This window comes from Budorcas taxicolor, chromosome 11, assembly GCF_023091745.1.
Source record: "Budorcas taxicolor isolate Tak-1 chromosome 11, Takin1.1, whole genome shotgun sequence".
NCBI lineage: Eukaryota > Metazoa > Chordata > Mammalia > Artiodactyla > Bovidae > Budorcas > Budorcas taxicolor.
Window position 1 is genome coordinate 126,002,433 of NC_068920.1, and position 143,798 is coordinate 126,146,230.

A 143,798-nucleotide genomic window follows, 5' to 3' on the forward strand; every position below is an offset into this window, starting at 1 on the left:
TGGAGCAGCCACACTGGGTGTTGTGGAGAAAGACGGATCATGCAGAGGGTGGAGAAACAAGACGGAGAGAGGCAGGTCTCTCATTATTATGAGCCATCACAGCAGCCTGGATTACCTCCCTGGATTGCTATAAGAAGGAAAAATACAAATATTTTGTGTTTTCAGTTACCTGCAGCTGAATCTGTGTATCAATAGAGGTATCTTGAGAAAACAGATGAGACGTAATTAAGATGGAATTTTTACTCATTTTGTCATTGTTTCGTATTTTTTAAATCAACAATCAGCATTTAACTGAACACTGTATGAAGGACAGCGCTGGGTGATCTGGTATTATCCTTAAGGACAGAGTTGGATCAAGACACCATAAGCAAAGTTCAATTGTTAAAAAAAATCCTTCAGGAGAATTTCTCCAGCACTACTGTATAAGTGCAGCAGTATTTGATCAGAGTCATAGCTGCTTCTGACATGTATGCTTTCCCTCCGGGGAGCAGAGGTTGAGTTTACCTTGCATTTCCTTTGTGATGCAAGAACACAAAGTCACAATCCTATTCCTCCCTTCAAACCTGAAGTGTGATGCAAAACCGGGTATCGTGAAGCTAACCTGCGTCTGCTCCCTCTGTGCTGTCCTGATAACTCTTTAGTGGGGGTTCCCAGGCGGTCCAGTGATTAGGACTTGGTGCTTTCACTGGCATTGCCCAGGTTCAATCCCTGGTCAGGGAACAAAGATCCTGAAGCCTGGGTGGTGCAGAAAAAAACAAACAAATGAACAAAAAAAAACAACCACCAGTTTTCTGGTTCAAGGTTGAGCAGAGGCAGGCTCCTTTCCCTCTAGATCCCTACACAGTGTCACAGATTCTAGAAAAAAAAGTTTTCACACCACCCCTTGTCCGCCCAATCCCATAGGGAAGATAGAGCGGGGAGTCCACAGGCCAGAGGACTTCTCAACACTCCAGGCAGCATTCAGGGTGTGGGGCCGAGGGGTAGGGGACATTTTCTGGCAGCCCTGAGTCCTCACCTGGATGGATGAGGGACAGGACTGCTGTCAGCAGGTCCCAACGGATCTGAGAGTAGCATGTGCCCAATGCCCCAGGTTCTCTCAGGAGCAGCATCAGGCCCTTCTAGGACTTATTATATAGCCTATAAGGCCTGCAGGGTAGAGCCCAGCTCTACGGAAGAGTTCCGTGGAAAGAGAAGCCTGGCAACCTAATCTCATTCAGAGTAAGGAGGGCAGCTACACAACATGATGAGGGTAGCAAGGCCTTCAGCGATGGGGGCTTTCTGGGCAAAGCCGATCCTTTTTAGAAACATAACTAAAAGCCAATGGCCAATTTATTTTCCAAATTAGACACAGCATCTGATACAGATGGTGATATTCTACTCATGTTGCACAAGCCAGTTTTGTACAATGCAAAGCCTACGGGCGTCACCTACTTCAGGGGACCATCTGGTGACCAAAAGGAAAGCATCTCTCTGTATGAAGCAGCCCTTGCCTGGAAAGGCCTAGGCCCCATGGTGAGAACTATTCCTGGATCCCTTATCAAAACAGTCCACAATTTACCACCACACCTAGCAAAGAGCCATATGTTAGCACAAAAGCAGAGAGGAACTGGCAGTCAGAATGTGCCCAGTATTCAAGGGACTCACTGCTCTGTGATGCTCTGATTATTTTAGGCTTCACTGAGGCCAAGAATTGATGCTTTTGAACTGTGGTGCTGGAGAAGACTCAAGAGTCCCTTGGACTGCAAGGTCAAACCAGTCAATCCTAAAGGAAATCAACTCTGAATATTCATTCAAAGGATTGATGCTGAAGCTCCAATACTTTGGCCACCTGCCTGATGTGAAGGGCCAACTCTTTGGGAAAAGACTCTGATATTGGGAAAGACTGAAGGCAAGAGAAGTACATGACAGAGCACGGGAAGGATGGCATCACTGACTCAGTGAGCTAACTTCAGGAGACAGTGAAGGACGGGGAAGGCTAGTATGCTGCAATCCAGGGGGTTACAAAAATTCAGACACAACTGAGCGACCAAATAAGGCCTGGATAAATTCTTTCTAAATGCTTTCAAGAATGTCTGTCTCTAATTCTACACTCACAGGAAGCCTCCAGAAGAACACAGCACCTCAGAGAAGTTGACACGAAGAGGAAGGAGCACCAATTGGCAAGCTTCAGCAGTGTGGTACTTAAGAGACTCAACCCTCACTGTATCGTAAGGGAAGTGCCATCCCGGTTTTTGCATGGTCAGTTTCTACTGTCTAGTGCAGGACAGCCTCATCATTTCAGGTGGGGGTACTGACAAAGCTGAGGATCAAGGTGGGGTCCACACTAAGCTAATGATGCTGGTCCAGGAGGCTAGCTGGCTCCATGGGACAACACTCTCTAGACTCAGGATAGTAAGTGTGGGCTCACCTGCCAACAGTAGGGAATGGCTACTAATAGAGTGTGATAAAACTCGTGAAGCTCAAGAGAAAACAAGTACCATGACTAAGTAGCAATGTCTGCAATAGATCAGGGGCAAGGAGGGGTGTAGACAGATGAGTGGGATGGGGTACCCACACAAGTAATGTGTTTCATCACTTTTAACAAGCACATCGTCCCCACCCTCCCTTCTTCCATCTTTGAAATTGGGATGCCTCTTTTAACCACTGTGCCAGATTGTATTTCCAAAAATGAACACGATATTTCAGTCTCTCACATGTTCTTCCAGAACCTAGCCACGCTCCCATCAGAAAGTGGAATGTATGTCCCCTCCCCATGCATTGGTGGGATGGTTGGAGGGAGTGGGTATGACTGCCTTAGCTGGTATAATAGTGAGATAAAAGTGATGCTGAGTGAATTATGAAGGTAGGCCATTAAAAACATTATAGCTTCTACCTGGCCTTCTCTTTGGGGATGCTCATTCTTGGAAACCGGCCACTATGCTCTGAGGAAGCCCATGCCATAGGGAGAGGCCCCTGGCTCTCAGGCCTAGCTGAAGTCCCAGGGGACAGTCAGCACCACCTTGCAAGCCATCTGAGCGCTGCCTTGGAAGCAGGTCCTCCAGCCTTGAGCAAGACTGCCTGACGGACTCTGTGTGGAGCACAGATGAACCTCCCTGCTAAGCCCTGCCTGAACAACAGACCTTAAACACAGTAAATGATGTTGCTGTTTAAGATACTAAGGTTAGCAGTGGTTTGTTATATAGCAGTTAAGCCAGACAGCAATGGTAACAGTCGTCATGGCCTGCATGTGTACAGCAAAACTTGTAGGATAAGTGTCAGTTAACTGAAGGAAAACCTTGAAGACAATAGGGAGCGTGTTTTAAAGAAACGTTGCATCATCAACGATGTTCATGATGGTATCCTTACAAATGACAATACTGTAAGGAGAAAAAGAATAGTAGTGGCTCAATTCAAAAAGTGACTCAGAAGGATCAGACTCTGAATAGGAAGAAATCTGAGGAATATCACACCAAATTTATTTTGAATATATTTTCCTTTTAAAGGACATACAAGAGTGACATATAATGAAAAAAACTATATCTAAATAAGTTTGAAAAAGCATTCAGTGAATATGAAAGAAACACTAAGTGATAAGAATGCATTGTATCAGTTTCATTGGCAACATTTTTCTTTCTCAGTGGCATAAGATAATCTTACAATCAAGGACATCTTAGGGCGTCCTTGGTGGCTCAGTAGTAAGGAATCCATCTGCCAATGCAGGAGACACGAGTTTGATCCCTGGTCCAGGAAGATCCCACATGGTGTGGGGCAACCAAGCCCGTGAGCCACAACTATTTAGCCTGTGCTCTAAAGCCCAGGAACCAGAACTACTGAAGCCCACGTGCCCTGGAGCCCATAGTGTGCAACAAGAGAAGTCACCACAGTGAGAAGCCCGCACACCACAACTACAGAGCAGCCCTCACTCGCCACTAGAGAAAAGCCCGTGAGCAGTAAAGACCTAGCACAGTCAAAAGTGAATAAATAAAATCTTAAAAGTGTTTTATCCCTCGACTTAAATCTAATTATACCACCAAACGTAAGTGTTCTAAGAAACTTCACAAATTTTTCATTTTTTTCCTTTGAAAATTAAAAACAAAAACAAAACAGAAAGATAAGCTTTTTAAAAGTTCAATTTAATTTTTACTTTAATAATTACATCTGTAGCTTGGTTCTATAAACATTTAGGGAATTCAAACAAGTGACTTTCTAAGAACCCCTGAAATCACAAGAATTTTATGAGTGTTTTAGGTGGTTCTGTCTCTTGAAGGGCACTGGGGAAACAAAGTGACGTAAGAGATACTTATTAATATGCATTTACAAAGCAAAAGAAGGGATGATGTTGGTTTTATTATTCCCATTAAAAGAATCAAAACTTCTACAGGCTTCAAAAACAAAATTTATTCACAAAATATATTAAAAAGTTTGACAAAAAACAAGACTACAAAAGCCCCACAGTCTTACAAATCTCAACATCATCACAGTCAGCAGCTGAACAGTCTCCAGTATTCAACTTGTTTTTTAAGATTAAAAAAATGTTAGAAAAGTCTTTGTCAATCACAGCATTTCATTCTGAATTAAATAGCTGAAAACTGATGACATGTCATTTTGGTATTTTATAGAGTAATGTTCTTTATGGAGATTTATTGACACCGAACTATCTCAAAGTGTATTTATCTATGAAGGTTAATTCGCAATAGTCTTACCAAGGTAAACTATTTTAAAACAAATTAAATCACTACTACAAACCTGTGAAGACTAAAATGCAATACAACTGTAATTACAGAATATGAAACTCTCAGGACATAGAACAAATTTAAAATAATTAATTATAGAAAAGTTTCAACTTTTTATTAGAAATGGAGGGCAGAGGAACAGAATTGCCTCTGGAGACCTTGGCGCCCCATGTGCAACAGCAAACCACCACCCAGTCAGGACACTGGTCAGGCCGTGTGACCTTTCATAGCCAGAGAGAGGCTGGCCCAGAGGTTTGTGTCTGACGCCTTTTCCCGTCAGTCAAATCGCACTTTGTTCAGTGAGGGTCAGAGGATCCCAGAACGTATTCTATATTCTCTGAGTATTTGCTTTGGAGGGTTTCAAGTCCAAAGATCAAATTTTGTGGAGTTTTGTAACAATCAGTACTCTCACCATTTGGTCAAATGAACTACAGATGCACAGACCCCTCTTATCTGGACTCCAGTCCAAACTTGAAATGGGCTGAGTAGACAACGTAACATTCTGCAGAAGGCTGACGGAACCTGCAACTCCCATCTCTACACCCTCGGAGTCTTTCTTTGATCGCTGAATCGGGTATTCGCTGAAAATAAGATCAAAGTGTAAGAGGAGATAGACCTTAGTATTCGTCATTTTATTCTTACACATGTGCTCCAACAGCCATTTTTATTTCTCACTTGACTACTGGAACTGATAAATAAATACTAAGGCATCTTTCTTGGAGAAGGAAGTGAATACACACTCCGGTATTCTTGCCTGGAGAATTCCATGGACAGGGGGAGCCTGGCGGTCTATCGTCCACGGGGTTGCAAAGAGTCAGACATGACTGTCTGACTAACACAAGGCATCTTTCTAATGTTGAGTTGTATTGCAATAAGGAGACAGTATTTCAACCTCAAGCCCAAACCCCACAAATCTCATAAAAAGCCATTATTTCTACTAAAAACGTTGAAACATCATTTCTGTTCAGCATGAGTATTTTTTATTTTACTATGAAAGTTCTAGATTGATCTAGCATCTTTAATAAATTGACCTGGTGCTCTTAATCATCTTTTACTATAATTCTCCTCTAGATGTGGATTGTTAGATGCCACAAGTAACCTTTTGCCTTACAAGTAACATTTGCAGAACCTCATCTTAACACTTCCAGAAAGGGAAACTGACGCTGGTTTCTAAGCCCAAGGCTCCTCCAAGCTGAAGGAACTTCTATGTACCATTTCTAAGGGGAAGTACTACTGGGAGGAGATTTTAGATCTGGACATCATTGCCTCAAAAAAAAAAAAAAACAGTGAGTTCTAGAACGTTTGATCTTCTATCAGCTAAGAATATAAAATCATAACATAAAAAGAGATGAAGGTTAACAACTCATAAATACAATTTGGTCTAGATTTGAGAAAGTGAAAAATGAAACACCTGTCCCCCATGGAGATGTGTTCCTAGTGAAACACAGGGGTACTCCTCCAAAGGTCTTTTAAACCCTGTTAGGTATCAAACTATGACTACCTTTATTTCAAAAGTAGTAATAAAGGCCAAGACTTTAAGAGGCATGAAGTAACTCAGAAGCAGAACAGAAACAAAGAAATGATAAGCAGATAACTGCCTATCCTTTCTTCCTCTCGGACCCTACACCTCCTTTTGATTTTCAAAAAGAATACAACATTCAGATGAACAGACAGATTACAGAACATTTTCCATGTCTCTTGGCAAATGCTGCAGTTGTTTAATATTTAAAGGATAATAAAGATCTTTTTTTTTTCTAAATCCCCCATAACACCTATTCAAGTTTTACAGTGGAAACTGATCAAGATGGCTGAGAATAGGATGTGGAGCTCACCTCTCTGCATAAACACATCAAAAACAGGAAAATTCTCACTGAAAACTAATTGGAAATTGACACAAGGATTTCTATACAACCAAGGCTGTGAGGAGAAACACATGGAATTGGGAAGGGAAGAAAAGAAAAGTGATCAGGTCAAGACCTGGGCCCCTGGGAAGGGACTCAGAGGAAAAGGGAAGATACATAGCCAGACACCCATCCTGGGGAGTAGGTGATGAGAGCTACAGAGTGGGTGCCTCCAGGTCCTATGTTGGGGAGACAAGTCCCCTTGGCTGCTTGGAGGGCCACTGGGACTCACAGGAAGGCTGTAAGCTGGGCCCACCTCCCTGGCTTCTGTTCAGCAACTTGGGATCAGACCCCTACTCTAATAGCACAATAATGGCCACTGAACAGAGGGGAGGTCCCACCACATCCCTGGCTCCAGCTTGAGCCCCTCCATCTCCAGCCACACCCTCTACCAGAGTAGTAGCTGCCAGCTACCTGGAGGAAAGATGCACTTGTGTCCACGCCAGACTCCGCTCTCTCACCAAAGGCACTGGGCACACGCAGTCTCCCACATAAGAACCCCCTTTAAGACTTACATAGGTACAGAGGCAGAGAAAGTTAAGCAAAACAAAACTGCACTCAGTTGAAAGAGCCAGAGAAAATCTCTGAAAAAGAATAATGAAACAGAAATAAACAATTTACAAGATAAATAATTTAAAGCACTGGTCAGAAAAATGTTAACTGAATTAGGGGAAAATCCAGATGTACACAGTGAAAATTTTAACAAAGAACTAGAAAATATATAGAGATCATGAAGAACTCAATAGGTGGGAAAAAAAAATACTAAAAGGAACAAATAACAGACAGTGATACAGAAGAATATATAAATGACCTGGAAAACAGGATGATGAAAATCACCCAATCAGAGGAGCAAAAAGAAAAACAAATTAAACAAAAATGAAAACAGCTTAAGAGATCTCTGGGATGACATTAAGTATACAAATATTTTAAAGGGAGTAAGAGAAAAACAGAAAGTCACATACGAAGGAATCTCCAGAAGGCTATCAGCTCATTTTTCTGCAGAGACTTAGCAGGCCGGAAGGGAGTAGTAGCACAATACACTCAGAATGCTGAAAGGGAAAAATCTGCAGCCCAGGTTGTGCTGCCTGGAAAGATTATCATTTAGACTAGAAGGAGACATAAAACAACTTCTCAGACAAGCAGAAACTGAAAGAACTCATCGATGCGAAACCTACCCTAAAGGAAATGTTACAGGGTCTTCCCATGTGGAAAAGAAGAATCTACAGGAAAGGGGAAAGCCTGCTTGGAAAGGCAAATACATAGTAAGAGCAGACGTGCAAACACAACGACACGGTTTTTCCTGGAGGTCAGTCAGCATCTTCAAGCTCTGTTTCTGTCCCATCATAGTGACATCACCTAAACTTGGGCAAGTCAATTATCAGGATCTAAAACTAAGAATTTCAGCCCCTTTCCTTTCCTCTAGAGGTACTGTTCTGATGACCGAATAATATTTAACAAAAACCTTCAGTCAAAGTCTTCCTACTAAAAAAAAAAAAAAAACCTAGCAAAAACCACAATTTCAAATTTATGAAATGAAGTGTTCATGAGCTACTCTGATGTATGGAACATACCACTAAAAAAAAATTTGTTGTGTTAAAAGGTTTATATTGATATTTATAAAATATAAATAAGTATATTAGTAAAAAAAATGTTTAGAAAAGTAGTTCTTATGTAATACCATGAAATTTAAAATCATATCAAAATGAACTAAATTAAAGGAGGAAAAACAGTTTAATCGAATCCTACTTTACGCCCACAAGTAACCTAAAACGGAGCACTGTGCACTGGGAGAGACTTACTACTTCCAGAGGTGCAGGCTGCCGGCGCCTCCTGCTGTCAGGAAGACCTCTCGGTTCTGTGGCAGGTGTCGGACCTGCCACACAGTAGATTTATGAGCCTGAACAGAACAAGAGGCACAAAAGCAGTGTATAAGTTTTTAGGATAAAGAAAGACTACCCTACATAGAGAACAGACTTCTGGCTACCAAGGGAGAAGAGGGGTGGAGGTGGGAAGGACTGGTAGTTTGGGATTAGCAGATGCAAACTATTATATACTGAATGGATAAACAACAAGCTCCTACTCTAACACAGGCAACTATATTCAATATCCTGTGACAAACCATATTGGAAAAGAATATGAAAAAGAATGGATATATGCATATAACTGAAACACTTTGCTGTAGAGCAGAAATTTATACAACATTATAAATCAACTATACTTCAATAAAATACATTTCAATTACTGTTATAAAAGTAATTATTTTCTGGCATGTCTCTCTTTCTAAACTTTCTTATTTGTAAATTAAAAAAATTTTTTGGCTATACTGCATGACTTGTGGGATCTTAGTTCCCCAACCAGGGACTGAACTTGGGCCCTGGGCAGTGAAAGTACCAAGTCCCCTGGCACTTCTCTTTATAATGGCTACAGAGATTTATAAGGGCCCATCAGAAATTAGTAAAAGAATCATTTTTCTTGTTTTATAAGGCAAAGTTCTGCTGGACTTCAGGAAAAAATTATCAGATTAAAAGTCTTAACATTTAGCTTCATAGTATCATACGAATTATGCAAATAGATTTTATAGATTTAAATATCTCTAGCTCACTCCAAGGAGAAAAAATCCTCAAAATACAAAAAAAGACAAGTATTTTCTAAGGGGAAAAAAGGTTGGACTGAACTTTTTAACAATTTTACTTTTTTAAAGCAGTTTTATGTTCCTAATGAAACTCAGTGGAAAGTACCAAGAGTTTAATGTAAAGCTCCAGTCTTATCTGTAATTTACACCACTGGACTTGTCTAGTCTTCAAAACAAGGGTCACGAGGACTTACAGACGGTGTTTATGGTTATAACAAGCCTGGTCCTTTATCACTCATATTAAAGATAGAAATAGCAACTGGATGAATGTTAACAGCTTGTAAATCAATCCTTACGGTGCTACATTCACTATGGGGAACTTGAGGGGGGGGGGAGGGGGAGACAGGAGGCTGGGGGAGGGGAAGACTGCTGCTTCGTAGAAGTAGTGAGACCAGCTAACTTGATTTAAGCCACACATAAGACATGTGCATTTCAGTTGATGATCAGTCTTAACATATGATTTTAATAGCCTTGTAAGAGAATCACCATTAGCAGAGAAAAACACATATCTCAAAATACACACTTTAAGTATGTGAGAGTACTCAAGTGACTAGGTTCAAGCTGTTAAACCTTAATTTGTTTTGTAGCTTAAACTTCTCTTTTTCTCCTGGAAGCTGATAAAAAGCAAAAAGTAAGAGGGGAAATGACTAAAATACACCAGTGTTTTATTTGACAGATTTAGCAATTACTGGATTAACTAAATGTAACAAAAGTTTTTTTGGAGACACATTGTAATTTCCAGTTAAGCAGAAATGTGTTAAGGATTGTATTTGAAACAATTTAGTAAGTGCTTTAGGTTGCAGATGGGCTTCCCTCCTGGCTCAGCTGGTAAAGAAACCACCTGCAGTGAGGGAGACCTGGGTTCGATCCCTGTGTGGGGAAGATCCCCTGAAGAAGGGAAAGGCTACCCACTCCAGTATTCTGGCCTAGAGAATTTTATGGACTGTATAGTCCATGGGGTTGCAAAAAGTCAGACATGACTGAGTGACTTTTACTTCACTTATGTTGCAATAGATACTTAATATATCCTGGAATGACAAAGGCAAAACAAAATTACAGTGGATAGCTAGTTAAGATTACAGTTCATTGAGCAGTAACAGTAATTTGTATGCAATAATAATTAGTTTAATAATATTAAGACAAAATATGAAGGTCTAAGAAGTACCACTGACCCCATGATAGAGCGAAAAGGAGCATGAGAGTGAATTTTTATTTCCTGAGCAACTTACATAATTTAATATTATGGAAACTACAAATCTGAGACTGATTTTTCTTTTCTTTTATACTTGAGGAAGCTCAGAGTCACATTTCCCATTCATCTCTGGCAAATGGTGGGATGTTTCAGCAGGAACTTTATGCCATCCCCTTACTCCAGATGGCAATTTCATTTTTTTAAACCAGTGCTTTCCACTTGCACTGCTTTCTTCATCAAGTTTTCTAATGTTGTAATACCAAATGTTTCCCTTTAAGTTACCTCAAATACTATTTAGAACAAGACAAAGTATATATATGAGGCTTCTCTGGTGGCTCAGTGGTAAAGAATCCACCTGTAATTCAGGAGACGCGGGTTTGATCTCTGGGTTGGGAAGATCCCCTGGAGGAGCCTGGTGGGCTACAGTCTGTAGGGTCGCAAAGAGTTGGACACGACTGTGCACACATGCATATGTGTTGATACATTTTTGAAAAGTATATAGTTAATATTATGTTAAGGTATGTATTGGGCTTCCATCGTGGCTCAGATGGTAAACAATTTGCCTGCAATGCAGGAGACTGGGCTTGATCCCTGGGTTGGGATATCGGCATATACCTAAAAGTATATAATTGGGTATTAATACAAGTATATTTATTAGGAAACACCAGACTAAGTTTTGTTAACCAAATTCTTTTTTTTCTTAATTTTAAAAAAATTCTGATAGTTGCTTTACAATGTTGTGTTAGTTTCTGCTGTACAATGTGAATCAGCCACACATATACATATATATTCTCTTGGATTTCCTTCCCATTTATTGTTGACTAATTTCTTAAACCAGCTAGTTTTCTTGTGATTGCTCTTAAACTACAAAATAATAGTCATTACCAATGAAGGCCTTTATTATTAATATAATCAAGAAATATGAAACTGACAAACTTTAGGAAAGTATTCTTTGCACAGAATAACTTATCAAGATCCTATAAGAATATATTAAAAATAGCTCCCTTCATGCAAAAAACCTGGAAGGAACCTGGTGACTCATTCTATTTGTTAGTCTAAAGCAAGCTATTAATATGAACATCCCTCTTCATAGAAAGATATTTCCCTCATCTTTACCTTTTCTGAAACAGAAGCAAAACCTTTGGTTGGATGCTGTGTTCTCATGTCAAAAACATGAAACTTTCCTTCCAGAGATGTAGCTACTAACTTATTCATACTTATGTCTTTTCTGTCAAACTCCAAGCTACACACCTGAAAATAGAGAATATTTATGAGTGATGCTCCAATCATTATATCCAAGAGTTTCTTTCAAACCAAGTAAAACAACTGTAACATTATTGGCTTATGTGAAAGCACTTAAAAAAAAATCATTTTATCTTTTGAATCTGTATACCAAATACTTGTAACTAGAAAATTTTCTTCTCAGTTAGTAAGGTCCCAAAATCATCTCAGGCACTGAGGTACATTTGGAAAGCCATACTTTAACATTTTACCATTATTACATAATGATTTTATAAAGTTAAGTCAAGGCTGACTAGAGGAAACAGGAAGGAACCACATTCTTCACTAAAGATGTACAACCCAGGAACCAAAAAACCTGCAAGTACCTGGGAGTCAATTACAGTCTTGGTCTTCCTGATATCACCAAAAAAGGGCCTGGTACCGGCTCACTTTAACATCACACTGCATAGCCCACAGGCATCTAGAGATGGGCTACAGGGGCGGTGACCCACCAGGCACTGTCACACCACACCTGGCTGTGTGTTCTTCTGAAGAGTGTCCCTGATTTTTAATCAGATCCTCAAAGGACTTCACAGACCCTAAAGGTTAAGAACCATCCATCCATAAAGGGGTTTTACTGAGACGAGTTATTAGGGGTGCTTTCCTTTTGTAGTTCAGAGGTACGTGGAAAAGACATTCAGAGAAACTGCAAAGAATGCAAATGCAGATTACCCCATTTTTTATATTTGTCTCCCACCGTAAGGACATATTTCTGAGATCAAACAGCTTGATGTCTCCGTTGTCATAGCCAGCACACACGACACGTTCCTCTTGATTATAAGCATTGCCTGGAAATCAGGATATGACATTTCAGATCTTTTTAAATGCTAATTTGAAGGCTGCTTAAAAAACTTATGGACATCTGAAACTAACAACACTGTAAATCAACTATACTCCAATAAAAAACAAAACAATAATCTTACAAAACTACACAGGTAACTTGTACCAAATCAAGTGAAGAAGTCACATTGGATAGAATCTCATTTTACTAATCCTACAGGACACCAAGATTATTAATTTAGTATCTGATATTGTTTACCAAAAAAACTCTTTATTGAGGTTCTGTGCTCAAGAGATATATGAAAGAAAGTGTTTACTGGATTTTAAATTGAAACCAAATATTCTTTCTATACTCTATTTGCAAAGACTAACAATTTAAACATAGCAGGGTTTGGTAGAATAAATACAGTTACACTTCCAATGCTTTCTTTGAATGCAAATGGAAACTACTTTAAACTTATTTATTTTGCAAAATGTTGTTCTGGTGTTATCTGATGCTCACAGTTGAAGTAAATCTACAACCTGCAGTTGAATTCACCTTGCTCGGATCCAGGAATTTTTTGGATTACTCCCTCTTCTTATAAACTCCAGCCCTGCATTTCCACTGGAGGGTTCACTGAGATGACATGACAGCAGCTGAAACCTCTGATGTCTAAAACTGATGTCATCGTCTTCCTTTAAAAACTATCATACACTCTGTGGAACTCCTTCAATATACATCATTCACTTCATAGTCAACCTCAAAATTCAGTCACTTTGGACATAATCCTTTCCCTTGTTCTTCATCTCCAAAAAAATTGCCAAACTGTATTTATTTTGCCACATTATTTCTTTTTCTTTTTTTTTTGCCACATTATTTCTGAATTTACTCCTCTGTTCCATTCTCACTGCTTCTTAAACCTACATGTTTCTTGGAATACTGCAAAGAGCTTCAGAACTCACATTTCCTCTGCCACTCCTCCTGCCTACACGACCACAGTGTAAAGCTAAAGCTCTGATCATATCTCATCCTTGCAGAAGCCTGCAAAGGTTTACCGCTACCTCCAGACCATCTAAACGCCTCTGGCTGTGGCCATGTGCCACCTTTAAGGCTAGTCCTACCTCCATTCCTTCTACATACTTGAAATCTCCCAATTTCAGTGTTTCAAATCCTACATATCCTTGGACTGAGGTCAATATGTTCTTAAGCTCCCTTGGGATTCCTTCTCTGTTGACCCATGCCTCTGTGACCTTTTTTCACTCTAACCTTGTACCAGTGATACAATTAATGTATCACTTTTTATACATTATAGCACCTTTTATACTTGTAGCACTTTTTATTAAAGTTACCAGCTTCTTTAAGTTAAAATAAGAATCTGCTTCGGATAAACGTCCTTTCTTTAATGTCCTATATTTAAAACTGCACTTACATCCCTTAGAACAATGATTAAAAAGCCTTTAATGGACCCAAAGTTAATTATTTTTTAATTATTTCATAAATTTTACATGATGATTCTAAACACTAATTCTGAAATTTCTTCCCAAGTGTACATGTTTTTGGCTTATATCATTACTTATACATACACACATAGTAATTATCATATATACACATAGAAATCTCCCAATTTCAGTGGTAATTCAGTTTTAAAAGTATATTAATAGAGGAACATGGTTATAAAATTTGTAAGATATAATTTTGTAATAGTATAACTATTTTTAGAAAATACACACCGTGTAGAGCATAATGTGAGATTGGTTAGGTTACCATCTAAGGCTCTACTTAATTTCACTAATGGCACTGGGTTCTAAACTAGGTCAATATTACCAGGTTAAACAAAAATAAATAATAATACTCCGTATTTCTGAACACTTGATATCTAAGCACAAGTCTAAGCATTTTACGTGTATTAACTCTGAATCCTCATAACAAAACTATTAAGTAAATTCTGTTATGACTTTCATTTTATAAATGAACCAAGCAAAAATCAGAGAAGCCTAATAACTTGCCCCAGGTTACAAAGCCAGTTAAGTAGCACAGTGAGAATTCAAACCCAGGCCCAATCACCATGTCTATCTGCCTCGATAAACTGCCAGAATAATGCATAGAAGAGATTCTAAACCGACTATCAGGACTTTCCTGAAGCACTGTGCTTTTTATAATCTGGCATTTCAGGTGTAAGAGTCCATTGGTAATTTACCAAATGCCACAGTCCAGCAGTCTCTCTTGTTTTCTCCCTGCACGGGTTCCATATTAGCAACAGGATCATCTTTCTGCCGTGGGTCCCACACCTTTACGGTTCCTGACAGAAAAAAAAAAGGAGTTGGCAAAATTTAATAGTGAACGATGGCATTTCTTTCTGCATTCTCTTCACATGGCTTCCTATGTACATGGAGATATTATAGATGTTACAATATCTGAAAAACAGTCACATTTTTCTAACTTGTTATTGGGCAAGTTGTACTTAATATAAGAGCTATAACCCACATGTTATACCGTCTGACTTGATTTCCAACTAGCAGATACACAATAAAGCCAACAACTGTTCTTAAGTCATCAACAAGGTATGACTGATAAGGCAAACACAAATGTTACGTAAGTTAAACCATGCCTTACTTTCTTGATTTAAGCCTAAAACAAATGTACTATTTATTCAGACTAAAGCAAGTATCATTTTAATGTTTTCTCCTTAGTACCCATATAATCACTGGCATTTTTCTTATACATATCAGTTCAGTTCAGTTGCTCAATCGTGCCCGACTCAGCAACCCCATGAACTGCAGCAAGCCAGGCCTCCCTGTCCATCACCAACTCCCGGAGTTCACTTAGACTCACGTCCATCGAGTCGGTGATGCCATCCAGCCATCTCATCCTCTGTCATCCCCTTCTCCTCCTGCCCCCAATCCCTCCCAGCATCAGAGTCTTTTCCAATGAGTCAACTCTTCGCATGAGGTGGCCAGAGTACTGGAGTTTCAGCTTTAGCATCATTCCTTCCAAAGAAATCCCAGGGTTCATCTCCTTCAGAATGGACTGGTTGGATCTCCTTGCAGTCCAAGTGACTCTCAAGAGTCTTCTCCAAGACCACAGTTCAAAAGCATCAATTCTTCGGCGCTCAGCTTTCTTCACAGTCCAACTCTCACATCTTATACATATAAATAAACTAATCTTTACATCTATGATTTCTTATATGAGGCTTTAGAATACCATTTCATATACAATTTAGTTTAATTTCCCCGTGGCAGTAAAGAAGAGGGAAGAAGTTAATAAAAGTAACCAATAATTCTTCTCAATTTAACTCCCTCATTTTAATGCAAATCATGGGAAAACTAACTGGTGTCACTGATTTTGAGAAACACAAAGACATGTAATAAAATGGTTAAAAGGCAAGTACCCAAGTGAGAACAGAAAAAGGGTAAAAAAATCCATGAAAAGGATAATAAATGCAGGAAACGGGGAGATATTTCACTAGCTTTATGGCCAAGGATAAAGTTGGTCATTATAAAGGCTGCTTCAAGGAAAAATAAATTTCCTATAAATGTGACAAGTTATTATAATTTCTCTATGCATTTCCCTGGTGGCTCAGTGGTAAAGAATCTGTCTGCCAGTGCAGGAGACACCTGGGTTGGGAAGATTCCCTGGAATAGGAAATGGCAACCCACTCCAGCATTTTTGCCTGAAAAATCTCATGGACTGAGGAGTCTGGTGGGCCACAGTCCACGGGGGTCATAAAGAGTCGGACATGCCTGAGCATGCATGTTATACATGACAGAACTCATAAAAATTGGTAACATTAAGTTTGTAACAGTTAAATGAACAAAGGACATAAATAGACAATCTGCAAAGCAAAATTAACTAAAAAAACAAATATAGAGAGACGTTAATGCAAGTCAGGACAGGACAGCATTTTTATCTCTAAAATTAGGGGGAGAAAGGAATCAATTGCTGGTGGGTAGACTGGCAATCTACCTCATCTACCATAGTTGATACGGTAAATAGGTACTTTGGGAAGTTTGACAAGTTTCTTAAGTGATAAAATATGATTATTCCAAAGAGTTACATACATGATGATACTCATTTCATTGTCACTCTCCCAAAACAACAAATAAAACCTTCATCCAAATCAAATGCTCATTAACAGGGACATCGCTAAGGAACTGTGATACATTCATAGGATGGAATACTATAAAGCATCAAAATGATAATTATGAAGACCACACCAAAACAGCAATATCATATGACAAAACACTAAATATAAAAAGATTAAGATACAAAATTGAGAAAACTGTGAATTCCCCGGCGGTCCAGTGGTTAGCACCCCCTGCTTCCACTACTAAAGACACAGGTTCAATTTCTAGTCAGGGAGCTAAGATTCCGCATGCCCTGGTGAAGCCAAAAAAATAAACAGACTAAGAAAGAACAAAACTAAATCATATTAACCCTGATAATACAGTGTTAATTAATAAATTGTATCTTAGACTGGAAAGGAAAACCAACCTGATATTTATGCTATTGTGGTAGACTGTAATTTTTCCTTCTATATTCCAGACTTCTTCTATGATTGGAAAAAATAATTTGATTTCTAAAACACAGCTGCTCTTAAGAAACTGTTAGAAAATTAAATTCCACTTTTCTGTGAAAACAATTTCTTCATGGTCTTGAGCATTAAAAAAACCTAGCCAAACCAATAAAGATACCAATCACTTAGGTCCCCCTTCTGCAGCAACAAAAATTCTGACTCTGTTATATTCACAACAGCTCAGGACCCCAAAAGGCCTGTCGCTTGTTAGTCACTGCGGGGGAAAAGCAGAGTTGGAGCTCCGGAAGGTTCCTGCAAAGCTCAGCGGAAAGACCACAGACTGCAGTGTTCAACCAGCTGTCAATATGACAATTTTCACAAGTACTAATTCTGCTTTTTAAAAAAAGAAAATGAAAAGCTGCCACCCACAGTATATCGTCAGCTACCTCAAAAATTTCTAGAGACTTTTTAAATCCTCAAGGTTCAGAGGAAACTATGGTTGTTAATAGCTGAACTAGCGCAAGACTAAAATAGTAAGTGCTATGCCTCTATCTCGAAATCTCCCGAGAGCCTGAAACAATTGAGGGATATACAATCAAACTTGCCCATCAAAAAAAATAGAGAGATTTAGGGGGTCAAGGATTGAGGAAGACTTCCACATAGAATATACTGTTGCACAGAGGCTTAAAAAAAAAAAGATTCATGTACACAGAATATTCTGACTTACCATCTCGGCTGCCAGTCACAATTTCAGGTGCCCCTTCCCCGATTCCAAGTCCACCAACACCATCTATAGTGTTTATAATTTCTTTATGGCCCTTTACAGAATACACTGGGACCTCTGGAGCTTCCAAATTCCTGAACAACAGAACACAGCTTCTTACTTACACACACCCCAAATGTTTAGTTCACTACTCAAATCTAAGAATGCAGGCCATATTGAGATTCTGGATAAAAATTAAGGGTTTTTCAATTAAGGTAATTTATACATTTACTTCCAAATTTTCCTCCACACTTTAGCTTCTTTCAAGGCCTCTGTGAGAGCTGTTATCACTCAACTTGGAATTCTAACTCCTGAGCCCACTTTACTCAATGATCCTCAAAGACGACTGATCCAGGACCTCTGCACATGAGTCCACCAGGGATGTTTCTTAAAAAAATACAGATTCACAGGCTCCTCCCCAGACATAATGAACAAGGATCTCTGGGGTGGAGCCCCAAACCTCCCAACTCTCTGAGGCTGATAATACTGCTTTAAATACAGAGTAAATTCAAAGTGATTCAGAATGTTTCCAAAGTGGGCCTTGGTAGTTTGATCTTGAGATCTTTTGAGAGATAAAACAGGAGTAGAGTTTGCTTTGTATACATTTCTTCCTTAATATTATTGTTTGAGTTCCACACTGATTTTCATCTAGTTACACCGTTCAGTTTGTCGTCATGCTGATTACAATAAATATTACAGGCAAACCAGCTGAAGTCTCTAATTCTAGGTTAGTTAAGTGAAGGGAGTACTGGAAAGCACCTGCTCTTATGTGTGTCTGAATCTATGGCTGGGTGAGTGGCTCAAATAGGTTATGCGACTGAACTGAACTGAACTGAACACACCTTTCTCTTGTCTCTCCATTCCACACCCCTCCTTCTGCTTTTGTATTGGAGCCTCTATCCACATTTATTTTCAGCAAGTCAGTTTTCAACAATACTTACACTTTTTCTCTTTAATGAACTTAGCTCTTCATGACATGTAACCTCAACTTACTACTAGGCCTAGATTTATCAGTAAAATCTTGCAAATAAAATTTGAGAAGTTCACCTGGTACAGAGGTGATGTTTATCTTTGTGGCGTTAATTAGTCAAGAGACTAAAGAGGGCTGAGGTTCTGTTGAAAAGAACTGGTTTACTCTTTTCATAGACTTTGAAACATCAGTTCTTTTAACATGAAATTATGACTCACCAATTAAAATAAAACAGTAATACCTATACTAGGAAGCTCTGTTAGGAAGATAGTCAACTGTTATATTTGTTGCACACTTTTGTGCTGAAATGTATCTATTTAAAAAAATAACACTCAGACTGGTCTCTCTCAAGTTCTTTGAAAGTATATGACACAGCAGGTAAAAATTAATGCATTCTGCAGTCTAGTAAATGCCAACTTAATTGCATGTGCGCTCAATCGCTCAGTCGTGTCCGACTCTTTGCAACCCAGTGGACTGTAGCCGGCCAGGCTCCTCTGTCCATGGAATTTTCTAGGCAAGAAAACTGGAGGGGGTTGCCATTTCCTACTCTAGGGGATCTTCTCCACCCAGGGATCGAACCTGCATCTCTTGCATCTCCTTCACTGGCAAGCAGATTCTTTACCACTGCTCCACCTGGGAAAGCCTGCTAATTATCAACAAGTTAAAGCAAATGGAATTAAAATAGCTTCATTCTATGTTATATTATGATTCTAAGACCAATAAATATGCCAAAGTAATTCAGTTACAATCACAAGGTAGGGAAGACAGTTCCTCTAGAACATTACTGTATACTTTACATGATTAAAAGATAGTCTTAAAAAGTTTTTACAGAGGAATTTCGATTCATTCAACTCTAAATATGAGGAAATAACTCTAGGTAAAACATGAAAATTAAAAGTATTTGGTACTATTGAGATTTTGCTTATTCAAAACAGGTTTGGCTTGATTTACTCAACAGATGTGTTCCTGAAAAGTTGTGCTCAGATGTAAGTTAAAGCATAAAAAGAAAAAAGTTCAGGGAGTTCTATGTTAAACAAATTAAAACATACAAAAATATATTATTGTGTAATGCCAAATATCTTCTTAAAATGTAAACAACATCTAACTTTTCAGTGTTGTCCATGAGCATTGTTATATACTGTATGGTGGAGGGAATAGCCCATTATTACAAATATGGGTATTAAATGCTAGCACTAAACAGCATGTGTGGAAATAAATATTAATGTTATTTGAAAAAGCTAAAGAAAAATGTATTTTAAAATAGATTTGAAACATGAAATCTAAAAAAAATATATTAAAAGGTAATTGTAATATTCTTATAAATAGTTAAAATTTAACAAAAAAAACTTAGAATTCTTTCAGTGGAAGCATAACACAACTATCAAAGAAATTGCTTACGTCTTCACACTGATGAAATAATCTTACCATATATGAAGGTTTCCAGCAAAATCTCCAGTGGCTAGATATCTCTGCTGTAAAGATGTTGCGCCAAATGTTCCACATTTAATAGGTTTGGCCTTTTCAATCTTGACAGAAGAGAGGGAGAGAGGATATGTTATTTAGGTAAGCACCTATTTGTAATCCATATTTACGGCTCTATTATGGGAATTAAATAAGGCACACAATTTTAAAAAGCAATTAAAATGTTTTCTGATAAAAAATTATCATTCTTTTCCTTCAGTAATTTTTGTATAGTCTAAAAGTACAGGCGGGCTTCCCTGGTGACTTAGCTGACAAAGAATCTGCCTGTATGTAATGCAGCCATGAAATTAAAAGACACTTGCTCCTTGGAAGAAAAGCTATGACAAACCTAGATAGCATATTAAAAAGCAGAGATGTTACTTTGCCAACAAAGGTCCGTCTAGTCAAGGCTATGGTTTTTCCAGTAGTCATGTATGGATGTGAGAACTGGACTACAAAGAAAGCTTAACGCCAAATTGATGCTTTTGTACTGTGGTGTTGGAGAAGACTCTTGAGAGTCCCTTGGGCTGCAAGGAGATCCTATCCATCCTAAAGGAAATCAGTCTTGAATATTGATTGGAAAGGCCGATGCTGAAGCTGAAGCTCCAGTACTCTAGCCACCTGATGTGAAGAATTGACTCATTGGGAAAAGATCCTGACACTGGGAAAAATTGAAGTCGGGAGGAGAAGGGGATGACAGAGGATGAGATGGTTGGATGGCATCACTGACTCGACGGACAGGAGTTTGAGCAAGCTCCAGAAGTTGCTGATGGACAGGGAAGCCTGGCGTGCTGCAGTCCATGGGGTTGCAAAGACTTGGACACAACTAAGTGACAGAGCTGAACTGAACAGGCAGATTTTGGGAGATTTTGCAAGTTTGGTTCTAGACGACCAAAATAAAGCAAATATTTGCAAAAAACTGACTCAGGTGAATTTTTGTTTCTCAGTTTATGTAACAGTTATGTTTATACTATCCTATAGCCTATTAAGTATGCAAATCATCATGTCTAAAAGACAATGTACATACTTTAATTAAGAAATATACTATGGCCAAAAAATTGCTAACTGCTTTGATCATCCATGAAAAGAAACTCCTTATCCATTACTGTTTTCTCATGAGACTGTGGCAATTCAATCACATCTTCAGGCTCCACTTCTAATTCTAGTTTTTTTGCTGTGTCCACCACAACTTCAGTTACTTCCTCCACTGAAGTCCTGAACCCCTCAGGTCATCCATGAGGTCTGGATCAACTTCTTCCAAACTCCTATTCATGCTGATATTTTGACCTCCTTCCATGAATCACCAACGTTTTTAATGGCATCTAGAATGGTGAATCCTTTCCAGAAAGTTTTCAATTTACTTTGTCCAGATCCATCAGAGGAATCACTTTCTTTGGCAGCTGTAGCCTTAAGAAATGTATTTCTTAAATAACAAGACTTGAAAGTTGACATTACTCCTTGATCCATGGGCTGCCGAATGGATGCTTGTGCTAGCAAGCATGAAATCAACGTGAATCTTATGGGTACATCTTCATCAGAGCTCTTGGGAGAGAAGGTATATTGTCAGTGAGCAGCAATATTTGGAAAGGCCTTTTTTCTCCTGAGTAGTAGCTCTCAACACTGGGCCTAAAATATTCAACAGTTTGTTGTAAAACAGATGTGCTGTTATCAAAGCTTTATTGTTCCATTTATAGAACACAGCCAGAATACTTAGCATAACTCTTAAATGAACCAGACTTTCAGAATGGTCAACGAGCACTGGTTTAAAATTCAAGTCACCAGCTGTATTAGCCCCTAACAAGAAAGTCAGCCTGTCCTTTGACTCGAGGTATTGGCTTCTCCTCTCTTGCTATGCAAGTCCTAAATGGCATCTTCTTCCAACAGAAGGCTGTTTCATCTACACCAAAAATCTGTTGTGCAGTGTAGCCTCCTTCATGAATTATCTTAGTAGGTCTGCATAACTTGCTGCAGCTTCTGCAGCACCTGCTACTTCATCTTGTACTTCTATGTTAAGGAGACGGCTTCTTTCCTTAAACCATATGAACCAACCTCTGCTAACTGCCAACCTACCTTCTGCTGCTTCCTCGCCTCTCTCAGCCTTCAAAGAATTGAAGAGAGTTAGGGCCTTTGCTCTGGATTAGAACATTCACACCTTGGCTAGAACAAGAACATTCACACCTTGGCTACTATTTGATGCAAGATGCCTAATTTTTGGCCCATCTAGGGTTTCAACATGCTTCCTTGTTAAACGTAAACATTCTTGGTTTTTTATTTAAAGTGAGAGACCTGTGACTCTTCCTTAGAGGCCTCTGTAGGGCTAATTTCAATATTGTTGTGTCTCAGGGAATAGGGAGCCCTGAGGAGAGGAAGAGGGTTGGAGAAAGGTCAGCAAGTGAAGCAGTCAGAACACATTCAACATTTACCAATTAAGTTTGCAGTCTTGTCAGGGTGATGGCATCCCAAAACAATTTCATCATCATCATCAAAGGTCACTGACCAGAGATCACCAAAACAAATATACTACAAGAATTACCGAAACATGACACAGAGACACAAAGCAAGCAAGTGCTGGTGGAAAAACAGTGCTGATAGACTTGGTCAGCACAGGGTTACCAAAATCCTTCAATTTGTAAAAGATTCAGTCTCTGCGATTTCAATAAAGAGAAGCACAATAAAAGGAGGTATGCTTGTATGTCAAATGAATGAGTTTTGCCTTTCTTCTCATCTTGCTAATAAGACATTAAAATGCTGATACCTCTAATATCTCCACTGGTTTGCAAATATGCAGATTTCAGCTTTTAATGTGGTATTCTTCTTTAAGAGCCTCAAAGAAAAAGGATATCATGAAGATATTACTCTCCCAGGTGACAACAGGAAAAAAACTCACTTACGTGTCTTGTATAGTTTTCCCTGCAGAATCCTATAAACTGAGAATGGCTATGTCTGATTCTCTCTTAGACAGTTTCAGTGCAAAGAGATGTGTATACCTGTGTGCACCAAAGGCACAGCTGTTAACATGGATTAGCCAATGTTTTGATATTGCTTTAATTTAAAAGACTGTTGAGAATTCCATGGAAATCCAGTGATTAGGACTCCGAGCTTTTACTGCCAAAGGCCTGGGATCGATCCCTGCTTGGAGAACTAAAATTCCACAGCCACTCGGCCAAATAAATAAATGTAAATAAAAGTAAAAGACTATTGTTCTAAGTTTATATATAACAATTGATCCTTGAACAGCACAGGAGTTAATCCACATGTAACTTAAAATCAGCTCTCTATATCCAAGATTCCTCTGCATTCGTGGATTCAACCAACCATGGGCCATGCAGTAATGTAGTATTAACTCTTGAAAAATACCCAGGTATAAGTGACCCATGAACTTCAAACCTATGCTATACAAAGGTCAACTGCAGTCACCTCAGTAAAACAGCCACATGCAAACTCCACCTGCTGAAGTCCATCTTGGAGTCTACATGTCCAGCTGCCTTGGCCCTTGGAAACTCTAGAGGACACGGAACTGAGGTTTTATGGGGTCACAAACAGTGGGACATGACTGAGTGTCTGAGTGCATACACATATATACACACATCCACACATCACACTCTAGCTGCAGAATAGCACCTTCTATTTACTGTCAGCTCAACAGGGCAAGACTATTTCTTTTATTTAGTCGTCTCTTGCAATCTTTAACTTTTTTCTTTTCTGAATTTTTACTACAGTTGATTTACAATGTTATGTTTACGTATTCATTTTTAATTTTTGGTCATACCCTGCAGCATGTGGCATCCCAGTTCCCAGACCAGGGATCAAACCCACACCTGCTGCACTGGAAGGTGGAGTCTTAACTATGGGACTGCCAGGGAAGTTCCCTTTTTTCTTTCTTTTATTCTCAATAAAAATAGTACCTGTTCCCTATTTTGTTTGTTTGGCAAACAAAACCAAAGACCTGAAGGGTGAAAAGTAAGTTTCCCTTTGACACTCCCCAGAAATAATCCCCATCCTCTCAGACCTTTGCTACCTATTTACAACTACATATAGATTTGGTTTAATACAGAGAGCATCATAATATCAATATATTGTCCATTGACTTGATTTTTTTTCTCTTAGAGAAATATCTGTGTGAATTTTTTTCCCTCCACAGAATTCCCCAGTTTCTAGGGCACTTCCCCTGTAATCTTTGAGTTGCTGGGCCAATCTTCAACCCTACTACTAGGGTTGGCCTGTTTCATATACTTTGTGAAAACAATTTTCCTACCACTTTCAATGTTTGGTTGGGTATTTCCACATAGGGTATATGTAGCAATTTTCAAAGAAGAAAATAAAACTCATTTAACACAAACTATAACTGAACTTCTCTTTCATGATTCAAAAGAAATCATCATACGCTCCGCGGCTTTGGAAACTCCTAGCCTGCTGAGCTTTCTGCTTGGGATCTGGATGAACTAGCAGTTACTAGGTAGCCTGGCCTAAAATAAAGCTGGGACTCTTTGGAACTGTCCGGGACCTTTTGATTAAATTTTGTTTAACCAGATGCCTACAATAACATGCGGAGAAGGAAATGGCAATCCACTCCAGTACTACTGCCTGGAGAATCCCATGGACAGAGAAGCCTGGTAAGCTACAGTCCATGGGGTCGCAAAGAGTCGGACATGACTGAGCGACTTCACTTTCCTTTCACTTTACAATAACACGGTGGTAAAAGACTGTATTGGTGAGAATAGAACACAGAATGTCAATTTTCTCTCCTTTTTAATACCCTGGTGATCTGAGACAGCATCAGTTATATCTGACATCAGAAAACTGATAGTCTTCTATTTCAGCTATTTTTCCGATTTTATGGAAAACGTACCTTACAATGGGACACCATGGAGGATCAAAATTTTGTGAATTTAATAAAGCAGTTTCCAATTCTAAATCATTTACATCCTCCCCACCATCCCCTTCTCCCAAATAAAATACCTGAAACAATATGTTAGTATGGATATAGTTAATCACTCAACTAATTAATCATTATAGCTAATCACCTAATCACACTATAGAACACAATTTCTATAGCTAAACTAATTCAGACTTCCAACTTGGACCAACTGAAGAAACAGCTCCCCACTCCTTCCTTCCACTTGTCTCACACAGGGCCTGGGTCTCCCCCAACTCCAGGTCACCGCTAATGACTCCCTCAGTCTAAGACAGAGGATGTGAACAGGCCTCTCATGTAAGAAACAGGTGGGCCCTGAGGGACAGGAATATGCTTCCAGCGACTTGGGTATTAAGAACTACGGTGTCAGGAAGCATTTAACAGGAGGCTTCCTGTGTGCTGTTTTGGATCTGTCAGGAATTCTCTGTTCCTTATTAATTCCTGAGTATTCAGGAATTAAGAGGACAGCATTTCCTTCGTTAGTTTTCCTATACGGTGATAAGCACCCTCTTCCTTCTTGTAAACCATATGGTAAAAGTGATTGTTTACAACTCTCTCTCTTTAATATGGATTGCCTATGTTTTGTAAGTCTGGAATTTTAATATTTATCTTTGCTGAGAATAACTACCTTGTAAGACAGTATATATGCCCACATCATGTTGATTAAAATAGCTTTGCTCCATCAGAGCTCTGGTTCCCGTGTCTTTCTTTCTCTCCCTCTCTCTCTTTTTCAGGCTGATCCCCTAGAGCACAGAGGCTCTCTGAGTTCATTTTCCTGCCCGGGCTTCTAAGACCCTCTCTGCCTTCTCCCCATCGAGAGGGCGCCTGAGGCCTTCTTGAACAGAGTAAGCCCCGTGCAGGGGCTTTATTGGCTTCCTGAGTAAACCAAGGAATATCAGCCTCTTTCTCTCTCCTTTACTTTCTTATCGGTTGACTCCGGACCACCAGGTTCCGGTCCATTAAAGGACCTCAGCACTACAGGAGGGCTTGCACCGTACATTGATAAACTCTCTGGGAAAATTCTTCCCCAAATAGCCTTGGGAAGACTGGTCACCCACTGTCTTCTCTTCCACCAGCTAAAGATTCTGTTTCCCATAATTACACCGCTTTCCCCAGGAGTCTCTGATGGGGTCTCTCTTCCTCCTAGGTCATGGAAGATAAAAAAGTTGACCCCTACTTTTCAGTCCCTGTAGGAAGCACACAGTTCTAAGTGTTTACTGCTGCTAATAAAAAATTGGGAAGCCAAAGTTTTCCTCCGTTATAGCTTTACCTAACTTTTGCCTTTAGACCCTGTGGAATAGAGAAACCAGAAAACTGCAACCACTGATCTTCCAGTGCTAACATAAATTCACAGATACACAGATACACACACACACACAGCTAATGGATATTTTTTCTCAGGTTTAAGTTTTCTTCAATAACTTTTTTAGTTTGTCTGCTAGGAAATACCAGCTAATAAACATCAAGAAAACCTGGAAATGAGGATTAAAATTTTTATGTATGGTTACTTCTTGTGATGCAAATATCAAAGTATATATAATATATATACTCAGAGTATATGTATTTTTTTCTACTGGGAAAACGTGTGCTTGTGCAGAGGTGGAACTGATTATTACAATATTTCATGTTGTTCTAAAAACCACACCACAATGGCCAGATGTACTGACACCTGAACACATCTGAGAATTCCTACCTTAGGAGAAAACAACCTGAGAACTACTCTAATATTAGTACATGGTGGGGCCTATACTAGATAATTTAACATGTATCATCACATGGATTCTAAAAGAGGAGTTTATTGCAAATAATGAATGGAATGAGATAAAAATGTATCTACATTTAGAGACACAGACCCATAGGAGTGGCACCAAGGCCTGTGGTATATAAATGTATGAAGCCCTCTGTAGGCTGACCTTGCAGGTCTCTCTGACCTCATTTCCTGCTTCTCTCCTTTCACACTCCAGCCACACCTGCGGCTGCATTTTTGTTCTCCGGACTCACCAGTCCTGTGGCCTCAGGGTATTTGCATTTGCTGTTCCCACTGCCTGGACTAGGGCTTCCCGGGTGGCTCACATGGTAAAGCGTCTGCCCGCAACGTGGGAGACCTGGGTTTGATCCCTGGGTTGGGAAGATCCCCTGGAGAAGGAAATGGCAACCCACTCCAGCACTCTTGCCTGGAAAATTCTATGGACAAAGGATCCTGGTAGGCTACAGTCCATGGGGTCGCAAAGAGTCGGACACGACTGAGTGACTTCACTCTCCTACTGCCTGGACTGGTCTTCCCTCCTCTCATGTCTTCTACCAACGATTTCAGCTTAAATGTCAACCAACGCCTCTAAGAGATCCTCCCCACCCCTCTAATCTTAAGTGAAACCCCCAAATCCCAATCACTTGCCCTGTTTAATCTTATTTCACTTATCAACAAAATTCTTTTATTCACTCAGTTATCTATTTCCTCCCTTCCTAGAATGAATACCACAGGAATGGGGCCCTCAGCAACTTGTACAACACTTACTTGGTGCTCAACATTTGTTAAATGAAAGTATAAATGAACATGGATTAACTTCTCAGTCCCAGTGCTGGAGAGAGGGAAACCACTGCTGGAGGTCACGCTCCCTTTTCTCCGTCATATTTGCACCTGACAGACCGTAGTTTTCGGTGTCATTTTATATGCAATAATAAAAAGAGCATCTGTATATGGAACACCAACGTATCAGACACTGCTCTGATGTCCTTCTGTGCTAGTCCATCCCTTCTCTTTCTAACACACGCCACTGCAAACTAAGTGTCTGGCACACCCCTTTCCAGATGACAAGCAGGTTCAAAAGATTCCTCCAGTCAGGTAGATTCCAAGCTCTTTCTACCACACTAGGCTGTCTCCAGGACTATACGTAAATCAGTTAAATAAACATTTCCTATGTAGCCCCCATTCTGTAAAACCGAGCCCTGAGAAGTCCCAAAGAAATGCTCCAATCTTGAACTAGACTGGTGAGGTAAGTAAGGCCTGACTTAAACCTACTTTCAGATTTGTGTCCTTTGGTTTCTACCTTCATTTTATGTCTTCATAAAATGTAAACATGATATTTATGCTTCCTGTTATTTTTTTATTCTTGCATCCTTTTATCAAAGAATAGCCATATATTCTTATATCAAAGATTTAACTAGTAGTCTGTTGCAAATGATGTTTAAAGAATCAAATTAATGATCAAGAATCAAATTAAACTCAAAATACGGAACCATACTGAAAAATAAACTCAAATGTGTAAACACCTTGTTATCTGCACAGCAGGGAGGGCTGCGCTTTGCTCAGAAAGGCTGAGCTAGGTTAATTAGCTAAATTAAGAAAGGACATTGGAGTAAAGTTATTTTTTCTTTTTAATAGTTCATAAAAGGGACCCCTCCTTGTCCCTGTTAAATGTTTTACCTTTGGAAAAGAAAAGATGAAAAGAATTCAGAGGACACTTAAGTTTTCCTGCTAGAAAACTGGTTAAAAAAAAATGGAGATCTATTTCGCAAAATGTGTTCCACAAAGTAAATTAGAATGTATTAACTTTTGCTATGATACTGAAAATGACAGTGGATGACAGACATATTTGACCCCCAGTTGTTGGTTCTCTTTGCGCTGTTAAGGTGATTAAGGAAGCCCATGATCGATAATTCCCAGCAGAGCTATTTTTGTTCTATCTGTGGGTGGGTCTAGTACAGCTTGTCAGTATTTCCTCCTCCACATCCTGGCACTACTTAATTAACATTAAAAGGTTTAGTCAACCAAATGTTAACAAGCAGTGAATTCAGTGGCACAGGGGCTAAGAGAGCAGAACTTTATTAGATTATTACTAATTTTTAAAGTGTAAACATCCCCAAATGTGGCACTTTTCAGGGCCACCCCTAGTCCTTTGGGCCAAGTTGGGGGGGGTGGGGGTGGGGGTGGAAGGCGCCCTCTACAGGCTGATGGAAGTTTCACACAGGAGGGGAAAAGCTGGAGAGAGATGGATTTCAGCCTTCACTTGACCCCTTGGCCAGATACCTGTGTGCTACTACTCAATTGTATACGAAGACCCTGCCTTCATTCCCTATCTACCTGATTAGCAATAAGGAGGCACCAACAAAGACCCATTTTCTTCCTTCCTTTTTATCCTGCACCCACGGACTCTGGAGCACAAGGCTTGAGGTAGTTCTACAAGGATAAAATCAAGTTTCCTAATATTATATGTCTCCTAATTTTTTAACCAATAATTCAACTAGCACAATGATAGCTAGAAACTAACTTAGCTTTAGAAGAGGGAAAAAGAGGGAAAAGAAAGGAAAATGCATTTGGGAAGCTCCAAAGGTACCTAGAAAAGGCAGAGGAACCAGAGATCAAATTGCCAATATCCGCTGGATCATGGAAAAAGCAAGAGAGTTCCAGAAAATCATCTATTTCTGCTTCATTGACTATGCCAAAGCCTTTGACTGTGTGGATCACAATAAACTGTGGAAAATTCTGAAAGAGATGGGAATACCAGACCACCTGACCTGCCTCTTGAGAAATCTGTATGCAGGTCAGAAAGCAACAGTTAGAACTGGACATGGAACAACAGACTGGTTCCAAATAGGAAAAGGAGTACGTCAAGGCTGTATATTGTCACCCTGCTTATTTAACTTATATGCAGAATACATCATGAGAAACGCTGGACTGGAAGAAACACAAGCTGGAATCAAGATTGCCAGGAGAAATCTCAATAACCTCAGATATGCAGATGACACCACCCTTATGGCAGAATGTGAAGAGGAGCTAAAAAGCCTCTTGATGAAAGTGAAAGAGGAGAGTGAAAAAGTTGGCTTAAAGCGCAACATTCAGAAAACGAAGATCATGGCATCTGGTCCCATCACTTCATGGCAAATAGATGGGGAAACAGTGGAAACAGTGTCAGACTTTATTTTTGGGGGCTCCAAAATCACTGCAGATGGTGACTGCAGCCATGAAATTAAAAGACGCTTACTCCTTGGAAGAAAAGTTATGACCAACCTAGATAGTATATTCAAAAGCAGTGACATTACTTTGCCAACTAAGGTCCGTCTAGTCAAGGCTATGGTTTTTCCTGTGGTCATGTATGGATGTGAGAGTTGGACTGTGAAGAAGGCTGAGCGCCGAAGAATTGATGCGTTTGAACTGTGGTCTTGGAGAAGACTCTTGAGGGTCCCTTGGACTGCAAGGAGATCCAACCAGTCCATTCTGAAGGAGATTAGCCCTGGGATTTCTCTGGAAGGAATGATGCTAAACCTGAAGCTCCAGTACTTTGGCCACCTCATGTGAAGAGTTGACTCATTGGAAAAGACTCTGATGCTGGGAAAGATTGGGGGCAGGAGGAGAAGGGGACGACCCAGGATGAGATGGCTGGATGGCATCACGGACTCGATGGACATGAGTCTGAGTGAACTCCGGGAGATGGTGATGGACAGGGAGGCCTGGCGTGCTGCGATTCGTGGGGTTGCAAAGAGTCGGACACGACTGAGCGACTGGACTGAACTGAACTGAACTGAAAGGTACCTGAGCGGCTCAGTGGTAAAGAACCTGCCTGCCAATGCAGGAAGCTCAGGTTTGATCCCTGGGTGAGGAAGAGCCCCTGGAGGAGGAAATGGCAATTCACTCCAGTATTTTTGCCTGGGAAACCCCATGGACAGAAGGAGCCTGGCAGGCTGCAGTTCATGGAGTCGCAAAAGGATAAGACACAACTTAGTGACTAAACAATGAAGACAGTCAACCCTACTACTCATTAGAATCATCTGTTGGAATTTTAAAAAATACTGACGTCTGGGACTCAAACTAGTGTAGAGGCAAGAAAGAGTCCCAGTGCATCAGTTTCCAGGGGTGGAACCAAGGCATGAATATTTTAAAACACATACACCCAAGTACACCCAAAACAACGTAATGATACACATTCAGATGCTCCTGGAGCACAGTAAGAGCTGAGAATCACTGGGACTGTTCTTAACCTATATTCTTTTCCATGGCATCATCACAGCCAAATACAATGTAAGCTCTTAAATCTGTTTGTGCATTTGTTTTACCCTCACTTTAGGCAGTAGGTTGTTTAGGAGGAAGGACTCGTCTTTCAAATATCTTTGGTCCTTGTTTATCATAGTACCTTGAAATGATAGGTTCTCAATGGAAAATTTATGGTAGAGAAAGAGAAGAGTCAAAGGATACAGGTGAAGATATAAAAGGTGGATACTCCTAGTGTTGAGGTGGGTGACATCAATTTACTTCTTTTCCCTATCTATATTTTTGGTATATTCTATCATGAACATACATTACTTTAGTTAAAAAGCAAAATTATTCAAAAAAAAAATACTGCTAGAATCTTCCAAAACTCTAGAAGAGACAAAGAACACGATTTCTTTACAAAACAAGTGTATTCATGAAATGTACACAAGTCATAAAGCCCTACTAAAAAAATGTCACAAAACTCAACTCTGGTTGAGTTTTGACTAGTATTTATTCCTAATAGTTCACCATTTTCTTTCTCCAATTTCAATGTTTCCTACGTGTTCAAACTCCCGGCCTCAATCAATTAGTGATTAATAAATCAATATTTAAATGTTCCAAGTTATATTCTTTTACAGACATAAATTCACTCATTCTTTTAACAAGTCACTTATTGAGTGGCTGCTCCTTTTATACCACACTAAAGAAAGAACTGTCCTTACTCTCTGAGAGCTTATAACCTAATTAGGGATACATGGGACAGAAGGATATATTTCTAGCACAGGTAATAATGGTACTTATGTACCACAGGAAAGCAATAAAGTTACTTTATGTGAGGATCAGGAATGAGATGTCAATAGTCAAATAATCTGAACTGGATCTTAGAATAGCAACAGGTGACTAGGGGCTAAATGATGAAAAACATAAGGAAAGGTAGGAAAGAACATGCCTTGCTTAGGAGCAGAGTGCCTGGCCAGCAAAGACAATCTGAACAAGAAAAGTAGCATTTATAGAAATTTAAAATGGGATGAGGCCTTACATACTTTCTAATCTAAGCTTTCCTAGAGAAAGTGTATGCATCCTTTGCCTATCAGTTGAGGCCCTAACTCCTCCAAGCAGATTCTCTCCATAGTTTTTGGTCCCTGGAGTTACAAACTTCCCTGTAGTCTATGACAGTGCTAACATCTGAGTATAACTGATCTTTTTTTTGCTGCTGCTGCTGCTGCTGCTAAATCACTTCAGTCGTGTCCGACTCTGTGTGACCCCATAGACGGCAGCCCAGCAGGCTCCCCTGTCCCTGGGATTCTCCAGGCAAGAACACTGGAGTGGGTTGCCATTTCCTTCTCCAATGCATGAAAGTGAAAAGTGAAAATGAAGTCACTCAGTCGTGTCCGACTCCCAGCGACCCCATGGACTGCAGCCTACCAGGCTCCTCCGTCCATGAGATTTTCCAGGCAAGAGTACTGGAGTGCTCTAAAGGCATTTAAAAACTAGTAAACAGATATAAAAATGTTAGTTAATATCCTTATTCTCCAATTCTTCCATTAGTGTAATCTTTACAAAACTTGTAAACCTAACCTTGCCACACCCTGCATAAAGCCCTTCATTGAAGTCCCATTTTTCTTACAAAAACAGGCACAAATCTTTTAAATGATCTACAGCATTTGCAAGGCCTCCTCTGCTGTTTTGTTCCAAAAGGAGATAATCTCTCTCCCTCATTGCTGAGCTGTTTCTTCTTGGAAATCTCAACTCCTAATTTGACCTACTTAGCTTTTACTCAATGCAAATCTGGTTTTCTGGTTTTGTTTTTACTCTCATAGAACCATGTGCCTTTACATTAGAGAATTCATCTCAGTTTGTGCTTTATGTATTGTTAGTTTGATTATTTAATTGATTCTCTCTCCCACTAGGAAAAAAAACTCCATAGTAATCAGGGACATTGTCTGTCATTTACTAGCTGGAGAATACCAGGCAATCAACTGACACTTGTTGAAAGAATAATTGTTTTGGATTGTCTCCTCCAATTACATAGCAGGCATCCTAGTGCCTGCTTTGGCTCTGCTTGTATGACCAAGTATTTTACTATCTTGGACCCATTAAAAGACTCTCCACAGACAGAGAACTAATCTCAAAAACATACAAGCAACTCTTGCAGCTCAATTCCAGAAAAATAAACGACCCAATCAAAAAATGGGCCAAAGAACTAAACAGACATTTTTCCAAAGAAGACATACAGATGGCTAACAAACACATGAAAAGATGCTCAACATCACTCATTATCAGAGAAATACAAATCAAAACCACAATGAGGTACCATTTCACGCCAGTCAGAATGGCTGCGATCCAAAAGTCTATAAGCAATAAATGCTGGAGAGGGTGTGGAGAAAAGGGAACCCTCTTACACTGTTGGTGGGAATGCAAACTAGTACAGCCACTATGGAGCACAGTGTGGAGATTCCTTAAAAAACTGGAAATAGAACTGCCTTCTGCTACTGCTAAGTCGCTTCAGTCGTGTCCAACTCTGTGTGACCCCATAGATGGAAGCCCACCAGGCTCCCCCGTCCCTGGGATTCTCCAGGCAAGAACACTGGAGTGGGTTGCCATTTCCTTCTCCAATGCATGAAAGTGAAAAGTGAAAGTGAAGTCGCTCAGTCGTGTCTGACACTTTGCGACCCCATGGACTGCAGCCTACCAGGCTTCTCCACCCATGGGATTTTCCAGGCAAGAGTACTGGAGCGGGTTGCCACTGCCTTCTCCAAGAACTGCCTTATGACCCAGCAATCCCACTGCTGGGCATACACACCGAGGAAACCAGAATTGAGAGAGACACGTGTACCCCAGTGTTCATCGGAGCACTGTTTATAATAGCCAGGACATGGAAGCAACCTAGATGTCCATCAGCAGATGAATGGATAAGAAAGCTGTGGTACATATACACAATGGAGTATTACTCAGCCATTAAAAAGAATACATTTGAATCAGTTTTGATGAGGTGGATGAAACTGGAGCCTATTATACAGAGTGAAGTAAGCCAGAAAGAAAAACACCAATACAGTATACTAACGCATATATATGGAATTTAGAAAGATGGTAACGATAACCCTGTATGCGAGACAGCAAGAGACACAGATGTATAGAACAGTCTTTTGGACTCTGTGGGAGAGGGAGAGAGTGGGATGATTTGGGAGAATGGCATTGAAACATGTATAATATCATATATGAAACGAATCGCCAGTCTAGGTTCGTTGCATGATACAGGATGCTTGGGGCTAGTGCACTGGGATGACCGAGAGGGATGGTACGGGGAGGGAAGTGGGAGGGGGGTTTAGGATGGGGAACACGTGTACACCCGTGGCGGATTCATGTTGATGTATGGCAAAACCAATACAATATTGTAAAGTAATTAGCCTCTAATTAAAATAAATATATATTAAAAATAAAATAAAATTCAAAAAATAAAAATAAAAAAAGACTCTCCACAAACAAATGCGCACTGCCCAGAAACGCCTCGAATTTAAATGTGAAGTTATAACGTCACCTCCAGGGACCTCGCACTGGACTGGGAGAGGGGTGGGGATGGCTGGAGGAAGGGACCAGCAAAGCAGGAATGAATCAGCCCGATGAGAATTCAGGTCTCGAACGAAAGCGTTTTACGTCGGAATTATTCCTCAATCTGCGGTCAGATTTGCTACTCCCGCGCAGTTTCAGCACCGCTTTGGGGGGACGCTGGACAAAGGCTTTGGCAAAAAGGAACGCAGAACTCCCGCCCCCAAGATCCGCACTCCCCTCCAGCAGCAGTCCCAGATTTTGGAACTGGGAGGTCTCGACCCGGCACCCACCTCCCGCAGCAGCTTTAGGTCCCCTTGCTGGATCTCGTACAGCTGAATGACTCCGGTGCCCCGTGCGAAGTTGCCCATGGTCACAAATTTGGCGCTGCAGGGCATCCACTTACAGTCAAACACCGTGTAATTGAGGCTCTTCTGGATATGGGAGATGATCTGAGGCTTCTCAAAGGCCGACATGGTCCAGCCGAGAGATTTCGCCTCCGCCAAGCGGGACACAGCCAACAAACCCTGACGAAACAAACCTGGAAACCAGAGTCCAAACGTTACGGATAGTTTGTCCCTCCCGCCTGCCGTAGGCGCCCCTAGAAACCTAACAAGTAGTTTTAGGTTTCTCAGATAATGCCGGATGCTCTAGTGCAGGCCCACAAGAGTTTCCTTCCCCAACAACACAAACTTGTTTATGGCTTTACCTAGTGCCTTTCGTACAGATACAGATTATGGGTTATAAAGCGTGCTGACTGCGAGAGGTGGGGGCAGAGGGCGAACCTAAGAATCAGGCATATTTTAGGACAGCCCTTCCTCCTCACCAACAAAACGCAGAAACTCCCGCTTTAGGTCCCCCGCATGGGACGTCTTAGGAAAGAGGGCGGAGCCCTGGGGCTGGTTGGCGGAGGTTGGGGGCCAGCAAGGCGCGCCTGCGCGGTACAGCCTCGCACGTGTTGGCGCTGGAAGCTGAGGTTGGGGCTGGAAGTTCTGGAGAATGGAAAGCGTGATGGAGGCACAGAGCCCGTTGGCCGAGGACGGCTTCAGTCAGGTCACCCGCAAAGGTGGCCGGCGGGCGAAGAAACGGCAGGCCGAGCAGCCGTCCACGCCGGAGGAGGGAGGTGACGCGACCTGCATGGACACCGAGGAAGCCCGACCCGCTAAGAGGCCCGTCTTCCCGCCCCTCTCCGGGGACGGGTTCCTGGTACTGGCTGGGACGGAGGAACAGGAACGGGGCTGGGGCCAGAGACGGGTCGGCCCGGTGGCCTCTGGGTGATGTTGACGCTTTTTCTGGGGTGAAGCTCAGAGCGGCGACTCTCCTGGTGTTTAATCTGTCCAATTAAAGGAGGCTTTTTGAGGATCAGTTGTATTTTTACAACTTCACCCTCATTCCTTTAAACAACTGCTGAGTTGTGTTTTCTTTTGTCATAGAATGGGAAAGAAGAAACCAGGAAAATTCCAGTCCCAGCGAACAGATACACGCCACTAAAAGAGAACTGGCTGAAGATATTTACTCCTATTGTGGAGCATTTGGGACTTCAGATACGCTTTAACTTGAAATCGAGGAATGTTGAAATCAGAGTAAGGAGACTATTAACCACTTTAAAATATGCTGAGGTTTTTCTGTCCTAGGAAGAAAGAACAGACTTTCTAGGAATTCTTAGTGGGACTTATTTTGTTGACCTATTCAGTTTGACCTGAAACTAAACTAAACTACCAGCTGCGTCTCAGCACATTTTTTATAGTGTTCTGTGTTGATTGATTAAAGGGTTAATAAAGAGGTTATCGTAAATAGAAGTATGTAAATGAGCAGCCGAAGTACTTGCTGTAGTACAGGTACTATATTTTAGTGTTACTTTTTAGGAAAAAATAAGTTTTGAGAGTAAGTGTAAATTATGTAAAAATATTTGCTTATTCATTCCATGATGTCAGTCTAGGAGGTGGACAATGAAAATTAATAGACTTTGGGGTTTTTTTCCTGTGGGTTCCAATTTTGCATCCGAATCAGTGACCAAAATTAATTATATCTTCCATTTTAAGGATTCATTATCAGGGTTGTTATAGACTTATTTCTGTTGAGGGATTAGAATAATGGAGCAAAGCAGAGAGGCACTGTCCTAAATAGGTGGCAGAGTTTAAAATACAGAACTTGACAGAATTTCTCCTTGTTCTCACTGTCAGTTTCATTTAGGTTTTTATGGTTTTCTGCCAGAACTTGTTTGCTTATAAGTTTGCTTTCTTTAATATCTTTAAATCTCATTTCGCTTCTCCATCCTTCTTGCCAGAGCCAGATTAATTTTCCCAGACCACACTTCTTTTATTGATATCTTGATATCTACAGTATCTCTGAAAGATAAAAATATTTGAATTTGACTTTAAATTAGGAGTCTCATTCCCAAGTCCTCTTACCATTGCTTTGAACATTTTTCTTGTCCCTCCTTATGCTCTGTGAAGACCTTCTCCTCCCTACTTCCTTTTCCTTCCTACTTCAGTTTCATCATCTTTCAGAATCTAGCTCAAGTTCTTTCTCCTTTACTGCCAGTCCATTTTTTTCAGTCTAGTCTTCAGGGCTTAAACTTATGTTTCGCTGATTGATAAAAGGCTTAATAAAGAAGTTGTCAGAATCTCTTATGTATTGCAGCACCATCCGTTTGGACTCCTCTGATGTGTGTTGATATTGCTCTGTACCAGACACAGAGTGGCGCTTTGGCAGGCATTACATCATTTTGGTCTTGAGAACAGCCCTGTGAGGTAGATAACATACCCCATCTAATAGATGTGAGGAAACTGGCCAAGGAGTATCTTGGGCAAAGTCCTCAGTGCTGGTAGGGACCTCTCAGGCTCTTCTGTTCCAATTTATTTTACAGATGAGAAAACTTAAGACTTAGAGCATTCACGAGACGTGCCTAAGGTCACATATGGAATTGGGACTGGGATCTATAGGTTTAAATGTGCTGTTACACAACCCTGCATGGTTTCAAAGTTGCCAAATACAAACACAGTCTCCTCGACTCAACTGTGAGTCTGTGTGGGAGAGTAGAACTCATGGTTTTGGAATCAGATCCGGGTTCAGATTTTACTTTTTCATTTTGGTACTTGAGTTTCCTCTAATGTAAAAGTATTTATCTTGCTTAAATTTAGGTTGACATAAAGATCAGAGTTACAGTGTTGTCAAGCACCTTTGCAGTGCATGTCATTTACAGGGGTGGGCATTTAATGAAGAGCACCTATTTCTGTGATTATCAAATAAAATCTTTGAGGGCAGGATCATTGCTTAAACCGTTCTTGGTAGTTAGTACTAGAGTTGTTGCTTTGGGAAGGCAACATCAGCACAGGAATGGTGGTTGAAGTCGGGAGGTTAGACCTGGACTCCCAGGGAGATGGCACTGAAGAGGACCAGCTTGGATGGAAATGAACTGAGGATGGAGGTCCTTCAGAATGGGAGTGATTGGAGGAATCTTGCCAGTAGCTCCAGAGTCAGATCAGCCATGGAGTCCAGTCGGTCTTTTGACAGTATTTGGGGGGAACTGCCCAGCCCTGGAGCTAGCAAAGTTTTGTTTTGAAAACTAAACACAGTACTTACCTCACCAAAAACTGGGTCACAGAGAATATATTGGGAAGGGTGATGGTGAAGGAAATTACAATAATGGGAAAGGTCAGTCCTAGTAGTTTGCTAGAATGTTGCCGTTTTCATTTCTAGCTATAATTTGTGCCTCTTACCCCACCTTTTTTTTATTTTAACAGACTTGTAAAGAAACTAAAGATGTTAGCGCTCTGACAAAAGCAGCTGATTTTGTGAAAGCCTTCATTCTTGGGTTTCAGGTGGAGGTGAGTGATTTCATGATAGCTGAAATGGGGAGCTCAGAAAACACTCCACATGAATGTTTTGATAGATTTGGGCATTTTTTTTGTTTTTTAAGTTGAGTGTTCTAGTTTTACAATTTATGAGTTAGCTTAACACTCACTCACTCACACAGGTACTTGAATGGAAGCACTTCACAGTATGTATTTCTGTATTGTAGGATGCACTTGCCCTTATTAGACTGGATGACCTCTTTCTAGAGTCCTTTGAAATTACAGATGGTGAGTGTATGGTGGTCTTTTTGTATGAATTCCTGGATGGTACTTTTTTACTGCTGACTTTGTATTCTGCATGACTCTCAGCTTTCCAGTAGCATCAGTTGAGCCGTATTCTTACCAGCTTTTAAAAAAATGCATGTTTTGTGTCTTTTAGGAGGGAAATTTGGCTAATGATTAAACTCCTGTGGAAGTGGGTAATGCTGGAATGGCTTCCTTCCTGAGGTCTTGCTTTTCTCATTTAGTTAAACCTTTAAAGGGAGACCACCTGTCCAGGGCAATAGGCAGAATTGCTGGCAAAGGAGGAAAAACCAAATTCACCATCGAGAACGTGACCCGGACACGGATAGTTTTAGCTGATGTGTAAGTATGTAATCTTGAGAAAACTATTGTCATAATTTACATTTGGTCTTTTGATGGTTTCAAGAAGTGATTTAGATTGTATTTATGCATGACGTAACCTCTAAATCTTTGTGAGGATATGTTTTTGGCTGAACAGTTAGCTACACTGAGAGCAGATTTAGTTGAGAAAGATCTTAGATATTATAGCTTTTTTCTCAGTTTGCAATGAAGGAAATGTTGAGAGTCACTGTTAAATTACATGACAGGGGAATATTTAAATAGTATCACGGGAGCCGATTAAATCAGTAGAGGAGAGCAAGAAGTATGCGGGTTCAATGCCATTATGAGTCTTTACTTTAAAAACAGAATAGGCTTATGGACATGGGGAGAGGGGAGGACAAGGTGAGATGTATGGAAAAAGTAACATGGAAACTTACATTACCATGTGTAAAATAGATAGTCAGTGGGAATTTGCTGTATGGCTCAGGAGACTCTAACAGGGGCTCTGTATCAACCTAGAGGGGTGGGATGGGGAGGCAGATGGGAGGGAGGTTCAAAAAGGAGGAGATATATGTATACCTATGGCTGACTGATGTTGAGGTTTGACAGAAAACAAAAGCAATTATCCTTCAATAAAAAAATAAAAACATAAATGTATATATATACATATGTGCATGCACGAATATATAAAGGCCTTTCATAAAGGGAAGATGAGTGTTGCACATTGTTGGGAAAACTACAGAGCAGTTATATGTGAACATCAATAAGATGATATGGGCTTAAAATAAGGGTGCAGGAAGTCAAGCTGGGATTACCCTTCTCTGCCTGCCGATGAAGCCGCTCCTGTACCAGCTTGGGGTTACTGGCAGGTGGCGCAGAGATTATACAGTGCCGAGAAGTTGGGAAACGAAGCAGTTGACTGTGAAAAGGAGGGATCTGCCTGCTACTAAATCCAGAAATAATTTTATTTAAAGTCATCTCATCTTTGAGCTGAGGGGCTCACTATTATTTTCAAATCTAAATTTTAGACTATTTTTTATACTTAAGTAGAAAACTGTTAACACTGCATTTGTGGCCCTGTTTACCTGAAGGTAAGTGTGTTACAGCGTTGACGTTTCATGACTTGAGGCTGGAGATGGGGCTCCAGAGTCATGGGAAAAGCTCTCTTGAACTAGAAATTTCAATAATTTTGAAATATGTACCATACTTTAAAATATCATATACAGTACTAATAGTTTTTTAATTTAGAAGTTTTAAAATGTAACTGATTTGCTGTAATTCTAATTATTGTTAGGACATTATATTAAGTTTATAATTTATAAAAGCTTCCCTCATAACTTAGTTGGTAAAGAATTTGCCTGCAATGCAGGAGACCTGGGTTTGCTTCCTGGGCCGGGAAGATCCCCTGGAGAAGGAAATGACAACCCACTCCAGTATTCTTGCCTGGAGAATCCCATGGACAGGAGCCTGGCAGGCTAGTCCGTGGGGTCACAAGAGTCGGACACAACTTAGAGACTAAACCACCACCAAGTATTATTTCTAAGGCTTGGCTTAAAATTTCCTTGTCAAATTCATTTTTTAAATAGCTGTATTACAGTATGATTTTCATTCGGGTAAAGTCACCTGTTTTAGGTGTAACTTAGTGAGATTCTGGCAAATAGTCTATATAGTCCTGTGATCCCTCCACACTCGGCTGTGTCACCCCAAAAGTTCCCTGTGCATCTTTGCAGCCCCTCCCGATTCCCAGGCCGTCGCTCATCTCCTTTCTGTCACTACGGTTTTGCCTTTTCTTGCAATTCACGTAGGTTAAAAATACCCAGTATGTAGTCTTTAGTGCATGACTTCTTTTAGATAGCATGTGGTTTCAAGTTTCTCCAGTTTGTTGGTGGTTAGCAGTAGGGTTTTTTCCAGTGCCAAGTACCAGCAAAGAGATATTCTGTCCTGCAGTTTTTACTGTAGGTAGGCTAATTGGAAATGCATGTGTTCGGCAACTCATGTTAATTATGACATAGTAATAAGATGGACTGCTATGCACCCGTAAATGTTCTTTTTGATGAGTTGCTGAAAACCTGGCAGAGTAGAATGTGAACACGATATAAAACTAACATCCATTTGTTCCCGATACATTCAGTATATCGAATGGGAAAGAGTGCTGCCTATGTCTGGAGACCTACATACATCCCATTCCAGCTACTGCCCTGAAGCTTTGTTTGTTTTAGTAGCTACACTACTCACCCTGTATGTGTTTTTGCTTCTCTATTTCCTCATCTTTCGTGCCTGACTTTTACAGTTTTATTTTTGTCAAAGTTATATATACACATGCTTAAACTTGCCACTGTCTACTTCCATTTCCACCTCCGAGGGAGGAAATTTCAAGTCTTCAAACTGAGCTCTTCTAGCTAAATTTTAAACGTTATTTTTCTCTGTATCTCCAAATATCTCTATATACCAGCTTCATTTTTCTTTTTTTCAGATTCACTGTTGATTTTCTCCTGTGAAACAGGAAGACTTGTACTGTTTCGTCCCCCGCCTCCCCCTCCACCCTCAGTCAGCCTTTCAGCAGGCGTTTGCTCGCCTCCCTGTACTCTGGGTTTTGCTCAGTTCCCGCTCAGTGTTGTCTGAGTATGCACTGGCACTGGAGTACTACCAGCTGAGCCAGATAGTCTAGTGGGCTCATCTGTCCTTTGCCCCTTTGTTGGCACATGAAGAAGTCATGCTTAATGTGTCTCTGCCTCCTCAGTGTTGCAGTGACTAGAACGCTATACCTGTATCTCCTCTTGGTGGGCTCAGACGTATCAGACATTTTTGAAGTCTCTGCTGGAGGTTTCTGTTCCCAAAGCACTGTTCCCTTCTACCTGGCCCACAGCTGCCATCCTGGCTTCTTTCCCCAGTGCCCTTTGGTGCCTTTGGTGTTTGAGCCCCTCGATTCTTGGATTCTTGGTCCTGCTTTGTTTTGGTGGCACAGATGGTCCTGGAGCTGGCTTAGCATAGGAAGGACATTTGGTGAGACCTGGTTTTGAAGATGTCTTCCACTCTGTTGTAAATGATGTTCATTCAGAGCTGCTTCTAGTAACTTCATCTTCTAATCTTCGTCTTCAGTTTTCTTAATATCCTGTCTTTGATTCATGAGTGAGTGAAAACGGCTTTTCTCATCATACTAGTTTTGTTTTTCTTTTCTCCCTGCAGAAGTTTCTGTACCGCTTTCTTCGCCTGCTGGTCACGCCGCCTACTCTTTGTATTAGATGCTTTCCTCGGGTTCTGATTCCTTATAGTGAGAGTGTCCTGTGTAAAAGTGGGACCATAAAGAGTAGACTAGAAACCCTGGGCTCGGGGTGCTTGGGGGTGGGGGAGACTGGTGGACTGTTGGGCTTCACTTGGGTGATTGCCAGGCTGTTCCTTTGGGGAAGCCCTGATGTCAGTATCTTTAGTCTTTCCCATTGAGGCCAGTTTCCCCTGAGACGTAGTCTCCAGTCCTTCTGCTGACAAACGTCTGGAAGCCAGCTGTCTTTCACTGTGCGGATGTTCACATGACATTGCCTCCGTTCTGGTCATGGTCTTCCTACTTCTGCTGTGCCTGGTGCCCCTGGTCGAGACCCCAAGTCTTTCGCCTTCTCCAGTGAGCCGCTTACGACCTTAATTTTACTGGAGTAAAAGAGAGGGTAGTTGGATGGTTGCCTGTTGCCTAGAGTGGGGAAGAAAACCTGGGGATCATCTTGAACTGACTTTAACTTGTTCTCTTGTTTTTAGCCTCAGTTTTACTCCAGTTTCAGAAATGTCTGAGCCTGCGGTGTGAAGAGGGTTCTGCTTTGGGAGAGGGTTCTTCCCCTGTAGATTTTGGCTTCAGTTTCCTAAGTTTACTGATATTTTGAAGTGAAGTGAAGTGAAGTGAAGTGAAGTGAAGTGAAGTCACTCAGTCATGTCCGACTCTTTGCAACCCCATGGACTGTAGCCTATCAGGCTCCTCCGTCCATGGGATTTTCCAAGCAAGAGTGCTGGAGTGGGTTGCCTTTTCCTTCTCCAGGGGACTTTCCCGACCCAGGAATCAAACCCGGGTCTCCTGCATTGCGGGCAGACTCTTTACCCTGGGAGCCATCAGGGAAGCAAAAAGTAAAATGCTATAATATCAGTCTAATTGGAGCCATTCAGCAAGGAATGTACAGTAAAAGGGGTCTGGATAATCCTCAGTGATGAAGAAATTTAGATCATTTTTAGAAATATTTGCATTTGAAATCCAAATATATTTTAACTAAGTATAGTTAATGCATCTAATTTGCATCTAATCTCAGTTCTGCCAGTGTGTCATCTTGGACCGGTGTTTTGAGTTCTCCCAAACTTCTTTCTCATCTGTAATGTGGGAATAACTTCTGTCTAATAAAGCTTGTGTGAGGATTAAATGATGAGAACATGTATATAAAGCCCTAGCGTATGCAGAGTACTGAATGGAGGGAAGCCATTATTCACCAAGAATCTTGAAGAACTTAGGTTTTAATTCACTTACCATAAAATCCTTCCTTTCAGAGTGAATGGTAGTATATTTACAGTGTTGGGCCATCACCACCACCTTTATTTAGAAATCCATCTGTCATCTTTCCAGAGTTTCTGGATCATGGGACTTAGTTCAGGAAATGTTTTTGGTGGCTAACTTGTCTCACTTTATCTCTTGCAGGAAAGTTCACATCCTTGGTTCTTTTCAAAACATCAAGATGGCAAGAACTGCCATTTGCAACCTCATTCTGGGTAACTGCAGTCTCTTCCTCTGCTGTTTTCTCTAAAGGAATAGAGAATTTAGGAACTCAGATCACATTGCATCTCACTTTAGGGCCCAGTTGATAAAGGTAGCAGGCAGAAACTCTTGGGGGTTGGCAAGTATTGGCCCAGAGAGGAAGCTGGAATATTTTTGCTTGGATTCCATCTGTGAGCCCAAGAGAAAGGGCTCATTGGAGCATGTTGCTTACATCATGGCTGTGTCCCCCTGAGGAGATGCACTGGGACCCCTTTCAGAGTAGCAGTGGGCAGTGTTTTAGGTTCAGCCGAAAGGGAGCTGCTGATTAGCATCAGTTGTTTTAATTACCCACTTGGTCCCATCGTCAGACCACAAAGTACTGTCACCTGTGGTCAGAGATGCAGGCTATAGCACTTGCTGCGGAAACACATGGAATTCACTCTGGTGTCCAAGGCTGGGGCTTCCCAGGTGGAGCTAGTGGTAAAGAACCTGCCTTCCAGTGCAAGAGATACGAGAAATGCGGGTTCAGTCCCTGTGTTTGGAGGATCCCCTGGAGGAGCGCATGGTAGCCCACTCCAATATTCTAGCCTGGAGAATCCCATGGATAGAGGAGCCTGGTGGGCTTCAGCCCATGGAGTCACAGAGGCAGACGCAACTGAAGTGACTTAGTACACATGCCCAGGTCTGCCTGGACCAGCTGCTTTTCGAAATACTTTGACAACCCGGTGTCTTTGGCACTTAGGATTTTAAGTTTTGGGAGGGTATTTGTATGGCTTCCTTTACAGTTCTTTTGTTGATTTAAGGAGGATCCAGTGGGAAAAAGTTCTAGGCAGTGTTGCAGGCTGTTGTCTGTGCAGCATCTATACATATATTTGTGAAGATAAGCGTTTTTATTTTCTCCTGCAGGAAATCCTCCATCAAAGGTTTATGGCAATATTCGAGCTGTGGCTAGCAGAGCAGCAGACCGATTCTGATTTCACATCAAGGACTTTTAATCTTTGACCTCTATAGAGAAAAAGACTTTACTTCTACACATGGTCACCCAACACCACAGGAAGAACTTTTCAGTCATGGGTACCATTATTATACTAGCACATTAAGTATAATTTATCATTGTTTCCATTTTAAATCACATGTAGCAGGTTTGCGTAGTTTATAATCCTCTCATTTGGGGGGAAACCTCTTACTTTAAGTAACAGTTCTTTATTTTCTGAGTTTTTTGTTTATAAATTTATGTTTTCTAAATTTATAAACATTTCTTCTCTGTCAGTTGTAATTAAAAGAATTATCTCAGAAAATCTCTCTGAATTATGACCCTTAATAGTGGTGTGTGAATATTTTAGATCCAGGTCATAAACAGCAGTTTGAATATTCTCTATGAAATAAGAAAGACTAATCTTTGTACCTATTTTTGCAGTTTGTAAAAATAAGTGTTCAATAAAAGCAGTCAGACCTTACTAAGTATTGGGTATATTTCTTCTAAGTAGTAAGATGAAATGTAATAAAAGAATTTTTACCCCTAAGAAAACTACTCTATTCTGCAAATGTAATAGATTGTTTTAACAAGCATCTGCCTACATGTTCTTTGATTCATACTACACATTTTTTTAATGAACTCACTTCATTAAATTGTGACTGTGATGATAGTATTCTCTTGTATATTATCTCCACAACCCTTGACCAAAACTTTAAACTTTAATTAGAAAGTACATGTAAGAACAAGTATTAAGTATTGCTATTAAGAGTTCTATGTGTTACATATGCCACTGTCCCAAACTAGCCTGTACACTGCATTGGTATTAGATGTACTTAGTATTACAGTGGAAATCCAGTGGGAAATGGCTGGAAATGTCCCTGCAATATTTTTTTTGTCCTTTGGCAGCACAGCAGCATGGAGAGAGTATGTGTATGCTACCATTTTACTCCTAACTTTTCGGAAAGTTGGAATTTGTTGGCACTTTGTTAGTCTGCACAGGCTTCAGCATGTACTTGCCTACTCGCCATGCCTTGTCTAGGAAATCAGATACAAAACTCTGACCACTGAGGGTGTGTACTTTTCTGAGGCATGGGTCCACAGTTTTCAGAGAGCTTGGACTGAAATGAACCATTGCTCGGTAACCATAAACATTTTATGTTGAATTTTTTTAAAAAAGCATAATTTTGATTGGGAAAACAGGTTCTCTGTGCTAAACTGGTTATCTTTTGGTATTATTTGCATTTCCTTTTTAAGTTTTCTTACATAGTTAGAATTATCAGTAACAAGAGAGCAAATGTATTTCTCTGGCAGTTGCTAAAATCTGGGATACTGCTGAGCCTCTCCCTGATGAAGCATCCCCACCCAATAGGGAATTAGTACTGCTTGGGACTTTAAAGAGAAACAAAATGTTAGAGGCGTGTGTGCTCAAAGTTGTGTTGGACTCTGTGACCCCGTGGACTATAGCCTGCCAGACTCCTCTGTCCATGGAATTTTCCAGGCAAGAATACTGGAGCAGGTTGCTATTTCCTACTCTAAGTTCAGTTCAGTTCAGTCACTCAGTCGTGTTCAACTCTTGTCGACCCCATGAACCACAGGTACGCCAGACCTCCCTGTCCATCACCAACTCCCAGAGTCCACCCAAACCCATGTCCATTGAGTCAGTGATGCCATCCAACCATCTCATCCTCTGTTGTCCCCTTCTCCTCCTGCCCTTAATCTTTCTCAGCCTCAGGGTCTTCCCAAAAGAGTCAGCTCTTTGCATCAGGTGGCCAAAGTATTGGAGTTTCAGCTTCAACATCAGTTTTTCCAATGAACACCCAGGACTGATCTCCTTTAGGATGGACTAGTTGGATCTCCTCGCAGTCCAAGGGATTCTCAAGTCTTCTCCAACACCACAGTTCAAAAGCATCAATTCTTCACTACTCAGCTTTCTTTATAGTCCAACTCACGTCCATACCTGACCACTGAACAAACCATATCCTTGACTAGACGGACCTTTGCTGGCAAAGTAATGTCTCTGCTTTTTAATATGCTGTCTAGGTTGGTCATAACTTTCCTTCCAAGGAGTGTCTTTTGATTTCATGGCTGCAATCACCATCTACAGTGATTTTGCAGCCCAGAAAAATAAAGTCAGCCACTGTTTCCCCATCTATCTGCCATGAAGTGATAGGACCGGATGCCATGATCTTAGTTTTCTGAATGTTGAGCTTTAAGCCAACTTTTTCACTCTCTTTCACTTTCATCAAGAGGCTCTTTAGTTCTTCACTTTCTGCCAAGGCCTCTTCCCAATCCACATCCCCTGCACTGGCAGGCGGATTCTTTACCTCTGCACCACCATCACCACCTTACCCATTCTTAGAATGGAACCGTACAGAAGTGTAATCAGTTTAACTGTGTGACAGTGGTAATTGATCTGGTAGTTCAAAGCATTTCTCGAAATTCTCTAAGGCCTGGAGACTAATGCTGAGAACCTTAGCCATGCTGATCCATATTTCTGTGGCATCTATCATGCTATCCTGCTATTAAGTGTCTGCCTCCCACCCTAAAGCCCCTGATCTTTCAATTCTCAGTATGTAGTACAATTTCTGATAACATCATGTAACAGTTTAACATATCAACTGCCGCATTGGCTAGGAGTGTTTTCTTACTCAGTGGCTGATAAGGGAAGAGACCTTCGTGTTTCTTCCTATTGTTCCAGAAGATTTGGACTCCAGTTCTCATCCTATTGACAGAAGAAAGCTATGTTCACTGAGCCCTGGGGAAGAGACGTAACCTCCCTGATTCCGGAGCCATGGGACAGCATGCTTAACGTTAGATAACATTGAGTATACAGTGATGATGAACATAACCATCCTATACCTTGTAAAATGCTTGTATTCTACAAGTGTCAATGACTTATCTGGTGAAAGAAACTAGGGTTATTCAGGGACACCAATAATCTCGAGGTTCGGGAGAGCAAGGATTCACTGTTTTGATCCACTTAGCTGTCAGATTTATGCTGCCCAAGGGCTTCCCTGGCGGCTCAACAGGAAAGAATCTACTCGCAATGCAGGAGACGTGGGTTCGATCCCTGGGTCAGGGAAGATCCCCCGGAGAAGGAAAGAGCAACCCCTCTAGTATTCTTGCCTGGGAAATCCCATGGAAAGGGAAACAGTTCATGGGGTCTCAAGACTCAGACACACCTTAAGTGACTAAACCAACAGGGTTAGTGAAAGGTTGAAGTGGCAGTGGGCCTTAGCTTAAAATGGGAGCTAATGTAATGAGAGATTTTTGAGCATATGGGAATCTCTGAAGACTAAGAATTGTTTCAAGGCATATATGATGAGCTTGAACACCATTTCTTTCTAAGTCCTGGAGAGCATCCAGAAAAACCGAGATTCTTTTTCTACCATCTTGTCTACTCTAAATTTTAAACTGTGGTAAATTATACATGATTCACCATTAACCATTTGTACAGCTCAGTGACATTTAAGTTCATTCTCCTCCAACCATCAACCACCTTTCATTTCCAGAACATTTATCTTTCCCATCTAACACTGTACCCATTCAACACCCAACTCGCTATTTTCACCTCCTCCCAGCCCTTGGCAACCACTGTTGTACCTTCTGTCTTCATGAATTTGATGAGTCCAGGAACTTGCATAAATACAATATAGTATTTGTTCCTTGGGAACTGGCTCCTTTATCTTAGCATGTCTTCAAAGTTCATCCATGTTACATAGCATGTGTCAAAATTTCCTTCCCTTTATAACTGAATAATATTCCACATTTTCCTTATCAATCCATCACTGATGTTTTGGTTGCTTTCAAGTTTTGGCTATTGTGACTACTACGGCTATGAATGTGGGTGCACAAATACCTCTGCAGGTCCCTAGAACTTCTTGGTTAGGTATCTAGAAGTAGTATTGCCAGGTCATACCAGGTTCAATCCCTGGATTGAGAAGATCCCCTGGAGAAGGGAATGGCAAACCACTCCAGTATTCTTGCCTGGACAGAAGAACCTGGCAAGCTACAGTCCATGGGGTCGCAAGGTCAGACATGACTGAGCGACTACACACACACAGTTAATTGTTTGATTTTTTTCAACCAACCATTATATCATTTTCCTCAGTGACTTCACCATTTGATATCCACACCAGCAATGCACAAGCATTCCAGCTACTCCATGTCCTTACCAATACCTTTATTTTGCTAACAGCACTTCTAATGAAGTCGTATCTTGTTTTTACTTGCATTTCCATAACTAGTGATACTAAACATCTTTTCTTGTGGCACTGGCTATTTATGTTACCTCCTCTGGACAAGTGTCCAAGTAATTTGCCCATCTTCTAATCAGGTTCTTTGTTTCTGAGTGTAACTCTGCACAGTCCAGCTAACAATCTCTTAGCTGGTATGTGATTTACAAGTATTTTCTCCCATTCTGTGGATTCCTGTTTCACTTTAAGTCATCTTTTCTACTCTTAAGACCATCAGAACTAAGGAAAGAAAGGGAGACCTAGAGCTTAAATGTTACCTATTGATTTTAGCTTAACTAACCCATGAAGAGTCAGGAACCCAGTGTTTAGTATCTCATAACTAGTGCATGCGTGACAATATAGGTGTTTTGGGTATAAAACACCAACAGCCTATATTTCATCTGGGCCAGGTACATCATTTACCTGTCGAAAGACTCTCAAGTGCTCATTATAGTGCAGGCATGGCTTAGGAACCCTACAAAGTTGTTGAATGAATAAAAGTCCCAATACTAATGCTTATGAAGAGTAACCAAAGTACTGAACAGAATCTTAATATCACAGCCTGTAGCAACAAGGTGTTTCCTACTTCATTAAGTATTTACTGAGTAAACACTAAGAGCTAGGCAGAATCAGGTCTATCAGTGAACAAGGGACAGAAATCCCTGCCCTTAGGGAGCTTTCATTCATGTTATTTGAATAACCAGGGAAGACAAATATAACATGAATCAGATAAGACGAGGTTCAATGTTACGGAAGAAGACTGGGGTAAAATGAGAATCAGGTTTAGCGTGTTTAAACGGTGGCCAGGAGAGCTCCTGTTGAACTGCGACATGGCCGAGCCCCTTAGCAGCATTCCTTGTCGGGAAAGAGGCTGCAAAGGCCTACAGAGGAAGCAGGGAGGCTGGAAGTAGAGGAAGGGTAACAGCCTGGGTTCTCCAGGTCATATTGACCTGTTTTCACCCAGTGACAAAGCAGACTTACTTATGGTTTATAGTCAAAGATCAAATTTTAAAAAATCTGTAAGAATGAAGAAAGCCCATCCAACGGTGCTAGTGGTAAAGAATCCACCTGCCAATGCGGGAGACGCAAGAGAAGCAGGTTTGATCCCTGGGTCAGGAAGATCCCCCTGGAGGATGAAACGGCAACCCACTCCAGTACTCTTGCCTGGAAAATTCCATGGATAGAGGAGCCCGGTGGACGGGCAAACAGTCCATGGGGTAGCAAAAGAGTCAGATGTATCTGAGCACACGCACGCACACACGATGGCTGGGGAAGCCTAAAGACCACTGCAGATACACTCAATCAAGTTTCAAATATTTTATTTTCTTATTCATACAGTATGAAGTTTCCTAAAGATCCCACAACATGATGTTTCATGCAGAAGAAAAACTAAACATTCAACATAAACCATCCCCCACCCACCCACCCACACACACTAAAAAAAAAAGGAAAAAGAAAAAGAAAAAACCCTCATTCCCCAGTAAGGAAATAATGTTTGCACTATTTTTTCTGTAACGCCAGCCAAGATATGCACAAGCAAGAGAAATAGAAAGCATTTGCTAAAGTATCTGTAACAAATACTTATGTACAAAAAATTCACAAAAGACGAGTTCCCCTCTTGAAGCAGAGCACATGGCAGTTGACACTGGAACAGATCAAGCCACTGGCTGGGGTTGTGAGCCACGCACTGATCCAGAGGAGAAAGTTACATGTGGAGATTTTCAGTTTGAACATTAACATTTCCAAAGTTTGGCAACATTATGTTTTAAAATTATGCAAATTATGTAAACAAGAGGTACATTTTAAATTGATCTACATGCAAAACTCCATGTCATGCAAGGACACCAAGCACCGGGATTTCTCTCACAGACAGAGCCCATGGCGTGCAGCACTCAGTTGAAGGAACAGCGGTGGCAGGCGGGTGTGCCCAAATTAAGATGCTTTCAGCCTTGATTCAACCTGCCCTTCCCCACTCAGAGTATAAAACCAATTTTCTACAAAATCTATTATAGGGAAAGACTACAGTCCTACAAAGCTAACCAGAATGTCTTCTTCCAGCCAATAGTACCTTTGCAGAAAAGGGAAGGGATAATAACATCAATTGGCGGAGCGTGGTACACTACTTTTAAATCACACAAAGTATTAAGTTACCCGAGACATTTTCGGGCAAAGGAAGAACACCATCATGCACTCTCTATGCCTTGTGGTAAAGAAATTTAAGAGATATAAATTTGGATATAATTTTGCTCTTCTGTGGCAAACAGTTTAATAAGGTTTCTCCCAGGTAAGTCACATGTAAGTATATGTGGGTGTATAGACACACACATGCACATTAAACATCACCAGTTTTTAGATTAGCTGCAAGTCTTCTGAAACAGAGAAGGGAAAATTTATGGTTTAAAGGTAAGTTTAATGACAATTTACCACCCATGTAATGAAACATAAACGGATATCCTGAGCTATTACATGATTATTTCCGGAACTCTTCATCAAGTCATGTCTGAGATCAAATCAGGATTGCCTCACATAGCTTCTGTCCTTTACGAATAAAATCACGACGAACTGACACTGACTCAGGGACACCTAATGAACGCAATGGCGCCTAGTGATGAAGTGACAGCATGAGGCGTAAGCTCTGTGCAGTGACTGCATGGACACAAGGACGAGCTCAGGGCGGCAGCGCTCGACTCCGCTTTCTCCTCAAGCAGAGACGTCACCAAAGCTGCTCAGCAATGAGACACAGTCCCTGGAAATATATCATAGGTATAAATTAAGTTACAAACTCCTTTGTTACAAAAATGTAATCAAGGTAAATAATAAGATGTTAACAAATGCTTTGTCAATCTCTCAAAGGAGAAAGAGCAGGCAAAGGAAAACAGCTGGCCTAACACCCGGCTCAAACTGTACAATCTTCGATCTATATATAAAACTGTGTGAAATAAAAGTAAGGATGTTGAATGTTCTGCTTGGCACTTTTGTACTCTTTATCATTTTTGTTTCTGAATCAAGTATATTAAATTAAAGCCAACCTACTACACATATAGAAAGCTACATATATCTATATATAAATATTTACATATGTATATATAGATACTTTCTTGTTATAAAAGATGAAGAAAAATAAATTAAAAAGCCAACCCCTTCCCTTTCTTCGCCACATTGATATGCTCTTTTCATGCTGCTGTCCTTCAGCTTTAAAGTGCTACACTGAGTTATTGAGAGAATAAGAGTTCAATAACACTTAGTTGGGCTTCATGAGGCTCATGTTGGAAAATGTGGCTTCACAGAGAAAAATACTTCCATTTAAATACACAGAGAGCATTGCTGGACGTCTTGAGCAGATCTTCAGAGATGGAGAAGAAAGCAAAAGTGTTGGGTGGTACTCTTTACACAAGAGTCACACGTCTACCACCATCTTTTTGTGGATATCTAGGCCGCCTACAACCTGCAACAGACAGAACAGACCACGCTTGAATAGGTTTGAGGGCCTCCGTTCTACCAGTCTAACCACCCTACCAAAACCGCAGTTTAAAAAGCACACTACTTTAGCCATTTCCAGAAGCTGCTCTTCTTTTTCTTAAAGCTCGCACTGCCTTTTGTTAGAATTTTCAGGGCTTCTTGCTCCCAGGATAACAAGCATTTTCTTGCACTCTAACACAAGAGATGGCAAATTTTTCTGTAAAGGACTAGGCGGGAAATATTTTAAGCTTTGTAAGCCATGTATAGTTTCTCTTAAATTTTCTTCTTCCATTTTCTTTTTAAATAACACTTTCAAGTGTAAAAAAACTGGTTTAGCTCAAAAATATAAAAAATAGGCTACCGGTAGGATTTGGCCCACTCTTTTCTTTGCATTTCGACATGGACTTCAGTAGTTTAATATCAAATGTTCAACTAGGTGTTACCATAAAAACTATCAAAAATCAAGTACGGGCTTCACTGTCACTCTGTTCTAGAATGTGTCAAAAGTAATGAATAAAATTCTCTGCACATTGCTCTTCCATGGTGTCAAATACATGTAGAGTTGTTACAGACACCTCTGTCAATACTGACATGGCAATGTCGAAGTGAGATTACCTGTAGTATTATTTGGGGATAACTTTTATTAAGCAAAACCTACATAAAATAAGCAAACTATAAAGGTTAACAGCTTGGTGAATTTTCAGAGTGATGACCCAAGTAACCAGCACCCAGGGCATCACCACGGCTCTTCTGCGACCCTCCTCCCACCAATACCTCCCTCCTCCCAAGCCACCACCCACACAGAACTAGTCACTACGACTTAACACCATGGATTAGTCTGATCTGTTTTTACACACTTTACAAATGAAATCTTTCATGTCTGTCTTGTTTCACTCAACATTATGTTTGTGAGATTCATCCATGTTGTACATAGTTGCATCTGCTAATATTTTTGAACTTTTCAATTTTTATTTGAAAAATAAAACTTAAACAGCCAGCTAGTTCTACAACTCCTGTCATGAAAACAGCCGTTTGCTATCTTGTCCTCAAATTTTTTTTTACTTAGCAGCAATCATTTAGAATTTTCAGCTGATGTTCAGTATTTGCCTGCAAGACTCTAAATAACATTCCCCCATTGCTTCTTCTTGGATTTAAAGTTTTAGGCATTATCCATCAACTTCCCATCACAGGAGATGCAGCTTTCACTTCCACACACACACCTCTTCCCTTTCATCTCCTATCCTACATCATCTCCTACCCCACATACTTCCCACCTCTCCCATGCTTCAAAGAGCTGCACTTTTTTTTATTAGATAGAAATTCAGCATTTTATTTATGACTACATAAAATACTTACAGCAGAAGAGAACTGTGTACTATGATTACTTTTGCTTCCCTGCATATTTGCTTTGCTACAGTTAATAAGTGATCTTTTTCTTCACTGAGTGTTCTATGCATTTATCATTAATTCAACACTAAACTTTGCTCTAAAGGCACTCAGATGTATTGTATCAAGTTATCAATTTTATTATTTTCAAATCACTCCCAGAGTCTTTGGACTTACTCCCATCCAGGCTTGGCATCCATGGATCCTCCTAGAGATGGCTCTCTCTCCTGCCTGACCCTCTGAGCTTCCTGATCCCACACTGACTTCTTCTTTTTTTGATCTATAACCTTTTCATAGTGGGAGCACATCTAGTACTTTCCAAAAAAGGGAGGAGGACTTGCATACCTGAAAATGTCCGATTCTACCATCCAGTTTGAGTTTACTGAGAATTCTTATTTTGTCTTCTATTTTCCAAGTTGCTAAGTGAGAAATTTGTCGTCATTACGATTCTTGACTCTTTGTATGAAGCCTTTCCCCTATGCCTCTACCTTAACTCTTTGGAAGCCTGTAAACCATCTCTTTGTTTTAAAATTTCATGACAATGTACCAAGGCCCAGATTATTTTTATATACTATGCTGGGCACTTGGTAAGACCTTTCAGTCAAGGAAACTCATTACTTTTGATTCTGAGATAATTTTCTGATTCATTTTTGATGATTTCCTTCCCTCCAATTTCTTCCTGGGACCTAACATTCGGATGTTAGACCTCCTAGAATGAATCCCAACATTTAAATTTCCAAGAGCTCTTTTATACATTGTCTAATTTTTGTTTCAAAGACCTAATACATTATATCCCTGAGGGTAATAATGACAGATTTCTGTTCTACTTTTAAACTGTTTATTGGCCTTGCACAGCCTGCTTCAGCATGCTTCTTTTTCAGGTTTGATTTCATCTCTGTAATCCGTATCAGAGGTTTTCCTTGAATGTCTGGTGATCCTAGGCTCTCTCCTCATGTGGAAAGTGCCGCCCCAGAGCCTCTGTGCACAGGGCATGGCTGTTGACTGTGTGCTGCGCTTTGAACAACTGGGTAAACACCATTTCTAGAGGTCAGCTTTCCCAAACAGGGCTTTTCCCACCTCTTGCCTAGAGGGTACAAGTGTTGCTGCCAGGGAATCAAGTAAGAGAAGAAGGCTGGAGGTGTCAAAATGCAAATATGCTGTTCTTCACTTAATTTCCTCCCCACCGTGACACACACACACACACACACACACACACACAGACACACAGACACACACAGACACAGACACAGACACACACACACACACACACCCATTTCACTCTTGCCAATCTCCCACTACAGTGCAGGAGAGACTGAACAGAGTCAGGAAGGAGATCTTGTGTTCCACATGCTTCTTAAACAGACTTAAGCCATTCTCCTGTTAGCCCCACCTTCGCACTCACTTTCAGTCATATCTCCACTTTCTGAGCCTTTCAGGGGTTCCACAGTATAAACCAAGCTACTTCTCCGCTTTCCTAGTTGACAGCTTCGAATTTTCACTCCTGTCTGCTAGCCACTCAACTTTATAAAATTACCAAACTGAGTTACCATCCTCTCCGCTCTTCACTGGTCCTTGTGGGTTTATAACCTTTTCTTTTTAACCCATTTAATTTCAGTGAAGTTTTCAAAGGGAACAGAAGTAAATTCATGCGTTCAATCCATCAATGTTAATCCTGTCACTGATCATTTATAAGATTTGTGTATGGTAAAGTATTCTGAAAATGTTAAAATAGATACATAGTATGTGATCTTTTCAGATAACTCTCTCTTCTCTCTGTTACAGCTTAAGAAAACAGAATAAAGAGAACTCAATAAAGCCCAAGTTATGAGCCTGATAAATGTTCCCAAAAGTTGGCTTAATATACAAACATTTTTGTTCATTCCTGAACTATGCCCTCCAAAACTACAAGTAAGGGCAATTTATAACAAAGACTGAAAAATAAACTCAAAGCTTAGCTTACACCTTCAGTGTACAGAGCATAATTTCTATACCTAGGGATGTATTTCCTTCCACCAGTAAAGTGATTTAATGTAGTTTTAAGTTACAGTTTATATTTACTAAATGCAAGTAGTCTTTACTTATATACATCCCTTCATGTCACTCCAGCCAAGTTCCTCATTTTTATTTTGTTCCCTCAAGTCTTGGAATTTTTTTTTCCTACTTTTGAAAACTGGCTGCTGTCTATGATGCCACTACCAGGTGAGTCTCATGTCATGCACAATCTGATGCCCGCCCACGGGAGGCCTTCAACACGTGCCGGCAACAGTGGAGGAGACGCGGCAGAGGAAGAGGACTCACTGGCAGCAGCACCCTCGGCATCGGTTCCCATCTCAGCAGTTCAGCCTCTCTAACTCTCTTCCAAGAAGAACTAGCCTGCTCTTTAAACTAGAGCACCACCCTACTTTTTTGAAACAAAATGCAAAGATCTCATTCCCTTGAGATGAAAAAAGATCCTTGAAGTATAATGTGAACTTCTACTTAAAAGCCAAAGCAGCTACTTAAGTCCTTATGTAACACATGACAAACTAATCTGTTTTCCCTGGTGTCATTTAAGGGAAAAATGAAGAGGAGGAAAACCTTCTACAGAAGTATCCAGTAATGACTGAAAATTTTCAAAACGTTTTATTTTCTTTGCATTCCTTTGGATTGTCCAGGATCTTCAATTTACTGTTACAACCGCTTATGACACATCAGAAAGTTACTATCTCTGTTTTAGGGGCAGCAGCCACAGAAGAGAAGCAATAAACAGGAAGCCGAGCCAGTGCCCCAGTTCTCACCGAGAGCAAGCTCTCCAGGACTTTTCACAACTGTAGGCTATGCCTCTGTGGAGCCCTTGCCCCAGATCACAGTAACTACCCGTCAGCAGCTTAGAAAAAAAGGAGAGGGGAAAACAAATCACCTTTCTACACTGCCTCGCTGCTGAGTTTGACAGATGGGGACTCCAATTCTGTCATCCTTGTGACCAAGCTTCTGAATTCCTAGCTGAAATTCATGAACTCTTATTTCCTACAGAAGTATTTTCAAATAACCTAGTTGTTCACTTGGGAGGCTACCAATAATAAGTAAAAGTGACTAGTTCCATTGTTGGGGCATTTTATCAGACAATCACTGAGAATATTAGTTCTTGAGAATAATTAGTAATTAGTAACAGTTACAACAAAGAACATTTCAAAACTTTGAATCTGGGGCTATTGGGCAAAATCAAACAGAAATTTCTAGGGCAAAATATAACTATAAGGAATTCTCTATTAAGTGATATTAAAAATGTTTTTATGAAATGTAACTAATGAAGAACTAGCTTTTTTGTACTTACAGCACAGAATTCTTCAAAGGATATTCTTCCATCCCCATCCTTATCTGCATTTATTATGGTTTTGTCTACGATTTGCTGTAACTGTGTGTCTTTCAGATTGTTCCCCACCATCATCTTTAGCACCTGGAAGAGTTCCCCATTGGAAATATAGCCGTCTTTATCCATGTCATAGATACGGAAAGCAACTAAAAAAAGAGCAAGGAAAAATCAATGGCAATTGCATGGTAATCACGAACACTTTCTAAGAGAGAGAAGATAGGAAGCTGCCCAGCATTTAGAATTCTACTATGAGGACAGCTCCTTCCTACACAGAGATGTTGTCTTTAGGTGAAACTAGGTGGTTACAAGTATATGGGCTATGGCGTTAAAACTGCTTGGGACAATTAACATAGCCTAGAGTTTAAGTCATTTACCCTTTCCTAAGCTTCAGTTTCTGCACATATAAAATGGGGGCTAATAACAGTTCTAACCTCCCAGGTCCCAGGTCCATCTGAGGTGGAGCTGATGTAACAGTAATAGAAATAAAGTGCCCAATAAATGTAATGGAGTTGAATCATCCCAGAACCACTCCCTACCCCCAGTCCATGGAAGAATTGTCTTTGACAAAATTGGTTCCGAGTGCTGAAAAGGTTGGGGACTGCTGCTTTACAGTACTGAGTGAGATAATATACAATCAAAGACAGCAACTGTTATTACTATTAATATTATTCTCATTTGTATCAAGAGTTCCTTTGCAAAGGAAGTTAGCATATAGCCTGTGCCTCAGAGAACTGTTATTGAATATAATGTCTCTCCAGTTAAGAGCTGAATATTTTAAAAAGATACCAGATGTTCCCTGAAAGAGAGGCAAGCCTACATAAACCAAAATAGTAAACTTCCAGCTAAATAATTCTGAATACAAGTGTAAACGAAGTTAGGCTAATCATATTAAAGCATTTCTTCTCACTTCCATGCCAATATTTTATATTACTTAACCACAAATAGAATATAATGCTTAAAAACTGTGAATCAATTTTATCTACTGTACACCTGTAACTTATAAGCAACAATGACACATCATTAAAAAATACCAATTGCAAATGTCCAAAAAGGATTTTCTCCAGAATGTAAAATTTCTGTTATGTCTACTAAGGATCTAGAATAAAAGGTACCTTTTAGAATATTTTAAAAAGAGGTTATAATGCAGTGTGGGGTAATGGTCTAAGAACTCAGTGAAGAAAAATACTTACACCTCAACTTCTGTTCCTTATCTCCTTTGACACTGAACTGAGAGACTCCCTCAATGAACTCTGAATAAGAATAAAACACATTTACAAATCAGAAGTTTCAATTTTTTACAAAGAAGAACAGTACACACACGCGCATGGACACAAACCCTACATGCTCACAACAGAATATTTTCCTGTTCCAAAAGAAAATATTACTAGTGGCATTTACAACGGAAAAAGCCAAATCTGAAAGTTCAATAAACAAGGTTCTATATATAATTTGAACCTGGAACTCTCTAAAATCAAATCAACTTGAACAAATTTTTTATTATTATTAAAAATTAGTTGCTACAGAGCGTAACACTCAAAAAACATATTCTTTAAGCTATTTAACTCTATATTCTTAGAATATGACTATACAAGAGGGCTTTAAAAAAATATTTACATTGTTTGGCAGAAAAAATTGGGAGGTTTCTGGTTCCAAAATTCAGAACCATTTACATAAACTGTTCGAAGGTTCATAACAAATGGTCATTTTTCTTCACTGCTGCTGAACACTAAATCACAACTAGTTTAGAGCCCTTCACTTGGACAATTCAATTCTTCAAATGAAAATAACAAAAACTCTTTGACTTCCTGATGAAATGAAAGGTTTATTTAAAGTGCAGAACCAAATGGCTGACATTAGCAAAAGCACTACTGTCTTTGTAAAATCTAGATTAACTAAATTAATCCCGTCTATGATAATACTCCTATCCTTCTGACTTCAGCTTTTTTTTTAATTGCTGACTTATTGTTAAAGTCTCATTCTTTTAAAAAACAGTTTTTCAAAAATGTGGCTTCTAATATTTTAAGTTTCTCTGAAATTTTCTAACAACAAAAGAAATACTAAATCCCATTTTTTAGATTACCTAAAAGGGTATTTCGATCATTTATGTTCCAAAAAGTACAAGGTCTTATTAGTTTATTAAAGTTCATACATCACAGACTTTTGAGTTTTAACAATCTATTATTATAAGAAAACCAGTACTCAAGGACATTCAAGAAAAAAATCAACTTTTCAGACATTTTTGTACAAAGAAATGTAAGACTACTGATAGACTGCCTAACTTGCAGTTTAGCTAAAACTACTTTCTTACCTTTAAAGTCTACTTCTCCATTCCCATCGGTGTCGAATATATCTATTACTCGCTGTACCAGGGGATTCTGTTGTAACTCAGGTAGAGACATGAACTCTTCCACACTCAAAGAACCAGAATTGTCCAAATCGAGCTTCTTAAATCTCTTTCCTAGCCTTTTAATTTCATCAGCATCAACTAAAAGCAAACAAAAAGAGGCAGCACAATTTACCAAATGATTGTATGATAACTACAAGAAAAAATTCAGCAGTTATCCAATAGTTTAATTTTCAGTTTAATTTAGAGTTGAACATACTATGGAATAACTTCTTATAGCAAAGAAAATATATCATGAAATTTTTTCGTTACCTCTTTGCCTGTGTGCACCCGCCATAACATACAACCAACTGTATGCTGAGTACCAAGATATTACAGGATTGACAATGCTAAGCTGATCATGAAAGTCAGGTGGTTCATATCAGGCAGACTAAATCAATCTCTGCTACGTACACCAGGCACTCTGATTTTCATTTTTGTTTTAAAATTTTAATTTATTTCTAACAGTTCATGGTTCAAAATCTGAACAAGGTTTGAATACAGTTCAATATTCAAAGTCTCCCTCCAATGCTGCCAGCTTCTTGAATATTCGTCTAAAGATCACTCTTCGCAAGTATGAACAAATAAGACCCAGCACCTTTTAATTTTTAATTAAATTTTAAGGAAAAACTTTCATAAAAGTTAAATATTTTTAAAGGTTACTTTTCATTTACAGTTATTACCAATCTCCTAAAAATTAGGCACAGATCAAATCCATCCTGGCAACACCACTGAATGTTTCAGATCTGTACTTCTAAATATAAAGAATTCCAACTTTTGGCACCATCTTTCATCGAAGATTTTTTTCAGCTACTTGGAATCACACTCCCTTTAGAACAGATGAACAAGGAAAAACAAACAAACCTCACCCTTTTGACTCATCTTGTGACTCAGAGACACTGTTTTTCATGTTTTGCCAAGTCTCAACTTGAGACTCACGCTATTTCTCCACGTTTTGTAAGGATACCTCTGGGAGGGACTATCTTTTCTAATAGTTGAAAGTTCCTACATATTCAATTTAAACTGTACTATACAAAGTATTAAAACAGATAATCGTATAATCATACATATATGTATGCCTCTAAAAATCAAAATATTAAAAACAGATCTTCTAGTCTGAGTTTCTAAAATACAGCTATTACTATGGAATGTTAACACAGAAAACAACCAAATTAAATGACTGAAACCTTACCCAGATCAATGCATCCTTGAATATACTCAGGAACAAAGGTACAATCTAGATGGTTACTTATTTAAAGTGATTTCAAGAATCTTATTAGTATTAACATATAAAATAATTAAGAAGTTGCTTTCATAGATCTCATGATGCTACTCTAAGTTTAAATAAGTATTTCTAATTGGACATAATAACACTAAAGAATATATAATATATATAGAAAGTTGCCTATCTATTCATTATCTCAGATAAAGAAACATCAAAAATTCATTATATATATATTTTTTCTCATTTAGAAAAAAGAATATAAGAGATTCCCAACTGTAGCAAAGAGATGTAGGCCTTCAAGCACTGTTATTACTAAACACACACACACACGAACACACACACACAAAGTTGCTACTCAACTGTTAGGTAGTTTTGAGGAAAAGCAGAATGGTAGAAAAACAAGCTTTCCTCAAATTTTAGCCAATTTCCAAAATTTGTATAATAGTAATAAAGAACTATTCCTTCAAAAAATCTAACAGCCACTTTATAAATAATTTATTACCTATTGGTTTGTTTATGATTTAAAAACAAAGTAAGTCTATCAAATCCTTCCAGCAATAATAGTATTTTCAAAGAAACAGCTAAATGTGAGGTGGTATCCTGAACAGAATCTTGGAAAAGTCACCTTTTATCCCCACTAAAATATAGTGCTTACAGCGATAAATGCAAAGAAATAGAGGAAAACAACAGAATGGGAAAGACTAGAGATCTCTTCAAGAAAATTAGAGATACCAAGGGAACATTTCATGCAAAGATGGGCTAGATAAAGGACAGAAATGGTATAGACCTAACAGAAGCAGAAGATATAGAGAAGGGGTGGCAAGAATACATGGAAGAACTGTACAAAAAAGATCTTCATGACCAAGATAATCATGATGGTGTGATCATTCACCTAGAGCCAGACATCCTAGAATGTGAAGTCAAGTGGGCCTTAGAAAGCATCACTACGAATAAAGCTATTGGAGGTGATGGAATTCCAGTTGAGCTGTTTCAAATCCTGGAAGATGATGCTGTAAAAGTGCTGCACTCAATATGCCAGCAAATTTGGAAAACTCAGCAGTGACCACAGGACTGGAAAAGGTCAATTTTCATTCCAATCCCAAAGAAAGGTGATGCCAAAAAATGCTCAAACTACCTCACAATTGCACTAATCTCACATGCTAGTAAAATAATGCTCAAAATTCTCCAAGCCAGGCTTCAGAAATATGTGAACTGTGAACTTCCTGATGGTTCAAGCTGGTTTTAGAAAAGGCAGAGGAACCAGAGATCAAATTGCCAACATCCACTGGATCATCGAAAAAGCAAGAGAGTTCCAAAAAAACATCTATTTCTGCATCACTGACTATGCCAAAGCCTTTGACTGTGTGGATCACAATAAACTGTGGAAAATTCTGAGAGAGATGGGAAAATTCTGAGAGACCTGCCTCTTGAGAAACCGATATGCAGGTCAGGAAGCAACAGTTAGAACTGGACATGGAACAACAGATTGGTTCCAAATCGGAAAAGGAGTATGTCAAGGCTGTACATTGTCACCCTGCTTATTTAACTTCTATGCAGAGTACATCATGAGAAACGCTGGGCTGGAAGAAGCACAAGCTGGAATCAAGATTGCCGGGAGAAACATCAATAACCTCAGATATGCAGATGATACCACCCTTATGGCAGAAAGTGAAGAGGAGCTAAAAAGCCTCTTAAAAGTGAAAGAGAGAGTGAAAAAGTTGGCTTAAAGCTCAACATTCAGAAAACGAAGATCATGGCATCTGGTCCCCTCATTCATGGGAAATAGATGGGGAAACAGTGGAAACAGTGTCAGACTTTATTTTGGGGGGCTCCAAAATCACTGCAGATGGTGAATGCAGCCATGAAATTAAAAGATGCTTGCTCCTTGGAAGAAAAGTTATGACCAACCTAGATATCATATTAAAAAGCAGAGACATTACTTTGCCAACAAAGGTCTGTCTAGTCAAGTCTATGGTTTTTCCTGTGGTCATGTATGGATGTGAGAGTTGGACTGTGAAGAAGGCTGAGCGCTGAAGAATTGATGCTTTTGAACTGTGGTGTTGGAGAAGACTCTTGAGAGTCCCTTGGACTGCAAGGAGATCCAACCAGTCCATTCTGAAGGAGATCAGCCCTGGGATTTCTTTGGAAGGAATGATGCTAAAGCTGAAGCTCCAGTACTTTGGCCACCTTATGCGAAGAGCTGACTCGTTGGAAAAGACTCTGATGCTGGGAGGGATTAGGGGCAGGAGAAGGGGACGACAGAGGATGAGATGGCTGGATGGCATCACTGACTCGATGGACATGAGTCTGAGTGAACTCCGAGAGTTGGTGATGGACAGGGAGGCCTGGCGTGCTCCGATTCGTGGGGTTGCAAAGAGTCGGACACGACTGAGCAACTGAACTGAACTGATAGAGCTTACAATGTTGTAACAATGATTAATTTCTCGATTTTGATAACAATAATTGCATTTCAAGTGTGTGAAATGTTAACATCAGAAGAAGCTGGGTGTGTGATAACTGAGACTTTATTATTTTTGCAACTTCTTGGTAATTTTTCCTTAAGTCTCCTCCAATTTGTGACAATTCAATTTTTATCTTGTCTTTGAAACTTTTGATCCAGTATTTTGTATAATGTCCTCCAGCATGAGTTGCTGATGTTTTATGATTAGAATGCATTTGGGGCAAGAATACCGTAGAAATAATGTGCCCCTCTCACTTCATCATTGTCAAGGGTGGCCAAAGGGGTTTCTGTCAGACTTCTCCACTGTAAGTCTACTATCTTTCCTTTTCATCGAAAAATAGAGGGAGGAGTACTCTGAGACTATTCAAACATCCTATTTTCTCCTCAAACTCTGATCTAAATTTAGCATCCTCTTAGGTAGGCCTTGTTTGTAGAATTTTATTTCTGTGGTATTGCCTAATAGTTTTTCCCCTCATTATTAACTAGGTTGTTACTGTCAAAAAAAAAAAAAAAAAACCTGTCTTTTTTTTTTTAAAGTAATTATTGTAAAGAGTATCATATGATTAAAGCCTTACACTATTGTCAACAGAAGCTATTGGGTAGGTTTTCAAAGTAAAGACTAGTTTAAAAGTTTTTAAGTCTTCTGTAAAATTCAACAAAAGTAATGACTGTATTTCCAATGTTATCCCAAATAAGAAATCAAAACCACCAGGGGGCGCAGAAGAGACCATCACATATAAAAACCTTCATAAGCAGCTCCATAGACTGACTATAAAGAAAGCTGAGCACCGAAGAATTGATGTTTTCAAACTGTTGTGTTGGAAGAGACTATTGATAGTCCCTTGGACTGCAAGGAGATCCAACGAGTCCATCCTAAAGGAAATCAGTCCTGAAAATTCACTGGAAGGACTGATGATGAAGCTCCAACTCCAATACTTTGGCCACCTGATGCAAGGAACTGACTCATTTGAAAAGACCTGATGCTGAGAAAGACTGAAGGCGGGAGGAGAAGGGGACAAGAGGATGAGATGGTTGGATGGCATCACTGACTCAACGGACATGAGTTTGAGTAAGCTCCGGGAGTTGGTGATGGACAGGAAAGCCTGGTGTGCTGCAGTCCATAGGGTCACAGAGTCGGACACAACCAAGCAACTGAACTGAACTGAATCAGCTTCAAAATACACACCTAATTTTATACTGACCTTTTCTATAGACTAACAGTCTAATATTTATATTCTGCACAGAACAGTTTGACAATGAAACAAAACAAAGAAAACTCCCTATTAATATTGAAAGAGAATCAAAAAAGTATATTATGAAATATGGACATTTGTACTGTGTCTTTTTCTTACAAGTGAAAAACTTTCAACCACTTTTAAAATATTTAGATTTTAGGGGGTATATCACGATTTTCTAAAGATGAAATATGCGCTTTTGGTGTTTCTAGATTAAATTATTACACACTTTAAAATGGTGGTGGTGGTGGTTTAGTTGCTAAGTCGTGTCCGACTCTTGTGACCCCATGAACTGTAGCCTGCCAGGCTCCTCTGTCCATGGAATTCTCCAAGAAAGAGTACTGGACTAGGTTGCCATTTCCTCCTCTAGGGGATCTTCCCGACCCAGGAATCAAACCTGGGTTTCCTGCATTGCAGGCAGATTCTTTACCGACTGAGCTATGAGCGAAGCCAACTTTAAAATATTAATTATCAAATATACAAAAACAAGACATCAGCACCAACAAAAGGATTATCAAGTTGTAAATAAAATGTTAAAAAGAAATTTTAAACCAACTTTGGGAAATAAATGATATTCCCCCAACACATCATCATATAGTTCTACAGGTTTTGACAAATGTATACGTCTATGGAAGTAGCGCTGCAATCAAGACAAAAAGCACATGTCTGTCATTCCAAATGTCATTCCAATTTCCTTGGGTCCCTTTCAATCAATCACAAACAAACCCCACTTACCTCCCCATCACAACTCTAGGCAACCACTGATTTGCTTTCTGAAACCAAATTCTGTCTAGAATTTCATGTAAATGGAATCATACGTACGTACTCTTCTTTTTCTCATTAAGTTTTTGACGTCTTCTTTTTCTCATCAAGTTTCTGACATTAATTGGGTTGGTTCATATGTCAGTAGTTTCTTCTTTTTTTACAGCATAGTAGTATATATATTCCATCGAATGAATACTTCCCAATCAGTTTAAGCATTCATCTTTAATAGACATTCCTATTATTCCTATCTGAAACTATTAGGAATAAAGCTTCTAAGAATATTATACTTAACATTTGTGTAAACAAATGTTTTTCCTGGAATTGCTGGATCATAGGGTCTGATTTTCAGAAACTGTTAAGAAGTTTTCCAAAGTGGGTGTGCTGTTTGACACTCCCACCAGCACTACCTGAGAATTCCAAGGGCTCTCTCTATCTCCTTGCCAGATCATGGTATGACAAGCCTTTTTAAGTTGAGCCATTCTGGTGGATGGCAGAAGTATGTGGTTGTAGTTTTAACCTCCATTTCTCTGAGGATTAATGATCTTGAGGATCTTTTCCACGTGATTATTGGCAACTCATATATCTTCATTTGTTACATGACTTCAAGTCCTTTATCTCTTTAAATGTGAAAGGGAAAATGTTAGTTGCTCAGTCATGTCTGACTCTGCAACCCCATAAGCCTGCCAGGCCTCCATCCATGGAATTCTCCAGGCAAGAATACTGTAGTGGGTAGCCACTCCCTTTTCCAGGGGATCTTCCCAACCCAGGGACTGAACCTGGGTCTCCTGCACTGCAGGCGGATTCTTCACTGTCTGGTTGTCTTTTAAAAGTTGTGTGATTCTTTAGACTGATTGGTGCAAGTCCTTTGTCAGGTGGAGGTATTTCAAGTATCTTACTTTTTACAAAGACAGCTTTATATGCTGCTTACAAACTGCCTTTAAAGAGCAAAAACTTTCAATTTTGATGAGACCCATTTTTTTCTTTAATGATTCATGTTTCACAGATCAACTAAAAACCTCTGCCTATAATAAGATTTTGGCTGATGTTTTCTTCTAGAAGTTCCACAGTTGTAGCTTTTATGGTTTAAACTTATGACCAAATGTTTTCTGTATGTAAGTTAAGGGGAAACTTTCATTTCAACTATTTGTTTAAAAGGCTCCCCTTACAATGGTATCTTTGATGTTTTTGTCAAAAACCAATTAACTATACAAATCAACAAGTTGTACCTTAAATTCACAAAATGTTACATGTAAAATATCCAATTAAAAAATGTTTTAAAAAATCAAGTGAATAAAAACATACAGGGGTTTATATGCTCTAGATGTGCTTATCTATGTGAACACCACAGCTTTATGTTTCATAGTAAGTCTCTAAATCAGGGGACACTGTCCTCACACTTTCTTGTCTCTTTCCAAAACTGTGCTGGCTCTTCTAAGACCTGTGATTTTTCTATATAGAATTAATAATTATTTGGTAGTTTTTATTTAAAAAATGGCAACCCACTCCAGTGTTCTTGCCTGGAGAATCCCAAGGACGGGGGAACCTGGTGGGCTGCCATCTATGGGGTCGCACAGAGTCGGACACGACTGAAGCGGTTTAGCACCAGCATTAAAACCCTGCTGAAATTTGACTGAGATTGTCTTAACTCTACAGATCAATCTGAGTCAAACCAATAACTTGAGAGTATCAAAGTCTTCCAATCTAGGAATATGGTACCTCCCTCCATTTATTTAGGTCTTTTTAAGTTTCCTCTCAGTGATGTTTCATAGTTCAATCTACAGATCTTAACATCTAGTTGGTTAGTTTACACTTGAATATCCCAATGTTTTTACTCTACTATAAATAGTATTCTTATTAATTTCATTCTTTTCAATTGCTCACTGCTATTATATAGAAATTCCACTGGTTTTTGAATACCATCCTTGTAGCCTACAATCTTGCTAAATTCACTTATTTCTGGTAACAGGATTTACTACAAACACAACCATGTCATCTAAGAATAAAGACAATTTTACTCCTGCCTTTTCAATCTGAATACATTTTATTTCGGGCTTCCCTTGTGGCTCTGCTGGTAAAGAATCTGCCTGCAATGCATGAGACCGAGGCTTGATCCTTGGATTGGGAAGATCCCCTGGAGAAGGGAAAGGCTACCCACTACAACATTCTGGCCTGGAGAATTCTATGGACTGTATAGCCCATAGGGTCATAAAGAGTCCAACATGACTGAGCGACTTTCACTTTTATATTTTATTTCTTCTTCTGGACTTAAAGTACTGGCTAGAACTTCTAGTACAAGTTTGACTACAATTAGAATGAAAAACTGCTTTTCCCCCCCAATCTTACATGGAAAGCATTCAGTCCTTTATCATTAAATAAGTATGACACTAGCTGTAGGTTTTTTTTTTTTTTGTAGGTGCCCTTTATCAAGTTGAGAAAATTCCTTTCTGTTCTTAATTTACCAAAAGTTATTTATCATTAATGGGTACTGAACTCTTCAAACAAATACTCTGCTAAACCTATTGAGATTTTTTTCCTCTTTTATTATGTCAATATAGTGAATCACATTGATTTTCTTTTTTTAAGTTAAAATCATACTCCTGGGATAAACTCCACTTGATCATGCTTTACTGTCTTTTTTACACATTATTTATGTGATTTAAAAATATTTAAGGATTTTTGCATCTACGTTCACGGTGAATACAGGTCTATAGTTTTCTATAGCATCTTTGGTATTCAGTTCAGTTCAGTCATTCAGTGGTGTCCGACTCTTTGCGACCCCATGAACCACAGCACGCCAGGCCTCCCTGTCCATCACCAACTCCTGGAGTCTACCCAAACTCATGTCCAATGAGTCGTTGATGCCATCTAAACATCTCAACTTCTGTTGTACCCTTCTCCTCCTGCCTTCAATCCTTCCCAACACCAGGGTCTTTTCAAATGAGTCAGCTCTTCCCATCAGGTGGCCAAAGTATTGGAGTTTCAGCTTCAAAATCAGTCCTTCCAATGAACACTTAGGACTGATTTCCTTTAGGATAGACTGGTTGGATCTCCTTGCAGTCCAAGGGACTCTCAAGAGTCTTCTCCAACACCACAGTTCAAAGGCTCATCAATTCTTTGGCACTCAACTTTCTTTATAGTCCAATTCTCACATCATACATGACTACTGGAAAAACTATAGCCTTGACTAGACAAACCTTTGTTGACAAAGTAATATCTCTGCTTTTTAATATGCTGTCAATGTTGGTCATAACTTTCCTTCCAAGGAGTACGTCTTTTAATTTCATGGCTGCAATCACCATCTGCAGTGATTTTGGAGCCCAGAAAAATAAAAGTCAGTCACCGTTTCCACTGTTTTCCCATCTATTTGCCATGAAGTCATGGGACTGGATGCCATGATCTTAGTTTTCTGAATGTTGAACTTTAAGCCAACTTTTTTACTCTCCACTTTCACTTTCATCAAGAGGCTCTTCAGTTCTTCTTCACTTGCTGCCATAAGGGTGGTGTCATCTGCATATCTGAGGTTATTGATATTTCTCCCGGCAATCTTGATTCCAGCTTGTGCTTCATCTTTGGTATTGCTATTGGTGAAGGATTCTAGATTATGACTGGCTCCTGCACCACCCCCCCACCTCCCCCATTAAATGTTTGCTAGAATTTACCAGTAAAGCCATCTTGGCCCTGGAGATTTCCTTGTGGGACAAAATTCAATTTCATTAATAGATATAATGCTATTAAGATTTTCTATTCCCTTTTGTGTCAGTTTTAGGAACAGGTATACCTTGAAGATATCACAGATGCAAAAAGAGCAAGTCACATGATTTTTTTGGTTTTCCAAAGCATATATAAAAGTTATGAATATGTTTACACTATTCTGTATTCTATTAAGTATGCAATAGCATTATGTAAAAAACACTACAGATACTTTACTGCTAAAAAGTGCTATTATCTGAGCCTTTGGCAAGTCATAACAGAAATATCAAAGATCACTGATCACAATCACCATAACAAATATAACAATGAAAAAGTATGCAATATTGCAAGCATGATAAAGTGAAATACAATGAAGAGGTCTGCCTGTATTTGTTTTTCAAGGAATTTGTCTGTTTCATCCAAGGAGTAGAACTTACTGGAATAAGACTGTTTATAAAATTGCCTTGTTATTCTTTTAACATGTATAGGGACTATAAGTGACTTCAGCTTTTTCATTACTAATACTGGAAACGGTTTCCTTCCTTTCTTCTAGAATGCTCCTTCAAAATGTGAACGCTATGTAACACTAACTTCTACTTTACATAAAAGACACAGTCAAAAATGATCCACGACATCAAAATTCACAAGGTAAATGAATACTGTCCAAAGATGTCACAAAAGAAGCTACACACTTAATCCAAAAAAACATTCTTAGAATTTTCAGAGCTCACTGAGTTTCAGAAGAAAATCTGTCATAGAAAAGCCATGTAATGCAAAAAGCTGGAAGAAACCTTGGAAATGAAAACCTCTGATGAGAAATAAAGACCCAGAGAGTTAAGTAAAACTGCTTAACCTGAAAAGCTTGATGGTAAAAGCTGGATAAAGGGATTTCTTAAAATACTTTATAATTTCTTTTCCTTGTTAGTTCCACCAGAAGAGTTAACATGGAATATTGGGCTAAGAGATACTAAATATTTCTGTTCCTCAACTCAACCTGTACTCTTGGGCCAAGTGTGGAGAAAAGGGAATAATGACAGTATTTCCACACTGCAGGTAGATAAAAACCAAAAAACGTATTTCTAAGATGTTCTCCAACTGGTTTTCCTGCTGAAGGTGTTTGTATTGCTATTGTTTTTTCTCCTTTTGGTTAATTGACACTGTGATTCAAATCAAAATATTCAATAAGTTAATGAAAAAGCATACATTTAATAGGTCAGATAACACATCTTCAAGTTTTCTAAGTTATTAATAACTTGGCTTATAAGTCATACTCTCAGGAGGAAGGTTCAAGAGGGAGAGGACATACATATACCTATGGCTGTTTCATGTTGATGTATGGCAGAAACCAACACAACACTATAAGGTAATTATCCTCCAATTAAAAATAATTAATTTTTTAAGTCATATTCTTTTTTTTTTAAACCTAAGTATACTGTGTATGTCAGTAACATACCTTATTCAAAAGATATGGCTCTCAATGATTTCCATTGTTTTGTAAATCAAATCCAACCCTAATTCATTACACTACATTCTTCAAGCTTTCCTTTTATCTATTTCTATGATATGTTGTGCTTGAATATGCTAGTTGCCCTTTTCTTTAGCACTATATCACTCCCCACCACCAACTCCCCCCAAAATACGGTATTTTCACAAAATCAAGCATATTCAAGAATCTTTCTTTTACTTTCAGGACCAATTAGTCAAAAGACTTATTTGTGGCTGCTCCAGAGCTCAATCTGGTTTATCACCAAGAATGTAATACTGCACACTGCAACCACAGTCTCTGCTTTTCTTTTTCCCTTATTGACTTGCTTTTTATCTTAACACTAAGAAATTCCAGCATACAATTTATGTAATGGCTTTTACTTTCTTCTTGATGATGTCTTCCACAGACAGTTGTGGCTTCTTGCTCTAATTTGAACCACCTGCTTTCCAGGCCCCCTGGCAGAGCTGTTATCCTGGGATTTTCACTGGTGTCTTAGAGATTTAGTTTCTTGGATCTTGTTCCTTTCTTTTTTCTCTAACTTCTATTTCACTTTTCTGGGTGCATATTCAAGAACTCATGAAAGGTAAATTTTGCAAGTTCTTAAATTTCTGGAAATGTCTTTAATTTGATCTCTCACCTGAGTAATCATTTGGTTGATACCAAATTCTGGATTTAGGAACTCAGAACTTTGAATCAACTGCCCTATTGTTTTCTAATACCTATTGCTGCTGCTAAGAATTCCAATGTCAGCAGACTCTCATTCTTTTGAGGCCAAACTTTTCCCTGTCGAGCAGCTTCTAGGGTTTTCTTTTCTGCTTTTGGACTTCTAAAATTACCAAAGAGGTTAACACCAAATATAGACTTCTTTTCATCTAAACTTCCCAAGTATCAGAATGCTTTTCCAATCAGAAGATACGATTTTCCAGATGAAGAAAATTTCCTCCTACTAATGCACTGGTTATTTTTGCTTCTGTTTTATCTACTACATCTTTCGAGATGTCTTTTAGGCAGATGCTATTACATTCTGTATTGTTCCCCAAGTTCCTTGCATATTTTTCCATATCTTTTGCTCTAATATTCTGAGAAAGATCCAAGAATTTTTGCTAAATGCCTAGATAGGTTTTCTCACCAGCTGATATAACTGTCTTCTACATACTAGATACTAAACGATTCAAATTTGTGGTAGACTCTCAAATTACTACTTGCCATGGACTTTTCACTGCTAAAACTAAAAACGTGCAAGTGCTACCACAATGCCAAAATCTGACAGTACAGATAAAGAAAACAGAGGTAGCACTTCATTTTTCTTAAGACTAATCACATAAAAATCTGAAATATTTATAGCAGACCATCCAGGGACTTTTCTTTTTTTTTTTTTTTTTAAGGTACTCTAACTACAAAACAAGGTAGAAAATTCAAGCCTAGGTGTTCAAGTTCGTGCACTATACTTTATTACTCAGCAATAAAGCTTTACTGAAAGAAAAGAGAATGTAAGCAATTCTCAGTGGACTAAGTGAAATACAGTAGAGCTCAGGATCACTAAGCAACTGATAATCAAGGCTGGTGGAGTCTTTAAGAAGCATAAATTATGGAATACCTTTATGAAGATTTTAATTTAAAGTAACAAGTGTATCAAAGTTAGGGACAAAATTTTTGTTGATATTAAAAGTTTCCTCCAAAAATTTTTGAGATGATGAATGATTTGGGAGTAAACCAGGTATTTCTCTTTAGAATACACAACACTGAAAAATTTATAGTGAGTTAACTAGTCCATATACGAAAGGAAACATAAAGGAATGCAGAAGTGAAAAAGGAAATCAAATTCACTTTAGACTAACTTTTTCTGTGAAAAAGTTTTGTTTTCAAAACAAACATCCACGTCTAAGTAAAGAATATGAACATGTAAACCTCCCTGAGACAATCCGACTGTGAGCAGGAATATTCAAATCAGAAACAAAGCCACTTAACTATGAGACTGTTGACTAAAAACGAGAGCAGTGTCCTAGCGGCTACAGGTGTCTTCCAGGCTTCTACAGATAGTTCATCACGCACAGGGAAATGTTCTTCAGAGCCTGCCAAGCGCCTCTTGGGTCACCTTCTAACAGAAGAAAACTGAGAAATCTCTCCAGATAAAAGACTTTTTGTCTTTCACCTGCATTCAATCTACAAAACAGGCCCTACATTTACCAATTTTATTAAAATTATTCAGTTATACTTGTTTTATCAATAGTAAAAAGATTAGTTGAATCTGACTTTCCACTCACTTCCACCTGTGCTCCAATCTAGCCCTCTGCTAAACTATCTAATCTAGTATCTTGTACTCAGCCATTTTTCCAAGTTATCATGCCAAGTTACAACCACAGTCTTTGAGCAAATCACCTCAACAGAGTATACATTTCCTTCTCCAGACAGGTTAGCCAACAGAAAGAACAGTCACAATGGCCAAGAATAATCTAATTCAACAAAAACCAAATACTGAATTAAGAGACATAAAGAGACACAAAATCAGACTACCTAAATATATCTTAGACAAGTCCAATTTTCCATAAAATCATTCTTGTAGACAAACAACATTGATCTGATAAGAGTTACTGTAAGAGAGGCTATACAGTATTGATTAAAGATATAACTCTGGAATATGACTGCTTGATATAAATCACAGCTTTGTTATTTTACCTGCTGCTGCGTGATCTTAGGTCAATTACTGATGTCTCTGTTTTTTCATCTATACAATGGGAAAAGTAACAACACCTCTTTCATGAGGCTACTGCAAAGGTCAGAAAGTAAATCTATGTGATATGCTTAGGTCAGTGCCTGGTATGTGTTAAATGCCATGCAGGTATTTGTCATTATTTATGAAAACAAATGGAGTGACTGGTAACTACTGGGTTTTTCTAAAGATACAGCCTTTAAAGTTGTCCAACTAGCTGTCTATGCAATCCAGCACTGAGCTCGCACTAGCTTATTCAGTCAACAGGTACTTATTCGGCATCTGCCCCATGCCAGGCGTCACACTTCCACCTCTACTGTCGACACCTCAGTTCGTTCAGTGGTGAAAAGGAGCTTAACCACCTCTTATTATTATTATTAAAGCCGGCTGTGTTGCATGCCATACTTATCTATACTTAAACAGTAATTTCTCCTTGATATTACTCAGTTATTCTCCACTTTTTTTCACTTATTAAAAAAATACATATAAAGGAAACTTGAGACAAATATAAAGATCGAGAGACTCATAATGAATCCCACATACCCATCACCCGGTTTCAATCATTAACACATTAAAAATCCTATTTATAATCCACTTCAAGTATTTTAGAGCAAATCCCAGACATAGTAGTACCATGTCCATGTCTGTTCAGTATTTACCATCTATCTCTAAAATACTATTCTAACTAAAACAGTAATTATTACTAATTAATTCCTTGATAGTAAATAATCAGTGTTCAAATTTCCCCAAATACCACAAATGATTTTACAAATTTTTTTTACTATATCGGATTTAGCAATTGGGCATTGTGTCAATAAAATGAAGGTGACCTTAGTAGTAACAGTTTCAATAAAAGTAGGAGATGAAAGCCAGATTTGAGCAGGCAAAGAAATTAACAGAAATATGGAAATGGAGATCACTGTATATGCTCTTGCAAAGCTCAAATATGACAGAGAAGGGAGAAAAACTGGGAGATACATGCAGGATCAGGATCAAAGGGGAGCTGACTATGTAAACTGATGAAAAATGAAGACGCTGCAGACATAGGTAAAAATGGAAAGAAAACTAAAAAAAATATGGTCCGAGAGGTGAGGGGATGAGACCAAAAGCACAAGTGCAGAGGCTGACCTTGAATAAGGGAGATAACCCAAACTTTGACATTGAAAGAGCAAAGAGCTATTAAGCCTGACTAAGAGAATGGGAAAGTTTACTTGAAGCTTTGTTAATCTGAAAAACTTCTGTTGGGTTAAGCCACTGAAATTTGAGGGTCAATTTGTAATTACAACACAGTGCAGACACTAATAGTAAAGAGATCCATTAAAAAATATCTTTCACTATTCTGGTAACTCAGAAAGACTCTAAGTCAAATTCACTAACCATTTAAAATGGCTAAGAACTACCTTTGCCATACAAATACACAGAGGTGTATGATTTATATACATACATATACAAAGATGTGAAAATAAAAGAAATTCTTGATAAGAATATTTCACTTACAGTGTGAGCACATTTCCAAAGGATAACTTGCCTCATTTCCCTGGAGAAAAGAAATAATAATAGTTAGTCACAAAATTGGCACAAATGTCTTTAGAAGATTGAACTTGAGCATTTTGAGTCATGAAACATTGAGCAATAGCCATAAACGAATGTGGTTAGACTACAAATATTTTTTTTACTTAAAAAATTATACAATATGATAGAAATAGCTCTTGCATCAAACAGGCCTGAGCTGCAGCTCTGTCACTTAAGACATACAAACATTTGATTAAAATTTATTTTACATATTTTTAACACCCTAAACATACTGTATATCAAACTTTAACACACTGCAGACTGTCAATGCTCTAATTTGTCTTGCTGGATGAACTCATTTTTGGGTAGAGTTCAGAATAAAGCTTCTCCTGCCATCTCTCTTTAATGGCAGAGTTTACTGAGACTTTAAAGCTGCTAAGAAAAATCTGTTACCTTTTATACCTGCATTGAAACTGAATTTTCTATATGCTATGCAACTAAAATAAGAAATAATAGGAAGGTAGGTCCAGTGTAAGACAGCCAGCCACTTGAACTCCAGTTTGTTTGTTTTTTTTTCAGGAGAAGTCTTATCTCATGGATAAACTCTAAGTTAATACAATTTACCTGGATTCCTAACTTAAATTTTTATTTAAGGAAAAAAGTGCTGAAGAAAAACTACAGACCTGATCCAAGGCCTACATTTAACAATTCTTGATGACTTGGTACACGGAGGTCAAGGAAGTTGGTGAAAATCAGACCATTTGATTAATAATAGAACCAGGTATATGTGTGCGCAAGTGCTAAGTTGCTTCAGTTGTGTCCAACTTTTTGTGATCCTGAAGACTGTAGCCCTCCTGGGTCTTCTTGTCCCTGGATTCCCCAGGCAAGAACACTGGAGTGGGTTGCCATTTGCTACTCCAGGGGATCTTCGAGACCCAGGTAATCAAACCCACATCGCTTAAGCCCCCTGCATTGGCAGGCAGGTTCTTTATCACTAGCGCCACCTGGAGTAGCTCTAAAACGGTAAAAATTCCAAGTATAACAGGCTAACATGAAGTAAAAATGATGAAGAAATTTTTTGAAAAAGTCAACAGAACTTAAAAGTAATACAAATTGAATTTTTAAAGTTCATCAATAAAACTGAGTATACCTTGCATCCTATATCCCAGCTATCTAATTGTGACCCTGTCTAGCAGGAAGTGTACAACAGGATTAACACTTAAACATTTGAATATACCAAAGTATTCCAAGAAGTAACTGAATACAGTCTGAAATGAGAAATATCATTTTAATCTGGCAAACTAGCTTTTAAACTCTTGAAAGTATTCTGAGTAAACATAAGGTCTGAAAGTATTCTGAGTAAACGTAAGGTCTAAAAGTATTCTGGGTAAACGTAAGGTCTAAGAAAAGTTTATCAGTAAATTAGCATCTGTAATTCTTATCTTGCCAACAATCTTTTCCTTGAAAATTATAGCAGCTAATTTAACTGGTTAGTCTAATTTTAGGTCAATTTAAACATCAAATTTATATTAAAACAGAGACAGAAGTAGCAAACATTGATAAAAAATGACATTATTAATGAGCAGAGATAGGAGTTCTACTTATTTTGCATCTTATTTAATTAACCTTAAGATTCTTACCAGGATTCTTATCTCTTACTGTTTCACATATTTAAAAATTCCACTCTACCTTACAATTAAGTATGTTTCTTATGAGGTTCTCAAAAAAGTATAGTGATCCTTATACTGTCACTGTGAGGTGTTTTTTAAATGATGTAACTTTTTAAAATGTTGTTTAAATGTTAAAATGTAATTGTTTCATAGGTGAAGGCAAAAGGGTTATGTAGTAGTTTCAGGGAGGACTTAGAAACCAGGTCCTTGTTTCTCCAGCCCACTGACCTTCACAGTGTATCGATTCTTTATAAATGGTACCATCCATCCTCTCGGCCTGTATCACTTCCTTCTAAGCAATCACAAGACCCAAGGATCAATCTGGCTGGGTTTCTCAGGGCTTTTCCATCAACAATGAATGCTTCATCTCTCTCCTACACTTATTTCAACCTTAACCCATCTAATTTTATACCCAGAAAGGTATTTTCCAAATATTTAATATTAAGGTAAAGTGTCTTTCCAAGATACCCCAAAGTTAAGAAAAATATATATTTCCCTCATTTTTAAATGTCTTTCAAATGTAACTTTCACTTTTGTGTTTGTATTTAACACAAACATAACAATGTACTGTAGAGTATATAATGTGTAGAAGACAGACGTGTAACCAAGAAAAATGTAAAAAATTAATATATTTGTCAAGATCTTATACAAGGGAAACATTACATTATTTGAAGGTAGAGCATGATGCTGAAGATGCATATTGTAAACCCTAGAGCAATACTTTATAATAAAAAAAAAATGGAATCATAAAAACAATCCAAAGAAATGTAGAAAAATATGAAGCAAGGATCAAAAACCAAATGAGAAAAAAACAGTAACTAGCAATTTAGATTTAAATCCAAGTATTCTGAGAATTATATTATGTTTGATATAAATGGCCTAATAATTCCAATTAAAAGAATATACAACTATATGCTATCTACAAGAAGCCTACTTTACAGATAGGTTGAAAGAAAGCGATATACTGTAAAAGCAATAATCAAAAGAAAGATACAGTGGCTAGCAATAATGGACAATGTAGAGTTCAGAACAAGGAATATTACCAGTGATAAAGAAAATTATTTCATAATCTTAAAAGAGTCAATTCATTTAGAAAGATGTAACAATCTTAAATATACTGTGATATGTAATGAGAAATATCCTTGGTCCTCATTCATTTCTAGCATAAGAACTCCTCAGAATGTTTTAAGTGAGGAGAGCGATTGAGATTTCTTTTGCTATATTAATGATATGACTATGGGAAAGGACCAAGGACAGGGGCTGGTGGCCAGGGGACTTTCCTGGTGGTGCAGTGGGTAAGAATCTGCCTGCCAATGCAGGGGACATGGGTTTGATCCCTGGTCTGGGAAGATGCCATATGCCACAGGGCAACTAAGTCCATGCACCACTCTGAAAGAAGAGAAACCACCCCCGATGGGAAGCTGGCACACCACAGCAGAGAGTAGCCTCTACTTACCGTAACTAGAGAAAACTCGCACAAAGCAGTGAAGACCCAGCACAGCCAAAATAAAAACCACTCACCAATGGCTGATGATTTAATCTGGGCTGGAGACTGAACTCAACCACCATTGGTGAGTGGTTTAACAATCATGCCAAATAATGCTTCTATATAAGGCATCTATATAATAAAGCCTCCAGAAAAAAAACAAAACAAAAATAGGGGCTGGAGACCCCTTCTGGGTTTGGGAGCACCTGGAACAGCATGGAAGCTCCACACGCCTTCCCATGTACCTCTTCCATCTGGCTGTTCCTGAGTTACACCCTTTTATAATTAGCCCGTGGTCTAGTAAGTAAAATGTTTGAGTTCTGAGATGCACTAGCAAACTAATCAAACTCAAGGCGGGGGTTGTTGGAACCTCCAATCTATAACTGGTTGGTCAGAACCTCAAGGAACAACCTGGACTTGGAATTCCCATCTAAGGCGGGGGTGGGGTAGGGATGGAGGCAATCTTATAGGTCTGAGGTTCTTAACCTGTGGAATCTCATGATATCTCTAGATCCACAGTGTCAGAATTGAGTTGAATTGTAGGACACCTGGTATCCAAGAATTTTGTGGTTGTGTAGGGAAACTCATTGTAACGGAGTCCCAGAACCCTTTCATATATAGTTATCCCACAGTAATGACAGGGGATTGGTTCCAGGACCCTCAGAGATACCCTAATCCTTGGATCCACTTCGATCATCGAGTACTACAATGGTTGCTGGAAAAAAACAAAATCCCTGTATTAGTAGACTCGCACAGTTCAAACACATGTTTAAGAGCCAACTGTATGCTTAATAACAGCTTCAAAATTAAATGTGTCGAACAAAGAGAACTGAAAGGAAATAGACAATCATATTTGGAGATTTTAACATCTCTCTCACTGTAACTGACAGAACATAAGCAGACCAAAGGATGAAGTAAACAGAATTGTGGAAGATCAGAATAACAGTATCACCCAAGATGTCCTAAAACAACAAAAATACTCTGTTCTAGTGCACATGAACATTCATGAAGATAGACATTATTCTGAGCCTCAAAAAAAAGTCTTAATAGAAGACTGAAATCATACAGAATATATTTTCACATTACAATGGAATTAAATAAAGGTATCTGGAAACATTCAAATATCTGAATATAAACAACACAATTCTAAATAACCCAAAAGTCACTGAAGAAATGATGAGAGAAATCAAAATATTTTGAACAGAGTGAAAACTGAACCGATCAGAATTTAAAGACTACAGGTTAAGCAGTCTTTTGAGGAAAGTACTACTGGAAGAGAAGTCTAAAATGCAAAATCTCTTCCTACCTTTAAGAGCCAGAAAAAGAATAAATTAAACCCAAGGCAAGGGGAGAAAGAGAAAACTAAAAACAGAAATTAATGAACTAGGAAGTAGACAAACAGAAACAAAAATCAGTAAAATCAAAACTTCATTTTTCGGAAAAGGTCAATAAATAACACCCCAAGCAAATCACTACAGATACTACAGACATTAAAAGAAAAATAAGTGTATATTTTAAAAAAGCATGAAAATAAAATGTCTAACTCAGCTGAAATGGACAAGTTTCTTGAAAAACTGAATCTACCAAAACTGACTCAAGAGGAAAAAAACAGGTAAGTTGATCTGTTGCTATTAAACTGAATTTGAGGGGGGGAAATGACTTTAACAGAAAAACTAAAGACCTGATGCCTTCACTGGTCAATTCTACCATACGGTCAAAGTCCAAAAACATACAAATTCATTTAGAAAGCAGAAGAAATAGTTCCTAACTCATTTTACGGGGCCAGCATTGCCTTGAGAGCAAAATCAGACAACTACATCACAAAAAAGAAAACTATTCCCCAGTATTTCATGTCCATGGATACAAAAACCCTTAACAATATTTAACTGTGGTGCTGGAGAAGACTCTTGAGAGTCCCATGGACTGCAAACAGATCAAACCAGTCAATCCTCAAGGAAATCAGTCCTGAATATTCATTGGAAGGACTGATGCTGAAGCTGAAACTCCAATACTTTGGCCACCTGATGCGAAGAACTGACTCACTGGAAAAAACCCTGATGCTGGAAAGATTGACGGCAAAAGGAGAAAGGGGCAGCAGAGGACGAGATGGTTGGATGGCATCACCAAGTCAATGGACATGAGTTTGAGCAAGCTCCGGGAGATGGTGAAGGACAGGGAAGCCCAGCGTGCTGCAGCCCATGGAGTCGCAAAGAGTCGGACACGACTGAGCAACTTTCACTCTCAACTCACTTTCAGATTTTAAAGTCCATGAAGACAACAATTATTATGTTTCTATATCCCTTGCCAGGTTTAACATTATCTTAACTTTACTGAAGGAAGAGTTTTATAGGTACATATAAAAATTTACATTGCTTAAGCAATTTGGTTTAAGTGGACTCTCAAGCATCAGTGTGTGGAACAGTGAGCCTGTCCCTTCAAGGAAAGCAACTGATACATGAAACATGAAAAAGAGAAAACCACAATAAAGAAAGAAAAGATATAAAGAACTACCAAATAGCAACTTTAGAACTGAAAAACAGTAACTGATAGAGTAATGCAGTGAGTAAACGCCAACAGAATAGAGCAGACAGAGGCAAGAGTCAGTAACTGGTACACAGAGAAAAAGAAATTATCCCATCTGGACAACAGAAAGAAAACAAATTGAAAAAAAAAGTCCACAGAGCCTCGGGGAATTATAAACTGAGGGATTATAAAAAAGGTTTAACACCTGTCATACTTCTGAGAATGGAGTATGTTTTAAAAGTTATTAAAATGGTCTGACTTTATCCTAGAAAAAAACTGGTTTGTGAGAAGTTGACAAATTTGTTTTTCAACAGATATAGACACTTGGACTGATTTTAACTTTCCCCTCAAGTCTATGCTACTCAGAATTTTAAAAAAATTATTATGATTACAATTTTAGTATACATAAAAATCAGTAAGAATACTAGAATATTTTCTAAAGAAATGTCCCGGCAAAAAAATGCAAATATATTTGGATCTCCTTTATCTCATTTTGTTTAGAGTTACTTTGATCTTAAAGTGTCAAGATGTGAGAGAACAAAAATAAATTTTATAAACGCATACTATAAAGTTTAGAATATTTTCAAAGGGCATGCTGTCAGAATATTTAGACATTCATCTTTATCTAGTAGACTTTAAGTCGTGACAACATTGTCTTATTTGGTTACAGGCTCTCCTTGTGAACTATAAATATTATTTCAGCATTAAGAGTATATGCTTGTTGATCTGAAGTACATATAAATGCTTAAAAGACAGCCAGTATGAAACGTGTGCATCAAGGAAAGTAGAACTCTAAAGATTTTTTAATAACCGAACTTAAGAATCTGATTCTCCCAATATTCAATTAAGGATAGAAGTTCAGTTCAGTCGCTCAGTCGCATCCGACTCTTTGCAACCCCATGAATCGCAGCACGCCAGGCCTCCCTGTCCATCACCTACTCTTGGAGTTCACCCAAATCCATGTCCATCGAGTTGGTGATGCCATCCAGCCATCTCATTCTCTGTCTTCCCCTTCTCCTCCTGCCCCTAAATCCCTCCCAGCATCAGAGTCTTTTCCAATGAGTCAACTCTTCGCATGAGGTGGCCAAAGTATTGGGAGTTTCAGCTTTAGCATCAGTCCTTCCAATGAACACCCAGGGCTGATCTCCTTTAGAATGGACTGGTTGGATCTCCTTGCAGTCCAAGGGACTCTCAAGAGTCTTCTCCAACACCACACTTCAAAAGCATCAATTCTTCGGCACTCAGTGTTCTTCACAATCCAACTCTCACATCCATACATGACCACAGGAAAAACCATAGCCTTGACTAGACGGACCTTAGTCGGCAAAGTAATGTCTCTGCTTTTGAATATGCTATCTAGGTTTGTCATGACTGTCCTTCCAAGGAGTAAGTATCTTTTAATTTCATGGCTGCAGTCACCATCTGCAGTGGTTTTGGAGCCCCCCAAAATAAAGTCTGACACTGTTTCCACTGTTTCCCCATCTATTTCCCAGGAAGTGATGGGACCAGATGCCATGATCTTCGTTTTCTGAATGTTGAGCTTTAGGCCAACTTTTTCACTCTCCTCTTTCACTTTCATTAAGAGGCTCTTTCGTTCCTCTTCACTTTCTGCCATAAGGGTGGTGTCATCTGCATATCTGAGGTTATTGATATTTCTCCTGGCAATCTTGATTCCAGCTTGTGCTTCTTCCAGCCCAGCATTTCTCATGATGTACTCTGCATAGAAGTTAAATAAGCAGGGTGACAATATACAGCCTTGATGTACTCCTTTTCCTATTTGGAACCAGTCTGTTGTTCCATGTCCAGTTCTAACTGTTGCTTCCTGACCTGCATATCGGTTTCTCAAGAGGCAGGTCAGGTGGTCTGGTATTCCCATCTCTTTCAGAATTTTCCACAGTTTCTTGTGATCCACACAGTCAAAGGCTTTGGCATAGTCAGTAAAGCAGAAATAGATGTTTTTCTGGAACTCTCTTGCTTTTTCCATGATCCAGCGGATGTTGGCAATTTGATCTCTGGTTCCTCTGCCTTTTCTAAAACCAGCTTGAACATCTGCAAGTTCACAGTTCACGTACTGCTGAAGCCTGGCTTGGAGAATTTTGAGCATTACTTTACTAGCGTGTGAGATGAGTGCAATTGTGCAGTAGTTTGAGCATTCTTTGGCACTGCCTTTCTTTGGGGTTGGAATGAAAACTGACCTTTTCCAGTCCTGCGGCCACTGCGGAGTTTTCCAAATTTGCTGGCATACTGAGTGCAGCACTTTCACAGCATCATCTTCTAGGATTTGAAATAGCTCAACTGGAATTCCACCACCTCCACTAGCTTTGTTTGTAGTGATGCTTTCTGAGGCCCACTTGACTTCACATTCCAGGACGTCTGGCTCTAGGTGAGTGATCACACCGTCGTGATCATCTTGGTCGTGGAGATCTTTTTTGTACAGTTCTTCTGTGTATTCTTGCCACCTCTTCTTAATATCTTCTGCTTCTGTTAGGTCTATACCATTTCTGTCCTTTATCGAGCCCATCTTTGCATGAAATGTTCCCTTTTATTGAAAAGGATAAAGTAGGTCTTCATAAATGTTCCTTATCCAACTGAGTTAGTTTCCCCAAAGTATATTTTCCTGAAATTTTGCCTTTTTTTTTTTTTTCAAATTATGAATGAGTGGGACTTCCCTAGTGGTCCAGTGGTTAAAAGACCACCTTGCAAATGCAGGTGACATGGGTTTGATCCCTGGTTGGGGAGCTAAGATCTCACGTGCCACAGGGCAACTGAGCCCACACACTGCGACCTCTGAGCCCGTGTGACACAACTGGTGAGTCCGTGGCCAGCAACAGAAGATTCTGCATGTCACAACAAAGATCCCAAGAGTCTCGAGTTTAAGACCCGAGGCAGCCAAATAAATTAATTAAATAAATACTTTTTAAAAAATTATGAATGGGTCTCGAATTTTATCAAATGTATTTTCTTCAACTGATATGATCATGTGATTTTTATTCTTCAGAATGTTAATGTGGTAGATCACATTAAAAAATTTTTTTTTTCTTTTCAAAGGGAGTGAAGAGGAGAATGTAAAAGCTGGCTGAAAACTCAACATTCAAAAAAAATGAAGATCATGGCATCCAGTCCCATCACTTCATGGCAAATAGATGGTAAAACAATGGAAATAGTGACAGACTTTATTTTCTTGGGCTTCAAAATCTCTGTGGATGGTGACTGCAGCCATGAAATTAAAAACATTTGCTCATTGGAAGAAAAGCAATGACACACCTAGACAGTATATTAAAAAGCAGAGACATGATTTTGACTACAAATGTCTGTATAGTAAAAGCTAAGGTTTTTCCAGGAGTCATGAACAGATGTGAGAGCTGGACAATGAAAAAGGCTGAGTCCTGAAGAACTGATGCCTTCGAACTGTGGTACTGGAGAAGACTCTTGAGAGTCCCCTGGGCAGCAAGGAGATCAAACCAGTCACTCTGGAAGGAAATCAACCCTGAATTTTCATTAGAAGGACTAATGCTGAAGCTGAAGCTCCAATACTTTGGCCACCTGATGCGAAGAGGTGACTCACTGGAAAAAACCCTGATGCTGGAAAGATTGATGGCAAAAGAAGAAAGGGGCAGCAGAGGACGAGATGGTTGGATGGCATCACCAAGTCAATGGACATGAGTTTGAGCAAGCTCCGGGAAATGGTGAAGGACAGGGAAGCCTGGCGTGCTGCAGTCCACAGGGTCGCAAAGAGTCAGACACAACTGGGCAACTGAACAACAGCAACCTCAAATGAATAAATCTCTGGATGCTTATTTAGAATGGGATAAATAAAAGACATTTACCTTATTAAACAAGATTTGATATTACTATACTACCTAACTGGAGGACCTCCCTATAGATGGTAAAGAATCTCCCTGCAATGCAGGAGACTCTGGTTTGATCCCTGGGTCAGGAAGATCCTCTGGAGAAGGAAGTGGCAACCCACTCCAGTATTCTTGCCTGGAGAATCCATGGACAGAGGAGCCTGGTTGGCTACAGTCCATGGGGTCACAAAGAGTCAGACACGACTGAGTGACTGACACTATTTAATGTTAGTTGATTTTCAAATAGTGAAGCAGCCCTGCTACATCCATGCAATGAGGCATACACAGTTATGACATTAAAAAAAATTTTTTTTTTACCGAATGTTTAACTCTATTTGCTTATATCTGCTAAGGATTTTTGCATCTACACTGATATGGGAATACTAACCTATAGTTTTGTTCTTTGTACCTTTTAAAAATTCTTTTTTCAGTATCAAGGCAATAGGACTATTTAAACTATTTCACACTGGGTGAGGTGTGGTGGTTTGCATTTTTCAAGAAACTGGTCCATTACACCAAAGTTGTCAAATTTAAGTGTGCAGAGCTGTTCGTATTATTTATTATCTTGTTCACATATTCAGGGTCTATGATAATACTATTAAGTTTTATTCCTGACACTGATACTTTGCTGCTTCTTTAATTTCTCAGTGTGGCTGGAAGTTTGTTAGTTTAGTGATCTTTTTGAAGAATGAGCTCTTTCTTTCACTGATTTCCTTTACTGTCCTTCTGTTTTCAGGTACCCTGATTTCTGTTTTTATTTCCTTCCTTTGGGTAGATTTTTCTCTTTCTTCAGTTCTTGAGGGAGCCTTTTCTCTTCCTCTCCTAGGAATCCAATGACACAAATGTTAAATCTGTTTTATAGTCCCAGTTTCCTGAGGCTCTGCGGATTATTTTTATCATTCTGTTTTCCTTCTGTTGTTCAGACTAGGTAACTTCTTTTCCTCTGTCTGCCCATTTATTGACTCCTCTGTTCTCTTCTGTTGAGTTTACCCACTGCATTACTCCATCAATTATTGTTTTTCAGTTCTAAAACTGCCATTTGCTTCTTCTTGGTTAGATTTAATAAAATTAATACTTTTTACTGCTTTACCAACGATATTGAGAGAAATTGGCGTTTTTTTTACCTGCCACTGCATGGCAGTGACTATAATGACTACTGATACAGTACAGTGTCATTGTTTTCATTCATGCTACGGTATCAGCAGTTTTACCAGCCACTGCTTTTGCACCATCAATGCAAATGTAAACAGAGTGAATAAAACAAATATTATTTCTGTGTTATAATGAAAACAGCTTTTGCTCGTAGACCCCCTGAAAGGGTCTTGGGGATTTCCCAGTTATCATGAACCACTCTGAAAACTAATGATCCAAAGATCTTATTTAAATTTTGCCAACTGAGAGAAGCAGCATTTGAAGAGAAATTCACCACTGAAAAAGAAAATCTACCACAGCAACAAAACCAATAGACTATGCATCTGTTCTACTTTTTCTAATATTCTATTATGGTTCCATAATAATAGTCTATATTATTCTACAATATATACACAGCCTGGCATGCTGTGATTCATGGGGTCACAAAGAGTAGGACACGACTGAGTGACTGAACTGAACTGATTCTACAATACATAAATGTGTCCCAATAGCATTCTTTATGGAAAAAAAAAAAATCTTGGATCATGTATTGTGGTTAATAGCCATGTTGCTCTTAATTAAGAATACTTTAAACTGGAACAATTCTTCAGTCTGTTTATGTATTTCATAACCTTGATATTTATAAAGAATATTTGCCAGTTATTCTGTAGACTCTCCTTCAAAGAGTTTACCTAATGCTTCCTCATGATTTGATTTGGGTAAAATACCAAAGAGGTGGTAACATATTCTTGCCAGATAGTGGGGAAAAGATAATGTTAGTTTTTCTCATTACTGGTAACTCTGATTACTGGTAACTGAGGGGCTTTCCTGACAGCTCAGTTGATAGAGAAATGCCTGCAATGCAAGAAACCCTGGTTTGATTCCTGGGTCAGGAAGATCCTCCAGAGAAGGGATTGGCTAACTACTCCAGTATTCTGGCCTGGAGAATTCCACGGACTGTACAGTCCATGGAGTGGCAAAGAGTCGGACATGACTGAGCGACTTTCACTTTGATTGATCACTTTGACTGATAGATTTCTCCTTCATAAAGTTACATTTTTTCCCTTTGTACTTAATAAGCATCTTGTGGGAAGATATTTTTTGGTCTATGTAGATATTGAAGTTATTCCTCAAACTTTCATCCACTCATTTTAACATCAACTGATGATTCTTATCTGAGTCAATTATATCATGATGGCTGCTGAGTTAGCCAGCCTCCAAGATGATTTCCACCTCTTGATATTCCCCTTGCCTTGTGTGACTTGTATAATCCCCTTGCCTGACGTGACTTGCCTTTAACCAACCGAGTACGACAATATTAAGAGGATACCACTTTTGTGATTAGGTTACAAAAGACTGTGACTTCCACCTTGCCAACAAGTCTCTATAACCTCATCTTGCACGCTTTAATGAAGCTCACGTAGCAAGGTGACCTCTAATCAACAGCCCACAAAGAACTAAATGTTGCCAACAACACTGTGGAAGTCAGATTCTTCCCCAATCAAGCATTCAGATGAGACCACAACCCACAGACTAACACCTTCATGTCAGTCTTCCAAGTTTCCATGAAGTAGAAAACACGGCTAAACCCAGAGAAACTGCAAAATAATCCGTGTTATTTTAGGCTACTACACTGTTGGGTAATTTGTTCTGAAGCAATAGGTAACTGACACAATTGCCATATGGTATTTTTTAAATTTCATCAATCCTTCAACATTTCTTATTTGGTTTCCTCCTGTAGCAAAGACTTCTTTTTCCTCCATATCCACATGCACTAATATATTTCAGCATGGACTTAATGGGTTTATTTCAATGGGTATAATCTTTTGTTATCATATCTAACTCGATGTTTAAATTGTCCCACATGTGACCAGTGGGAACCTTCCCCTTTAGGCTAGTTCCTGTATTCTTTTAATATATTCCCATCATTTTATGAGCCTTCCTTACCTTTGGGCACAAGAAGCTGCAAGTATACACTGCACTTTGCCTGCCCCAGTCCTGAAATCAGCTATTTGTCCAAGGAGCCCAAGATCCTTTTAGTGGAGAATGGTTAATGGTAACACTTCATGAAGAAAAGTTCTTAATTTTAAAGCAGCCTAGCTTATTCATCTCATTTTACACTATGACTAATTCATAACACACTCGATTACTTTTTCACTGAGCTGTCTGAATCTAAGTATAACTTTGCTATATGAATTTGTAACTGTTTATATTGCTTTATTAACATTCCGAAGTTTTTTTTTTCATGTAAAGAGCCTCCTATTTATACCCTTTAACAGAGCCATGAGTGAGGAGAGGGAAAAATGCTCATCCATGTGCAATATGAGAGGCGTGATCAAAGTATAAACACTGCTGGTTCTCAAGTCCCCTAAACACACAATTTGAAACTGCAGGAGGGCTATGGACATGAAGGTAGATATATCCACCAAGTACAGAACCTGCACTCAGAGGAAAGATCATAACTATTAGAGATATGATCTTGGACATTATCAGCATACAGATAGTAGACTTCACCACTCAAAGGGGAGTTCATTAAAAAAGGAAAACAAAATAAAAAATAGCAAAATATTAACACAAAAAATTAGATGAGAAATTCACTAAGAACAAAAAGTATTAAAAACAGGGAAAGAGTCAGTAGAATATGGTCCTCTTCAAATAATTTAATATTCCATCATGGCTTTATCATAATCTATATTATTCCATGATGTTTTCTTAGTCCATAATAGAACATATATAATGTTTTCATTCCACTATGGATCATATTCTAATACGGTTCTAAAAACTGTATAAGGAAAACTTTAAGTAAGAGGGAGTTCAAGAGTCACAAAGGGGACACGTAACAATTATTTCCACGGCAGGGCTAAGTTCAGACTAGAAAATTCACACTATTAAAACTAAGATATAACTTTAATTTGATCAATAGTAAGTCTTAAGTTATGCAGACTGCTACACAAAGAGTAATTACTAACACTACCCTAAAAAACTATCTCTAAAATTATCTTAATGGGTGGCATTTTCATCTGGTTTTATTCTAACAATAAAATTAAGACTTTTCTTCAAATTAAGACAATATACATAAAAGTTCTAAAATCCTTCAGATGCTTTAAATGTACTCACCTAAATTTCAGTAATTACTTTAGTTCAAACTAAACACGCAATAGGGATTGACATGTACACACTGCTATATTTAAAATAAAATCCCTTTCCATGCAGGAAAAAAGACTCTGCAGTACAATAAACATTGTTACTTTGTCAAGTTCTAATGGACTTTTTTTAAGGCAAAAACTGACCGATCTAAAACATAATCTTTAAAAGTTAGCTTTGTGAATATAAATGGGGATGGAAAAAGAATAGTTAACTTTATGGAATACAAAAAAATAAGAAATACTATGTGCTGTGTACTCCATTAGCAACTTCACGTACCTTATCTCATTTATCTTCCGAACAAACTTCTGGGTAAACACTTAAGTTCAAAGAGGCTTGCTGCTAACAACTCATACTAGCAAAGCAATTTAAAATATGTTGCTCATATATCTAACACAATGGTAACAATTGCAGAAACATGACAATGAAAGGGTGTGAGATAGGCGGAGACAGCTGAGAAGAGGAGTAAAGGAATGGAAAGTATAAAATAAATGGAAACGGTCCAACAAGTTCTTGTAGGGAACAGTACTCATTTGGTACTATATTTTACTTTAAAAACATACACAATCCCAAAACAAAACAGAAAACTCTAAAGTCACAGCATGTTCAATAAATATAATTGAGAAAATAATCTCTAAACGGAGGAAATAAAGTCCCAGTAGTGGAAGAGTTATGGACTATAAGAGACCACAGGATATAGTGGCTACAAGATACAGTTTTAGTAGATGGAAGGCGTAGTGATTATGCAGAAGGCCAAGAATGCTAAAGCAAGGATAAAAATGAAGAAAACACAACAGTGGAAACTAGAGGGGCAATAGGACACAGGTACTTAAATTCTGAATGAAAACTTATCCAGGAAAATGTCAGATGACAACAATGAGAAGAAATAAAGGAAGGTTCAGTCAGAGAGAAGGAAATGATTTTGCAGGAGCAATCAGAAGTAATAATCTGTAAGGTAGCCAAATCAAGTCTACCACCTCAGGTAATTTTTAAAATTCAGATACATTTTACACACAACTTTGTATTAGTTTCAGATGTGTAACACAATGATTCAATATTTGTATATATTACAAAATAATCACCACAATAAGTCAACACTCAACACCTTACATAGTTAACAATTCTTTTTCTTATAATGGGAACTTATTTTTAATTGAAGGATATTTATTCTACAATATTGTGTTGGTTTCTGCCATACATCCACATGGATCAGCCACAGGTATACATATGTCCCCTACCTCTTCAATCTCCCTCCCACCTCCCACCCCATCCTACCCCTGTAAGTTTTCATAGAGCACTGGTTTGAGCTAAGTCATGTAGCAAATTCCCACTGGCTATCTATTTTACATATGGTAGTGTTCATGTTGCCATGCTACTATCTCCATTCCGGAACACTCCTTCCTCACCTCTCTATGTCTGAAAGTCTGTTTTCTAGGTTTGCATCTCCACTGCTCCCCAGCAAATAGGTTCATCAGTACCATCTTTCTAGATTCCATATACATATGTTAATATATATTTTGCTCTTTCTGACTTCACTCTGGATAATAGGCTCTAGGTTCCTCTACATTAAAGCCGAGTCAAATGTGTTTCTTTTTACGACTGACAAATATTCCATTGTATGTATGTACCACAGCTTCTTTGTCCATTCATCTTTCAATGGATATCTAAGTTGCTTCCATGCCCTAGCTACTGTAAATAGTGCTGCAATGAAAACTGGAGTACATGTGTCTTTTTCAATTATGGTTTCTTCAGGGTATAGGGTTTCTTTGGTAGCTCAGCTGGTAAAGCGTCTGCCTGCAATGCAGGAGACCCGGGTTTAATCCCTGGGTTGGGAAGATACCCTGGAGAAGAAAATGGGAACCCACTCCTGTACTCTTGCCTGGAAAATTCCATGGACAGAGGAACCTTGTTGGCTACAGCCCATGGGGTTGCAAAAAGTCAGACACGACTGAACGACTTCACTTTCACTTTTCTTTCTTTCAGGGTATATGCCTAGTAATGGGATTGCTGGGTCATATGAGATTTACTCCTACTTTTTTAAGCACTCTCTCTCCATACTGTCTTCCGTAGCAACGGTTACCAATTTACATTTCCACCAACAGTGCACAAGGGCTCTCTTTTCTCCACAAACCCTCCCCAACATCTATTGCTTGTGGATTTTTTTGATGTGTGAGGGGATATCTCATTGTAGTTGTGATTTGCATTTCTCTAATAGTGAGTGATGTTGAGCATCTTTCCATGTGTGTATTAGTCATCTGTATCATTGGAGAAATGTTTGTATAGGTCTTCTGCCCATTTTCTGATTGGGTTTTTTGTTTTTCTGGTATTGAATTGCATGAGTTGCTTCTGAATTTTAGATATTAATCCTTTGACAGTCATTTTATTTGCTATTATTTTTTCCCATTCTGAGCATTGTCTTTTCACCTCGTTTATAGTTTCCTTTGCTGTGCAAAAGCTTTTAATTAGGTCCCACTTATTTATTTTGGTCATTATTTCCATTACTCTAGGAGGTGGGTCAAAAAGGATCTTGCTGTGATTCATGTCATACAGTGTTCTGCCTATGTTTTCCTCCAAGAGTTTTATAGTTTCTGGTCTTATATTTAGGTCTTTAATCCATTTTATCTTTGTGTATGCTGTGAAGGACTGTTCTGATTTCATTCTTTTACATGTAGCTGACCAGTTTTCCCAGTACCACTTACTGAAGAGACTATCTTTTCCCCATTGTATATTCTTGCCACTTTTGTCAAAGAGAAGGTGCCCATGGGTTTCTGGGTTTAGCTCTGGGCTTTCTATCTTGTTCCATTGGTCTATATTTCTGTTTTTGTGCCACTACCATACTGTCTTGATGACGTTTTAGTATAGTCTGAAGTCAGGAAAACTGGTTCCTCCAGTTCCATTCTTCTTTCTCAAGACTGCTTTGACTATTCAGGGTCTTCTGAGTTTCCATAAGAATTGTGAAATCTTTTGTTCTAGGTCTGTGAAAAATGCCATAATGGGAATTTTTAAGAGCTACTCTAACAACTTTCAAATACACAACGCAGTATTAACTACAGTCGCCATGCTGTAGATTTCCATGACTAATTTATTTTATAACTGGAAGTTTACAGCTTTTGACACCTTTACCCATTTCTCCCACCTACCACCCCTTGCCTCTGGCAAACACTGTTAATCTGTTATGTGTAAGCTTGGTTTTGGGGTTTTGTTTCTGTTTCTAGGATTCTACATATAAGTGAGATCATAGGGTATTTGTTTTGCTCTGACTTATTTCAATTAGCAAAATGCCCTCAAAGTCTGCCCATACTGCTGCAAATGGCAAGACATTCTTCTTTTTTATGGCTAATATTACATCATATATGCAAATATATACACCACAATTTCTCTTAACCATCCATCCATCCATGGACACTTAGGCTGCTGCATGTCTTAACTACTGTAAATGCTGCAATGGATGGGGATGCATGTATCTTTCTGAGAAAGCTTTTTTTTTTTTTCGTTTCTTTTGAATAAATAACCCAAAGTGGGATTGCTGGATCATATGGTAAATTTTATTTTTAATTTTTTAAGGAACTGCCATACTTTTTTCCAAAGTGGCTATATCAATTTACATTCCTCCGAACAGTGCACAAGGATTCCTTTTTCTCTGTATCTGTCAACATCTGTTGTCTCATTTATATTTATATATATGTATATATACATATATATACACATATATTAGTCATTCTAACAGGTGTGAGAACCATATCTCGTTGTGGCTTTGGTGAGTGTTTCCCTGATGATTAGTGATGAACATCTTTCCATGTACCTGCTGGCCATCTGTATGTCTTCTTTGGAGAAATGTTTGCTTCGATTCTCTGCCCAATTTTCAGTCAGACTGTTTTTATTCAATTGAGCTATATGAGTGCTTTATATATTTTGGATATTAACTCATCAAGATACATAATTTGAAAATATTTTCTTCTGTTTGGTACATCTCTTTTTCATTTTGCTGACGGTTTCCTTTGCTATGCAGAAGCTTTTTAGCAGTCCCAACTTGTTTATTTTTGTTGCCTTTGCTTCCAGTGTCATATCCAAAAAAATCATAGCCAAGATGCATGTCAAGGAGCTTATCGCCTATGTTTTCTTCTAGAAATGTTATGGTTTCAGGCCTTATGTTGAAGTCTTTAAACAACTGAGTCAATTTCTGTGTATGGTGTAAGACAGTGGTTTAGTTTTCCCATCACCACTGAAGAGCCTATCCTTTCCCCAGTTTTATATTCTTGGCTTTTCTATCATAAATTAACTGACCAAAGATGAACAGGTTTATTTCTGGGCTCTCTATTATGTTCCACTGATCTGTGTCTGGTTTTACGCCATCATCACATTGTTTTGATTACTATTGCTTTGTGAAGGTTTTTTGTGTGGCTGGTTGGATATTTGGGGGTTTTCTGGTCGCACCTTGTGGCATGTGGGATCTCAGTTCCCTGACCAGGAACTGAACCTGTGCCCTCTGTGTTGGGAGAACAAAGTCTTAACCACTGGGCAACTGAGGAAGTCCCAAAGATTTCTTTTTAACAATAGCTTTATTGAGATAAAATTAACAAACCACATAATCCGACTAAAGCATACAATTAATTCAGTGGTTTTTAGCACACTGACAGAGCTGTGCAGACATTACCACAATTAACTTTGGAGCATTTTCATCACCCTAAAAAGAAAGTCTATATCCACGGGCAGTCACTCCCATCTCTCAGCTTCACCCCAGCCACAGACAACCACTAATGTATAACTTTCTGTTTCTACATACTTGCCTATTCTGTATCCAGAATACGTATCAGTAGAATCATAGAATAAGTATTCCTTTGTAACTGTTTCCCCCCGCCCCCCACTTAGCAGATATTTTCTAGATTCATCCATGGTTAAGAAAAAATTTCTTTTTACTGACAAATAATGCTTTGTTGTATGTATATACCACATTTTATTTATTTATCCATTATTTAGTTAATGGACATGCAGACTATTCCCATTTGGGGGCTTATTATAAATAAGGCTGTTACAAACTTCAGTAAATGTTTTTCATTTTATGTCTGATGAGTATATACTTAGGAACAGAATTAACAAGTTTTACAGCTGCTCTCCAGAGAAAGGAATGGCTACCCACTCCAGTATTCTTGCTTGGAGACTTCCATGAACAGAACAGTCCGGTGAGCTACAATCCATGGAGTTGCAAAGAGTCAGACACAACTGAGCTACTCACACTGACACTCATGTGCGTGTGCACACACACACACACACACGTAACCCTAACCCTATGTTAAACACTCTGGGGAACTATTTTCTAGGGCAGGTACAACATTTACATCCCCACCAGCAATGTTAAGAGGGTTCCAATTTCTCCACATCCTCAACACACACCTGGTCTTCTTTATTATAGCCAGGCTAGTGGGGTGTCAAGTGCTCTCTCTCTGTGGTTTTGATTTGCATTGCCCTAATGACTAATGATGCTGCACATCTTTTCATGTGCTTATGGGACATCAGTTTATATTCTCCAGAGAAATGTCAATTCAGATCCTTTGCCCATTTTTTAGTTAGGCTGTCTTTTTATTGTTTCGTTTTAAGAACTTGTTATAAATTCTGGGTAGAAATACGGGGTCTATGGTTTTGGTTAAGGAAAACTAGGTATAGAAAATATTTGTGTTAAGAGGCTGACAGTACTGGGTGGCAATTATATATGGGTGAGGGAAAAGATACAGTATACTATCAGAAGCCAGGTAGAATTCTCACTACCAAAATTCCCATCAAAAATCTGTGACTTCTGTTCAGAGTACCAAATAAGATATTGATGAGGTTGTTTTTAAGACTATAAGGCCTATCCTCTGGTCATGTAAAGTAAGCTAGCCAGCTAATAACAACTTAGCTGCCTGAGTAAGGAATTTGGTCTTTTTCTGGTACCTAAGAAACATGTAACACACAAGGAAACCTAAGAAAGAACCCTGCTGGGAGACTGGCAAGGAAGCTTTTCCTCCCTAACAGAGACAGCTGGAGCGTTACCTGCTCTTCTTCAGTCAGATAGCAGCATCTAAAACTATGACAGCCCTCTCCTGACATACAGACCTTTAAAGTACGCTGGACCTATGTCTCTGGGGAAACTGATGAAAACTGCTGAACTACTCTGTAACTCTGACTCTGGGCTTCTTATTCTGTGAAATAAAACATTCCTTATTAGTTGGGAGGGTCTTGTTACTTGTATTTCAAAACATTCTGATACATTTTCTACTTTGTCAATAAGCAAATTACTGGACAGAGCTATTACAAAAATAAGGATGAAGTAATTATGAAATCTCTGGTTCCTCTGCCTTTTCTAAAACCAGCTTGAACATTGGGAAGTTCACAGTTCATGTATTGCTGAAGCCTGGCTTGGAGGATTTTGAGCATTACTTTACTAGCATGTGAGATGAGTGCAATTGCGCAGTTGTTTGAACATTCTTTCATACTGCCTTTCTTTGGGATTGGAATGAAAACTGATCTTTTCCAGTCCTGTGGCCACTGCTGAGTTTTCCAAATTTGCTGGCATATTGAGTGCAGCACTTTCACAGCATCATCTTTCAGGATTTCAACAGCTCAACTGGAATTCCATCACCTCCACTAGCTTTGTTCCTAGTGATGCTTCCTAAGGCCCACTAGACCTCACCTTCCAGGATGTCTGGCTCTAGGTGTGTGATCACACCATTGTGATTATCTGGGTCATGAAAATCTTTTTTGTGCAGTTCTTCTGTGTATTCTTGCCACCTCTTCTTAATATCTTCTGCTTCTGTTAGGTCCATACCATTTCTGTCCTTTATTGAGCCCATCTTTGCATGAAATGTTCCTTTGGTATCTCTGATATTCTTGACGAGATCTCTAGTCTTTCCCATTCTGTTGTTTTCCTCTATTTCTTTGCATGGATCATTGAAAAAGCAAGAGAATTCCAGAAAAACATCTATTTCTGCTTTACTGACTATGCCAAAGCCTTTGTGTGGATCACAATAAACTGTGAAAAATTCTGAAAGAGATGGGAATACCAGACCACCTCACCTGCCTCTTGAGAAACCGATATGCAGGTCAGGAAGCAACAGTTAGAACTGGACATGGAACAACAGACTGGTTCCAAATAGGAAAAGGAGTACGTCAAGGCTGTATATTGTCACCCTGCTTATTTAACTTATATGCAGAGTACATCATGAGAAATGCTGGGCCGGAGAAAGCACAAGCTGGAATCAAGATTGCCAGGAGAAATATCAATAACCTCAGATATGCAGATGACACCACCCTTATGGCAGAAAGCGAAGAACTAAAGAGCCTCTTGATGAAAGTGAAAGAGGAGAGTGAAAAAGTCGGCTTAAAGCTCAACATTCAGAAAACGAAGATCATGGCATCTGGTTCCATCACTTCCTGGCAAATAGATGGGGAGACAGTGGAAACAGTGTCAGACTTTATTTTGGGGGGCTCCAAAACCACTGCAGATGGTGACTGCAGCCATGAAATTGAAAGACGCTCACTCCTTGGAAGGAAAGTTATGACCAATCTAGACAGCATATTAAAAAGCAGAGACATTACTTTGTCAACAAAGGTCCATCTAGTCAAGGCTATGGTTTTTCCAGTGGTCATGTATGGATGTGAGAGTTGGACTATAAAGAAAGCTGAGCGCTGAAGAATTGATGCTTTTGAACTGTGGTGTTGGAGAAGACTTGAGAGTCCCTTGGACTGCAAGGAGATCCAACCACTCCATCCTAAAGGACATCAGTCCTGGGTGTTCACTGGTAGGACTGATGTTGAAGCTGAAACTCCAATACTTTGGCCACCTGATGCAAAGAGCTGACTCATTTGAAAAGACCCTGATGCTGGAAAAGATTGAAGGCAGGAAGAGAAGGGGATGACAGAGGATGAGATGGTTGGATGGCATCACTGACTCAATGGACACGGGTTTGAGTGGACTCTGGGAGTTGGTGATGGACAGGGAGGCCTGGCGTGCTGTGGTTCACGAGGTCGCAAAGAGCTAGACACGACTGAATGACTGAACAGAATTATGAAATCTAGACCTGCCTAGAACGTTACATACTAGTTTTCAGAAGTTTGATTTTTAAAAATGTGAACAGTACTTTGCACTATATCAAGCATCCTAGGTAACTACCTTACCCAATACCCACCAGAACTCTAAATCAAGCAATCTTGAGGCCATTTTACAGATATGTATTTCTCCAGTATAGATCTTCCAATTCTATAGCCCACATACCACATCATAGTATGTCTCATAGTATCAAATAAAATGCACTAAAAACAACATAGCTGATAAACCATAATGGAAAAAGTAAAGAATGTCTGTGAGTAAACTGAGTCCCCGTGCCATACAGCATAGACTGGCACAGCACTGTAAGTCAACTATATGCACAAAAAAAGCAATACAGTCAACAACAAAGTGATGACAGTATTCTTTCAGCACTTAAAAACAATTACGTGACATTATACAACTCTCTTAGATGAGTAATGTGACTAAAATGAATTTTTTAAATGTCCAAAGAGCGTTACGTTAAGTTTAAACTTGGCAAGCAGAGCGACTAGAGAAGTCCAGCACTTTCTAATGGATCTACTGAAGTACTTACACTGTATTAAAACCTTTCCCTCTACACGCCTGGCTCAATTTATGCTGTGAAGACTTATGTATTTTTTTCCTGTCATCTCTGTACCTAACACTATACTTGATATGTCAATATATGTAGCAGGTGAAGATAGATGTTTGCTAAACTAAGAAATCAAAGACCTAGAGTCGCAGTTCCTCTTTACCAGTTGTTCTAGAACACATCTATAAAATGTAGGTAAATTAGTTTAACAAAACTAAACATTATTTATAAATTTTGAATGTTATTTATTTGTGAAAAAGTTTTCTTACTGTTTAACAAATGATGTGTAAGTGACACTTTACTCAGATATGTAAAAAGAACCTTAAAGAATAAAATAATTCTGTAACTTTCAGAATCAACAGCAGTTTCCACTTTGGTAGCTTTCCAATTGTGCCTAACCCCTTGTGCTTTCTAACTATTTATTCACAAGACTTTCGAAGACCACCCCCCTCCCCCTCCGCCCTGTGGCCCAAGATAGATATAACTCATTCAGTTGTACCTCTGCCGGCTTCCCAAGTACCTACCTGCCCACCCAGCATTAGCATTTATACTGCACGAGCATACCACAAAGGCAACTGGCTAAACAAAGATGAATAAAAATGCATCCCTTGCCCTAGAGATTTCACAGCACTTAAGAGGGGAAGCAATGAAACACAATGAAACATGGGATGTATTATAATGAAAGTTACTTACAAATGGCCATTAATTACCTTGAGGAGTTGGGAAATACAACTGGAATAGGGTCCTGAAGTTTGCCAGACAGAAAAAGCAAATGAAAGGACACTGCAGATGGAGTAAACGTATATACAAAGGCACCAATAAGTGAAAAATAAGGCATTTAAGAACCAAGAAGTTTGACTTGGTTACAGCATAAGCCTGGCTAGAAATAAGGATCAGAACACAAGTGCCACGCAAAAGAGTTTAAATGTTGAATTCTGGAAGATGTGGCATCGACTTTTAAATAAGGTAGTAACACTAGATTTCTTTTTCAGAAGACCAACTCCAGTGGTAGTATGGAAGACAGAATGAAGAACCTAGATGCAAAAAGAGCAAAGCATCAAATAGGCTACAGAAATAGTCCAGGTAAGAAATAAATGGAACTGCAATGATGCCAGAAGCATAGGGATAAGGTTGATTCAGGAGATATTTTGGGATCTAAATGACAGGATACATTTAGTATAACATGATACTTATGTTCCTGCAAAATCTTCATGGTCTAAAAACTACACCTTAAAACAAAGATACATCAATCACAGTTTAAAAATAACATGGCCTAAGGAAAACAGCTGGAAGCAAGACACTCAAAATCAGGGCAACTCTAACCAGACTACTAACAAAACCAACAAGAATCCTAATAAGCAAATTAACATAGTGAAAGATGTTTTAAGTAACTAACAAGCATGGCACTTTCTAAAAGTACGGCTCAAAGTACAGGTGTGCTTCCAGAACCTGCCAGACACCAAAATCTGCAGATGCTCAAGTTCCATAGTTCAGCCCTCTGCATATGCAATTCACACCTACAGATTTAACCAACCGCCGCTCTTGCAGTACTGTATTTATTGAAAAAATTTGCGTGTAAACAGACATACCAAGTTCAAATCCATGTTGTTCAAGGGTCAACAGTAATAAAAAAAAGTGTAAAAGGTATCTGAAGCTAAGTTACAGAAACAAAGAAAAAACAATGCACAAAAAACTGGGGCATGGAGAAGGAAACAGCAACCCCACTCCAGTATTCCTGCCTGGCAAAGTCCATGGACAGAGGAGTCTGCCAGGCTGCTGGGCCATGGGGTTACAGGACTGAGCAACGTGTGCATGAGGGTGGAGGGAGTTAGGTTGATAGCAAAAAACTGGTAGAACTAAAAAAAAAAAAAAAAAAACCTGAGGGAAATGTGCAATAAAATCTTCCAACACAGATCAACTGCAAGTATCAGTCAAGAGGAAGAGTGCAGTATATGGAGAGAGCATACAGAACTCTGCTTAGCAGAATGCTGCTTTCAGCTATGCTACTGTATTTTAAATTCAGGGGCCACTACTGATGGTAGGAAGCATTAACATGCTTCCATTTTCCTCTTTATGGATAGCATGTGAGCCAGTCTGGAATGCCTCAGAAGTCCCTCGAGTGAGTGACTGAGTCTCCCGTCTCCAAACCACATCCGGTGGTGTTCCTGTGTCATGCTCTCTTAGTACAGACCGTTAACGGATGACTGCTTAAGACTGAGGCACTAGTGAAAAGTGAAAATGAAAGTCGCTCAGTCGTGTCCAACTCACTCCATGGACTGTACAACCCACCAGGCTCCTCTGTACATGGAATTCTCCAGGCCACAATACTGGAGTGGGTGGGGATCTTCTCAACCTAGGGATCGAACCCAGGCCTCCTGTATCGAAGATGGATTCTTTACCAAATGAGCCACCAGGGAAGCCCAAGAACATGGGAATGGGTAACCTATCCCTTTTCCAGGGGATCTTCCTGACCCAGGAATTGAACCAAGGTCTCCTGCATTGCAGGCAGATTCTTACAGTTCAGTTCAGTTCAGTTCAGTCTCTCAGTCGTGTCCGACTCTTTGCAACCCCATGAATTGCAGCACGCCAGGCCTCCCTGTCCATCACCATCTCCCGGAGTTCACTCAGACCCACGTCCATCGAGTCCGTGATGCCTTCCAGCCATCTCATCCTGGGTCATCCCCTTCTCCTCCTGCCCCCAATCCCTCCCAGCATCAGAGTCTTTTCCAATGAGTCAATTCTTCGCATGAGGTGTCCAAAGTACTGGAGTTTCAGCTTTAGCATCATTCCTTCCAAAGAAATCCCAGGGCTAATCTCCTTCAGAATGGACTGGTTGGATCTCCTTGCAGTCCAAGGGACCCTCAAGAGTCTTCTCCAACACCACGGTTCAAACGCATCAATTCTTCGGTGCTCAGCCTTCTTCACAGTCCAACTCTCACATCCATACATGACCACAGGAAAAACCATAGCCTTGACTAGACGGACCTTAGTCGGTCAAGTAACATCTCTGCTTTTGAATATACTATCTAGGGTGGTCATAACTTTTCTTCCAAGGAGTAAGCGCCTTTTAATTTCATGGCTGCAGTCACCATCTGCAGTGATTTTGGAGCCCCGAAAAATAAAGTCTGATGCTGTTTCTACTGTTTCCCCATCTATTTCCCATGAATGATGGGACCAGATGCCATAATCTTCGTTTTCTGAATGTTGAGCGTTAAGCCAACTTTTTTACTCTCCTCTTTCACTTTCATCAAGAGGCTTTTTAGCTCCTCTTCACTTTCTGCCATAAGGGTGGTGTAATCTGCCTATCTGAGGTTATTGATATTTCTCCCGGCAATCTTGATTCCAGCTTGTGTTTCTTCCAGTCCAGCATTTCTCATGACGTACTCTGCATATAAGTTAAATAAGCAGGGTGACAATACACAGCCTTGACGTACTCCTTTTCCTATTTGGAACCAGTCTGTTGTTCCATGTCCAGTTCTAACTGTTGCTTCCTAACCTGCATACAGATTTCTCAAGAGGCAGGTGAGGTGGTCTGGTATTCTCATCTCTTTCAGAATTTTCCACAGTTTATTGTGATCCATACAGTCAAAGGCTTTGGCATAGTCAATAAAGCAGAAAAGTAGGAAGTCAAGAAACACCTGGAGTAACAGGCAAATTTGGCCTTGGAGTGCGGAATGAAGCAGGGCAAAGACTGATAGAGTTTTGCCAAGAAAATGCACTGGTCATAGCAAACACCCTCTTCCAACAACACAAAAGACTCTACACATGGACATCACCAGATGATCAACAACGAAATCAGATTGATTATATTATTTGCAGCCAAAGATGGAGAAGCTCTATACAGTCAACAAAAACAAGACCGGGAGCTGACTGTGGCTCAGATCATTAACTCCTTATTGCCAAATTCAGACTCAAATTGAAGAAAAGTAGGGAAACCACTAGACCACTCAGGTATGACCTAAATCAAATCCCTTATGATTATACAGTGGAAGTGAGAAATAGATTTAAGGGTCTAGATCTAGATAGAGTGCCTGATGAACTATGGAATGAGGTTCGTGACATTGTACAGGAGACAGGGATCAAGACCATCCCCATGGAAAAGAAATGCAAAAAAGCAAAATGGCTGTCTGGGGAGGCCTTACAAATAGCTGTGAAAAGAAGAGAGGCAGATTCTTTACCAGCTGAATAAAAGGTATACCGGATTTCCAGAAAGGAGCAAATGGATACTGTTTCCATTAAGAAAAATTAAGGAAAAACGAAGCATGAATATGAAGATAATATAATGAATGTGGTTTTAGTCACATTGAGTTTGACCTGTTTTGCAGACATCCTCATTTAGTATATGTACAGTAAGCAATTATAGACTAGAGAAGAGGAGAATAATGTGGGCCAAAAATATGAATCATCAGTACACAGGAGATGGTGAAATTCTGCGAAGAAAGAAAGAAGTCATGAACTCACTCAATTTACTCACTCAGTAAGTATTTACTGAATTCCTGTAATATGTAGGAGCCTAGGCTGGCAGTGATTTCCAGACTCTCCAGGGTCAGCTGTCTCTCAGGTGCATATACTCCCACTTTACACACATACTAAACAAGGCCTGCAGAGTTTATGGCATTTGTTCAAGGCCACTCAGCTAGAATGTGTCCACTTGATGCTTTGGCCACCTGCTATGAACATCCAACTCACTGGAAAAGACCCCGATGCTAGGAAAGACTGAAGGCAGAAGAAGCGGGCAACAGAGGACAAGATGGTTGGATGGCATCACCGACTCAAGAGAAATCAGTTTGAGCAAGCTCCAGGAGATGGTGAAGGACACGGAAGCCTGGCACGCTGCAGTCCATGGGGTCGCAAAGAGTCGGACACGACTGAGCAACTTAACAAGTTAGCTAGAAAATGGCAGAACCAGAGTCTGAAGTCAAACCTTTTCAACCCCCAATCTCATGTTGATCATTAGAAGATTACTGCCAACATAGTAATTTTCAGTGACATGTAGGTGCATAATCATTCTAGACCAGCACTATCTAATGGGCATTTATACAATGATGGGGATCTTCTGTATCTGCACCAATACTGTAACCACAAGCTACAAGCAGCCACTGGGCACTTATACATGTTATGACCAAAGAACTGAACTTACAATTTTATGTCATTAAAATTTTTTAAAATAGGAACATGTAGCTAGCAGCTGCTGAACTGGACATCACAGATCTAGACTGCAGTAGACTGAAAAAACAAGAAAATGAGCAAATACAGATAAGTCAAAAGAATGATGGTCAAGAGTGACAGCTAGATACTGAAGGCAGACCTGAAGTAGAGCTGTCCATTCATAAATTCACTATTTGAGAAAAATCATTATGAGCTAGTTTATAACTCATGAAATTCTATTTGTTAGGAAAATAGATGCAACATAAGCACACATTAAACCACAGGTTTCCCTTATTACCTTTTAGCATTGGTTTTACCTGACATTCTAGTTTTTATTAAAAATTGTGTTACAAGCAAATAACACTACAGGCTGCAGCTTACTGCCTGCCAATAACAGGAGGATGCATGGGGCACTGCACTCAGGAGGATATGAATGAAAACTCACCCTGAAAACTATACAGACAGTAAGGAAAAGTTCGTAAAAGTGCTAACAGACAGCTCTAATAATGCCAATGGAAAAGGCTGGACTCTTTCTGTAGGTAGTTGTGCTTCACACTCTCATCCCTTGGTTTAAAACTGCGTACCTAGTTCTAACATACAAGTAAAAACATACAAGCGAAAAAACAATTCTCTGTTCACAAAAGTCAAGAGACCTGGCTAGAGCACAGATGAGCTTAATAATGCTCCTGGAACACAAGTCAAAGTGCTATCTTATTTACAGAAATGCTTCTAGGATAGCAGTGGGGCTACCACGTGACCCTCCTGTCGATACTGGTAAGAAAGAGCTGTAACTAACAAAACAGAACTCTGAGAAAGTAACCTGTAAGAACCTATGACTTGTTGTACCTGTGCTAAATTTTAAAGGATTTCCTATAGAAATCGTCTAAAGTTTTAAACATTTTTTTATCGCACATGACTATAAAAACCAAAGACAAATCCAGAAACATTAATTAGTCACATTTCATTTCAAATTTTTATTCCTGCACCAGATCTATACATTAACTATGTGCTGTGTGTTTAGTTGCTGGGTCATGTCCAACTAACTCTTTGCCATCCCATGGACTGCAGACCACCAGGCTCCTCAGTTCATGTGGATTCTCCAGGCAAGAATACTGGAGTGGGTTACCATGCCCTCCTCCAGGGCATCTTCCCAACCAAGGGATGGAACCCAGGTCTCCCACACCGCAGGTGGATTCTCTACCATCTGAGTCACCAGGGAAGCCCATAGATTAGCTATAATTACTGTCAACCCGAGACCACAAAGGAGGTATGGGACTCTAAGGAGAAAACTCAGAAAGAAAGTGAAGACGGACTGCTGAATAAACAGTTTATTTGGAAGGCTAAAAGCGGAAGAAATTAACTTGGCAAGCCTGAAATAAAATGAAAGCTTTCTCCACTACACTTTGAAGATCATTTTCTCTTTTTAATTTAGAAAACGGCTATCGATGTTGTTAACACTTAATAAGATGGCTAAGTGGGAAAAATAAACACAAAAAATGTTCTAGTGAAATATTATTTTCCCTAAGAGTAATTTTTATAAGAATACTGTCATAGTTCATGCTGACGTACCAACCTCAACCATTATGAAATTGCTACCTAACTTAAAGTACGCTGAATTGTTTTTGACTCAATGCTTACATCTCAAATATCACTAAAAACCTTGGAATAAAACTGATTACAATGAGTAAACTAGAACATGGCATCATTAAAAATCTCTTTAAGTCTTACCTTAACAAGAGATAAATTACAAAAAAAAAATTAATAAATCCCCACACTGGCATAGCTTTAAGAAAGGGACACACACACAAACTCCTTGTACGAATATACAAGAAACTTCAATGATCAACACAAGAAGAAGGAATGACCAGGAAAGACTTATTTTCCACTTCATAACTTTCGGTATGGTTTTATGTTTTAAGTAAATGTATCAATAGTGGGTTTAGAACTTTAAAAATGTTTTAAGAATATTAATCTACAACTAGACGTTCCCCTTATCATAAAATCTAAACTCAGAAAATAGTTCCTCTTAGAACTAGGTAATTTGACTAGAAGTTACTAACACAAAAACTAACAATTAACCTCTTTTCCTGTTAAAGCCCCTGTTTCCTACATGAACTTTCTAGATCTTGGATCCATCTATTATTTAATATGTACCTAATACCCTGTTAACCACCTATCAAATCTTTCAAAATTGAAATTATAATTGTGTCCCTACTCCTCATCCTCAATCCAGCCCATTCACCTCAGCATCAGTCTCAACTTCAGCAGAAGATCTTGCCTCAAACTATCCCCAGTTGCTGAGATGATTTGGGGTCACCTGGTTTGAACTCCATTATTAAAACATACCTGTCATCATGACTTACTCTCCTCATCTTCTTTTCTTTCCCTCTCTTTCCATGTCCCTCTTTTCCTTTCATCCATCTTTTTTTCCTACCACTTCTTGGGCTCATTCCATTCCATTCAGTTCAGTCGCTCAGTTGTGTCCAACTCTTTGTGACCCCATGAACCACAGCACGCCAGGCCTCCCTGTCCATCACCAACTCCTGGAGTTCACCCAAACTCATGTCCATTGAGTCAGTGATGCCATCCAACCATCTCATTCTCTGTCGACCCCTCTTCCTCCTGCCCTCAATCTTTCCCAGCATCAGGGTCTTTTCAAATGAGTCAGCTCTTCGCATCAGGTGGCCAAAGTATTGGAGTTTCAGCTTCAACATCAGTCCTTCCAATGAACACCCAGGACTGATCTTTAGGGTGGACTGGTTGGCTCTCATTCCATTAATCATCCTTTTTCTCACAGCTCCCTCTCCAGGCTTTCTTCTAACTCGAAGGGACATCAAGAATTACCCCACTGTAAACCACTCAAGGTAACCTTTCTTTGTCCATTTTCCATAAATGGCTCAAAGAGTGAACTGACACTCACTGCCTCAACTCTGTCATCAGGATTTACTCCTTTATTCCACTTCTTCATCCACATATTCCTTCTTCAAACACTACTTAATCTCTATCATATATCAAGCATTTGGACTGTAACAATGAAAAGACAAAGACAAGGCCTCTGCATTCTCAGTTTACATTCCTTTGCAATCTTATTTTCATTACCTAGGGCTTAACTGAAGTTACTGCCTTAAAGATTATAACTTCTATAATAGTATTCATTTTCAGCTCCCTCTCTCCCATGTTAATGGATGAGAAAAACCTCTTACTGTCTAAGGAGACTCATATTCCCTCCTACCTCCCTGGGGCTCTCAAAATATTAAGAATTCCAACTTTTCCCTTTGAATCTTTAACTGCTCCTTCTTTCCAGGTTCATTCCCTTAACCCTAAAAATAATTCTTCCTCAAACCTAAATTCTCTAACTTTCATCGTCTCTCCATAAATTAAGCATTAAAGAGTAGTCTGTTCTCAATCTCTGGCTACCCATTTATTCCTCAACTCACAGCATCCTAGTTTTCCTCACCACCAGTACAAAATGTTGTTTTTCTCTAGTACTATGGCCAAAGTCACCATAACTTGCCGGCTCCCTCCAAAAGACACTTCTCAGTTCTTCTCTTTCCTGATCTCTGCAAAATCTACACACTGCTGACTCCTTCAAATGTGACATCAATACTCTCATTTTCCAACTATCTCTCTGGCTTATTTACTTTCAGACAACATTCACAGATTCACCTGCTATTAAATGCAGTGTTCTTTAGGGTCTGTCCTCTTCTTTGTTTTATATTCTTTCTCTGTAGGATTAGGCTGCCCTGGTGGCTCAGTGGTGAAGAATCTGCCTGCCAATGTGGGAGATCCAGGTTCAATCCCTGGGTTGGGAAGATGCCCTGGAGAAGAAAATGGGAATCCACTCCAGTATTCTTGCATGGGAAATCCCATGGACAGAGGAGTCTGGCAGGCTGCAGTCCATGGGGGTTTTAAAGAGTCAGAAACAACTCAGCGACTAAACAAACAAAAAGATCTATAAGCTATCATTCAGTTTCATGACTTCAACTGCTACCTAAAACAAATACAAACAACACTCAAATCTTTAATAAAAGCTCAATTTCTCTTCTACATCCCAATATAACCAATTATCTGTTAGCCATATCCACCCAGGTGACCCATGACTACTTTAAATTCACTGTGTCCAAAGTAGAAATCATCATCACTCCTCCCAATCTCCTTCTCCTGTTTCTCCTAGACAGAGAATGCACATTTCTGACAAGGTCCCAGACGATGCCCATGATGCTAGTTCAGGATCCTTATTTTGAGAATCACTGTTAACACATGTACTACCTCTTTCTGCCTCCAGGCTGCCAAGTTCATTCTGCTATCTCCTAGGCCATGGTATCTATGCAGCAGGCACTGTTAATATTTCACAGCACTCTGTTCTACTGAACTTAGAATCTTGCAACACAGCATTCTAAGCATTATTTACCACATGATAAGAGAAGACTAGAGATGAAACAATGGTCATTATAGCAAATTGGAAGTTTCTTTAGCATGGGATAGCATTCTAGTATATCCTTAGAATCAAATCTTAATCAAGTACACGGAGGCTTGATAAACACCGCAGAGTGGCTGGCACTACTATTTATCCAGTCACCCAAGCCAGAAGCCCCAGCAGGATTCGCCCCTTTCCTTCCCCATAAACTAAGACCCCAAGTCATACCTGCTACCCTCTAAATGTGTCTCATGCCTCCATCTGCACTGTTCCTACGTTCTCTGAGATCCTTATTTCTCATGTGACTGTGGTAACTTTTTAACTGGTCACCACGTCTACTTTCATCTTTCCTATTTTATCCCCATACCATCAGATTCATCTTTCTAAAAATGCCAATGAGACAATGTTATTCTCCTACTTAAAAACAACAGCTTCCATAGGCTTTAAGAAAAAAAAAAAAAACTTAACTCCTGCATGTGTTAAGCAAACCCTTCTATAATCCTCCAGCTACCTGACCACTCTCTCTCTCCATGCCACCCTAACCAACCCCTTACTCTCCAGCCATGCTGAACTTCAGGCCTGGATATTCATACCTCAGTGTCTTTAACCATAAAGCTTTCTAGAGTGCCTTTTCCACTGGCTAAATGTTCTTTCTTAAGACTCAGCTCAGGCACCATCTCTTTTAGGAAGCTGTCTTTGAGTGACATTTATCTCTCCATTCAATCCCCGAAAGTTTGGAGTACACCTCTTTGCGTGTTTAGTCCGTTAACACATATTACACTGTGTAACAATTGTCTTGTTCACCCAGTTGATTAAGCTCCCAAAACTACAATTATGTCTTCTGTTTATATAGTCAATGTTAGGAATATTAACAGGTACTCAGCTAAAAATCAAATAAATACATTCCACGTTGTTCTCTGATTCCTCTGCCTTTTCTAAACCCAGCTTGCACATCTGGAAGTTCTTGATTCAAGTACTGCTGAGACCTAGCTTGAAGGATTTTGAGCATAACCTTACCAGCATGGGAAGTGAGCGCAATTGTCTGGTAGTCTGAACATTCTTTAGCACTGCTCTTCTTTAAAACTGGGATGAAAACTGACCTTTTCCAGTCCTGTGGCCACTGGCGGGTCTTCCAAATTTGCTGACATATTGAGTGCAGCACTTTAATAATTTAAATAGCTCAGCTGGAATTCCATCACTTCCACTAGCATTATTGGTAGTACTCTTCATAAGGCCCACTTCACTTCAAGCTCCAGTCCTTCACTGGAAGGACTGATGCTGAAGCTCCAATACTTTGGCTACTTGATGCCAAGAGCCAACTCACTGGAAAAGACCCTGATGCTGAGAAAGGTTGAAGGAAGGAGCAGGGCATGACAGAGGATGAGATGATTGGATGGCATCACTGATTCAATGGGCATGAACTTAGGTGAACTCCTGGAGACGGTGAGGGACAAAGAGGCCTGGCATGCTGCAGTCCATGGGGTGGCAGAGAGTCAGACACAACTGAGAGACTGAGCAACAATATTGCTCTCTAAATTGTTGTTGTTAAGTCGTGTCCAACTCTTCTGTGACCCCATGGACTGTAGCCCACCAGGCTCCTCTGTCCATAAGATTTCCCAGGCAAGAATACTGGAGTGGGTTGCCAATTCCTTCTCCAGGGGATCTTCTCAACCCAGGGACTGAACCCATATCTCCTGCATTGGCAGGTAGATTCTTTACCACTGAACCATTCTCTAAATGGTGGCTCTCAAAATTTAGCATAGATCAGAATTACCCAGAAGGCAATAGAAATCTAGACTGCTTGGCCCCACCCCGGAGTTCCAGCTTCAGCTGGTTCAGCGTGGGACCTAACAACTTTCCAGATGATGCTGATACAGCTAATACAGGAATCACATCTTGAGTGTCAGTGCTCCAAATAGATGCAGTCTCTTCCTCACTCCAGAATTTAAAGTCTTTCCCCAGCTGCATCCATCTCTGCCTACTGCAACCCGAATAATCTTTCTAGACCCAGCCCAACTGTCATCTCCTTCATAAAACGTTCCCTAATCCCACAGAAACTGATCTTGCTCTTTCCTTTATTTGTATCCAGCCTTGTATACATTATTCATATGGTAATGAATGCTAATTTCTTTCCCCACACCTACTGGCACGTGTCTTCCATTCTCCATTTAAAGGAAGGAAGGAAACCTGCCTTAATCATTTTAATATTCTCCATAACCTAGCACAGTAGCCAGTGAAGAGCAGATGAAATCTACAAGCATTTGTTGATGTGAATGAATCCCTGCTGACTGCCCAGACTCTGAGCCCACAGTCTGAGTCGCTTAATCCTCCTGGCCCAAGCTGACTTCTTACACTGCTCTGTACTTTTTGCTTGCCTGACTACCTATGACAGACGCCTGATCCTCCCACACTTATCTGTCCCTCTTATTGCTGACTGACCCTTATTCAGCTTCTTTACCTTGTACTCTGAACCTTTTTTTTTTTTTAACAACTATGGGACATAGTAGGTGGAGAAATCTTCTCTGTATGATTGTTTTGAATTTTAATTCTGCTGGCCAGAAGGCAGATTGCTTGCCTTTTTTTTTTTTTCTAAAGTAGCCTCTCTTGGTTAGAGAATCCGAACTAAAATATCCTGTGTACAACCCCAACTACAATTATTGCAGACAGCAATAAATAGGCTTCAGGCTCTCATCACAGATAGTGGAGATAATTTTAATAAAAAGTTTAAAAAACACAAAAATATAACAAGGTCACTTAGGAAATACAAGGTTGCCCTAAGAAACAAAATTTAAAAGAAAAGCTAATTATTTATATAGTATGTTCATATATGTATCCAGAACAAACTCTGTATTACCTATCCCAACCAAAAACCTGGTCATATTTCTGAATTACACTAAGAACACAGTAAAAACCACCTCTGATAAATGAAAAGTTAATTAGTTTCTAAAAATGACCTTAAAAAGTTTACGCCTTCAAAACTTACTCAGAGACTGTTTTCAATTACACCCATCTAAACAAGCAAAGAGTCGGACACGACTGAGCGACTTTCACTCACTCAAACAAGCATTCTACTTGATTATTTTATTCTTATTCTGCCTCAGCATGTCAGTAACACTGAAGTACTCTATCTAAAACTATACATACATACCTACAGAAAAAATTGTGATGACATCCAGTTATTTCAATAAATATACATTCATTTATGTAATCACAGAAAACTGATCATTAATGATTCAAGAAAAATTCTTAGGAGCTCAGTACTCACTATTTTATATGGGAGACATCCATAATTTTCAGCCCACTTGCTCAACATTTTAAGACTCAAACAAAGCTGATGAAGAGAGGCAAAGATACAACAGGCAAAAAAGAAGTTGGCTACTTTTAAGGTAGCAACTAAAATTAATACTTGTCAAAAGAGTCTTGATTGGTTCAATTCAATCTCTAAGCCTCTGTGCTTTCCCCTTACTTGAATTAATCACTAACTCACAAATTAAAGTCTATTAACAAAAATCTAAGTATGTCCATGATACTCAGGAGGAATTACAAAGGTTTTCCAAAGACAGTGAAAGTTTTCAGAATTACATGCTCAAATAACAAGAAAATGAACCAAATCACTCCAAACTCCTATTTATTTGAGTTAATCAATACGCCATAAGGCACAATCGAGGTACAGGCTTGACACTTGGCGAACCAGTGCTATACTCAGCAGACCAACACGATTCCAAAAGTTGAGGAGCCACTGTCATGACAAATTATGCCCTGAAATGGTATTGAGAGGACGGCAGAAAAAAGAGCCAAGAGTGAACCAAAAAATAAATACTAAAAAGGAAACTGGAAAGAAGAGGGAAATAATGACCTGGAAGAAAAAATATACCCTATGGGAAGTTTAAAATATTTTTGAAAGATAAAGAAACACTAACTTTCCAGAAGATAAATTTAAAAGCTAAAAGAGCATTTCCCAAATTCTGACTGTAGCTCAAGAAAAAAAAGCGCGAGGGGGGTACGGAGGAGGACGCACCACAGAGGGGAAAAGAACTATTTGGAAGTCAGATCATTCTCCTATACACTACACAAACAAGACTAGGTCTTTGTTCCTCAAAACGTATCCTTTATAAATACAGGTTAAAGAAAACACTGGACAAAGATCTTCAAGATCTGGACCCTCGGGTAAAATACATCTATAAGGAAGCTGTATTAAAGCACTAAAGCACAATTCATAACTCCAAAAGATTATGCCAAAAAAAAAAAAGAGAGAGAGAGTACTGTGTACTATGAATGGCTCTGATATAACTTGTTTTTGTAGCAGTCTGGAAAAACCTAAGTTTTGACTTTGAAGGCCAAAATCGTCTCGAAGCTGCCTCCCAAATTGGCAAGGAAAAACCTCCTCCACGTATCAAAATCACTAATCATTTCTTAAGTCTGCTCCTAATCTGAATTTTAAGGACACTAATAGGTGCACTTAGGGCTTCCCAGATGGCTCAGTGGTTAAAAAAAAAAAAGTCCGCCTGCCAATTTAGAAGACGAGGGTTTGATCCCTGGGTTGGGAAGATTCTCCTGGAGAACGGAATGGCAACCCCACTCCAGTATCCTTGCCATGAAAATCCCATGAACAGAGGAGCCTGGTGGGCTACAATCCATGAGGTCGCAGAGTCCGACACGACTGAGCACACACACAATAGGTGCACTTAATCATTTGTCCTATTTTTTAAATAAAAGCTGACTTACTTGACTACTGTCACTTTCTTCTCCCACAATCACACTAAACTGATCTCGAGTTGCAGTCCACACAATTTCTCTCTTCACTTACCCACCACACTATTTTGAAATACTTAAATTCTACATACAAGGTGAAATACAATACAATTAAAAGCTGCAAGACATTACTCAACGCCTAGCAATCAGTCGGAATAATCTTCGGACAACTGTTCAAAAACTTTTAGAAATAGCCTAACGACCAAATCACCTGTTCGGATATCTCATCTAGATGAAAAAGCACTGCAAACTTTTTCTACTCTGCATGCAATTCTTGATTACAAAGAGAAAACTCCACGGGCTAGCCGGAGCTAGAGAACCGGTAGGGTAACAGGCTAAAAGGGCGTCGTTGATTTCTTGGCTACAGTGACAGAGGCGGGAGACACACCCCTAGCGTCGGTCGGAAACACTACAGCAGTGAGTTCTACCTAGGGATTAATGTGAGGGTAAGGAAAGACAAATTTAAATCGCCATGATTCAAAAACAACCAGCACCGGAGAGACTCACGAAGGTAACAAAGAAAACGAGAAACCCTTGGCAATCAGTAAGCACTAAAAACAAGTATCCCCGTTTATCACAATCCGAGCTACACTGTGTTCATGAATCGACACCTTGGACCTTTCCGGTTCGCCACTGCAGAGAGAAAACCAGCAACGAAAAGGAAAAAAAAAAAAAAAAAAGCCTCGTAAGGTTGCAAACAGCAGTGAAATAAACACTAACGGGAGAGGGGGGAAGTAAGTGGCAGGATTCCTGCCAAGACTCGCTGCTTCAAAATAGAGTGGGAGTGGGAGAGAGCGGCCCTGGAGAGAAAGTGGGTCTTATATAAAGAGCCATTGGCCACCTATGATTGCCGTAGGATTCCGGAATCTCCCCGAACTTGAGAGTGAGTGTGGGGCTGAGAGGGGGGCTCCACGTGGAGGAGGGTCCGGAGAGGGGAAAGCGGGCCGATCAGGGGACAGTACCGGGCGCACGGCCGGGGTGGCTGGGGGTCGAGGCCCGGGCGGAATCCCAGAGGCGCGAGGGGGGAGGGGGCGGAGGGGCTCCCCGCGGAGGCCCGGGGGCGGGCGCGGGGGCCCCGCCGGGCTGTCAATCCGCCGCCCGAGGCCCCCGGGCCGCTGGGGCTTTCTCGGGTCTCTCGAATTTTCCACCGGGGGAAGCCGCCCGGGGGAGTCGGGGCTCGCCCCCGCCCCTGCCCCTGGAAGCGGCGGGCGGGGAGCGATGGTGCGTGGGGAAGCCGAGAGCTCACCATTTTGCTTGGCGGTCGGCGACTCGCTCGCACAGAGAAGAGTGTCGGCGCTCTGACGGTCTCCCGCAGGAAGCAGTGGCGGCGGCGGCGGCGGCGGCCCAGCTACGCTCGGCTGGGGCGGCTGCGGCCCTCGGGACGCCCGCGGGGGAAGGGGGGGTGCAGGCTGGGGGAGGGCAAGCGGCGCCGCGGGGAGCGCGCCGGCCGGGGTGACTGGACACGCGGGAGCTGGCGGGGAGAAGAGAAATTAAGGTCGAGATTCCGAGACGGAGAGCGCGGGAGGAGACACGGCGAGAAGTGGAGAGAGACAGAGCAGGGAGGGAGGCGGGGGAGAAGGGGGCCGAGCGGCTCGGGGGCTGCAGCCTCGCACTCGCGCTCGCGCCCGCACCAGAGCCGTGACGGACTCACTGCAGTGGCTCGCACTGACCCGCAACCTCAAGGCACGAAAAAGGGGGAGGGCAGGAGAGGGAGGGGAAAGCGGAGCGCAGCGGCGCGCGGGGCGGAGGGCGGGGGCGCGCGCGGAGCCGGCGGCGGGGGCGGGGCTTCCGCGAGCGCCGCACATCCGGGAACCCGCGCACCCGCTCGGCGGCGGCTGCGGCGGCGCTCTGGCGAGCTCTGGTTGGGGAGCGCGGAGCGCGCCGGCCGCCCCCTGCGTGCAAAGCGGGGGGAGCGCGGGGGCGGGGGCGCGGACGTCAGTGACGTCGCGTGGTGGAGCCCTTCCTGTCATGTGGCTGGAGGCGGGCGGGGTGGAGGGGGTGAAGAGGGGGAAGGCTGAGCCGAGAGGGGGAAACGAGGAAATACGAGGGTTCCCTGTGAGGGAGGAAGTGCGAGGGGTGCGCGAGCCTGGGCAGAGGGGGCCTTGGGCCCGGGAGTGAAAACCTCGTAGGAGAGGAGGAACAGATGAGCGGCCTTAAGGTCGGAACACCCAGACTCTTCACCAAAAAGAGGCCAACCCCAGCCCTGGGGCTGGAGGGAATCAGTTTGCGCCTGAAGACAGGTATCTTTGCATCAGTGTGATGGCTTGGATGCCCCACAGAATGCATGTCGCGTCTAGACACTTGTCACCCAGGTGCAGCGCCCGCAGGCCCACACACGTATATAGGTTGGCAGTCAGGAGCCGGGTTGGGAAGACAGGAGGAGGCTTGCAGAGTCAACAGAACAGACGATAGAGAGGCTGCCGCGAAGCCCTTCGCACCCAGCTCTGGATTTTCCTGAAACCCGCCAGGCGACCTTTTTGACGCGGCAGTGTTTTGGTGAAGGGTTGAAAGACCGATTGCCCACTTGTCCCTTTAGTAGGGCTGTATTCACTTTGGTGGTAATTACTGTTCTCAGAAAATTGGGACTACGGTGGGACGTGGAGTCCAGAAAAGCCTAAGGAGGAAAGTTATGTTCAGGGGGGGAAAAAAAGCTGCCAGGAGAGGTGTGATTAAGGATAATGATGGAAGCATTTTGCAACAGTTTTAACCAGTTACTCCTTTTCAGCTCTTGATAATCTCGTGTGTGTATGTGTGTGTGTGTGTGTGAGAGAGAGAGATGTTTACTGAGTGGTCAGAAACTCCTAGTGAACAAATTGTTTTCAACAGTTTTATTAAAAGCTATAGTATTTTTAAAGGCAGCCTGCTAAAGCTCCTTATGTGGGTTTTCTTCTTAACGCGCTAATCATTTTTCTATGTGATAAACATTCATCATTTGTAATAGAAACTCAGTGATGTGCCCTAGAGATGTGCAACTAACCATTCGTCCCTTCCTCTTCTTTAAAAACTATTTTGTTTCCGTTTCAGTGTAAATAAGGAAAAGTAACTGATGACAAGCTGTATCACATAGCGAATGTATGGAGGAAAGGCCGAGAAATGACCCTTTCTTCCACCGTTTAATCTGTTAAGTCTTGACTTAGATATGTTGCTATTTAGATTCTAATATGTATTCCAAAACAGAGGGAAATCCCTAAGGTATATTGTCATTTATGTTTGCTAGGTATATTTTTTTAATTAGTTTTTCATCATAAAATTAAGCTCACTTTTTAAAAGAACAGTATTTTAAAAATTCCTTCCCCTCAACTCCACCTCTTAGAGATCATCACTGTAACTGCATTTGTGTGTCCCTCGGATACGTTTAGTGAAAATGAAATTATCATTTTGACTGAGGATTAAATACTGAGAAGGAATTTGAGCTATATGGGATACTATAGATTCAAAGTGACCCGTAATTTTGTCATGATTTGTACCAATGCAGACTATAATCATTCAGCAAATATCTGTTGTGAGCTTAAATCAGGAATTTAAGAGTTCAGAGCTGTGAAAGATTGGCTAGCCTTTGTGACTAACAAGAAACACAAGGCCAGTTCACTTGTTTCTTGGCATCATGCATATTTACCGGAATTCACCACTTACATTCTCCCAGTTTTGTATATACTGCATAATATACAAACTGGTAGCATCTCTGACTCTGAAACCGATTATTCTGAATTCATTAAGAGAGGTAAATCCAAAATGCACCTTTATCATCCAGGTTTTTCCCCTGAGGTCAAAATGGAAAGTATGGTAATCAGTCTTCTCTCTGTCTTTTTACTAAGGGAACAAGTACCTAGTGGTCCTGCCAAAAACACACAAGGCAAAGGACGTATCTAATAAGTGGATTATTATTTCCTAGAAAACTTAGCATGTAAAAGATGATTGTTGGGGAGCATTATGGAGGTAAGTCGGAGGGAGAAACACTTAAGACAGAGATACCAGTTATAGGAATGGTAACAGCTAGCATGAGGTCATGAGAAATATCAATAGTGGAGAAAAGGAAGGGATCAATAGGAAAAACATGGAGTAAAAATGGACCAACTATGCAATTTAACCAATGTAGGGAATAAGAAGAGGGAAAATAAAAGATGACCATTATACTTTGTTTGGTGACAGCAAATAGTGATACCATGGAGAGAAACAGAGAAGTGTGGAGAAGTTTGATTGCTGAGTGGAAAGAGATGAGTTTGGATTTTAAAATGCTAAATCTGAGTTGCTGGTGAGATATCCTTGTGGAAGCACCCAAGGAAAAAGAAGCTGGAACTGCAGGGTAGAAATGAAGAGAGATGTGGGAATCATCTCAAAAAAAAAAGAAATCAAAATTGAAAACTTCAAGTGTCCCCTTATTTAGACACAAGAAAAAGAAGGGACTCCAAGATCATAATAAAGCTAAGTAGAAATTTTTTTTGAGGTTTTAAGAAAAAGAGTAATGCTTGCAGTCATATTTGACTGCACAACAGCTTTAGACTTCAGTGTCTCTGTAATTATCTTTCTGAAGTTAGCTATGTCACAGGTAATTTTATCAAGGTCATTGTGATATACAGAACTCTACATGATAAGAAAGGTCTGATTGTGGTCATTTTCTTATATATCAAATGTAAGAGTGGTAGAAGAGCTGAATTAGCATTTCTATAGTTGTTTAAGGCATTCCTTTGCAATATTACCCCAAAATATGCACTGTCATTCATGATTATGTTGAATGACAATGTGGTCAACATAAAGTTAAACGATTTAACTTTTAAACTCATTTAACTTTATACTCATACATGGAAAGAAAATGCCAATTGAAAAAGAATCAAAACAACTTGTAAATAATGTCTGTTCCTTTTCAGTACACAGAGGAAACATCTACCTCCCCTCCTAAATAAAACCATACATGTCCCAGCTCAAAAAGCCAAGATTTAAGAATATTTTGTACCTTTCTGCCATCCAGTTTCATATAAAATTCTCTTTGCTGTGAGCACCGAGGTTGCATGGGGAAAAAATCGCTTTCCTTCCTAGAATCTCTTTTTATACCAAGAAGAAAGCAGGGATGCCAGGTAGGCCCCTGCTCCATGGTATGGTTGAAGGAGGATTCCTTGGCACCTGAGTTGGCAGGGAAGTGGCTAGTTCCGTTCTTGCTAAGCAGCAAAAGTAGGAACCAAGGATTCCGAGTTCTATCTTGGAAACTCATTTCTCCATAGAAACAATTTTACAAAGAATTCTGTAAACAATGACCTTCCTACAAAAGCCTACTTATATTATAATGTAGCTGAAACTGTATTTGCTATTAAAAACACAAGATAGAAATCAATGCTCTTAAAATATATATAGTTTTAAGAATTAATGAATTTGGAAGAAAAGTGCTGGGTGGATTTTTTTTTCTTTTAATTCTACACGTAACTATTTTTAAAACTATGGAGTTGTATGGAACTTTTCGAATTAACGTAAGAGAATTAATAATATTGAGTCTGTTCAAAATAAAATCTGTAATTTACTTTTCAGATGAAACGCAAGTTAGAAATATTCCTTAATTAGGAAAGTTTCCAAAACTTATTCATTAAATTGGCTATATAAATTACTTCTGTATTATATACAGGACCAAAAAGGAAAGGGGGGGGTGAAGGAACTTCCTGAGATTGATTCCTGAACATCTTAAATCCACATCTAATTCCATTTGTTGAAGGAAAAATTCACAGTGTTTTTGAAGGCAATGTATTAACACCTTTTACATGATGAGCTTTATTATAGTTCTAAACTGATTATTTTTCTATATGATAAATACATTATAATTAAGTACATACATTATAATTATCTGCATAAGTATAACAGTTGAAACCATGCAAGAAAGGTCAGAAATCAGCATAGAAACAACAGGGCAAGACCCAGGGCAAAATCAAGGTAACATCTACATTTAAGTGGCTAAAAGAGAAAGTAATGACAGAAACAAAAATGAACTAGACAGAAGGGCAGGAGATCCAGCACAGATGCTCAGGAAGCCAAAAGTCAGGGTTTCAGGAGAAAGGAGTGGTCCAGCAGTGTTGTCAAAGAGGGCCAAGTCAGATGGAGTAGCACAGGCTGCTGGTTTACATTCATATATAGCCACTGAGATGTCCTAGAGTGTATCTTAAAATAGTCTTTCTGAGTTAGAAGTCTCATTTCTTTGGTCCTTGCACATAAAAATGAGACCCAAGGAAAAGCTGTTATAGTATTTGCATTTTACTAGTTTACAAGAGTATTTACCTTACAGTATTTACTCTAAGCGTATCAGAAAAAAAAATGATTGAAATGAAAAACAGAACACTAGAGAAGACTTGTTTGTCATACTTGTTGACTCACATATATATTTACACACTCATGTTATCCACGTGTGCTTCACAGAAGGCTGTGTGTAACACTCGAGTGAGACCCTAGTTCTAATCCTACCTCTGACTACAGTCCACTTCTATGAATTATGAGTTTTCCATTTATGAATTTTGGATAGTTGTTTAAACCTAAGTTTGTGCTGTGTAGTTTGGTAGCCTCCAGCCACTTATGGCTGTTTACATTTAAATTAATTAAAATTGAGTAAAATTAAGATTCAGTTCTTCTGTCTCATTAGCTACATTTCAAGTGGTTGATAGCGGTATACCTTGTGGCTACCATATTGACCACCACAAAAGTACTATTGAACAGCTCTCTATTAAACAAGTCCTTTACCTGAGAATATGCATCACCAACCACTAACATGTTTGTTTGTTATGAGGGTAAGCAAATTTCAAATACAACAAGTTAGTTGAAACTAGTTTAGATGCCCTTGGCATTTGAACAAACAAGTAATAGACACTAAAAAAACCGAAATGTATATTGGAACAAATGAGAATGGACAAATCTCAAGGAAAAAAAACCCTGCGTGTGTGAATATATTAGAAAGAGAGACTGAAAAATTAAAAGCATTTAAAGTTTATTGTCAGTACTTTTACTAAAATGCGTGTATTCTATATTAAAATGTTTAATATAGCTTTTTCAATATATTGCAACAAACATACTAAAATTTTTAAATTTATAAAAATATTTTTAGCAACTGCATAGAACTAATAGTTAATATACTTTGTTTTCACTAAAGAGTTTTATTTATTACTATAATCTGGTTTCTGTATTTTACCCACAGCATTAATATAGATTTCACATAGCATTCAGGACACTATAGAGAAGTTTTAAAATGCAAAGAGAATGTGTAAGAGATAAAGTATTAAGCCTGTCATCTCACAAAGATTCCTAAGAGATCTTTAATAAATAAGGGATCAGGGTTTCAGTTTTATATTCCATCTAAAAATAACATTCCTTAGTGCTGAATCAGGAGTTTGAGCGTGCAGCAAACTGAATCCACTTCTTTCAATCATCAGGGGTTTTCTCAGTGAACTTTCAAGATAGACCTTGGCTTCCAAAGGAAAGGAAATGAGTAAAGTAGCAAAAAAAAAAAAAAGATTGATTTGGCATAAAATATCCATTCATTGACTTAACCCATCTGATATATGAAAAGGTATGCACAGCAGGATCAGACTGACCCTAAGAAAAGGGAACAATATTTTGTAGATTATAACTACAGACACTAGGAATTAATTGTTTATAAGATGGCAGATCTCAGAGGTCCCCCTGACTTCTCTGGGGAGTGAAGAGGCAATGCAATGCCATTACAGTGCCATTAAGAGAAAGCCATACCCTCATGATACGGTAAGCCATAAACTGGTGCTTAGTTTAGCCTGGCATTTTCTAGATGGGTGTGTGCAGAGTGGGGAACACTGAAGCTCAGTATTAGGCATTTGTAACCGGTCCTTCACTGCCATTGTTTCCACTAGAGGGAACTACTCTGAATGTCTCACTTTTGAGGAAGCCTGGTTCTCTCTTTTGTCTGACTCTGGACACTGGGCGATCGTTTAATGATATAAATGGAAGAGCTTAATTCTAAAGGGCCCTTGGAGGAAAACCACTGGATCAGTAACAAGGTTATGGAAAATGTTTTACATACAGAAAATTATAAAACAAGAAAATAATCTGTAATTATGTCAGTGAGAGATAATCATTGTTTATATTTGGATGTGTATCCAATCTTTTTTCTATGTATATATAATATAAAATATATAATTATAAATATATAATGTATGTTAAAATATATATGTGTATAATTGGGATCTACTGTCTTATAATTTTCTACTTAATATTTTGGAAATGTTTCTCCCATCTCTACATACTCTTCAAGAATATGATTTTCAATGTATATGTGTTCAGTAATGTTAATGTATGCCATAATTTATTTAACTAAGAATCTCCTATAACTTAATTTTTATTTGGTGGTTTTCAGTTTTTCCTGTTACATTATATATTAAACACTTCTGTAAAATCTTTGTGCACATTTCTGATTTTTTTTTAGGATACATTCATAGTAGTGGAGTTATAGAACCAAAGGGTATAAACATTTTAAAGGCTTTATATTGTATGTATATATCTATAGATAGAGAGAGACAGAGAGAGACTCCAATTACTCTCAAGAAATTATGTAGATTTCCCACCAGCAATGCACATTTCTCAACAGCAGTATAAACTGTATTGGTATTTCTTCTAAATGTAGATTAAAAAAGAAAACTGGCATCTCATCATAATTTGTATTTCTTGGTTTACTAGTAATATTGAACATTTTTCTTAAATTTTGATCTTGTAACTCAACTGCTGAGAATATATTCCTGTGACTTAACTGTTGATTGATCACTTTTCTTGGGGAAATTGGTCATTTTTAGTGATTTATAAAAACTTTTTGTATGTGAAGGATATAATCCCCTTATCATGTTCTAACTAGGTTTGTGGCATTTTTAAAGATTATTTTCCCATTCTGAATATGGGAGGGAAATAACATATGAATGATAACACCTTTAATATATAAATATCTTCTAGTTAATTAAGAACTTTTTTCATATAATTAATCTATCTCTCTCATGCAAAACATTATAAAGTATATATTCAATGGTTAGATTGGAAGGTAGACAAGTAAATTACCAACCACTCTTTACTTAGAGAGAATAGGTTAATTAATGCTGACTTGACAGTAGGTACTTACTCTGTTTTCTGTTGGATAGCAAATTCAGTTCATTCAAAATTTTATTTGACCTAACTTATTTCTCAATCATATTCTTCAATGAAGAGGAGAGTAGCATATGAAAATGTTGCATCAAAGACACGTAATGAACTATATATACAACCAAAAACTGAAATCTTCAGAGGCTGAAAACATCTTCTGAAAATGGCAATGATCTTGGGTCAACTGTATTATTTTGTCTTATGTATCAGTTGCACACATAGCCTATACAATGTATATGGTTATAAAATGTATGTGTATATGGTTATAAAATGTATATGAGATACACATCGCTTTATGTTTTTTCTCTATCAAGTACACACACTACTCAAAACATTTTACGAAAATTTATATCACATTTTTTTTTCTCTCCATGGTATCCTAAGTAAGATAAATGGCAGAAGATTAAACCAGCCTTTTATTTGTACATATAGATAAATGCAACAGAGTTCCTCTACATTTACAATTCTATGACTACGTGAAAACAGTTTGCTTCAACAAAAGTAACAGCATAACTAAAAACAGTCATAAGCCCAAGATCCTTTCTGGGTTGTTAATTCTCATTCTGTTTTTCTGTTGGAATGAGTTCCTTGTACAATATTTTAAATTAGAAATATCTTCTTTAAAAAAAAAAGAATTGACTAGTTATACCAGTTTTTCTTGTAATGATTAAAATTATCATAGAAATTTGTTTTTGTGGGGTAAACTGGTTGGAACCAAATTTGAATTTTTCACTAGCATATTCTCTATAATGCTGTTCTTCCAGAAAATATAAGAGTAACCAAAAGGCATATTTTAAAGAAATATACTTGTGCAAATAAAACATACAGTATTGTAAATTAATAATGTTTTAAAAAATATTCAGTAAATTAACCATGCCTGTATATTCAAGATTGTATCACTAAAATAAATGAGTATGCTTTTTAAAAAGTAATTTCCTCCTTTGAAAAGAATTTATAAACATGTATGAGATACATAATATTTATAATACTGTAAATAGAACTTGTTCTATAAAATTAGCAAATTGCACCAGTGCTAAAGTTCTCAAGGTCACAGCAGGAAGTTGCAATGTAGATGTATTTTATGCATTTTGTCAGATTGGGGAAGTCGATTGTATTTCTAAGAAGGTGTTTTCATTAAAAAGTTGTACTTTTTGAGTAAGGCTGAAATGTTTGGTAAATAAATTTCATCCAGTGAATTCTGTGTTTTCTGTGATTCTAAAGAGCATCTTCAGGTCATCATAAAATACTAACCACTGCGTGACAAATCAAAAGGAAGAGGAATGTTAGCATACAGCAGACAACCTTTGCCCAGAAGCAATAGAGTTTCAGGGTCCATTCTACCTTAGACATAAATTTTGTCAATGATGATTGTGTTTAGTTAGTCTCAACTTGCTTTTTCCATTGTTTTTCTTAAATAGCTGCTCATATTAGTTCCGAAGCACCACTATAATTATTAATTACTTCTAAGCGAAGACTCTCATTCACTATCAAAGCATTTACAATTAATAGGACTTGTATCCTTTTCCAGTGTCAGCATCAGAACCTTAGACATACAGTTTGCCTAGAAACAAAAGGACTCTGCAAAGAGCAATGGGGAACAGTGAAGAGCGACACAATGAGGAAACAGTAGAGCCTCTGGTCCAGCACAGCAATTGCACTCGGGTCCACCCAGAAATCCACATTCTAACTATACTCTTCCGATCACCACCCCTCTTTTCTTGCTCCTATACTAATCTCAAGCGCTGAGCTTTGATAGCCTCATTTTACACTCTCTTCTAACCCACACTCAGTCCCTAGGGCCCCTTGTTTCATTTTATAGGATTCTATAAAACACTAAAATTAGCAATAAGAATGTATCCACCCAAGAGCCAAAGGATGGTGTTTTTGCAGAGAGCAGGTTACAGAAAGTAATTGATTGCAATGTCTAAATGCTGGCTAAATACTTGGCTATGACTGAACAGAACCTCCTGTCTGTCATGCAGTTGAATAAACTGCAAAGTAAGAGCACAACCTACCAGGATACATTTTAATCTGCTATTCACTACCAAACAATCTTGACACTGTGAAAGAAAGGCTTTCTTCTTAGAGGGCAATCTGGAACCCTATGGTCCTTTTAAACTGTGACTATATCTCTCATTTGTACCTTTTCTAAGTTCTGTAGCAATACAAGAAACTCTCCTTAATGATATAGGATAAAGGATGAAATGAAAACTTTTTGTATAGTCATAGTCATTTTAAGTTAGCTAAATATGTGCATGTTCAAGATCTGATTAGTAATGGATATTTTCAGTGTGGAAGAAAACCTCATTAATCCTGGACACCAGAGATGTTGAAATTCATTGTTTGCCTTTAGAAGATGCTTTGAGAAAAAGACTGGCCTTTGAAGGATGAAGACAAAGTGATCCTGGTACTCCAAATGTGGGTGTTTAAGAGAAAGAACTTAGGGGGCTGAGATCAAGAGAGTGGGCTCAGCAGAACCAAATCAACCAGTGGTTGGAATGCACGTGTTCTTGTGATAGAGTAAATAGGCAAGGGCTGCAGGATGTTTACACAGTGGTGGGTGGAAGGATTAGGCACTATAAACACTAGTTTAAGAACTTTGAACCCCAACAGAGTGCTCCAGTATTGGCTGTTGGAGAAGCAAGGAGGGATCTGAGCTTGGCTGGTTAGCAGGGCATAGAGAATCATAGGTATTACTGGAGGAAGCATGGGGATGGGTATGAACAATTCATAAAGATTCAAATTTAAGCACTTTGAAACTCATATATTTAAAAATCTTTTTAGTTGACTGAAAATTATTTCATGCATCTAAGAAGAACAGAGATTAAATCCTGGGCCTGGAACTAGAACTCAGATCTGTGTGATTCCAAACTCAAGCTTTTCACCACTGTTATACTGCTGTTTGGTGTATAACCATGGTGTATTCCTGCGTGACTGTGTGTGTGTGTGTGTGTGTGTGTGTGTGTGTATACACACATGCATCATTTTTATATATCTGATTTTCTTTTTAAAATAGGATCTAAATGGTAGAAAGAGTGTCGTCAAGAAAAGAAAACCTTCCATTGTTGGTGGAAATGTAAATTGATACAATCACTATGGAGAACAGTATGGAGGTTCCTGAAAAAACTAGAAATAGAACTACCATATGATACAGCAAGCCCACTCCTGGACATATATCTGGAGAAAACCATAATCCAAAAGGATACATGCATTGCAGTGTTCATTGCAGGACTGTTTACAATAGTCAAGACATGGAAATAACCTAAATATCCATCAACCAATGAATAAAGAAGATGTGATATATATATATATATACATATTTGTGTGTGCATGTATGTTAGTCACTCAGTTGTGTCCCACACTTTGTGACCCCATGGTCTGTAGCCCACCAGGTTCCTCTGTCCATGGCATTTTCCAGCAAGAATACTGGAGTGGGTTGAAACTATTTTACAGGGACTCTTCCCAACATGGGGACTAAACCTGTGTCTCCTGCATTAGTAGCAGATTCTTTACCACTGAGCTAACAGGGAAGCCTGCATACACACATACATGGAGTGGGGGAGGGGTGGGGAAGGAGAGAGAAAGAGAGAGTGGAATATTACTCAGCCATGAAAAAGAATGAAATAATGCTGTTTGCAGCAACATTGATGGACCTAGAAGCTGTCATACTAGTGAAATTAGAGAAAAACATATATGATATTGCTTATATGTGGAATAAAAAAAATAGTGCAAGTGAACTTATTTACAAAACAAATAGAGTTAAAGATGTAGAAAACAAATTTCCCTTCTTCAAGGGATCTTCCCAACAGGGATGGAATCCAGGTTTCCTGCAGCTTCTTTACCATTTGAACCACCAACTTATGGTTACCAGGGGGGAAAGGGGGTGCTAAACTGGGAGATTAGGATTGACATATATATATACACACACACTACTTTATATAATATAGGTAACTAATAAGGACCTACTATATAGCACAGGGAACTCTACTCAGTACTCTGTAATGACCTATATGGGAAAAGAATCTAAAATTAGTGGAGATATATATATATATATATATATATATATATATATATATATATATAGTGATATGTGAGTGAATGAGTGAAGTCGCTCAGTCATGTCCGACTCTTTGCGACCCCGTGGACTATAGCCTACCAGGCTCCTCCGTCCATGGGATTCTCCAGGCAAGAGCCCACTGTGGCCCACTGTGGTCCACCATGCTCCTCTGTCTGTGGAATTCTCCAGGGTAGAATGCTGGAGTGGGTTGCCGTTCTCTTCTTCAGATCTTCCCCACCCAAGGAACAAATCTGTCTCCCACTTTGCAAGCAGATTCTTTACTGCCTGAGCCATCAACGAAGTCCGTTAACAGCTATACCCCAAAATACAATAAAAAGTTAAAAGAAAAGAGTTGGTAAGGGAAGTAGTTACAAAACAGCATGATTCTATTTTATTTTTAATTTTTATAGTAGTGTGTATATATATATATATATATATATATATATATATATATATATACACACAGTAGTTTAGTAGTTTGTCGCTCAGTCGTGTCCAACTCTTTGTGACTCTTTGTAGTCCATGGGGTCACAAAGAGTCAGACACAACAGAGCAACTTTCACATGTAGCTGTTAACAATGTGATAGTTTCAAGTGGGTAGCAAAGGGATACAGTCATATATATAACATGTCTCCATCCTCCACCAAACTCCCCTCCCATCCAGGCTGCCATGCAATATTGAGCAGAGTTCTTCATGCTATACAGTAGGACCTTGTTGGTTATCCATTTTGGATATAGCAATATGTATATGTCCGTCCCAAACTCCCTATCTCTTCCCCTATTCTTCCTCAAACTCCAGCAACCGTAAAGGCTGCCTCACTGACTGCTTACATTCATGTAACACACTAGGCTTTGGAGAGCTCTGATAAGATTGGTTCCAGGGCCCCAACCATAGGCCTAAGAACCATATTTAAACAAAGCCAATTCCCAATTCATAAAAAACGATCCCAGAGGCCATACTAAAGCTACTAATGACTTGAGCCACCAGTCTGTCAGAGAGCAAGCCCAGAAATTGAGATGAAGGAAAAGACAATGATCTAATTTCTCTGCCTTTGTAAGAATAGTCAAATCATGGAGACATTTGGAAACATTCATAACTTTTTTCTTATTTGGAATGCTTCAGGCTATTGTGTAGAAATGGCAGAAATATAATCCTCTCCCTTGTCTTCTCAACTAGTGTTTCTACTTATTAGATAATCATATGTAAGCCTAAAAGAATTACAGCCTTGTTTATAAAGTGAATAAATGTGTTTCTAAAATACACAGGAAGCAGACATATGAAGAAAGAAAGTGAATTTTTTAACTATCTTGTTTTCATTTTAGACCCAGCCATGGTTTCCTTGCTTCAGTCCTCCATAATACTAATTTATTTTTTATATTTCATCCTTGGAGTTTGTGATTATATGAAGTAAATCAGAGAGAGATTCACTATTTATTAAATCAGATTAATATGGAAGTTGGTATCCATAAGGCCCAGGTCCTTAAGTTTTGTCCTACATTTTGCTCGGTATTTGCTTAATTTTTTCAAGAAAGCAAAATTCCCCTTCCCTCCAATTCCTCCACCATGTAGATGGAGTAATCACAACAAATTTTGGGGTCCATGTGCTTTCAGTTCAGTTCAGTTCAGTCGCTCAGTTGTGTCCGACTCTTTGCAACCCCATGAATCATAGCACGCCAGACCTCCCTATCCATCACCAACTCCCGGAGTCCACCCAAACTCATGTCATCAAGTTGGTGATGCCATCCAGCCATCTCATCCTCTGTCATCCCCTTCTCCTCCTGCCCCCAATCCCTCCCAGAATCAGGGTCTTTTCCAATGAGTCAACTCTTTGCATGAGGTGGCCAAAGTATTGGAGTTTCAGCCTCAGCATCAGTCTTTCCAATGAACACCTTAGCAGGGTATAAATTTTGTTGAAATGAATTGGATTTTTTAAATGGCTTCAGAAAAAAGTAGAAAACGTGTCTCTCAACATCACGATCCCTATCTGGGATGCATTTTCACATCTCTAACGTGAAGAATTTAGACTAGATGAGGACTATTCATCTTTCCTTCCTGTTCTAAAGGTCTATGCTTCCATTGTTCCTAACAGACCTTGTGAACCTGCCAGAACAAAACCCAGCAAGCTCCAACTGCAGCCTCCGAGAGAAACAAAGAGACTCCTCTTCATTTCTTGGGCTCAGCAACTATTTCTCCTCAGAATCTCATTTCAGTGGCTGCAAAATTGAGACCTGCCACTTTCATTCCAACCAGGATCACATGAATTAAAGTCAGAGAGAATCCAGGCATTCTTACTCAGGATACACACATGAAAATATATTTAAAAACTAAAGCTTGAGAATATACTGATAGAAAAAAAGTTCCTATGACAAAATGATTTTTTAAAGGGGTAGAGGTACATTTCTTATAAAGACAGCACTGTTGGAAGGTAACCTTTAGAAAATGGTATAAAATTAAAAATTAAACATGAATTTATGAAGAACTCATCAAATATCCATTGGTCACTAAGTACGTTCATGGAAAAAGACTAAACCTACAAAGACAGCATTCAAAGAAGGCTTTTGCAGTTTCAAAAGATGTTTATCTCTGCCCTGATTCAGCTAATAAAATACTTCCTGCAGCTTTTTTAAGGAAGAAAGTCTACTAGCAGATTAGACTCTAATGTCCCAAGAGAATCTTTGGCATAGAAACAATTTACAATGCCCATACTACTAGAAGAGCAGGTGATAAATGGGAGAGAAAACAGTTTGAAAATATTTAGAAATAAATATTTTGTGTCTCCTAAAAATAGCACACACAAAAGGAGAATTAGTTAAAATTTCACGTACTCACAAGGTAGTTAAAGGCTCTGTTGTCTTCCTTCACTTCAACCTGCATAAATTTCTAGACTTTTAAGAAACAAAATTCTCAGTTATTCTGTATTTATTTTATCTGCATTAAATTATTATGCAATGAAAATGATTCCTGAAGATTCCATCAGTGACACAAAGTACCAGTGTGTGCCTGGCATGCATACCGTAGTATAAACTGTAGTTAATCTACACTATCAAAAATAAACTGAATCCACATCCTAAGAACCAATCTAAAATTTTACTTCTTTATGGTGGAATTAGGTGTGTTTTAATTCCAGGTAATTGATTAAGTCTAATTACCAAAATAGAAAGCTTCTACTTTGCTGGCAGGCAATGTTATAACTGGGGCACACCACTGGGACATAGCACAGGAATTAAAGAACAGACTCGAATGGTAACTCACCCACATTCTCCTCCTGAACTACACCCCCATGTATCTCTTGCATGCAGAGCTCTCTTTGAAGCTCTGAGAGCTTCATGCGTGGGAAACGAGGGGAATCAAAGCTGCCTTATACAAATGCACATGGTTTGGAGTCCAGGAGATGCTGAAAAAGACTATTAGTAGTCTCCTTCTGGGAAGCTCATCTGAGTATGAGACCCTCACATTTTGCATTTCTTGTGCCTAGGGTGTTTAAATTGGTGGCCTCAATCTTCTAGCACCAGAGTTTGTTCTCACACTCAGTTCACATAGATTTTTTTTTTAACCTACTTTGACAAAAAAAAGGGGGGGAGCAAAATAGGAAAAGAAGGCAGGGGCGGGGAAGAATAAATCATTATGCAGCTCTCAACCTCCACAGGGAAACAGCAGTACAAACCCACAGATCCAGAATTGTCAAGCAATGCGGCTGTTTGTTTACAAGTCACAGAATCAGTTATGTAACTAGGTAAGTCAAAGAGATCGAGTAAATGTTGGAAGGACAGAGAAGACCAGTACTTTTTGAATTAGTCAAGAGACTTCATGTCTAAAATGGATTCATACAGACTTTCTATTTACCTGTTTTTAGTTGCTTTGTGAATTTTATTTTTTGAGTTAATTGTACCAAAAGTACAGTGTTTCTATGTAGATAATGACCCCTTGTTCTTTATCATTGATTTTGGATACCTGAAAGCACTTTCTCACCATGGGATTTGTTAAAGTGACAGCAAGCATTTATGAGGGAAATTGGAATAGCTTTTTATCTGCTGACCTAGAATTTCTGTCTGATTTAGCAGGAGAATGTATTATGAGACCAATGGATCAATTCTAATTTCTCTCTACCCCTCACCCTACAACTTCTTTTTTAAATTGGTTATTTGTTTTATTTTATAAGTTCTGAGACAATATAATGTCTATAAAATGAAGACCTTTAAATTTATTTCTATCTCAATAAATTTGGGGGAGAACTGGAACTGTAAAAATTTCAACTCTAAAGAGAAGTTAGAAAATCAAATGATTTAAATGTCATTATAGTGGACTATTCATTTCATAAAAAAGCTACTCTCAACAAAGCTCTTAAATAAAAAAATTATTTTCTTTTAAATATCTGCATTTACATTTAAAACTTTTTAAAAATATGATTTTTTTCCTTGAAATACTGTAGCCAGAATTTAGTGCTGTGAGTATAATTAATCAACTTCTGATAGCAGGTGAAACTCTGAGGTTTCAGTCACTAAATTTATGGAACGTTGTTTTCTTTCTCATCTAGCTAACTTGTCCTTCAAACTGAGTCGATTTAGTGTCATATGTTACTCCTTGGGGAAAATCTTAGGGGAATTGTTAGAGAAGAATTATGTTTTTTCACCAGGCAGACGAAAGCTGAATTCAGGCCTTCAGGGGATCTCCTGGGGGTTTCTCTACTAATGGTGCCAGAGCCCCAGGACCAGAAGGGACCTGTACAGCTGAGACTGGTACCCAGAGGGCTGCTCAGCTGTTGTACCTGCCACAACAGACACTGAGAATGGGATTAAGTCCAAGCCAATCTTTCAAGGTGTAGGGGGAATGGCTATTTTGTTTTTGTTTAATTTGAGTTTGGCATAGGGCAGGATATCTGGTGTCTATGTCCTCCTATTTAAGTTAAAGGTAGGGCTGAGTTGATTCACTGTCTAGAGATAAGAGGAGTCCAATCAGCTACTATAAAAGACCTCTGTTTATTGGTAATATTTCAATGAATATATGTTCCCAGCCCAGGAGCATCATTGAGCCTCCATAATCAGGAGTTTGATATTTACCAGCTTAGAACAGTGATTGATGTGAGTTTGATAAGGGATCTCCATCCATTTAATTATCAGTGAATGTTAAATAGGAATATGAATCAAAATGAAAAGATAAAGATAAATATCTACTTCAAATTGACTTCGTTCAATTGCTATTCAAATTCTTAGGTACTTCTGGACTTTACAGCCCTATCATTCCAATAATCGGGCATTTTTGTGGAGGTAGATTTCATACATATTCATACACTGTATTTATTGTTAGTCATTAAAGATAGTGATAGTATGTAGGGTATCTATAATTTTTTTTATTATCTTTATCTTGTCTTACCTGCTGTCTAAAGGCATCAGAAAATATATTATCATTTAAATGATCATCATAATTATAATCCTTTACCAGCAATGCCTTAATTTAAATAATGAGCTTAACCTTTCAAAGTACTCTTAGGAATATGAGCTAATTTATACATTATTAGAGTTCATTGTTACTTATGTACATTTCTCTGAGATGTGAAATGGCATCTTGTCTTCACAAGGTGAAGATGCGATGGATTTTAAACATTTCAGAAATCAAATGTACTTCACTTCTAAGGGTATATTATGCTTCAGTAGAAAGTTTAAAGGCTTTGACAATATAACACGCATTTTGATTTGGCATAAGAAAATTACTGAGTGAACTAAGTGAATTCTCATGAAGGGATAAAGGTAACTTTTCCCCCTTCCATAAAACTTTATAAAAATGTCTTTTAAAAGTGATTTTAAACTATCTATCTTTCAAAATAACTTTTACCGAATGATTTGAGGATGCTCTTAAGCCCTCTAGGAATGGGATTGAAGTTCTGTTAGAATATCTTAGTTCAATTTTTAAGTTTGGAGAGAGATGAGAAAAAGAGAGGAAAGGCACATAGTGCAGAATGGGTTGGGGGGCAGAGCTTTAGGCTTAACCTCATGGAGGCAGCTGTTTGGGGTTGTGGAAAGAGCATGGACTGTCCAAGGGTATGAGTTTCAATCTCTGCTTTGTTATTTAAGTCCACCAAGCCTCAGTTTCCTCAGCTGTAATATGAGAATGTGGCTTTGCAGGCGTAGCGTTAGTCTCTCAGTTGTGTCCAATGCTTTGCAACCCCATGGACTGTACCCTGCCAGTCTCCTCTGTCCATAGAATTCTCCAGAGAAGAATACTGGAGTGGGTTCCCATTTTTTTCTCCAGAGGATCTTCCCCACCCAGGGATCGAACAGCGGTCTCCTGCATTGCAGGTGGATTCTTCACCATCTGAGCTATAGGGAAGCCCCAGGCAGGTGCAGGGTAGGTTTTCAATAGCATTATTGCAGGCAGGAGACAGCAACCTTGGGTTTCCTTTAAGTGCTAAAATTAAATCACTGTAAAATAGATGAACCAATTCCCTTTCAATAGTGAGGAGTTGAAAACATCCCCGAAGATGGCAGCTATTAAAGCGGGTTTTATTAAAAAAAACACAAACCTTCTTCCTTTGGCTTTTATCAACTACAAATGAAAGCTACTCTATTCATAGTCTGAAGCTGAGGAAATAAGCTTTTGTAGCATGCTAATATTTTTCACCTCAGGAAAATAATTGTTCCTAGGGAAGCCAAATGTTCCTACGCTTAATCCTACTGTTTGAAGTATAAAGATTTGTTACATTTTTTGCTTGAGTTGAAAAACCAAGGACAGTTTTAAAAACTTTAAGCAGTGATCAAGTGCCATATAAATTCTGTGTTATGAATTACCTGAGGACATTAATGGAGTATATTATAAATAGTAATTAATTTTTACCAGCACCCTGTGGTAAAAGCATTATCACCCTTCCTCCCCCTTTAACAGGCAGGGAGACTAAGATTCCATGAGACCAAGCAACTTACCCTGGGGATATGTGGAAGGTTACCCAGCCAGAAAAGGGAACCCAGAAGGTTGGAATCAGAGCCTTATGTGTCTACAACTTAAGAAAAGACTCATTTGTCATATATACAAACATTTCTGCTTCTATTTAGGTTGATAGAGTTGAGGGAGAGTAGTTTGGGTGTCCTCCTGAGACTCTCAAAGATGTTAGCTGTTTCTAGGACCTGCAATCACAAATCATGTGTTGGTCGTACTAACACTTCCAAGTCTGAGATCTAAATTTACTTAGTAAATTTCAAATTATTCCTATAGACCGTTTTAAAATGAAATTTAATTAAAAAAAATAAAGATCTAAAGGAACAAGGAAGATAAAAGATTTTTCTCCTTAAGCAGATAAGGGAATTACATGTTTATTGTGTTTTTACTTTTATTTTGTCTCAACATTGTAATTTGTAAGGTAGTTTGCAGATTATTTTATAATCTCTTCTTCTGTGAGTGTTTACAGGGAACTCAGTAAAGATTTATTGACTGAAATACAGATACCCGTCTCAGTGATCAACCAGTGACTAGTATAAAAGTGAAGTCAAGTCACTCAGTCATGTCTGACTCTTCTGCGACCCTATAGACTGTAACCTGCCGGGCTCCTTTGTCCATGGGATTCTCTAGGCAAGAATACTGGAGTGGGTTACTCCAGGAGATCTTCCCAATCCAGGGATCGAACATGGGTCTCCTGCATTGCAGCCAAATTCTTTATCCTCTGAGCCACCAGGGAAGCTCGACTAGAATAGAAGGTTTTATAATTGATAACACAATATATACACAACTGCTTATTCAGACTTTCAGTTAACAAAGCACATTTAGTGGTTTAACCAAGCAATTTGTGACTAGAAGAGTCCTAGGAAGTATCCAAAATTAGCCATTATGGCTTCAACTCAGTTAGCTTTGATCAATAAACACCTCATTCTATTTCTTCTTCAAAAGCTAAAACTCTGAAAACTAGAGTCTGATTTATGACTTTTAAAAAAACAGAAAGAGACTGAATGTGTCACGAGTCAGAAAAACATACATTTGTCCAAATTTTGTTTTCAAAAATATCACTTATCTTAACCAAGAGTAAATACCAGAGGTTGCTTGGTCATCAGTATTGGTTGGTATTGAAAAATGGAAGTCACCATCACTAGGTATCTTTTTTCCCATAATTAACTGCAAGATTGGTTTATGTAGCACCCATTTAACTCTTTTCTGTCATACTTTTGGAGTTGCTATGTTTAAAATAACACCTAGAAATTGTTGACTATACAGAAAAATAGAATTGAATTTGGTATTATGAGCTGGGATTCAATGTCAAGGTACTTCAGTGTACGTCTGAAAATAAGCCTTGCAAATGTTTTCCACTAGAATATTTATGGATGTAGTAATTTAGGCAGTCATTCCCTAGACTAGATTATGACGTGCCAGTAGCTGAAAGATGAGAATTAAAACCTAAAGGGTCCAGTTGCAACTAGAGAGATCCACTTAAAAAAAAACACAATAAAAATATTTTCTAAAAAAACCCACATTTTTTTTAGATTGGTACAAAGTTAAAAAGGTACACACATTTGGAAAATTGTCTTTATGACTTTTTCTGACAGACCACTTTCTTTCCTATTTGTGGGTTAAAATAAATAACTCCTGAGATTTTAATTTTAGTTTCTCAAACAAGGCAAAACCAGTTGAACGGCTTTGTATTATCTCCTGATCCAGGAATTGAGGCCGAGTCGTGAAAAAATAACCACAAGTTGACTTTTTGTGTTTTGTAGGTTAACACCTGCAAAGAAGGGGGTGAGCTGTTTACATCCTTAAAAATAATTTCAGAAGAAATAGAAGTCTTATTCTCACTATTAATCCTATTATTTCCCACTCTTTTTCTGGCGAAGAGTTTACAAATGTCAGTAAAGGCCTTCTCATGTGGAAATTACTGAGTTTAAATACATGTGAAATGCCATTGCTTCCATAGATAGCTATATAGGCCACAAGATCAAAGTTGTTAACATATATTTTAAGAGCCTTGGCCCATTGATGTTCTTACAACCACCACATTTTAGAGACCTTTCTAAATCATGAGTTAGGTGAAACAGAGTAAAGAACCTAAGAAAAAAAGTAGGCAAGGTTGTTTCATTGAGCTCTTTCCCCTCTGGGGCTTATTAACTACTACACAAACAAGCCTGCCTCTTATTTAGGCTTATTTGGCGTTGGTGCACACTTTTAAGTGAGTGGAGTCAGTCCTCCAGAACTGGCTGTCTCCTCTTGAACAGTTTGTTGTTTGTATTTCAGTTGATTTTTTTTAATGCCAATTTTTCACTTCATGACGTCAGAGTAACTGATTGAATCAATGGAGGTAGCCTAGGGTGCAAGCATTTCAGAATAGGTGCTGGCACGAGTTGTTGATGTCGGGGCAGAAAAAGACTGTTTAGAAATACCTCCTCGCTTCGCCTCCCTCGCAGGGTTACAGTGGTTTACCAGGCCAAGAATTAAACAAAGAAAGGAATCCATTTTTAAAGGCCCATCCTCTAGAGGACAGATGCAGAAGCCACATGTGTTGGCATTTCATCACTGAGAGTCTTATTTGAATATTAACATTTATCTGAACACAGAGGAGGACTGAGCCAAAGAGCCAAACTGTGTTTAATTTGGCCTCATGAAATTCATGTTTGGGAAAAATTTAGGGGTACAGAGTCTTCTGCACATTCACATATAACACCCATTACTGTTAATAGGGATAACCACATTTGCTGAAAAGAAAACATGCCCTTTAGAACTGAGCTTAGACCTTGGGGATGGAAAGCGCTCTCCAGCTAATAGCTGATGGGAACTATACCATCTCGAATTTGCTCCCTGATGACCTGACATCACTGAATTTGGAAACGCAGAGCCAGGTTCATCCAGGGGTAGCAGAGAAGAAAACTGTTTTCAAAAAAAAAAAAGAAAGGTGATTATACTCCAGGCTTTTAAATTAAGCCACAGACGTCCCTGACTAATTATATCATGAAAACAAGCTCCAGCTCTAAGTTCCTAAAGAGACTGTGGTGGTGATGGTAGCTTTATTCTTGTTTACTTCCTTCAACCAGTCACATTCAATAAGTTTCTGTTAAAGTAATAAAATTAGGCTCATCTTTAAAAAATTGGATGAAATTTTTCAGTTTGGAAACCAAATGGCACTTCATTTTCAAGGATTCATGGTTAGAGGAAACAGGGTAAAAATAATCTTGACCCACAGAAAATCACAAGCATTGGGTTGTATCCCATCCCTAACCTTCCTGACTCCAGATGTGAACAAGAGGCCAGTCAGTCCCTGAAGCAGCACGGTATTAAAAAAAAAAACTGTTGCAGGAGCATATTAGGAGGTTCCAAGGAAAGACAAGAAGTAACTAAAAAGCATAGTCTTTATCTTTAAAAAGTGTGTAATGAAAAAGTGTATGCAAAGTATAAAAAGTGTATATCATTACAAAGCATGTGGTTGTTTACATTCACTTTCTGCCTTGACCTTTCCTCCCCTCTTGGAGAGGATAGTGAACTACAGGGTTGGGAGGAGGAAGATTAAGAGTTCTCAGTAGTCTGTCAAATGTGGTGTAAACAGATCTCTAAACAACAAGAGTCCTTCACTAGCTTCAGAACAGGATAAAGATTAAGTAGACAAGCTTGCAAAATAGATATATCCGAGCTTGTCACTTGAAACCTTCTGTATCTGTAAAAGGGAGCAATAATGCTAACTTACAGGATGGTTAGGAAATCAAATGAGATGAGATATATGAAATACCTAGCATCAGTTCTGTTCAGTTCAGTTGCTCAGTCGAGTCTGACTTTTCACAACCCCATGGACTGCAGCACACCAGGCTGTATCCCTGTCCATCCCTGTCCATCACCAACTCGCAGAGCCTACTCAAACTCATGTCCATAGAGTCGGTGATGCCATCCAACCATCTCATTCATCCTCTGTCATCCCCTTTTCCTCCCGTCTTCAATCTTTCCCAGCATCAGGGTCTTTTCAAATGAGTCATTTCTTCACATCAGATGGCCAAAGTTTTGGAGTTTCAGCTTCAGCATCAGTCCTTCCAATGAATATTCAGGACTGATTTCCTTTAGGACTGACTGGTTGGATCTCCTTGCAGTCCAAGAGACTCTCAAGAGCTTTCTCCAACACCACAGTTCAAAAGCATCAATTCTTCAGCGTTCAGCTTTCTTTATAGTCCAACTCTCACATCCATACATGACTACTGGGAAAACCATAGCTCTGACTAGACAGACCTTTGTTGGCAAAGTAATGTCTCTACTTTTCAATATGCTGCCTAGGTTGGTCATAACTTTCCTTCCAAGGAGCAAGCGTCTTTTAATTTCATGGCTGCAATCACCATCTGCAGTGATTTTGGAGCCTGAGAAAAGTAAAATCTCTCTCTGTTTCCATTGTTTCCCCATCTATTTGCCATGAAGTGATGGGACCAGATGCCATGATCTTAGTTTTCTGAATGTTGAGTTTTAAGCCAAATTTTTCACTCTCGTTTTTCACTTTGATCAAGAGGCTCTTTAGTTCTTCTTCACTTTCTGCCATAAGGGTGGTGTCATCTGCATATCTGAGGTTATCGATATTTCTGCCAGCAATTGTGATTCCAGCTTGTGCTTCATCTGGCCCAGCATTTCACATGATGTACTCTGCATATAAGTTAAATAAGCAGGGTGACAATTTACAGCCTTGATGTACTCCTTTTCCTATTTGGAACCAGTCTGTTGTTCCATGTCCAGTTCTAACTGTTGCTTCCTGACCTACATACAGATTTCTCAGGAGGTGGGGTCAGGTGGTCTGGTATTTCCATCTCTTTAAGAATTTTCCACAGTTTGTTGTGATCCACCCAGTCAAAGGCTGTGGTGTAGTCAATAAAGCAGAAATAGATGTTGTTCTGTAACTCTCTTGCTTTTTCGATGATCCAACGGATATTGGCAATTTGATCTCTGGTTCCTCTGCCTTTTCTAAATCCAGCTTGAATATCTGGAAGTTCACAGTTCACGTACTGTTGAAACCTGGCTTGGAGTATTTTGAGCTTTACTTTGCTAGTGTGTGAGATGAATGCAGTTGTGTGGTAGTTTGAACATTCTTTGGCATTGCGTTTCTTTGCATGAGGTTCAGCAAACAGCAAGAGTTCAAAAGAAAAGTAGAAGAAAACCTTGCATGTGTGTGTACTCAGCTGTGTCCAACTCTTTACAACCTGATGGACTGTGGCCCTCTTGGCTCCTCTGTCCATGGGATTTTCCAGGCAAGAATACTGGAGTGGGTTGCCATTTTCTCCTTCAGGGGATCTTTCCAACCCAGGGATAGAACCTGCACTGTAGGTGGATTCTTTACCACTGTGCCATCTGGGAAGCCCATTATTTGGATGGTGGCTAATATTCATTTAATATCCAGTGTCCTTTGCATGGAATGTTCCTGACTCTCCCTTCTGGTATTTATCTGTGGCTCAAACAGCCACACAGGGAGTGTCAAGTACAGCTCTGTAACCTTGGTGACCTTCTTCTTGGGTTTTATCCAGAGATCAACTCAGCACGGTGCCTCTGCTCCAGGGATGAGGTGAGGTTAGGGGTAAGGTAAAGAGGAATCATGCCAGGTCCTGTGGGGATTGCAACTGTGGGCATGCCTTAGCCATGCCAAAGCCACTGCAGATACCTCTTGGCATTGCACCCTTTGGGACTGAGTTTCTTCTGTGTGCCAGGCTGGCCTCATTGGTATCCCAAAGTGAGCACATGACTATTTTCATTGTGTCCTGCTAGACTATGCCATCTAGCAGGATTGGTGGTTTTGGAATGAAATATTTCCCTGGTAGCTCAGATGGTAGAGAATCTGCATGCTATGCAGGAGATCCAAGTTCCATCCCTGGGTCAGGAAAACGCCTTGGAGAAGGAAATGGCTACCCACTCCAGTATTCTTGCCTGGAGAATTCCACGGACAGAGGAGCCTGATGGGGGTCGAAAGGAGTCAGACATGATTGAGTGACTAACACTTTCACTTTTCATTGCTTTAGAACAAAGAACAACACATTAGCTAGTTCAGACCACTCAGGATAGGAGAGAAGTCCTGCTGAAAAGAGGGAAATCTCCCAGCAGTGAAATGCCACATGCTGCATTATCGAGGGATGGAGAAAGAAGATAAGTGTAACGTTTCTATCTCCTGCCCACATCAATTGAGGTGATGGAAGATGTGACTGTCCACGAGAATTAAGGCTAAATGAATGGAAAGAGAGGCCTGGTTCTGGAATGAGGGAACCTCAGGCGATGCAGTTGCCTCACAGAGAAGAGTTCGATTATTTTTACGCACCTGATTAAGATTTGACTTGGGGGTATCCTTGCAAGGTGGTGATCTGGAAAGGAACTGAATGTATGTGAACAAAACTGTACAGCTTGGATTGATACAGAAAGAACATTCTTTTATTTGAAAATATTTTGATACCAATTAAATAGAAAATCCTCTTTTCACACCTAAAGAAGGAATCAAAAGGAAGTCTAAGGGCTTGCAACCCTGAGCTCTAGTAGTTGATCCCTTAATTTGTTTCACTCTTTGAAATTATAAGTTAGATCCACAAAGGGGTGTCATGGATGAGCTCAAGAAGCTTCAAGGCCATCCAATCTGTCCTGCCACTAGTACCACCTAGTGGCAGCCAAGAAGATGTGTAAGCATCTTTCTAAAAATTGCTGTAAAAAAGCGACAAAAACCTATGTCCGCAGACCTCATGGTTAAAAACAAGTTGAAAATGTGCAAGAATTCAGAATAAATTGTCGCGGGTTCTTCTGCTCCCTCTCCCAACTCCACTGCTGATCCTTATTAGTAGTAACTTGCCTTTACTATGTATTTGCTCCAACTCTGACCTCTCTCTTTCTCCTTGTTTCTCTCCTTGTTTCTCTCTCTCTCCTTGTTTCTCTCTCGCTCCCAATCTATCTACCTGCCCTTAGTTTTTAAAAACAGAAATGAAATCAAACTAAATATTATAGGGTGATTTTACCACTTACCAGATATCTTTTTATTGAGTAAGTTGATTTACAATGCTGTGTCAATTTCTGCTGTACAGCAAAGTGATTCAGTCATGTATGTACATACATTCTTTTTAAACATTCTTTTCCTAATGGATGTTTAGGAAAACATCCATTAGCTTTAGCTCAGGATATTGAATGTAGTTTCCTGTGCTATACAGTAGAACCTTGTTGTTTTGATTTAACAGATACCTTTAAACTTATTCCATAGCACAGCAGACTGTCACCAAAGGGCCCAGACATGACAATTTGCTCACAAGTTCCAGTGTTAGGCTGGCTGAAAGAATTATGTGGGCATTGAAACTGCCTTCCCTCGGAAGAGGTTCTAGACTCCAACTGGCCATTTTCACATCTCTTCTGCCGAATCTATATGGACCTCATTTCCTTAGAGGAAGAGCTACAGCCTCTCTGCCTCTCCACTGTGTGGTCTCAGCTCTCTCTGTATTCTCACAGACCCTTAACTCCTCCTTCAGAGACCTCTCTGCCCCCACATGCTATTGTGTCTGTTTGGCCTCCTCATCTCTCCCATTGTGGATGCTTCTCTGCTCCTCTTCCTGCACCAAACAGGGAGCTCACTATATACCACACATACCATCCTGTTACTTTATGCTTCAAGTATTCCCCCAGCTCCCATTTTCTTTAGAGGAAAGCCAAAGCTGCTCAGCGTCTCTGCAAAGCTCCTCGTGGTCAGGTCTAGGCCTCTTTCCTCCTCCACTATCCCCTGTGTGCCAGCTGCCCAGAATCCCGTCTTAAAGAGTGGATCATATGCCTTCACCCGCCCATACCCTGCCACACCTTCTCTATGCCTCAAATGTGCTTTCTCTCATCCTCCGGAAGGACTTCTTCTCATTGGTCAAGATGCAGCTCAAATACTATCTAAGAAGCTGCCTTCCAACTCTTGCAGGCTCCTCCTCTCTCCTTTCGTGTGTTTTATATCACTTTCTAGCATAGCATTTGCCACATTTAATTGTAATTACCTGGCAAGGAGCAGCTCGAACATCTATTGTAGTACTCTTTTCATTTCCTGTCCTACAGAGTAGCTGGCACATGAATGTTTGTTGAAAGAATAATTGTACATTAAAGAGAAGGACTACCCTAAAAGACCTTAGGGCAATGGTTTCTAAACTTTGAGATAAGGATCGTAGAGGTGCTTTTTTAAAGCTGAAGTATAGTTGACTTACAATGTTGTGTAATTTCTGTACACTTCGCTATACAGCAAGGTGATTCATTGATTTTATATATATATACATACACATTCTTTTTAAAATATTCTTTTCCATTATGGTTTATCATAGGATACTGAATATAGTCCTCTGTACCATGTGGTAGGACCTTGTTGTTTATCCATTCTATAACCAAAAGCTTACATCTGCTAACCTCAAACTCCCACTCCATCCTGCCCCAACCCCCTCCTTCTTGGTAAACAGCATGCAGATACTTTGGGTCTCCTCCCAGAGAGTCCACCTAGTTTGGCAGGTGTGAAAATGTAGAGCTCAGGAATGTACATTTTAACAAGCATCTGAAATCGTTCCGACGACCTATGAGCGGTCAACACCTAGAATGCAAAGTAAATAATCTGAAAAAAAGAAAAAGCAAAGAATCTTTGTTCCTGGAGATGGCATACATTGGAGAATGTGCTTATGCCCATAGGAGTTCCCTTGATGCCGTGGTCGTTGCTACTCCTGAGAATAAAGGGATATCAGTATAAGCTGGAGAAAGCCACAGTGCAGTGAATTCCCTGAAGGCTCTCAAGAAGCATCAGGCTCTATGCACAAGGGCTGGACTGTTTCTCTTTCAGAACAATTGTCGTCAACTCCCATCTGTTTGTTTTGTTCCAAGAGTCACTATTTAGCCAGACCCAAGCTGTTTTCATTAATATGTTGCATTTGTGAAAAGCTTCCCTTTGGATGTTCTCCAAGCATTTTAGCGGCTTTCAGCCTGTCTTCCCTTATTCCCTCAGGGAGGAACAAGTACAAGTTCACGCCAACTCATTGGAGAGGCATTGCTCAAGAGCAACTCCTGGGGCACCAGATGCAGGCGGGAGGGAGAGAGTGGGAGAGCTCCCAGCCCCCTCCCTCTGTTCTATCTCCTTTCCCCACCCACCCTGCCAAATGCTCCCTGGTGTCTTCAGCAGGTGGCTCCCACCCCTGCCTTCAAGTCTGTTCAGGCAATTTCCCTCCTGAGATAAATGAGCTCTGAAAAGATTCCCAGGTTCTAGATGATGCGGAACAGCCAAGGACCACCTTGGCCAAAGCAAAAAGCCAAGACTGCAAACCCTTTGCAGAGACAAGACGTGGACACGAGTTAGGCTCCTGTGTGGAGGCGGGTCTTCCAGCAGCAGATGTTCAGTGGGGGCAGAGCTCCAGGTCTCCCAGAGTCCGTTCCCTCAACCTCGGCCACGTGGATCTGCCTAGGCTACACTTGACTTCTCATTCCTGTGACTTTGCTTCCGGTGAACCTCTTCTCAGCTCTACAGATTCTGATTTCCTCAGATCCACTGAAGCTAACCCAGTTGAGCTAACCCAGTTTCTGATTTAGGTACTTCTCTGACCCACATTTGCTAGATTCTGCCTTCTCAGGGATGGCCTCCTTGGCTTGTTGGATCTTTAGCCTCAGGATGCCAGCCACGGTGAAGACACACAGACGATCAGTAGCTCATCTGTGAAAAACATTGAACTCTTCTCTGATGGTTTATGAGAAACATTTCACTTGTCAGTTTTCCAGAAGGATTTATATAAATGAAGGAAAGAGGAGAGGACTGTCCTGATAGCCACCCATCGGAAGTCTGTTCAGTGGACTGCCCCTCTGGAATTTTATTCCCTGATGCTTTGTAGAGACAGTTTGACCGTGACAGCTTGATTTCTAATCTCCTGGGCCTTTTTGTATCAGTGTGTTCAGGTTTTTAAAAAGTAAACATACAGTAAAACTAATCTGTTTTAGTAAAACTAATCTGTTTATGTGGGTGTGCATGTGTCTTGCATACAGTTCTATGAGTTTTAACACCTTTATAAACTCATGCAAGTGTCACCACTAACAAGATACAGAACAATTCCATCACCCAAGAAACTCCCTTTGAATATCCAATGTTTATTTTAAGGCCTTAATCACATTAAAAAAACAAACAAACCAGGAAGTGGTTAATAAGCTCCATAGAAAAGCTAAAGAAGATAACCTGTGTGCAATGTTTGAAGGGAATTGTCATCCCTTCATCCAAGCTTAGATTACTTCTATAGGATGAGGACAAATTCTCACGATCTCAAATTCTAAGTGGGTTCTTAGGCTGTCTTCCCAGGCAACTTGGCTCGGTTATTCCCTCCTACTCAGACCAGCAAGAGCTACTTAGCTCAGGAAAAGCATTCTTGTAATGGGAACTTGATGATTTAAAGTTACACCCATCATACCTGTTCTTCTGAGCATAACTCACGTGACTCTGAAATCATTAGGCTAGAGTCATGAGACTTCTGAAAATGAACTGTCAGTGTGATCATATTTGTTCACTTTCAAGGTGTTATCATCTAGATTTGGGGGGATATTCAGCACACTTATATACCGATACACTCTTACTCCATGACAAAATACAAGCATAAAGAATAAACTGTCAGGAAATCAAGATTCCAACCAGGCTTTGAGCTTAAGAAAAAAATTTTGGTATTATGGAATCTTTCTCTCTCTCTGTATGTATGTATATATATGTGTGTATATATATATATAGATATAGATATATAGATATATATATGTTTTTTGGTAAGAGAAAGTGACTGATAAAGCCAAAGGAAAAAATCCAGCTATTTCAGCTTTGAGAAACTCACAATGCTCCTATACAATTTTTCTGAACATTCAAACAACATTCTTGTCTAGTAATTTTAACATTTTAAATTCTTCCTCAAGCAAGGAGTGAGGTTGCCACTAACATAGCATCTTCAATAGAAAGAGAGAGTAGCTGGCCAGGGCTCTGCAGATGTTGTAGCCAAGGAAAGCCTGGACTATGTTGTGATAATAAACAACCACCTAATCTCAGTAGGGTTTTGCGATAGTTTCTCATTCTTCCCCCTCCAAAAAGAAGGATTGATACAGCATAGAAAGATGCATGGATGGATGGATAGAGTGGATAGATAGATAAGTGATAAAGTAATCATAGCAAAATGTTAATTACAAAGTCCAGGTGATGGGTATGTGGATTTTTGCTCTTTGTTGTCCAGGTCTTTCCATTTTCTGTTTCAACTTTTTCACAATAAAAGCTTAGGGAGAACAGTTTATTTCTCATTTATGCTCCACGTCCAATAAAGGTTGGCTAGGGCTCTGCTCCATGTCTTCTCACATCAGGATGCAGGATGATGGACCATCTTGAAAGTGGCCAGTTGCCATGGTGAAGGAAAGAGAGCTCTGCTGGATATGGTGCAGACAGTTGGCTACTTCAGCCTGGAGGTGATTCATGTCATTTCTGCTCACAACTCAGTGACCTGAGCTCCTCTCACATGGCCCTACCCCCGTCATGAGAGTGCAATCCTGTCATGTGCCTACATAGCAAAGAGCTATAAACACTTGGTGGGCAGCACAAAATGACGATCCTGACATAAATAGACTCTTTCCAAGAACCACGCACCTTAATCTTGTCATCATTAATGATACTAACACGAAAAGACATTCACTTTAAGAAATGTCGGACAGAAAACTCAGATGCTTTTCCTTTCTCATCCACTTGCCTCCTTTCAGTCTCCTTTAAAGGGAGCAGAACTAATCTGTTAAAGGCTAATGAATCCCAAACTTCTTTCTTTTTTTTTTTTTTTTCAGCCAGTCAGCCAGCCAGCTAGCTCTTTCTAGAATCTCATTGCTTCTTTATTGAGTCAGCTCATTTTCACCGAGTTAGTCAGAATACATGGAAGTCATCCAGGGAACTTCAGAAAAGCAGGAGTTAGATGGGAGCTGGTGACAGTTTTCAAAAATGGGGTCATCAAAGAAAACATTTGAATAAACACGATTTCAGAAGAATTCTGGACTCAGCATTTTAGAGGAGTCAGGAAAGACTTCATTGCTGAGATGACATTTACGTTGGCACTCAAAGGCATCTGCTAGGTAGAAAATGGAGCAGGGAATTCCAAGCAGAGGGTACAGGCTGTGTGGTGCCAAGGGAACTGAACCAGCTCTGACTATCTGAAGGAGAATCAGAGGTCCACATGGCCAGAGGCTCGAGTGCCTGTCAGGATTACTGTTCTAGCACAAGACTGGGGCAAAAAATATTGTCATATTTTTCACTTGTCAGTAAATAAAATACCATACTTTTATTTCATATT

General features: G+C 39.3%; 3 protein-coding genes across 3 annotated transcripts; 1 reads left to right on the plus strand and 2 right to left on the minus strand.

The window, feature by feature from the left end:
• Positions 1-4,847: 4,847 nt before the first annotated feature.
• DNAAF10 (dynein axonemal assembly factor 10) lies at positions 4,848-35,183 on the minus strand. Its single transcript, XM_052649095.1, has 8 exons — positions 34,908-35,183; positions 20,150-20,250; positions 17,719-17,849; positions 14,676-14,777; positions 12,391-12,506; positions 11,554-11,688; positions 8,413-8,510; positions 4,848-5,293 (listed from the first exon to the last, which is right to left on the minus strand). Exons 1-8 carry the CDS (start codon positions 35,088-35,090, stop codon positions 5,086-5,088), a joined length of 1,074 nt encoding a protein of 357 aa, XP_052505055.1. The 5' UTR covers positions 35,091-35,183; the 3' UTR covers positions 4,848-5,085.
• Positions 35,184-35,512: 329 nt separating this feature from the next.
• On the plus strand, positions 35,513-45,304 carry PNO1 (partner of NOB1 homolog). The gene is made up of 7 exons (XM_052648929.1): positions 35,513-35,820; positions 36,048-36,197; positions 38,361-38,444; positions 38,639-38,699; positions 38,939-39,056; positions 43,702-43,772; positions 44,665-45,304. The coding sequence occupies exons 1-7, from the start codon at positions 35,614-35,616 to the stop codon at positions 44,730-44,732; spliced, it is 759 nt and encodes a 252-aa protein (XP_052504889.1). The 5' UTR covers positions 35,513-35,613; the 3' UTR covers positions 44,733-45,304.
• A 5,098-nt stretch (positions 45,305-50,402) lies between these two features.
• Positions 50,403-113,081, minus strand: PPP3R1 (protein phosphatase 3 regulatory subunit B, alpha). The gene is made up of 6 exons (XM_052647820.1): positions 112,632-113,081; positions 74,619-74,658; positions 59,475-59,651; positions 58,357-58,416; positions 57,128-57,312; positions 50,403-52,414 (listed from the first exon to the last, which is right to left on the minus strand). Exons 1-6 carry the CDS (start codon positions 112,632-112,634, stop codon positions 52,367-52,369), a joined length of 513 nt encoding a protein of 170 aa, XP_052503780.1. The 5' UTR covers positions 112,635-113,081; the 3' UTR covers positions 50,403-52,366.
• Between the last annotated feature and the right edge of the window lie 30,717 nt (positions 113,082-143,798).

Bases quoted from the DNA above. Each gene is read 5' to 3' on its own strand.
- PPP3R1 (XM_052647820.1), bottom strand. The intron at 59,652-74,618 runs GTAAGTGAAATA...GTTTGCTTTTAG, and splicing joins TTTGGAAATGTGCTCACACT to TTGATGCTGATGAAATTAAA. The intron at 57,313-58,356 runs GTAAGTATTTTT...CTCTTTTTTTAG, and splicing joins TAAGGAACAGAAGTTGAGGT to TTGCTTTCCGTATCTATGAC.
- PNO1 (XM_052648929.1), top strand. From the start codon at position 35,614: ATGGAAAGCGTGATGGAGGCACAGAGCCCGTTGGCCGAGGACGGCTTC. The intron at 35,821-36,047 runs GTACTGGCTGGG...CTTTTGTCATAG, and splicing joins TCTCCGGGGACGGGTTCCTG to AATGGGAAAGAAGAAACCAG. The intron at 39,057-43,701 runs GTAAGTATGTAA...TATCTCTTGCAG, and splicing joins CGGATAGTTTTAGCTGATGT to GAAAGTTCACATCCTTGGTT.
- DNAAF10 (XM_052649095.1), bottom strand. From the start codon at position 35,090: ATGTCGGCCTTTGAGAAGCCTCAGATCATCTCCCATATCCAGAAGAGC. The intron at 11,689-12,390 runs GTAATCTGCATT...CTCTATTTTCAG, and splicing joins AGACAAATATAAAAAATGGG to GTGTGTAGCTTGGAGTTTGA. The intron at 5,294-8,412 runs GTAAGTCTCTCC...TCTTATTTTCAG, and splicing joins AGCCTGCACCTCTGGAAGTA to CGAATACCCGATTCAGCGAT.